A 111,567-nucleotide genomic window follows, 5' to 3' on the forward strand; every position below is an offset into this window, starting at 1 on the left:
GATCAATGCATTTGATAAGAACGCAGCATGGATCTCTACCATAGAAATACATGCTGCACGGCAACCAGGAAGTGGGAAGGCCATGAAGCATGCAGGACGTTACACAATGAAGGGAACTTTTAACGCAGGCAAAGGCGTGCACATACACAGTTGAGTTCCAAATATGAAAAATGTAAATAGTTCATAGTGTTATGTGCGTAAATAAATTGTTATATTCATGCAAAGCAACCATTTTAATGTGGTGGCATAGTTGTTTATATATGGCTAAATATACATGGCTAAATTTGTGTCAAAGTGAAAGTTATGCATGAAAAAGCCATTTATTGAGATTTTGTAATTTCCTGAAACCTACCTATGTTCTACTGCTAAAGAATGGAAAAAGGTAAAGGTTTTTCCTGATGAGAGATTGTTCTTTTGGTATATACCATGTCTATATAGCCAAGAACACAAAGACACACAGAATGTGTGTCTTCAAAAATCACTCAAAACCATAAAAATGTCCTGGACAGGGACAGGGACAGTTTTGAAAAGCGTCTAAATGTTTAGTTCGTAACTAAACAGTAAAAACACATAATCAGCAGTCTTATCACCAGTTATTTCACCTTTATTAAATAATAATAACATTAAAAAAAAGACATTTCTCTGTACAAATTCTACAAACAACAGTTTGCGTTATCTGGCCAGTGCCGTGTATGTGTGTGTGTGTGTGTGTGTGTGTGTGTATGCCCATTGGGACTGAGGAGGTATACTGAGGAATACTGACATCCCAGAAATGCAAATGTTATGGAGCAGGATGTCTCCAAATATACACCTTCAATCATTATTAGTGCTTGAACGTTTTGTAAATGCATTGTTGGATGTGTGTGTGTACACAGAGCGAGAAAGAGAGATAATGTAAGCTCCAAGGCACTTGGAAAACAGTCCAATAAACACAGTTGGATGGTTCATTTCTCTCTCCCTTGCCCATGTATGTTGTTGGTATTGTTGAACATGACACCAAAGACAGGAGAGACACTTTAGGTTCCTAATAAGTAATAACCTTCCCATAGGAACAATCCTGACTTCGTCCTCATTTTCTGTGGCGGAGCTGACATCCTCACCGTCGCTTTCATTTTTTCTAGCCTTCTGTGTGTGCGTGTCCTCGCCACCAGCATATTATTGGATATGTTAACATGCACAGAAACCCCGTTTGCCTTCGTCAAATTGCATGTTTAGCATTCAAGGTAAATGACTGACAAAATCCCTTCTTGCTGTTCTCATAAAGCAACATGATGATATTGTTTTTATTTTTAGCCACATTCAAATGAGAAACAGTATGCTCTGATAATATTTTGCGCATTGCTGTTTTCACATGCTAATGCATTATGAGAACAAATTTCACGATGAACAGCGACATCATTAAAAGATGGATACAACATCAGCATATACAGCAGAGCCCCGCTTGTTGTTGAGGTTACATTCCGAGCCTACCAGCAAACGGTCTTTTCTGCTAGTTCAACTTTGTCCTCCGAATTCAACATTTGCCCTAAATATGCCTCACACGTCATCAAATATATGAATGAATGTTAAAACAGATGAAGCCTGGTCATCAGGCTAGCGTGACAACTATGTTCTCCAAAGTAGTGACTCTCAAATTAGATTCAAATATGATACAATAATAAAATACAAGCAATGTTTGACTTTACAAAGTAAAATTAAGCAATATTTTAGGTGTCTTTTCCAATGGTATACCTTCATTGCACAGTTGTAAGTGAAATATCTGATGTTGTGGTCTTATTTAGTGCAATTTTGATCATTCATGATAATCTATGCATTATTTGTTCAATTTTTAATTATTCATTTTTGAATTGGATTCAATTCTTCTAAAAATGCACTATGCATATTGTTACGTGTATTTGACTTTAAAAAGACGACACAGGCAGATGTAGTTGCTTTGTTTGGCATAAATAGCAAAAAGGTTTTTGAGTCCCAGGGTGAGACCATTTAAAGCGCCACTTGAGGCGGTGCGGGGGTTTGATGCTCTGCAGGCCACTGAGTCATCCTAGCTATCGGACATAATCTATACTACCTGCATGATGCGATTCCTGTACGTGTATGCCATAGGCTTTTACATATATATGTACATTTGACCTTACTGTCTCATACGTATTTCTAATTGAATATGAATGTTTTACTATTGTGCGGGGATCCACTGTATAGGTATGATGTGCATATACGACCAGGTTTCTTCACGAGGCTCCTATGAAGTATGAAGTAAGCATGACATCTACTCTACGTCTGTCCGTCACGTTCATCTGGCACTGGCCCTCCTCAATGGCTGTCCTCCGATACAGCGTATTCTGTGGTTAGCTTAAGGCTCGATTGTGTGTCCGAGAGAGATTCCATTCTCCTCCGTTCCTTGACTGAGGGCGGCAGATGTCCCCTCGTGCACTGACACAGCTCTTTGGCAATCCATAGGTTGCAATAAAACCATCATCGACATTTAGTTCACACAGTGTCATCAGTTGGGCATCATACAGTCTAAAAACAAAATGATCCATATATATATTCATATATATATATATATCTATAGTGTATGGACAAACTATAGAATCTAAAGCACAACTCCATAACACCATGATTTAGATTTACCTCAGATTCTCTGATGTGCCAAAATCCCAACACAATGCTAAATAAAGTCTAAGAACGTTCTACAAACTGAAGCTGTCTCTTCCTAACCTTCTCAAACGTCTAAAAGAACTGAAGAAAAACAGCCACCGTTACTCTTCTATGCCACTGGTTTCATAACACGCACACGAGGGCCGGGAAAAAACACGCATGGCAAGCTAAGAACGCACAGAACTCATACTGAAAACTGAAAAGAAAGAAAGAAAATGTCCTTTTTCATCCTGCTTTCCATTTGGGAGTTGATCTTTAGGAGAAAGGCATTGGCTTGATATGTGGCAATTTCAGTACCCACAGCTTCCGTTTCAACATGCGCTCTCGTTTGTCCACTTTCAAACGTTTGTCTCCTCATTTGGTACCAAAATGTCCCGACGCAGAGTGATCATTCGCGGGATCACACCACCATTCCAGCTCTAAACGTTCAATGAAGCGCCTGTCAATCAATGTCAGGCGTTTAGAAGCAAGCAGGCGCTCTCCTACAGGCGGAGGAGATTTGGGAGTCAGAGTTCCTACTGGTACACAAAGAGCGCTCACAATTCCAAGCAAGGGTAAGCGCTGCTGGGCATTGAACAACAGATAGTGCTTCTTTGTCATGTTTCTCAGTCGGGGGGTGGTGGGGGGGAACATGGCATCAATTTTCCCCCGCCGTGTAGTCCTTCTCCTCAGGCCTCTGAGCAGCACTTCTGCTGGTTTATCTTCACTTTATGCTTGATGCCGTCATAGAGCTCGAAGTTGTAGTTCTCCAGCGTGGTGGAGGAGCGTGACGAGAGGCCGCTGTAGGAGCACGTGCAGTAGAGCAGCAGTCCGGCGCAAATGGCACCCAGCAGGACGCCCAGAGAGCTCATGACGATGATGGTGAGCAGGATGGGGTCCAGGGTGTACAGCCAGACACTGTCCTTGTCCTTCTCTGACACCAGGGTGACAGAGGGGGGGTCCACGTCTGCTGAGGCTGGGGTGGAGAAGGAGGAGGGCCACCCGGGAAATAAATACTCTGGAAGAAAATGAGGAAACTTCTGAAAACCATTGCGGACGTGGCACTTTATACACTCACTTGTGTCAAGTACAACAATCCAGTTTGAATTGACACTGTCATCAAATAAGTCATAGGCGAGGAATGGATTTATTATTGTGGTTGCAGGTTGTAGGGCGGTATTGCCCACACTCAGTTGGGGTTGGCGGATTGATCTAAATATCAGTAGCGCTGATACCAAGGGAAATGGTAATGGTTTTAATTTATTTTCATTTTATTTGACACATGCCTGAAAAGGAGTAGGAGGAAGCAAAGCTTAATAGTATCAGTATCCCATCGCCTCTACATTAGCAAATCTAAAGACAAAATCCCTTCATCCATTTTCTATACCGCTTATCCTCACAAAGGTCGCGTGCATGCTGGAGCCTATCCCAGCTGTCTGGTGGCCAGCCAACCCCAGGGCACATATAGACAAACAACCATTCACACTCACATTCATACCTATGGATAATTTGGAGTGGCTAATTAACCTAGCATGTTTTTGGAATGTGGGAGGAAACTGGAGTACCCGGAGAAAACCCACGCATGCACTGGGAAGAACATGCAAACTCCACTCAGAGATAGCCGAGGGTGGAATTGAACACGGGACTCCTCGCTGTGCGGCCTGCATGCTAACCACTCGTCCAGCGTGCTGCCTTGCATTGTGATTTTGTGTCAGGGAATTCCAAATTGGAGCACATATAAATAAGTTTGTAAAAGAAAACAGCTTTCAGGCTGCAAGCATGCAGGACAATATGATACCCACAGTGGATGTGAGTGGGTATTGGGCTAGAGAATGGAGCTGCCTGTCAGGAAACACACACTTGCTGTGCTCTGTCACACTCGCACATGGACTGTCAGTCACTGTCACACTGCCGTTTTTTTGTCTTCTTGAGGAGTCAAAGCAGAGCCGTAGGCAAGTGTCGGCGCGCTCCGCTCTCTGGGTTTGACTCAAAACATCTTGTATAGCCTCCAGTGGAGAGCAGCAGGGTTTAAAAGCTCACCTTCGTTCAGAGAGGGCTTGTTGAAGTCACGTTCTTTGCCGAAATCTACTGGCCTTGGATCTGCATAAACACGAGAGAAAGCCATCGTATGAATCTCACTCATCTAGCAATGATATACACTTATTAGATAAGCCATTTGTTATTTTTACCACAAATGAACACAGCCAGTCGTAGGAAAGAATGGAAAAACAACATTCATAGAAAAATAGGACTTTTATTGGCTTCACATAGACAATATGTTGTTCTTTTATTTCCAAGGGCATGAAACACAACAAGCATTTTGTGAGGCAGGCTGAGGTGCTTCTGCTTCAATTTCATTTTCTTTCAGCAAAATCATAGCACACCTCCAAGAACAAAAGAAATGACGTGTAATATATGTGCATCTGATAATCATTCACTGGCAAGTCATTCAAAAGATAACTACAGGTGAAAAAGCAATTCAGTAGTTATGAGAAATATACAATTAACATAAAATCAAGCAGAGCTTCATTTCCATCCTCCCATGCACAGTAAGATAAGGTCATATTATTTCTATAAGGCCATATTAAATGTGGTGAATCCATATTAAAGTTTCTATAAATAGTTACAGACGTCACGCAAGTGTGTGTCACGATCCAAATAAAAAGTCTGATTGACGCACCAAAAAGTACTTTTTCCTAGAGCTGACAGAAAAAGTTATCAGTTATCAGAAATCAGCTATCTTTATATAGTTTTAAATGTAAATTGGTAAATTAAGGAAGCAACTTACAGGCCATCTGCTGAATTTAGTGAGGTTTTTATTTGATTGTGTTTCAGTGCCTATGAGTGAAAATAAAAACAAAAGATGCTGAAGGGGCTCTAAGTCGCTGGCTTAAAGGAAAACTACACTTTTTTTTTGGAATTGTGTCCATCGTCCATCTTTATGTGAGACATGAACAGTTACTGATTGTAAAAGTACCAGATGGAGGGGTAGGATTTAATAAGCTTTGCTTCTTCCTACTCCTTTTGGACATGTGGAACTGTGAACTGATTATGTGATGCACTCAATTGTAATCTGATGCATGTTTAAATGAAATAAAACCATTAATGTCTACAAAAACGCCAACAACACATATAATATGATGTGCATAATGTGCTTGTTATTAACATTGAATACTGAAGAACTACTTCACTGACATATCGACACCTTGCCACATCACACCAGCTAGTTACTCGCTGGCTAGTGATCAGCTTCACCGCACACTCGCCCGTGCTTACGGGCTCACAGTGCCTAAAACTACTACATATTGGAGTGGCCTCCACTGCTGTGTGTGAAAAGCTATGTGAAATCAATGCACCCAGGCAGGAAGTGCCGGTAATGCTTAACATGCAAAATACTGTAAGTATTACCAAGTATTACATGTTGTCATGAATGTACCTGTTACTACATGGCACAGCATGTATATAAAACCATAAAACCTTGTTTAAGGTTTTAAGAGCCGTTTTAATAGCGAGCTTTGTAGGTGGTAATAGAGAAAGATGTGTGTGTTCTTGTCTTACATAAGGACTGCGGATGATGGGCAAACTTCCAAGGAAAGTGCAGTTTTCCTTGAAGAATATTATACGTATATAGGAGCACCACTGCCGGGTAGCATATGTTACCAATTGGACTAAAAGGTGTCCCAATTCTAAATACTCACTGAAATCCGTAGCCCACACAGACTCAGAGATGCGATGAACAAATTCCATTCAGGTTGTTGTTACAATAAGCTGTATATTCAATAATAGCTAACACTAGCAGCTAAATTTTGTCAAATTGCTATTGTTAGCTGACAACAAACAAACGTTTGTTGGACAGAGCTTACATTCTCAAAGCAGGAAGAGGAAATAATAGAATAATGTCCCTTTCTTTTGCATATAAAAATAAAAGCTATCAAGGCAAATATTGACATTACTTAAGAAACTGACTCCCGATGCTTAAAAAACAGAGGAGGTTGGCACATCACATTTTGTCTGCTTACAACAATGTCCTGATATCGCATTCCACAGGTAGAGTGGCCATGAAAGAGACAACAAAAACAACACCCCTATTGTGGCCGTCCCAACCAGAGACATACAAAGTGAGACGCCACACTTACCAATGCGGAACTGAAGAAGCCTTTTGGATTAAAGGTGAAACACCTTCAACAAGCAAGAAAAGATCAGTTGGCTCGATTCAAACAGAAGTACCTTGCTTTCCACATCTGACACCCCCACCCCCCAACAATTGTCTCATTCTACGGGAAGAGTGGTCGCCACACAGGGGAACAACAAGAAAACATCAACCCTGGTGTGGCCATCTCCACGGGACACACCCATCAGAGCCTTGTGGGTTAAAGTTTAAACCTCTTCAATAAACACTAATTCAGTTGTTTCCATTCACCTGCTTGCTCTCCCAAAGATTGTTTCATTCCACGGGAAGAGTGGCCACTAACAAGCTGTTTTGCCACCATAAAGGTTTAGGGAGCCATGCCAGTGAACAACAAAAAAACAACCGCCCCATTGTGAATGGCCCCAGGGGACACACCCAGCAGGGACAAATAGCAATACTCTACAATTAAAAATGTAGAAGTGAAGAAGCCTTTTGGATTAAAAGTGAAACCTCCTCAACAAACGGGAGTCCAATTGTGCAATTGCCTGGATTCAACCTTTGCAGATTTCGTCTTCTTTCAACAATGCCCAGTGAGAGTGGGCACTAACAAGCTGTTTTGCCACCAGCCAAAACAACAACCACCAAAACACCAACTCTAGTGTGGCCGGCCTCAGGGGACACACCCAGCAGGGACATATACAGGTAGAATCCACTCTTAAAAATGTAGAAGTAAAGAGGCCTTTCGGATTAAAGGTGAAACGTCTTCAGCCAACAAGAAGGGTCCAGTTGGCTCTTCAATCTTTGCAGGTTTTGCCTGCTTACAACTACGTCCTGACATCTCTCCCCCAAAGACTGTCCCATTCCACGGGAAGCGTAGCCACTAGGCTCAGGAACAACTAAAACGATCAACCCTATCGTGCCCACCCCCACCAGAGACATATATAGGCAGAGTCCACATTTAAAATCCTGAGCTGAAGGTGAACCATCCTTGGCAAATTGCTCATCCCAATGAAATGAAAGAGTGGCCACTGGGCACCTAAACAGTGGGACTCTATACCTAAAAAATGTGAACTGAAGAAGAGTCTTGATGCAACCTTTGCGGGTCTTCATGACCCGAAGGACTGAGACACCAATGCGGAACCTCCAATAAAAAAAGAAATATGGTACCAGCTATGGAATCTAATAATGTTCACATTCCAAAAGTCATGCATGGCGACACACTGCCAACATATCATATGGACAATCGGTTTTGGAGAGGATCGAGTGATGGACTCTATACAACCCGTATCAGACAATTAGAGCTCTGAATGTGCGATGGTACAGTATGCATAGTGCACAGTATGCATATAGCAAGTTTTACTGCATCTCATCATGGCTGAAGGCACGACAAAGCGTGAAAAGTCAAGGTGTTCTGTGGGCGATCTTGGATGCTCACTAATGATGGTGGTTCTAAGCCCTCAGGCTACCATCCTGAGTGCACTCAACACAGCGGTGCAAAAGGAGGTGAAAAGGCCCTGCAGCTCCAATTAGTAAAACAGAATAATAGAATAAGGAGAGAAGTTTTATTCGACTATAAATGGCCGTTTGGCATCATGCATTAAAGTGATAATATTAGAAGAGACAGAATTGCTTACTGCAGTTTTTTTTACATACAGTAAATGCAATCAGCTCCATTAACAAATTAGAAATATTAAAGGGCTCCGGAGTAGGCTGTGATTGGGGAAAGAGAAGATTGATTTAAACGCGTTGAAAAATGGCAGCACATTTGCTAAACGTTGCAAAAAAGTTGAGCCCAGGAAAGCAAAAGCTGCATAGCTAAGGCAACATAAATACACTCCATATATCATTCCTCTATTTGAATTTTAGACCTGCATTGATCGGGTTATGGCAGCGCAGTGCTAAAGGGCTGTATTATCTGTAAATCATCTACAGATCGATGGAGCAATTTGAACGGATGCAGGCTAACACGGCAGACATTCCAAGTAACTAAAATGCATGTTGGGCCAAGCACAAAGCAGCGTTTTTATAAGCTAAACCTGAAACCAAAACCTGAACCCACAGTATGCAACATTGTGTCAAGTAAAGATTTAATGCAAGACATTTCATTGAATTTCCATGCACACAAAGATCTGTTTGTGAGATGCTGCAGCTGAGATGTGTGCAGCCTGGCCAAAGTTTATTTTATTGTATCGGCCAATCTGGCCTCCTCTCTTCCCGTCCTTTAGTTAAACCCCCAAACTGCCTCCCAGTTTAGTTTTCTATCCAAGAAAAAGAGGGGGTGAAATCTAACTTTGGATTTCGTCTTTCATCTACCTCCATCTCTGGGTTCTTCGGCGGAAAATGTATCACTCTAAATGGGCCCTCTGCCGACAAGAGATTTTGTTTCTCATATTTTCTCCTGTGTTTTATACAGGAAGGATTTGCAGCAGAGGGGAATGAGTGGAATGAGAACAAGGAGGGTTTAATGAAAAGGCCAAGGGATTTGAGCATAAACATAACCATGTGTAAGAACACTCAGCACAAGGTGCTGAGCAGCTTTTGCTACAGAAAGAAAACAACGATTACAAGTTACATTCAATTTTGGTGTTCAAAAATAGATAAGTAAATGAACAACTTTTTACTTTTTACTTGTCACTCCCAGATTTAAAGGGGAACTGCACTTCTGCACTTCTGCACGTCATTCACAATCCTTATGTGAAACATGAACACCTTTATTTCCTTCACCTGTTCTGTGCCTTAAAAGACGAGAAAAGGAGTCAATATAGCGAGCTAACACTGCACGTCATTGGGATCACCTTTTGACTATGAAGACCTCTAACAATGTAGCATGGTTTGATATCCATGCTGTGATCATGCATTAACACGTACACTGATGTTAACATGTCATTGTTGCAGTATCTTGCCGTATTTTGAGGATTTAAACCACTACCCAAACTTATTTTCGAGGCGCATTGATACACATACTTATGCTAGTTTGGTCAACAACAGCAGCATAGACACAGCAACAACACTTACGATGTACACTCTCCTTAGGATGGCTGTGTCTTCCAGCACAAGGCGTGTGCTCTAGTCCTTGGGTAAAAAATGCTGACGGAAAACCAGCTTCTTATTGAGTGTTTGTAGTGAAATTGAGAGCTCGGTATCCACTCTTCCCGCTGAGACGACGCGTCGTGTTAGTTTGCCAGATAAAATAGTTTTTCATGTTAGCTGCAACAATAACAATATCGCTGTAGCTTGGTTAACAACCAAGTCATTCTTGTAAATGGAACACTTTTTTCGATACTCTGTGCATTTTTTTGTTTGTGAGAGCTTTATCGTCCAAGTAGATATAGCCCATGACGTCTGTTGTTAACTAACTCATATTAACTTGTTTTCTCACGCTAAAATGCACAGAAATGGGAAAAAAATATGTGTACATGAGGATTGTGAATATTGGGCAGAATTACAAAAAAAGTGCAGTTCCCCTTTAAAGTCAATAAAGGATAAACATCAGGAAAACTATTTAAGACTGTATAGATACAAAACATTGTAGCATTGCGCAACTTTAAAACAATTAAAATACTCACGGTTTTGAACAGTGTTTTTCACATCACAGACAATAAATTTAGTACAGTGGCACCTCGGTTTTTGTATTAATCTATTTCAATCTATTTCTAGTTCAACTAAATTACACTATATACAGTGAAGAAAATAAGTATTTGAACACCCTGCTATTTTGCTATTTCTCCCACTTAGAAATCATGGAGGGGTCTGAAATTTTCATCGTAGGTGCATGTCCACTGTGAGAGAGATAAACTAAAAAGAAAAATCCAGAAATCACAATGCATGATTTTTTAACAATTTATTTGTGTGATACAGCTGCAAATAAGTATTTGAACACCTGAGAAAATGAATGTTAATATTTGGTACAGTAGCCTTTGTTTGCTATTACAGAGGTCAAACGTTTCCTGTAGTTTTTCACCAGGTTTGCACACACTGCAGGAGGGATCTTGGCCCACTCCTCCACACAGATCTTCTCTAGATCAGTCAGGTTTCTGGGCTGTCGCTGAGAAACACGGAGTTTGAGCTCCCTCCAAAGACTTTCGATTGGGTTCAGGTCTGGAGACTGGCTGGGCCATGCTAGAACCTTGATATGCTTCTTACGGAGCCACTCCTTGGTTTTCCTGGCTGTGTGCTTCGGGTCGTTGTCGTGTTGGAAGACCCAGCCACGACCCATCTTCAATGCTCTGACAGAGGGAAGGAGGTTGTTCCCCAAAATCTCACAATACACGGCCCCAGTCATCCTCTCTTTAATGCAGTGCACTCGTCCTGTCCCATGTGCAGAAAAACACCCCCAAAGCATGATGCTACCACCCCCATGCTTCACAGTAGGGATGGTGTTCTTCGGATTGTACTCTTCATTCTTCTTCCTCCAAACACGCTTATTGGAATTATGACCAAAAAGTTCTATTTTGGTCTCATCTGACCATAAAACTTTCTCCCATGACTCCTCTGTATCATCCAAATGGTCATATGCAAACTTAAGACGGGCCTTGACATGTGCTGGTTTAAGCAGGGGAACCTTTCGTGCCATGCATGATTTCACATCATGACGTCTTAGTGTATTACCTACAGTAACCTTGGAAACGGTGGTCCCAGCTCTTTTCAGGTCATTGACCAAGTCCTGTCGTGTAGTTCTGGGCTGATTCCTCACCTTTCTTAGAATCATTGAGACCCCACGAGGTGATATCTTGCATGGGGCTCCACTCCGATTGAGATTGACCGTCATGTTTAGCTTCTTCCATTTTCTAATGATAGCTCCAACAGTGGACCTTTTTTCACCAAGCTGCTTGGTAATTGCTCCGTAGCCCTTTCCAGCCTTGTGGAGGTGTACAATTTTGTCTCTGGTGTCTTTGGACAGCTCTTTGGTCTTCGCCATGTTACAAGTTAAAGTCTTACTGATTGTATGGGGTGGACAGGTGTCTTTATGCAGCTAACGACCTCAAACAGGTGCATCTGATTCAGGATGATACATGGAGTGCAGGTGGACTTCTAATGGGCAGACTAACAGGTCTTTCAGGGTCAGAATTCTAGATGATACACAGGTGTTCAAATACTTATTTGCAGCTGTATCACACAAATAAATTGTTAAAAAATCATGCATTGTGATTTCTGGATTTTTCTTTTTAGTTTATCTCTCTCACAGTGGACATGCACCTACGATGAAAATTTCAGACCCCTCCATGATTTCTAAGTGGGAGAAATAGCAAAATAGCAGGGTGTTCAAATACTTATTTTCTTCACTGTATTATATATATATATATATATATATATATATATATATTAACACAAAAACACATTGTGCAGACAACATTATAGTTTTACATGTGGAAAATAATGCAAAATACATATCAATGACAAATGACGTAACTTTTACCAGTTTGACTGCAGCCATACTATACACACACACACACACACACACACACACATATATATATATATATATGTACTATCATATCATAGACAGGCAACAGAGCTGACTTGTGGTTCTGGTTTCCATTTCATTAGCTTGTCAATGGGCTGCTAACAAGGATGTTTTGTGATAACACGACATTAACAGCACACAGTGAACACACAGAATTCATGCAGTCGACAGGAAATGTGTGTTATTTTGCCATAAAACACACTAACCGAGGTTCCACTGGTAGTAGTCAAATGCAAAGTAGAAGTGTGACTATTCTTTCTTTGAGAGCGGCAATGGAGATGGAATGATTTCTGGGTAGAAGTTAAGAGCACGGTAACAGGGAACACAACCAATACATTTGGACTCACACATTGTGTTAATAACACAACAAGACTGAGTCAACTACATTTGGGATTCGTTGTGCATTCAATTCTGCAGAATGATGGGAAAAGGGACTAATAAAAACAACTAATACATTACAACGAATAATTTTCATCAAAAACCGAATCCTGCAAAAACTGGGATGTACAAAAACCGAGGTACCGGTGTATTATTAAAAAGCTGTGGTGACAGTATATATAGTATATGAACCAGAGCGACCCAAAATCAGTAGTATTCCGTCAAAGATTCCCAAATTATGAAGAACACCGGGACCAAATCCCCGCCTTAAGTAGGTATACAAAAATACCAATGAAGCAAAAGCCAAAAGTGCTGGAGAAAATCAGCAATAATTAATACCTACAAAGGCTTCAAATATGCATAAGATGTGAAACCCTTCAATTAAAGGCTTCATGAGTTCAGAGGTAACACAATGAATGCTTGGTCTCGTTTGATGAATGAAAGCTCAGTTGCACCATATTTTACAATCAGTCAATAAATCAACCAACCATACACCCACAGATATTAACAGCTGGATATTTCAGTCAAAATGTGTGAAGAACATACAAAGATGCAGACACAGGCTTCACGTATCCATAGGATTCAGGCAAACAACTTTTCAGTCATCAAGAGGTTGGACTTTGATCATCAAATGCATATCCTGTTTCTTCATGTGCTGTAATGTGTTCATGCATGCTTTGTCTGTTGTAGACTAAGTCCACATGTCCACTTTTGTTTAAAAAAATTCTAAAATAATTCTTAGACAGTAATCCCTCGTTTATTGCAGACCCGAATTTCTGCAAAGGAGTATTCCTTCCTTAAAAATTGAATCTTTTTGCAGTTATGAAATCCTGTTTATGGTGTTCTGAATAGAGTTTTTAACATCACGAGAGCCCTCTAGAGATTAAATGGAACCCACATAATAACCTTCACATCGACATTAAGCAGTATAGTACACATAATCAGAGAAAATGAGCCATTTGAGATGTAAATAAGACTTATGTGCTAATGCCTTGCAATAAATGTGTTCCGGAAGTGTGGATTTTAGCTGGATTATAGCCACAACTGTAGTCTGTGTTGTTATTATGATTTTTATTACTATGCCTATTGTGAGATAATTTAAACCTGCAGTAAACCTGTCCGTTCGTCCAGCAATCAAGTCTGGTGCTGGTCTCCCCAAACAATTACTGATACGAGTGACGAGTTAGAATAACATTTACAATTTGAATGCGGTGCATTTTCTTAATTCCTTGCACTTGTATTTTTGTACATTTAGACATTTTAAAACGTGACAATGCTTAATTTAGGCAAAAAATACAAAACATTTGCTTCAATATGAATATTTGTGGGCTAAGAATAGGCCGTATTCAAGTAGTAAACAGTGCCATTCATACAATTAATAGAGTGAAGTCGCAAAATTTGAACCGCAATGTGGCAAGGGATGACTGTACATCAAAAAGATATCAAAAAAATCGACACCAAACATATTTGGAGGCGTTCAAATGCATGCAACAGGTAGCGCCGTAAACCCTGATGACATGTTAGACATCAGAAAGCCAAAAGACACAAGAAGTTGAAAAAAAGGGAAACCTTCTACAGTATGATAGCTTGGATGAATAACCCACTTGAAAACAATGTAACAAACAAAAAATAAAAACGGGCAGTCCTCGCTTTATGATGTTTTCTTTGGTTACGGTGCACTCCTGTTAAATCCTTAATGCTGTACAAAAAGAAAATGAGAACCAGCTAGTGCACACAGCAGAATAATACGCAGGTGGAAAAATACATTGTGCCCACTGAGGGAAGACACAGTGCACATGTGTAAGGATCTGCATTTAAGAAATGGCCAGTGATAACTAGCAGTCTCATGACTGAGACTTTCTCCTGCCAAAAACCCTTTCTCTCGCCCCTTGGTAAAGCCCCTTGCAGTGCTAGTGCAAGTTTTATTGTTATTTGATTGTATTCAATCTTTTCATCAAGGTCGATTGTATGTCCTTCATGTATAATTCCAATTTAAGACAAAAACTCAACTTAAACTTTTAGGTGCCAGCATTGTTATCAGTTTTGATATTACTATTTCAAAAGGTTGTAGCTTGAAAATGGTTAGCGATAAAGGCATACTGCAAATGAGAAAAATTATCAGTATGACCCAAAGTTATTGATGGGAGTAAATATACTCATCTAATATAATAATGTCATCAGGCTCAGAATTGTTCAGATCCCTGTCTCCATGGTACCAAAATGTCTGATCGACTTGTGATCCTCTTCCTTATCTCTTAAGCAAACCCAGCCATCATCAACGCCATTTACAGTGGGATCTTGAACACCACTGCTGCCAGCACCGCCATCATTACTGCTATTATTATCAAGATAACTTATCTTATTGTCATCATATTCTCAGGTTATGTCTGTCTATTAGCAGTGCATTTGGGGCATCCCGCGGATGGTACGCTGTATGTCACTATTGCCGCATTTTATTTACATTCCCGCTAACCTTCTCACCATTAGCAACCCATCACATCCCCCCCAAATATCGTCAACCCCGAACATGGTCTAACAAAGCATCGGCTCAAGTATGTTGCATGTGGACTGTGAACGCACAAGGGGCTTCAAAGTCTATAAAGTTATCAACTTTACATAGAACACGCCCACACATGTTGCTCAGATTGAAATGACAGATGTCCGCCACCTCCTGGGGGTAAAGTATGAACTAGATGAGGCATCATATTTGCAGAAATGGCTTGTTAAATTCAGCAAAGTGGCTTGTTGCAATTTTGCAACTGTGGTGCTTAAAGAGTTAAAATTCCACAAAACCCATTCATAAATCGAGGACCTCCTGAAAAATGACAACATAGTCAGGTCTGACGCCGACACTGTCAAAATCAAAAATTTTGCACAAATGACTTTCAGTCAAATAAAATTCAGTTTGGAAAAGACCAAGAGAAAAGACTAAATCTAAGAAAAATAGTCGTGTTTGTGTGGACATAGCCCAAGTGCTCCGAGGTTTCACTGTGACCGATCAAAGGAACAACATACTTGACGTTGAAGGTGTACTTGTCAATCACTCCCTGCTGGAAAGTCCGCTCTAATTCTTTCTGTCTCTCAACCACTGGCTGACAAATAAACACCTGATTCTCCTCCTTGAAAAAAAAAACAGTCTGTTTTCATGTAGTGCATGAACCCAGGATAGGTTATTAAGTGTCAAGCTGGGTCCACACACTAGATCAGAGTGGACCACATAGACATATACTGTTCTAAATTCCACTGAAGAAAAAGAAGAAAACAAAACTGCTGTTGGAACAAAGGTGTTCCATTGGTTCCAGTGTGCTCCAGGGTCGTCAAATGGATGTTATCTGGTCTCACTGGATGACAGAATTGCTCATGGAAAGTCAACTCAGGAATTGTTCTTCTCTCATCAGTGCAACGTCTCCAGACAACCAGGAAGTGAAAGTGAAGGTGCATCCTGATCGGTCCGTTGCATCAATCATCGGGGATAGTTAGGTGACGACTCCACTGACTAGAGACTTTCAGGAAGTCCTGACGCCCTTTGATGCGTTGACATATTGTGTGATTCCCACGCAGTCCCCTTTTCAACAATGGGAATCACAGTAGTCACCTTCCTTATCCTGTCTGATGACCAACATGGGCTCAAGACCTGGCCCGCTATCAAGTTGAGGGATGTTTTGGTTGGGGTTGTGCATCAGATTACAGCTGGAGTTTTGGTTGTAGAAGCAGTTTGGATGATTTAGATGTTGGTTGTTATGGTACATCACTGAATGATGATGGCTAGTGCTGGTCTTCTTGGACCCCCAATGGTACAGAGAGCAGCACAATATCACCACCACAATTACAGTAACCAGAAGAAAGAGGGCGCCTCCTCCCGCTAACAAGTAGTACCAGTGGGCAGCAATGGTCTGCACTTCCACTGTGTCTACAGTAGGTTCCATCCCAGACATGGCACCCCCTGGGGGGCAGGAGGACACGTTACTAGTTGGTTGAGCAATGGTGGGAGGCAGACATGCAGACCACATAAAGGGTTAAAAGCTGGGATTGACCATTAGCAAAACCCGTCCATGTGTCGATACCAGAAGAACCAGAAGTAAACACATATGCAAGTTTGCCGCACCGGCTAGTCTTTCATACTGGAAATTAAATTTAACAATTTAATCACCCAATCTCATACATCTGTTGATGTATCAGTTTTGTATCCTCCAGATAAATATGATAAATATGTCTACTGCTATTAGTGGTACCTCTGTTTTCCAAAAAACCCAAACAAACACAGTTTTCATACGGTATGACCTGTCTAACTTCCTGTCTAACAAACTAGTCAGTTTGCTAGCATATCGTTCCGTGGAATCGAGTGCACAAACAAAGCATCCATGCATCGCTTCAGCTTCTTGAGTGCTTGGAGCTGTTGAACTCCAATTTTAAAAAAGCATCTCACGTCTCATCTGAGCTAACGAGTGACTCTGGGAACACCAAGTGTAGGTAGGACTGCAAGGTTTATAGTGTGTCATGGATTCACAATATTTATTGCTCAAAAGGATTTACATTAGGTGCAGCATGGCTCAGGTGGTAGAATGGTCTCCCAACCTGAAGGATGCTCTGTGATCCTCTCACAGTGTCCTTGGGAAAGATAGTGATACTGATGTTGCGTCATCAGTAGGTAAATGCACTAACAGAGCTTTAAGTGCCTTGGAGGTGGAAAAGTGCTATACCAGTAGAAAGAACATTTACTATTATTTCCTCTAGAAAGATTCCATTTTTGACAGACCCTTTGCAATGGATTAATTATGAAAACTGAGGTACCACTGCACTGTATGAGATTGTTCTAACATATTTTGTACTGTTGACAGTGTATGCTGAAAACCTGCATTTACCGAGCTTGCTAAATTATTTTACAATTGGTTTGGCGAATGGTCAGTAATTGCAGGTCTGAGCTGAAATATTTGCACCGGTCTGTGATAGCAAACATTCTACTATAGATGATGTTTGGTTGGTATTCACAGCGGCAACCTAATGCAAACAAATGCAGATGCAGTGTAAAATGACTCCAAATCTACATCCTATGCAAGGTGCTTGTAGGTGAATGATTTCCTTGGGCTTCTTTTCATCAAAGCGTTAAGGTGGATGCAAACAGCCAAACACGCAAATACACATGCCATGCATTTAGCTAGGTTCACAGAATGCAAATTATTGACTATGATTTGATGGTTTGGACAAATGAAGGTGAGAGTTATGTGGCAGGATGTTGAAAAATGCCTCATTTAGCAATCAGGATATATTGCTAAGTAAATGGGAAAGGTGAAGAAATTGCAGAGTAGCAGAGGATGAAACAGGAAGCCAACTTTAGAATTCAGGTTATCGGGATTTGATGAATATAGCATGTAAATGTCAGCTAACATTAGTATTTTTAATCATGTCCATTTTTGTATGCATATCTTTCCCCATCGGGCCATGGAAAATATAAGATGGTGGCCTAAAGCAGACTAGAACACACTATATAATCCGTGCTTTATGGACTTCTTTCTCAAAGTGAATAACAACTCCTTGTTTACCCTGACAGTAATCTGTAAACATTTAATGAGCTTGAGTAGGTCATCAGAGGGTCACTTAATAGTAGCTCTTCCTGTTTGTTTTGACTATTTTTAGGACTGGAACACAACTTTGAATGCTGACAGTATTCTGATCTTTTCTCATAAAAGCACACACACACACACACACACACACACACACACAAATACCCGCTTTAGTGGTGTTTCGTTTTTATGTTTTGTTTGCTCACGCCAAGTTTAGCGTTTGAATGCCTTAAAAAAGACCACATCTGAATCTTTTCTCAGTGATATCAGAGGCCAAAAGCTAGAAATCAGCTTTTTTTGTGGTGTCAAACTGAGTTTGTGTAGCAGTACGCAGTATTTCTTGGATAGGAATGATTAAATGCGGTTGTGGTTCAGCCTCCCATGATGAAGCATGTTTTCCAAACAGAAGCTGCATCAGTGATTCTAAACTGGTTGTGACCCGACGTCATCGCTTAATGACAAATGCTGGGTTTTCAACCCCCATACAGTATATGCGCTTGTGATTAGCATTAGAGATTTACATGGCCATTATGACAATTAAATCGATAACTAAGAGGCACATTTCACTTAAAACAACTGATTTATAGCAAGTTACAGGGATTTAGATTCTGTTCCACACTCCTGTTCAGAAGATGGCGGCAAAGCACACTGAAAGCTGCTTGCCAACCGCCAATAAACAACAGAAGAAGAAGAACGTACCCTGACAACTTTCCGTTTGAGCAGGTACAAGATACCTCAATCGGATTGGGGAAAGGAATATTTCACCCCTGGGAATCTGATTATATATTCATTCGGATTGGCACTTTTCTTTCAGAATGAGGTGTATACAAAGGTTACATTTCCGTTTCAGCAAATTAAGCCAATGCAAGCGGAATATTTGGGTCCATGTACATGTGGCTATTGATCTTCACGGATCTACACAACATCAGGTACCATGCCATTGCATGGACATAGATTATTGTGAATAACAGTGAACACAAACCGAGTTTGATCCTTGTGTTTACAGCAAGTGTAAGGATGCTATGTTGTTGCACCAAAGGTTATTTTGAAAGAAAAGCTGTCAACTCTTTTCAGGGGTCCAGCCACGTGGGCACTGTGGCAAATGATATTTCTGGTTAAAATTATCATGGAAGATCAGAGTTTTACTTATTTTATAATGCAAATGTTAACATTTCGGTCTATATTCCTTTCGCTCCCTATTAGAAAATGAACACCTCAACACGGGAAGTGAACACGTTTTCAATGACAAAGTGTAAAGTATATGAATAATGTGTTAACAATTATGTTTGGACATCATGGCTGGAATGAGTTATCAGCAGTAGACATGGAGAAGAGGGAGGATTAAACGCTCTCAACTTTGATTTTTCCAACTCCTTTTCAGACATGATGAATTGTGTGAACACATCATGTTTCTTAACGCTCATTTGCTTTCTTGTTAAGCATCCAACCAAGCTCATTGCTGTTGCTGTATCATATTCCGATATCTAATAGAAAAATACATCACTGATGGATTTGATACATCAGCAATACATTCATACAATCATTTTCTAAAGCTTGTCCTCACGAGCTGTCTTAGGCCGAGAGGCGGGGTACACCCTGGACTGGTGGCCAGCCAATCCCAGGGCACATATAGACAAACAACCATTCCCACCCACATTCATACCTATGGACAATTTGGAGGACAGCAAGACAGACTTATTGAATTTTCTTAGCCTATGTACTGTACCGTTTTTCATTTAAAAATGCCCTCTGATAACATTTTCTTTCACACTAAGTTTATACACCAAGAGATTAAAACCATTCATTTCAGACTAATGACTCAGCAATTTTGCAAAAGCTCTTGCAAATGTATTTGGGAAGTTTTCCACTGAGATTTACGGACGACCTGGCAGACAACCAATCATATCAGCCCAGCGTGCAGGGAGACATGCTTGAACAGTGCAGTGAACCTATTTTATACATTTATAAACGTACTTTTTTCTATACATTCAAGGTATGTTGTCATTCAGATCTCAATACTGGATGGAACGTCCACAAATAATGTTATTTAAGACCAAGGCAGGGCTTGAAGCTGAGCTTAGCAACAAGCAGGAAGCACAGACATTTTGCACAGGAAATGTAAAAGAAGCTTACTTGTTATGTCAGGAGTCAACGGAGGAAAAGACTCTGTAAAAAAGAAAGAGAATAAACAATGACTATTCAATTATTGGAATTCCAACAGGGGCTTTTCAAAGGTTCCAAAATGTTGCCTTTTTCTCTCCAGTCTGTTGTTCTCTGCTTTCAGGGTGACATGCATGGTTGAAATATTCAGCATTATTATGGGTATTATGGAACGTGAGGAGAACATCTCATTCCATAGTGATACTCAGTTTTTGCTGTTAATTCAGTCCAAAGAAAAAAACAAATGTACTGAAACCAAAGCAACTTTCCCCACTGGAAATAATGTAAATCCATTCAATCTGTTCCAGACATCCCTAAATATGAACCAAAAAAAATAGGGCTGTCACATGATTCAAACTATTTAATCACAGTTCTTAAATTAATCACAGTTAATCACCATTAGAATCTGAAATATGCCCTTTTAGTAGTAGTTAACGAACAAAAAGATACATAAATAGTACAGGATTATAGATACAGGATTATATATACAGTATTTAGTATAAAGACCATATCATCTATGATAACCCGCCTAGTCTGCTCCTAATGGGTCTGCAATAAATAAATATGATTTTTTTTCATTTGATTCATCATTCATAATTATCTTCAGTATATTTATTCCAGACTCCATTCACTGTCCAATATTTGATCATGTTCTAATTACAATATATTAAGTTCCATATTTCCATATTCATATTTCACATTTAATTTACTTGTATATAATCCTGGGTAAAATTTTCATTTGTTAATATTTTTATGTTGTTTATATTGTCTATTTTTAGATGGTTTATTATTATTTAACTGGTTCTGTCCTCTTTGCTGCTGTGGAATGTAAATCTCCCCACTGAGGGACGAATAAAGGTATATCTAATATAATCTATCTTTATTATTTATTGAATGTACATTATTGGAACAAATTGATCATGAAAATGACAGTATCACAGTACTTGCCAAGGCAGCGGTAAATGTTTGTCACGTTTCAAAATGGTAGTTTAACGCCAAATTGCATTTCCCAGTCAGACAGTTGTGGGGATATCTTTTTTTTCAATTTTTTTTTTTTTTACAGTAAATGATCTTTAGCTGAGACACAAGCTGGGAAAAGGGGAGGTGAAGGCAAAATTAGAGGCACTTTGAAAGTGAGTTAGAGTATCGTTTAAACGCCTGAGGACATCTGAGCTTGATAATGAGACATCAGTACATCAGCAGTGCAGGACAGGATTCACAAATGATAAGAGCAGGTAAAATAAGTCAACTTTAAGTAGAGTAGTTAGAACTGTTTGTTTGTGTCAGAGAGAGCGACACACACGGTCTGGCCCCCCAAATATAGCTCGGAGGCATGTTTCATTTACCGTTTGAGGCCTGCTGATGACCTAGACTGAGCGGAAAGATGAGACATGAGAGACCAAAAGAAGAAAGGACTGGCATCCAAAAATGACAGGGTGGGGTGATGTTGAAAACTAAAGGAAAAAGATATGTAATAAAAGATAAATGAAAACGCCCAACGGCAGTTTGTGGCCTAGTTTCATTTTTATTTTTCATTCTTAATGTCTGTAAATGCAAAATATAATAATGACTTCCCCTGCTCTCTTTTTGCAGTCCAATCTCTCGTGAGGACTACGGAAAGGATCGGAGTACGGAAAGTCAGACTTACGTGTGCACTGCTCCAGGCTGATGCTGTTACTCATGTGAATGTTGTCTATTCTGATGTGGCCTCTGGTTGGATGGTCAAAGAAGCCTTCAAACACCACCTGTACCCGAGAACAAACAATGACTTTAATACCATCTTCAGGTCAACAGTATGAATTCTGTATTGATTGGCTCAATTACAGTTAGGTACGCATGCACAGGTCCAGTCAAACGGCTGCATTTACAAAAATATCATTAATGTTTATTGTTAATTAGCTTTTTCTGTTTACGTTATGCCTTTAACTGAATTTATAAATTTTTTGCTGATTTCGTCTTATTCCTGTAATGTGCAACAGAGCAATAAAAAAAACAGGCCACAGACTGCAAATGGCCCCAAGGCCGCACTTTGTGACTCTGTGATCAATCGCAACTCTCGTTGACTATTTAGCTTGTTAGCTTCCGGTTGTGAAAGAATGATGGTAATTATAGAGGCAAAAGGAGAGTTATTGCAGCTGGAACTAATTGATGTCTGACAACAGTCACTCGGTCTGAAACCTGAGAAAAGGTGTTTAAAAAGTCATGAATGCCAGCCAGTGTGTCTGTGCAAGTGGACGTTCCGCCTCGGTCACAACCATGCATGTTTCCAACCATGCATGTTGTGTGCTCATTGGCAGCAGAGGGCATGCATGTCACATTTGTCTGTAGCCTCGACGCAGCCTGCCTGCAGCCAAAGTTCCTCCAACACAAAAAGTTCGACGTCATGCATGCTCACAAATCCACACCAGGATTTGGGACAGGAAGCACCACATACAGAATTTTGTCCACAGAAATTTAGTCCACATTTCACAAGTAGACAGCATGCACTTGTGAGTTGGGACCGTTGCTTAACCCTAACCCTAAACCTCACTCTCTCAGCTTTAAGAGCTGTGTTGAACGTCAGGCAGGATATACAAACACAGAAAACAATGTACTACTACTAAGTGTATGTACTACAAGCCCACCGATCACAGCGTTAAAGGATTCAAGGATTGTATTGCAGGTGCATGTCACGCGTACAATTTCAAGTGTTCAACCTACTTGATATTCCTTGGGACTTTGGGGCAGAATTGTGCGGCCCTCCCGCCAGTGGGGCCCCTGATCTCCTTTCAAGGTCCACAGCAAGGTTTCCTCCAGATCACTGTCCCTCAGCAGGACCCTCAGACTCCCCACTGCTTCTCCTAGAAGCTGGTAGTAGAAGACCAAGCAGAGTGGGCCTTGCTCTGGAGCCACTTCTGGACTAAGGAGCCTGGCACGCTTGCGTTGGGTGTGGGATCCCGCATCCAAATGGAGGTAGTTCCCTGAGAAATCTGCACAAAGGACATTTTTGTCATTGTTAAATACATGCAGGTCTTTTTATACTGAACTGTGATAAAGATCACTGAAAATCACCTGGCTTACTGAAATTCATTTTATATTTACAATACCCATAAAGAATACTGTGAATTTGTGGTTCTGTAGAGCATTACCACCATCGTTCTGTGGTAGGAAGTTAAGCCGCAAATGAAACCCCCATTTCATCTTGGCTGCCAATCATGGCGTACTTCACAGCCCTGATCATCATGAACGTAGACGTGCAAGTACCTGATGTAGCAACACATATATCCTTTTATCTATCCACAGTAGCAATCTGTCGATCTAAGGCCCAAAAAACATATCACAGCCAATGAATAATGTATTTGGCTGAGTTAACTCACTTTCTTGACTTGGAGGCATTAAAAAGGGACCTAAATTCTAGCTGCTCATTAAGTACATTTAGGGGAGGAAAAAAGTAGCATTGTTTTGTTTTTCCAGCTTTTGATCTTGGCCAGTGTACAAAGGAAGAGAATTAATTAGCAACTCTCCTTGGGCGAGCGAGGCGGAGATGCTCGGGGGGAGTGTCTTAGCGCTTATGTATGAGTGTGCATGTTCGCATCATTTGTAGTTGTGTAGCCTCATCTTCATATCTGTGTGTGTGTGTGTGTTCTGTCAGTCATTGTGCATGACTGAAATAATAAGCACCTTGTGTGTATTTGTGATTAGTGGACATGAAAAACCTTTCTGGAGTGGAGTGATGTTATGTGTAGGGGTGTCACAAGATTTCGCAAGATTAATACATGACAAGATTTCTCATGCATAAAAAAATGTTTTGTGGGCACGAGGCCTGGGATGATGATAAATTAATTAATTAATCACACAAAACATTAAAATGAACTCCAATAATTTTGCTGGCCCCCTTACGTGCGTATCTGTTTTCCTTGTCACTCGCCTTCAAACAGGCAGGAAGAGGTTTCACGTTTGTTCCATAGAACAACGGCATGAACGGAGTGAGTCATTTTGTTAGTCGTACAGTCTGTATTACTCTGGGTGGAGAGGAAGGGCTGGTGGCATACACACACAGTGCAGAAGAGTGTAATGTAGTACACATTATATTAGGAGATTGCAATATTCTGTCCGATCGTTTTATAAATATCTTTGTAGTATGTACTATCGATGTACTTTTCTTAAAATTGACGTTAATATCTTGTCTTGTTTCGTAGACCCAATCTGGTGTTTGGCCTCATCTCGCAAGCTCAGTGCCTTGTGACACCCCGAGTTAAGTGTATTGTATCCTACTGTATATTCTTACAGTAGGATCAGTTCTCTACTGATTTGCAACGATGAGTTTGGACAGTGTATTCCCACATCCGTGATTCAGCATTCACATCTGCACATTTCTGGTAAAAACAACACTTTTTTTTCGGCAGAAAACACATTTCATTCACCAAAATGACTAACATACATGTAGCACAATTTTTACATTTTTATGCCTTTATGCTTCACTTCTTGTGTTTTTTTTTGCATTAAGATTTCACACTTTATTCAATGGCCTTTGAAGACACCAGAGTTGCTGTGAGTGGAAAAAGTGAACTTATATCTACCTCTTACATACCAACAATATTACATTACATTACATATAACATTATCATTCATTAGTGGTGAGTACACTCGCCTCCAAAAGTTTGGGAACTTGTAACAAAAAAAGTCTGTTAAAAAAATAAATAAAAGGGTTGGCTCTGCAGAATTAGCTAGCGGATTATTTGATTAATAGACATTAAAAGTTTGCTTCTTGACCTCTCAGTGACCCGGGTGGGCTACTGCATTATCCTGTAATAATCAAGTTTTGGTTGACAGCTCTGGGTGGATGAATAAAATTGCAGTTTCATATTTTGAGTGATTTCTGTAGTGTAGTTGCTTTAAAATGGGCTGAGAGCCAAATCATCAAAAGAGCCACATCTGGCTCCCGAGCCATAGGTTAGCTCCGCCTGCGTTAAGCAGTCAGATTGCGACTATAATGTCAGAACATAAAAAAACATCAGGCACACCTAGGAGAAGCTATTAATGCTTCAAACATATCTCTGAAAGCGTCAGAAAACTCGCAATGGGAATGGCTTCATCAATAAATTATAGAAGGCAGCCGAGGGAATAGAAGAATTGGCAAAACTGGAAGCGGAAGTGACACTTTCAAAGTAAAAGGTTTCAAAATAAGGATCCGTGCCTAAATGTGCATAAAGTAAATGCTAAATTGATCTGTGGCGGTCCAAATGTATTAGTGGCAGGCACCACAAATACATGACTGGGAAACACTGTGTTTAGTTCCCACTGTGCATATTTCATACACAATTAATTTGGAACCAAATTTACAGTCATTTATCAGTAATTTAATTCATTCTTTTTTATTACATATAATTGCTATGAAATATGATTTGGGTCTGAACAAACAAAGTAAGACTAGCAGAGAGGGTGGACGTCGATTCTCCTCAAGCAATTGAAATGAAACGTATAATATGTATGATACTGTATTACAGTGGCAGTAAGTGGCTTTTTGGTGCTTTCAGAAACTCTTCTCCTTTGCTTTTCAATGAAAATCTTGACAGAGAAAAGAATTTCAGTTATGCTGATATCTGAGATCAAAAGGATCATGTTTGAGCTCTGTTCAGTTCCGATGGAGGTTTTCTCTTTTAAAACGTCCGTAAAGAGCTTTCAGTGACAAGTGCTAGGTTTTGATCTGCGTGGGGAGACAGCTTTCAGACAGGATGCCACGCTAATGTGACTGTAGAACAAGACTTGATGTCATGTTGCTGTCTAACGCACAAACTCACATAAGCAGGAAGGGAGCCCTGTCTAATCATGAAGCAACTGTGCAGCCAACCTTAAAGTGGTTGACATTAACACACGCACAGAGACACTTGGTATATGGCAAGGTCATATGTGGGTGGGAGGGGGCTTCTGACTGTTCAATATGTGGACGGACCACCTTGAGTGGTTAAATAGTATGTGTGTTTGTGTCTGCAAAAAGCCTCTGGGAGATGTGGAGAGCAAAGGCAGCACTTCTGTCAGAGCCATCAACTGATTTATCTAACTGCTGTGGGCTGTGTCTGTGTGTGTAAGTACAGTGGCTATTGTGCAAATGTCTGTGTGTGTGTGTGTGTGTGTGTCTTTGTGTGAGGACAGAGGGCAGGGTGATGCAGCAAGTGTGTGACTGACAGATGATGCGGTCCAGGTCTTCCTCAGAATGTCTTAATAAAGATGAACAGATGTGAAAAGTATGAGTGACATAAACAAGAACAGGAGTGGGAAGGTGTGACCATAGCGACGGACAGGAAGTGGAATATGACAATGAACAATGACAATGACAATGACTGCGTGTTCCACACTACAAATCACAGTCAGTTTTGCACTTAATAAACTAGTCAGTTTGCCCTGCCCTCCATCATTGTGGGAAATCAAGTGTGTCAGCAAAGCATTCTACACCATTCATTCATTTTCTACCGCTTATCCTCACGAGGGTCGCGGGGGTGCTGGAGCCTAGCTCAGCTGTCTTTGGGCAGGGTCCACCCTGGGCTGGTAACCAGCCAATGACAGGGCACATATAGACAAACAACCATTCCCACCCACATTCATACCTATGGACAATTTGGAGTGGCCAATTAACCTAGCATGTTTTTGGAATGTGGGAGGAAACCGGAGTACCCAGAGAAAACCCACGCATGCACGGGGAGAACTCCATGCAAACTCCACAGATGGCCGAGGGTGGAACTGAACTCCGGTCTCCTCCTTCTACACCAGTGGTTCTCAATTATTGCCCCACCTCGGGGAAAGACATTTTTTCACGCCGCCACTGAATTGAAATACTATTGAGAACCTGATACAGTAATGCCTCATTTATCGTTGTTAATTGGTTCCAAACCTGACCGTGATAAGTGAATTTCCGCAAAGTAGGCTAAATTGAACATTTTCATAGAGCATAGGAAACAACTTATATAACTTTGAAAATATTTTTTTAAACAATATTAGAGCCCTCTAGACATGAGATAACACTGCTATAGTCACCTTTACACTCATATTACCCAATATAGTAGACATAATAGGAGAAAATAAGCCATTTAAGACCTATGCTTGTGTTTGTTGCTATAAATGTGTTGTAGGATGTTAAGGGAGCTGAGTGAGGAGCAAACAGCAATTGGTGTCGGTAGCTCGAGTTACCGACACCAATTGTGTACTGTACTCGAGTACAGTAGCTCGAGTTAGGGATTATTGTGCCTGCTGTGCAATAAAAAGCTGTTGTTCCAGCGATCAAGTCAGGTGTTTCTGTGTCTCACCCAACATTACAGTGACGTTACTGACACTTAGTGACCAGTGTAGAATACTACATATTGTCACAGCATGTCTTTCAATGAGTCCTCTTTATGTCTTACATTTGAACTTCTCATGCTTGAGAATGGTTAAGTCACACAAAAAATATGTAAAATGAGCTTATGTGGTCTTTACAAATAATAAAGAATGTGAGTGTGGTGGGAATGGTTGTTTGTCTATATGTGCCCTGTGATTGGCTGGCCACCAGTCCAGGGTGTACCCCGCCTCTCGCCCAAAGACAGCTGGGATAGGCTCCAGCATGCCCGCGACCGTTGTGAGGATAAGCGGTAGAAAATGGATGGATGGAAGCCACGTTCAACCAGGAAACAGCAGAATTTACATCATTTATTAATATGTATTTTTTTTTAACGTGACAGAGTGAAACTTCCAAATTTGAAGCGTGAAGTGGCAAGGGGCTACTCTAATATTGTATTATGTGTACAAACCACTGTATGCGTTGCCAATCATGTAATGACCTGTAACATCTGTAACAAACTCCCCCTACCCCCACTATTTGAGAAGCACTGCCATCTGTGTTGCTGACTCACTGTTTGTGCATTTTTTCTATTGAGTGCAACTCCGAAATAATCCGCCACAGGCCCAAAAAAAAGTTGTGAGTACCAATGCTCAGATGGTGAATGTCAGAAACATTATTGAATTCCATCTCGCCAGGATGTATGGTAAGTCTGCACCAACGATAAGCTAGTCTGCATGTAAAACTATCACGAGGAAAGGATTCATTTGATTTACATTATTTCCTACTGGATAAATTGCCTCGGTTTTTATCGTTTATTTCAAATTCTTGATGAAAATTACTGATAACACTGTGTTATTATGATTATTATTTGGAAATATCCTTGCACACAGTTTCCCTGGGAAATGAGTTGAAAAAAATGCATGTATTTGATATCTTACAGGCAAAGACAGCTCTCTGGGGAAAAATTACATTTCTAATAATTGTTCCCTTTTTCCTTCTTCCTCTCTAAATCTGCCATGATGTCAGAGGGGGCTGACCTGTCGACTCAATCATGTTTTTATGACACCACAAGGCTTAGAGGCAGAGAGTATAAATATAAATGTCCATTACTCAGCCATGTTCCTGGGGTCAACCCTTCAAGACATGTACAGTGCATAATACTCTTCGTGAACTCAGCATATAAGCACATATGTAAGTACTCACTATCTGATCCCAGTGTCAGGTCCAGCCTGGTTTCATGTGGGCCATGACCAGCAGAACTGCTCCCAGCGGTGTGCAGGGACCAGCTGACACCTGACTGGGGATCAGCAGACCAGCCGCACAAGCTCTGTTCAAAGTCACATACGGCCCACAGCGACGGCGTGGTGGCTACAACACAGACAGAAACATATGCCAACATATGTGAATAATGTGCATAAACATGGACTTTTACAACTGAATCTGCTTTTATATCATGCAGTGCCAATTTCACCAAATGACTGATTTGAACAGATCTGCCTCTATTGTATCTCCAGATGTCTGGTGTATATAAATTGTATAAATTATAAATTGGAAGTCCTTGGCCAGACAGGGAACCATGTGTCAAAGCTGGAATTCCTCAAAATATTGAAACTTTTTCATAAAACAGAATGATTTCTATGTAAATACTATAAGGATATTAAAATGATATATCAATGTAATAAAACACTCTTCACATAAAAGTTGTAATGTGGCCCAATCATAGTTTTTATGAAGGGTTAATAAAACTCCTGCTGTTTTATACACATTTAGTGCTCACAGAGAATCTTACAACTTTTTAATCAATTCATAATTCATAATATGACTATTTCACTAAAATGAGGAGTGAGAAAGAGGACAATGAAAAGAATATGAAGGAAAGTTACATGATATTAAATGTTATTAAACGACCGTTTCCAGCATGGCCACATGTGTGTGTATCATATCATATTCATAACGTGTGTGTGTGTGTGTGTGTGTGAGAGAGAGCAGATTGTGGGACACACAGAGCTTCATCTGGGACTTTTTGATTCCAACAGAGTTCAAAGCCCACAGACCCAGTGGTGCACAATGACATCATCAGCTTGACCTTAAGACTTAAAAGTGTATGTGTGTGAATGTAGAGAGGTGTGTGTGTGTGTGTGTGTGTGTGTAGGTGGATGTGTTTTTTTACCAGGTCTCATTACTGCGGTAGATTGCTCCACCCTTGGCAGAGTCGGGGTCGCTGTGTCAGGTACAGTGGTCATTTCTATAGGAAAGAAAAGAAAATACACTTAAATAAAACAGTAACAGCACAATATTCTTTATTCTTATTGACCACGGCTGCAAAACCCACAAGAATGAGAAAGAATGTGACGAAATAAAACCCCTCAAACCGCAAAGGTGGTGTCCGTGTCCATCTTTTACAGTCATCATTAATATGCATTTTACATTGTTTTCTGCATGTAAAACTATGTAAACTTTGCAAACAAACATGTTTTGTGTTAACATTTTTGAGACTTGTGGGGTGACTTTGTTAGCAAATAACTACAGCGTCCATCCATCGATCCATCCATGAGGGTTGCGGGCATGCTGGAGCCTATCCCAGCTGTCTTTGGGCGAGAGACGGGGTACACCCTGGACTGGTGGCCAGCCAATCACAGGGCACATATAGACAAACAACCATTCACACCCACATTCATACATATGGACAATTTGGAGTGGCCAGTTAACCTAGCATGTTTTTGGAAATGGGGAGGAAATCGGAGTACCCGGAGAAAACCCACGCATGCACGGGGAGAACATGCAAACTCCACACAGAGATGGCCGAGTGGGGAGAACTACAGAGTCGATATTTGATAAAAATACATTAAGAACACAGTTGGTCTCATGCAGTGTATTAATAACACGGTCCCATATTGTATGTATGACACAAAACTTTGGTGTAAAATTTTGATGTTTACTGAAAAACACACTAACTGGGGCATTTGCTAAACAAGGTTAGAGTACGTTTCAGTTTGAGTCCGGCCTTCGTGAACGGATTAATTCTGCTAACCAAGGTTCCACCGTACTGCGCCAGTATTCTGTACTTTGTAAAGAAATACAACACAACTATCTGACAAAGACTGAGTGTTTTTTGCTGCACTAGTCACTGCTGTCTGTTACTGTAGGGCTGCGGTTCGGACTAACCACGCACACACACAGTGATAGATGCTGCACTCCCAGCGACCTTGGTGTCAGCCTGTGTATGATAAATCAAAGAGTGGTGCAAACACAAACACATCAGCTGTGTGGTTTGTCATTAAAAGACCTTCTGGCTGTGATAATCAGTTTTCCATTGTTTCTTCTTTAAACACCACTGAAGGTATAACCAGCTCCCTCTTTCACAGTCCTGTAAGTGTTGACATGTGTTTATCTGGTTCCTTTCACCAAGTCTCTTCGGTCTTTCACTCAAGAGCTCTTTTTGTGTGCAAAACTCCTATCTCCATCTGAAAAAACCTTTCGACGAACACTCAACCATACACACAGACACGTCTCCCCCTTTCACTGCGCGTAAACCACTTCTTTGTGCTCTCTAAGGAATTATCGGTTGTTTATAAGCATCATTCGTATGCTCTTTTAGTGTCTATCTTACTGTCTCCCGTGGTCCCACATAAGCTGGACACATCAGCTCGAAAAGTCAGAGCGGACTGTGGATTTAGTCTTTGTTTGCATTGCAAGTCTAAACCACTCGCATGAGGATTTGTTTGTGTATCCTTCGTGTGAATGTTCAACCTCTGCTTACATTTGCTAATAGCCTTCAGGTCACCAGCGCTTTTGCAAAAAACATTCTTCTTGTGTGTGTGTGTGTGTGTGTACATAGTTACACTGTTGTTTACAAAATGGAAGCATTCAAGATTGTTATGTAAAAGCAGGCACTTAGTATTGGGTCTTGTTAGAACCATGCAGCGCAGTTTGAGTTCTTGCAAAGTTAGCCTTGTTTCAACCAAGATCCCTGCCTAGTCGTGGTTCCGCATTCACTACCTACCATGTTCACTCATTTATATTCTTTAAACTGTAAATGATTATTATTTTCAATATGAACAAGTCAGATACAGCAAAGACGAGATATATAATCGGACTGACACATACAGTAAACCCCCTTCCAGAACATTGACGGGAGCGGAGGCAAGAGGGGAACCATGCTGAAACCAGTACATACATACACAGTACACAATACACAGTATTGTACACAGTACAATATAATATATGCTTAGCTATTTCAACAACACATTGACATCTTAGCTTTATAGGTGACAAAGCAAAATAGTGTAATAGCTAAGAATAATGCATCACATCCTTGATTAGGGTACGCCCTGGTTAGCATGTTTTTTGGTTAACGACAAAAGTCACAGCAAAATTTGGCGGTTCTTTCCTGATTAGCCTACAGTTTGCACCTGTTTTGTTTGTGGTTATTAATACAATGTGTTAGTCCAACTGTGTCTGCAATGCATTTTTATTGTTTTATTCCTTTAGTAAAGGCCATTCTGATTGTTAGCAGCCTATTAGCTTGCTAACAAAAGGGAAACCAGAACCGGAAGTCAGCTCTGTTGCCAGTCAATGATGTCATCAGCCATTGACGCTATGCTAACTAACGTCACACATTCCTGCTTTTCTTCTGATCATGGCTGCTAAATAATCCACAATGGAGCCAAAGAAAGTTGCAAGTTCCAACACTTTAGATAAGGAAGGTGAGAAACACGTTTGAATTCAAGAAATAACTCAAAAAACACAAAGGTTGTGTTTGAGTGGACCTTTGTATTCAGTGAAGGTAAAAGCTAAGTGAGGCTAAAAATTAATTTGCCCCCTTTATTCATAGTTTTTATGTAGAAAGTGCGCCAGAGTTGGGACACCAGTGCAGTACCCGTACTAACTGACTTACACACGCAGGATCAGATATTAACACAGGATAAGTAGCTCCCAGCAGCTGACATTAAGCGCTTTTAATTTGGTGCCCTTTACCTCTGTAATTAGCCCCCCGTGTGGAGGGGAAAGAAAGAGGAAGTGAGCAGAGAGAAGGGCAGACAGATATGAAGACAGAACCATTCATGTTGCTCAGCGCTACTTTCCAAATTAATGACCACACACAGCGTTTGGCAACTCTCTTTTCTTTGGTCGGGCCTCCTACCTGCCAATCTATGTTTGTCAATGCTTTCCTTGTCCTCCTTACCCTACCCTGCTGTCTGGTTGCACATTATCTAACGTCAATTACTGTGAATATTGTCTTTATTTTAACACAATTATCCTAGAAGGGGATCCTTTTGGACGATAATAAGGCACAGTCTTCTTAAAAGCACTTAAAGAAACAGAAGGTGTTGGTTCTCACAACCACACACACACAGCTCAAGGCTCATTGTAAAGCTGCTGACTAAGCAGAAACAGAGACGAAAACTGTTCAATTATGGAAAGAGCTCTGGGTATAAATCCACTTCTGTCTGCCTAAATAATGACTACCCATTCTATATATGTGTATATACTGTATATGTGTGTGTGTATGTGACAAAAGCAAGAAAACTGTGAATACTTTCTTAGTGACATGGTTCCTGTCATGGGGATTTCCTCAATTTAAAGATTCACTAGCAGTCTAAACCTTTTGTTTACATGCTTACAGGCTTGTGACTTGGTATGCACCAAATATAATGTAGCTTAAAGTTTTAGACGAATAATGACTCATCAGGAGGCAAGAAGATGAGATAAAACTGTGGGAAACTGGCTCGGCACGTTTAATGTCTAGTAAAAAGTATGACGTTTTGTGCTAACCATTATTAAGTGTTACGAAAATTGAGATGATGCAAAAAATCAGGGGAACTACTGATGCTAAATTGCTCTTCAACCCATTGTGCATGAATAGTAATTGTTGCCAAAAGTGTGTGGCTCATAATGAAGATAAAAAAAGATGCTTCTGGCAGTGAATGGTGAACAACCACAGTGATCCATAGTCAAATGCAGAGGAAATGAGTCTAAGTGTTGCAAAAACCATTACGCTAAATATGCCACTGACAAAGAGGCTTTTATAGCCGCATTGAGGACATGGCTTCAATTATACAACTTTCAAGGCAGAGACACTACTTTCTAAGATATATTAGTTTGTCATTAGTCATTTGCATGGCAAGACGCATCTATTATCTATTTCATAAGACATATTCTCCTCACACTATTCTAAGTATATTTTGAAATTGTTAGTCATAGGTGATTGGAAACTAAAAAAAAAACCAAAAAAAAAAACCCAAATGACTCAAAACCGTGACATAAATAGCACAGTTTTATTGAGTGACTTTGATATCAACTGGAATTGCATCTTGCAAAATGTTTTGTAATGAAAGTCATAATTGATGTGCTGTTTGGAAAATACACACACAACCTCTGCTGCACAGACCAAATACAGGAGCAATAACAAACGTTACTGTCTGTGTCCACCAGCATCACGGGAAGCGCCTCGAACGCCGTCTGTTTTGCTTCTAATAAACACCATATGCAAAGCAAGAAACTGCTGTATGTTATAGTTATCGGGCCAAATTACTCCACGTGAATAAAACATCTGATATTAATTATTCTAAAAGTCATGTGGTGTCCAATCATCACAATATCACACGATTGACACAAATAAAGCAGATCTGTTTTATAACATTATGTCTTGAAATAAACCGTTGCCTGTTCATTTTAAATAGTGTTCAAATAAAAAAAAATGTTTGCATTTGTACAAGTATTGTAAGTCTGAACAAATATTAGTTGGGATATGAGTGTCACCAGAGTCCCCTGATACTAAGATCAGTAGCAATGAAAAAGAGGCCAATGTCTGCAATGTCTCAGAATGACTATTGAACTGTTTTTTACATTTGAACTACTCGATTTTGTTTGTGGAGGGAAAAGTTTAAAGGACAAGGTTTCCACATTCAAGAGACAGATGGCTCTGTACAGTAGCGTGAAGAAGAGAGGGCAAGGAGTACGCACGAGTAATGAGGTCAGGAGTGAAGGGAAGGTGTGAGTGAGTGTGAGTCTGTGTGTGGTGGGGTGTTACAGGAGCCTTGGCAGAGAAGGGAGTGATTACAGCCTTGTGATGGAGAGGGAAGGTAGGAAAGGACTGTGAGATGGAGCGGGTGAAGCCACACACATTTCCAGACTCCACGTCCTACACGGACATTAGTTTCCATTCCTTCCCGTGTGTTTATACCTGTTGGTATACAGCGCTCTTATCTTTAACTTAGGAATGAATGGAATCTGCAGTCTATATGCAGCACTTGGCAGTTTATTTACATTTTTGATAATGCTGCCCTGTTATATCTTTACCATCATCCATTAGAGTTCTAGTTTTCAAAATCTCTTTAAGTGATGTAGTAAGGAACAGGAGAGAGATTTAGTGTGGGTGTTCCGGACACATTTTACCAATCAAATGAACAAATCTGGGATGGAGCCATGCCTCACATGTGAAAGCAATCTGCTATTGTGAACACACACCCACCCACCCACACACACACACACACACACACACACACACACACACATAGCTATTTTTCAATTTTGACCAGAACACCAATGAAATGATAAAGGTATCTACTACACAGTGTAAATCTCAGAGTGCAGACGACTGTAACATAGCAGAAATTAAATTAGCAGATTGCAATATATTTTTATATTCTTAAAAGCAATGTTTTGTTCTAGTAGACCCAATCTCATGTATCTCATGAACTGAGTATGTCCTGATAATCCAAATAGTTGCAGAAAAATAGAAAAATTATTGTAAAAATGGACAGAATTTATTGTTGATGCGGTTGTCCCGTACAGTCCATCCTGGCAAACTGGATTTCTCACCTTCTTTCTCACCTTGTTAATCAAACTGCTGGCACTTGAAACTTTCTTTGGTCCTGTGACAGGTTATTAAGCAGTCAAACTCAAGAAGCGTGCACGGACAGGCTGACAGCACCATGTCGCGTGCTTTATAAGATAGAGCAAACAAACTACTTGGATTCATTCAATTTTGTATGAAAACTAAGGCAATGTATGAAAACCGAGGCAGAAAATGTGAGATGAAAACTAAGTCATACAAAAACTGCATACAAAAAAACCCTCCACAACCAAACCAAAAACAATCTGTCAGTTCTAGTTTGGTTGGATCTGACCCATCTGACCTCTGACCTAAACCAGGTCCTCCCACATGACAGGGTGAGCTTTAATACGTTGTAAGTTGTACTTCTTCCCACTCTATTTCGAGCTTTAAATATGTTATATATTATTTCTTTCTTGCTTAGAGACTATCATGGACTTGATTGCGCTATTTTTGGATATATTCTGCAGTATGTTTTGCTTGAAATAAATTACAAACAACAACAGTATTTGACTTCACAAACATTCCGAAATTTTCTCTCAACTTTTCAAAGTGAAAGTTGTTTTAATTGCAAAGTGGGGAACCAAGATGCAGATTTTCTTCTGTTGTCACTTCCTGTAAATATAATGACCAAGTGGCTTTTGTATATTGTGTATCATTCTGTGTTCCAAATAGAGTCAGTAGTCAATTTGTTGTAACTTATTAACATGTAGCTTATTAACATACTGCTTGCAGCAGTTATTGTGTGCTAAGTGAGGATCAGCAATAGAAAGAGCTGGAATGGCTGACTAACACAAAGCTGTGCGAAGCCTTTTGTCTCACGTTACGTATATCCCTGAAGAGCCCTCCCCATCACACTGCAGCTTTCAGTCCAAAACAATAGCATAAGCATGAACAAGAACAAAAACAGGTAGCATCCATATACAGTATCCATATACTGTTTAGCTAGCAGACTGTCAACAAGGCACAGACGGAAAGCCACGCAGATATTAACTAGCTAGTATTTAGCTAGTGAGAACATTTAAATCATTAACAAATCTGTCAACTTCCTATAGTCCTATTCCTATACATTACACGCTCCCTGAAAAGCTAGCGTGAATGAGCATAATGATTCCTGCAAAAGTAACATTCTACAGTGAGTTTTGGTAAAACAACAACTCCATTTTCCAGCTTCACTAAGAATCCAGGTTGGCATAACCCCGTATTCCTTGATTGTGGTTGGCTGCTGAGAATGTTTCAGAGGCGGAAATTGTCTTGCCCTGAGGCCAAGTCAGGGCGCTTCATTGAAAAATACAACACAGTGGGGAAAAAAGATGTAAAATATGTATTGTTCTTCTGTAGATGCAAAAGGGGGGCTAGGTCTATCTGTTATTTATATCAACAGGAAAGAAGTACACAGTAAATAAACTACTTCCAGTCTGTCCACGGTTCTTCAAACGACTGCATACGCCCGTGGGTGCAACGGGCTTGAGTTCAAGAAGTAATAAGCAACAATTATGTTTGCTCCGGGACTCTCCCTGGAGTTTTGACATGTAATTAACTTCCACATACGTGTGCAGACAAAGAAGCCAAGACAATAAATGAATGTGAAACATGGTGTGTGGCAAACTTTGTAGCAGCTCTGAACTGAAGATAATTCAGCATCATGACGTTGGCGCTGATTCTTATGGTGCCAGCAGCTGGATGTGGCAACCATACAGTTTAGATCTTCAGTTTTACAAGCTCAGGCATGCACCGCAAACATAGCAACAACAAGGACTGTGGTTTGAGCATCCCGTAATAAGTATTGTTTGACAGCATATCCTTTTTCTAATTTCTAGACTTGACTTGAATATGTGTTTTTATTTGCTGGTGGCAGCTCTGTGTGGAATCAGCTGTGCTCAGCGGACTGAAGTTGATGCACTCTGCTGAATATTTCATCCGCTGTTGCAAAGACATACACAAATGAGCACAAAAACAGGAAAAAAAGCATTATCTTCTGAGATTTGTACTTGTAAAGTTTACTGGTATGATTACAGTACTAGTCGTACCTTGCCACATAGTCAAACATCACTCCTTCACACTATAGCGGTTAAAAAAATGAATTAACTAATAAATTATCGCAGAGTTGGGGTTGGTTATGGCCTATTATTACCAAACAATCTTGAAAAACTAGTTATATGTACTGTAGTATTTTGGTCGTTAGGCGTCAGTATACTGATGGGACATTACCTGACATTACATTACCTTAACTTGCACTGCATGGACAGTTTGGCATGTGGAAGCCACATTTTTGGCTTCTTATTTTGTCCTTCTTCCCCACTCAATTTCAAACCCTCCTTAAGTTTAGAAGTAATTGAAGGCACACAAGTTAGCTTGGTAGCTTGCTGTGCTTAAAGCGCAATGAAGTGCAAACAAAGATTTTATTTTACAGATGTACGTGTACGTACTACGTGTACTACATGTACTGTATATGCTGTATGCCAGATGCATACAGACTGGCTGCCCTGTAAATCAATCAAGTGACAAAAATCATAGTGAGGATGTGATGTCTGTTTTTGTACAAATTACTTTTGAGATACTATGGTAACTTTCCCAATGCTAACGTGTGAGTTGGTATGTCCCACTATCGCTTATCATGGCTACTATATTTGGTAATATGAATATAAATGTAACTACAAGGGTGTTATTTCATGACTATAAGGCTCTAATAATGGTAAAAACATTATTTACTATTCTCTACCTACAAAAATATTCCATTTACTAATATTGAATCCTGCTTTGCACAAATTCACTTATTATGATTGGGTCTGGAACCGTGATAAAGAAGGGACAAATATATAGTGGAAACCACACTAGTCAAACAAGTGGGCTGTTATTACAGTGGATCATCACACAGTCACAGATTTCAGTCAAAAACATTTGTATTTTTTTCCGAGTAAATAGTTTATAAATACGCTATGTTAAAGGTAATCCTTGGTGATCCTTGAAGGCACCAATGTCGCAAAAACAGGCATTTTTATGGGAGTATCAATTATCCATCCATTTTCTGTACCACTTATCCTCACGAGGGTCGTGGGCATGCTGGAGCCTATCCCAGCTGTCTTCACCCTGGACTGGTAGCTAGCCAATCACAGTCTCTGAAACTACTGTAGCTTTAAGACAAGTAGAGTAAAACTGGAAAAGTCAAACCACAAGTTGCTGCGTGAAAGGGTTGAATGATGTCAGCGTATGGTTGTTTTGTTGTATTTAGGATTGGAACAGAAGCCGTTTCTGTGACGTCAATGTGAAAATGAATTGTCCAACACAGTGATCAAAACCAGAAGGCAAACATCTGGCAAGCAGACTCTGAAACTCAGAAAACCAACTGCAATAGTCAAGAGGTCGATCTATGCAGTGGTCGTAATGTCAGCAGAGAACATGTCACGGTATAAATCTATACTAGTCCTACAGGAAGTGAAACTGGGAGAAAATATGAAGTTACTTTGCTTCCACTCATCTGGAAGGATTTTGTGCAATATTTAAGTCGGTGGGAATTTGTGGCGATTCCACACCTCGCCTTTGTGGGCCTTGTTTCATGGACTGGGACACAGTCATGCTGAAACAGAGGCGTCCTTCTCCAGTTTATTGCTACCATCTTATGATTGATTGATTCATTAACAGCGTGTTTGTCCATGTAGCGTACAAGTCGCAAGGCTATGCCGGAAAAACATTGGTTTTATTAATTATTCAGCAGTTTTAGACCGCATGGTTGTTTCAATTACATGTTGGATATATTGGAATACATAATGGCCATTACACACACATTTTGTTGAAGTCATATTCATTTAAGGTCATAAGCTGATGTTTTGTCAGCATAAATTATTTATACTCCATTTTCAGCATGCCACACGACAGAAAGATGAAGTCTACAACTTCAATATGCAGATTTGTCTTCCTAAATAACTACGGTAATGTTTTGTAGCAATGCATTGTAGATTTTCAAGTACAAAACTTAAATGAAGTGTTAAAAGCAGATGGATGTCCCTTCTCTTTCCATCACAAGCAGGCTGCTGGCTAGTCCTGACACATTTAGGATATATGGCTCCCTTCAGGTCGCCCCCCGTGCCATCCGTTAAAGCCAACAGTCTACTTCACGTCCACTGGTTTCCTTCACCTGTCACATGTCACAATATGACTGCAGCCGTAACATGCAGTGGGCCATGAAAGGGGGGCAAGCCCCACAGTTGCATTTTTAATGTGCCCTTTGCAACATACAGCACAATATTGCTTTTATCAATATGCTTGTCTGTGGAAGCAGAGATGACTACACACACCATATATCTGCATACTCTGGATTTGTAGTACAGCTTGTAGTAAAAGTGACAGACATTGACTCCTTGTAAATACTGTATAGTGTGAGCGAATGTGTTGTCTTGGTATTGGCTCAGTGGCTCCAATATTGCACACACATACTGTAGATACAAAGCGACACAGACTCAATTTATTGATGTGTTACAGGCGGTCTTCTCAAGTGAAATTAAAACATATTTGTTATTCTAACTGCCGACTGTAAAAGTGACCAATTATTAGTACAGACAGTAAAAGTCCAATTTCCAATTTCATTCATCAGCAGTGCATAGCATTAATGAAAATGGTGTCCCCAAATCTCCCTGACAAAACTGAACTGAAGTGAACTGAACTACATACTGCCAAAATATTTGCAGTCAATAGCCCACAGAAAAAACGACAAAAGCAACACTGCAAATTCCGCAAAGTAACATTGTTTATTTATAAAAGGAACAGCCATCCATCCATTGTCTATGCCGTTTATCGTCACTAAGGTGAGACCCGGGACTGATCGTGAATGGGATATTTTCATTGAAAGTATATAGGTAGAAAATATAGATAGCATAGAAAATAGCAAGATATCAAGATCTTTTAATATTATTAGAGCCCTATACATATATTACACTGGTATTATCCAATATAGTAGACGTAATAAAAGAAAAATAAGCCATTTAAGTGACGCTGGGGGTTCAGAGTTGAGTTTTACTTTGGCATGGGTTAACCCGTGTTAGGGATTATTTTCAAATCTGCAATAAAAGCCTGTTGTTTTGGCAACTACACTTGATTGCCACTTGGGTGTCTCGCCGAACATTACAGTAACATTACTGACACTGAGCAACCAGTGTAGAATACTACACATCAACACAACTTTTTTTAATGCGTCTTCTGAATGCCTCATATTTGCATTTCTATCCATGTGGCCTGAAAATGCTTATTTAGAAATATCCCTAAAATTTGCTTAAATATTACCAATACTAAGCCGCATTCAACCACAAAATAGCTAAAGTCTATTGAGTGAAGTTGCGAAATTGGAAGTATGGAGGGGCGAGCGATGACTGTACTAAACAAAAGATCAGGATAGTACAGTAGACCTACACAGATGGCCACTACTGGTAGAAGCACCATGACCTAGACATGTTAATCCCTGTCCAGACATGTTGCAAATGCCTATAGAGAAGGAGGATCAACCTCACCCGTGATCTCATGTGCAGAAAGTAAAAGCAAAGATAATCACATACCCATAGACATGCTTAATATGGCAAGATGGCACACCATTCAAAGCAAATACACACATTAGAAAATAAACAATAACACACAAACAGCCATCGCAATTGCTCACCAACATACAGCAGAGATATAAAGAAGATTAAGGAAACTTTGGTAGCAATTACAAGCGGACATGATATGCCCGTTGATCGTTGGCAATGACATGACAAGATGTCCATCGATGCCCAAGGTTAAGCAAAGCTCGTATGGCATGAGGGTGTGTCTGACAAAGTGTGGGTTCATACCTGGCAGGTCGCAACCGAGAACCTCCATCCTCATGCCAATCCCAGCAGGAGACCACCTCTCTGGAAAAACTCGGATGTACTGAGTGATTAACTCATCAAACCGTCGTACCTCCGGCATATCATAGTGGCTGTTGCCCTCCAAAATCTGACAAAAAGAAGGAATGACAGAACTTTGTTTAATAAAGGTGTCTGTGTGCGTCTGTAGGGAATCTAATCATAATGATGAGTTACGATATTATTTGAGTTTTATTTTTTTCTTTCATTTGCATTTGTGGAAAGGAAATGTGGATAAACACGTCTGCTGCTATGTGGCAAAGAGTCAAGAAGAAAATCTGCCTTCGTTGAAGACAGCTGCTTGTTTGACTGTCAGCTGTTACATTAAGATCCTTCTGTTATTTGCCATCAAAGAGCTCATCTTTAGATTCGCAGCTATTTTGGCCTTTACAGGTAAAGCTGTCAAATAAAACAAATAACAAAGCATAGCAGCTGTAGTCCAACAGTCATGTGAGTCTGAAGGACATTATTGATTCCCAGAACAGTGCGACATGTGCCGTCAAAATAACAATAACAATCAGTCCAACAGTCCAACACTACACAAAATGTAAGGTTTGGAAACTGTAATACAAACTTCATGCATTAAACTCCAAGAATTCAAATAAAAATATAAAAAAAAAACATACAAAGGATTCCCAGGTTGCCCATTTCCAAAGAAAGGCAGATGAGAAAAAACAGCAGACACTCAGTTGTACTATTACAGCTCTTAAAGACATTCTCATTGAGGAGAGGGGAGTTTAAAGACCCCGTCTCCCAGCGCCTTCAGCTGCCAGCAGTGTTGAGTGGTGATGCAGGAAAGACAATTTTTAATTACACCCCTGAGAGAGAAATCGGGGATGAGTGAACGGGAGGATGAAAGACAGACAAAAGCAGGGAGACGAAGAGTACAGAAGACTCACAGAGGACCAGACAGAATGTGGAGCATGGTGATTAAATTGAATAATTATCAGAATTAATGCTGTAATATATATATTTTTCCAAGAATGACATGGCTGGAGGAAAGACGGACTTATTAATGAAAGGAAAGCAGAGGGGTTTGATAGAAAGTTGTCTAGGAGAGAAATGGCCAGACGGCAGTTTGCAGCTTCCTTGAATCACAGGTTAATGTGGTTGAATATTTTCTAACAGCATGAAGTCACGTCACCTTAGCCTTAGCTATATTGTTATGAAGACCAAAAACATTTTTCCAACCTGTGTCTAGGTCATTTTTCATAGTACAGGTGGTCCTCTGGTTAGGAATATGTTCGATTCCAAGAAAGTGATATAAGTTGAGTTTTGGTGCAAGTTGGATTTCCACCTAAATTATACCTAATGACCTTAATTTCCAGTGTATAAATTGGTCAACCGAAGACCAACTTCGTATGGATGTACATTGTGTTCTGCGTCTTTGTGGTGTATTAGGGCAACCTGTCGGTGCTCCGTTCTATGTGTCTTGTTATTGTATTTACTACTGCTACCTGTAGAGGTTGTTGTATACTCATGTTAAAGGCAGGTGCAACTCCACTTCACCTCTTTGTCACTTTTGAGTGCTTAAATAAGAGAGAAATGTGAGAAAATGTTAATGCCTGTCTGAGAAAAGTGTATAAAGTGTATTGTGAGAGGTTTTTTAGCGTTAAAACATGTAATTTATTGTAAAGAAATTAAGTTGGCTACTTTGCGGATTTCACCTATTGCGGCATATTTTGGGAACCAATCCCCCACGATAAACAATGGAACACTGTAGTAAAAAAAAGAATTAGTACAATCAAATCCAATGTAGTTGTGTTCCTTTATGACAAAGAAATGACGGGACATTTACCTTTGCAAACCCTGTCTTACTGTCCGTGATGAATGTCCAGTCCTTTCCAGTCAAACTGTAAGCCAGTTTGTACTTCCTGACAAATGCTCTGTTCTCAGCACTGGTGCTGCCCTCCAGCCCTCTTGCACCCTGGGTGATGATTCCACGCACCATTTTGGGCACACCAAGGTCCACCTGCAACGTATACACACAACTATAACCATTTGCTCGGTTTCTGTTCTACAAAAAACAGGCTCTTCATGGCAACGGTCTGTTGGCTGTTGTATGGTCCCTCATATGTGGAGTCACAATCCATTTATCCTCTTTCATTTAGTCAGGATTAAATCGTTTCAATGATATTAACAGCTTGCATTGACAGTGTATTAACTGGTCATGTCAGCATTTGGAGAATAGAAGCCATATGGATACAATAAAGTACCTGCAGCCATTCCTCTCCAGCTACGGGCTGTGTTGGGTTAGGAAACCAGCCTGACCGACTGGCAACCAGCCTTGCTGCGCCCATGGAGCCGTGGATATCCCTCATGGAGGATGCTGAGATCTGCGAGTCAGGCAAAAGTCCAGACAGCATGCCTTGCAACTCTGAGCAGGGAGCATCTGAATAGAAAAAAGATTCACAGACAAATAAATCACGTATTTGCTTTGGTACACTGAAAGCACAACGTAACAAACACGTGGACCGTTTAAAAGAGAAAGGCCATGGACTATCCCGAGACAAGGGTGGAAGACCTCTGAATTTTAAGTCTTAAAGAGAAGACCATTGTCATTTCAGAGGTAAGTAAACAAAACACGGCCGTGCTGTGTCCCTCCTGTGTGTTGAACAAATTGTTGCATCGGGCTGTTGACCTTTTTTGGTCCAAAGGTGTCCACTACAGGTCAAATGATGTTAAATGTTCATTTCTGTCATGTGATAACATTGTGCAAGTGAAAAAGCCTTTAGCAGACCTTTCTATATAGATTTTCATTCTTGTGGCACGAGTGGAGGGATTCAAATCTCGTCTCCTCCCGTTCCCTCTTTGCAAAGCTAGGTGAAAGCGATGTTAAATGTTCAGTTGTCAGTTTGTCATTTGCACCTATTTTTGCATTATTTTCTGCATGTAAAACTATAATTATTGTCAATAGAATGTGTTTCGTGTTCAAATGTTTGTGTGTCTATAACAGATTCATTGGATTAGAGTCCGGTTTGAGTTAGACCTTCTTAATGACGTTAACCAAACACTGTAGTTAAAAAGGTCAAAGCCAAGTTTCATATTAACAACTGCCATCATCGAATATGTTGTGCAAACAAATAATATAGATACAGGATCATTTATATAAAGTCAACAAAAATTCTAATGCAAAAATTTTGTTTTTTCTCCCATCTCTGACAAGCCGAACGCAAACATGTAAAGTGTCGAAAAGGCCTATTTCTAACGACTAAGGGCTTCTTTGGTGTGTGAGGTAGTGTGACTGTTTTGATCGTTATTGGTTTTGTTCTCCAATCACTACTGACTACATGATCCTGATGCGGCCTGCATCATGTCCAATGTCAGCTTGGATTGGATCCAACACCGCCCACACTTTTAAACGCTCAGAGGCATTGATAGAGCTGAAAGATGGGTGGATGTGATCTTGGAGGAAAAAATTATTGTGTGATTTTTCCACTTTGCAACGCCTCTGAACTGCTTCTCATCAAACCATCTGAGCATTTTGCCTTCATGCTACTTCGAAGTTGTTGCAAGACTTCAGCTATGCTCTGGGATTTGGGATAGGGAATTGAGCCCAGAAAGTCCCAAATGGAAGAACAAAATGAAAGCACGGTTCGGATCAAAGCGATACGCTTTATTAGCCTGACAAATGTGTTTTAGCATAACAAGATTCAGAACCTTACATTTATGAATAATAATGGAAACAAAAAGGAGGAGTGCCAAAAGAATTGCCTTATCATTTTCAATGAAAGCAGCGATAAAATGACAGGAGATGTGAAGCGTGAAAGGAAGAATGAGAAGGAAGAGTGAAGACCAAATAAAAAGGAGGCGATAAAGGACGAGGACGCTAAAAAGCCAGAAAGGTCAAACGAAATTTCAAGGGAGGGAAATGGGAAATCAGAAAATGATTAGCATAAAATAAGGAAGAAAGCAAAGGAATGAGTAGATTTAAAGAAAGAGGGAGGATATTGACAGTGTAGGGTGACGATGATTGATGGTGACATTCTCCAGGTCTTGGTGGAGATGAATGTTTAATGATGTGATGTTTGCAACTGCACCTCATGGCAGTAAATAATGAATCAACAATAAACAACAACAGCTCCTGACACGGAGGAAAAGCTCCCTCTATAGCGCAATAAAAACTGATTAGGCAGGAGAAAATTCCATTACCATATTGTTTATTTTGAAGTTGTTTTTACTTTTGTATTCTTTCGAGCAGATGCGGCTCACAAGCAGACCTAATGAGGATGCGATCTCTGGAGATGACAGAAATAGTGAGAGGGCGTAATAACACAAGGCCAATTGTACTGTACTGGATTCGGAGTGAGTCCCTGGCCCTCTCCTGGTCCAAACTTGCATTTTTGTCACAGTCTTTCCTTTAAATTATTTTACAGGATTTTCCCCTGATATGTTCAGCCATGACCGAGACAAGTTATAAATACTAGCAAGTTATGAATACTACACTTTTTAACTTAGAGTTAAGTTTTGTCTCTAGGCAGTAAAGGGTCTGAAAAGTCACTAAATCGAGCAACACAGACTGTTGGAAGCAAGAGGTTGCAGAACTGCTTGAAGCGGAAATGCAAATTTGATTGGCTGGTAGCGTTACGTGGGGTGCGGTACTGGCTGGAAGCCGAGAAGTGCTGTGCCCAAAAGATGTTGCCCAGAAGACAAGGTGACAAAAACATGCATGTGCTTAACTTTTAACCCATTTTCTTTCACAAGGCAGGGAGAGGAAAAAGAATAACTTCACTGTTTCTAAGACATTTGAACTTTTTTTCCATTTTCCAAATTTTCCAGGACGTGTCGGAAAACTTGGCTTGCAGTAGGAGTGGTCACGTTAATTAACCGGCACACCGTTATTATGCATATCATGGGTGAGTGCCCTGAGCGCTCTGATATGTGCTCAAATTCGGCACACTTCCTTTTGGCACAGAGTCCAACTGTGTTTATCATAGGATTGTCACAAAACCAGAATTTCAGTAGTTTGTACCAATACCGTCTGGTTGCTGTGTGTGCCGCAAATGGTCCACGGGCCAAGCGTTTGAGACCCTCTCTTTACAATGTTGAGGCATTTATTTAAAGACAGCAGGCATTCTTCTTTAGCACTGCCCGACGAGAGAAACAAGTGCTCTAAAAACAAGTCCAAAACAACTGGGAATTTGCATGGTAGACTTACTGTCTTATGATCAGACTTAGCAACACTGTTACTCAGTTGTCTCAAGGTTCATAAGCAGAACTACCTAGGTCAGAGTCAATACGGCTCACCAAAGGAGATTGTAAATACTGAAGATGATTACAATTGCCTAAAAAAGCAGGTATCAATGTACATTTTCCATGACTATCGACTTGGGTACCCTGCTACTGGCTGGCGACCAGTCCAGGGTGTACCCGCCTCACGGCCGAAGCCAGCTGGGATAGGCTCCCAGCATTTTGACAAAGAAAATGAGAAACACTAATGAATTCAAGAAATAACGCAAATGTTCTTGATTTTGTTGCCTTGTAGCCATCTTTGTCGACAATCGAGTCTTCATTATTGACTTAAATGTTCATTGAGCCCTTTCATTTGTCATTTATATGCATTTTGAATTGTTTTCTGCGTGTAAAACTATAACTGTAAAACTATTTTTAAAAGGTTTTGACTGTGAATTTGCATTATTTGTCATAGGACAACTTGATTCGGTTAGAGTACGTTTCAGTTTGAGTTGGACATTCTGGAATGGATTAATGACGCTAACTGAGGTTCCACTCCATACAAGCACATGGTGTCATGTCTTCCGTCAGACGGTGGACTCTTCAATCAAACTTTGGGCTATTGCAGTTGTAGATACACACATGCACAACTACACAATTGCTTTTTGGTTCAAACATACACCCCCCAAAAAATCCCAAGCTCGAGAAGAGAATGATAAGGCTGCTATAAACAAATGATTGATAGATGCTGCAGGGCTGAAATAAAATGAGATTAAAGACAGAGTGAAGGAGGGGTCGGGGGAATGAACACTTGGATGATGCTGTAACGGGGGAAGATTTAAGAGTCGAGATGTGGAGAGAAAATGAGAGAGGGCAAAAGAAAAATATGAGCGCAGGAGTGGTGGCAAATAGATGGGACCGAGCTAAACGTATGAGCAGGAAGAAGTCAGCGGTGCCATGGAGACGGTATGGATAGAAAGTGAGAAAAAGGAGAGCAAGAGACATAAAAACTTGATTTAAGTTAATGGCATGTCACTGTCTGACTACTTTATGGGCACCTTTATAGGCCTGCATAGAGCATTACGCATCCCCGAGGGCAGTGTGATAGGCTGTGTGCCTGTTTGTCAATATGTCTACATCTGAGAGAAGAAACAAAAAGATACTGTGGGGCTGCATTGTGACTTTGGTAAGAGTGAGTAGAGTGTCTTCACCAGATACTTGACGACTTAAAGCCATTCCGCAGCAGCGATTTTAAATGCAGGGAAACAGAATGGTTGCAGCAACGAGGGTGTGTGTATGCTGTCCCCAATGTCCTGACTCCCCTTCGCTCCTCAACGACATGTTACTGACATGTTACTGTTACTAATACTGAAGAAATTCCCATTCATTGTATCTGAAGTTAGCCTTCACAAAACATACACCATCGAACAATACCAAAATGTTCAGTTTAGTTATTAATACTTCAAAGAGAAACCTGCTGCACCACCCAACCCACATCCCGGGAGAAGATGAGAACATCTCCAGACATCGGCCATCAAAGCCATCCCGAGACCACAGTTGCATCCACAGACACCATAGACCTCATAGCACTAAGGTACACCACCAAATGCCTGATACGCTACCCAGCCACAGTCATGCAGAGGCAATTGTGGCTCTGTTAGTCATTCATCGGATGAAGTGGTTATTTGGGTAAAGTTGGGAATAACATGAAATATGAACGTCTTCCAGGTTTCATTGAATGCTGATTTTATGTTTCTCTTAATGCCCGATACTGACTTTCTTACCAACATCCAACATACCAATTGTCCAGCACTTCATTACCGATACCAACCAAACAGGGATACCGGCAGCAGCTCTTCACTCAAACTAATATCGTGTAATTAACACATTATGTCCTTTATTTTTTATTCTCCTATTGTTAATAAGGAACTGTTACATCTCGTCCTCCTATCTTGTATCAACAGCAATTATACAATTTGAAAAATTGCATATTTACATGTGGCACAAACATCAAAGTAAAGTGCAAAATATGAAACGCTGGACCAATACAATTAGTGAAATAATAAACTAGACTAATAAGAGGCCGTATTCAGCCATAAACAAGATTTATTGTTTATGTGTGTGAGGTTTCCCCTGTTTTTTTTTTTATTTTGTTGTTATTATTGTTGTTATTATTGTTTTTTATTTTTCATAAATTTGGGAAACTGGAGTAGAATGAAGCCTTAAAAATTCAAATCGCAAAGTGGTGAGGGATTACTGTAATTCTAGATTTTATTGTTTATTATTATTTTATATTTATCTAATGAACTGGTCTCCTCCAATTAACATATTCATTCTTAAAATAAACAAATGGAGCTTGCAGATATTAATATATATATATATATATATATATAAATATAATATATATAAAATATATAAATATATATTCATTCATTCATCAATTTTCTACCGCTTATCCTAACAAGGGATACTGTCTTGGGGCGACATGCGGGGTACACCCTGGACTGGTGGCCAGCCAATCACAGGGCACATACAGTGAAGAAAATAAGTATTTGAACACCCTGCTATTTTGCTATTTCTCCCACTTAGAAATCATGGAGGGGTCTGAAATTTTCATCGTAGGTGCATGTCCACTGTGAGAGAGATAAACTAAAAAGAAAAATCCAGAAATCACAATGCATGATTTTTTAACAATTTATTTGTGTGATACAGCTGCAAATAAGTATTTGAACACCTGAGAAAATGAATGTTAATATTTGGTACAGTAGCCTTTGTTTGCTATTACAGAGGTCAAACGTTTCCTGTAGTTTTTCACCAGGTTTGCACACACTGCAGGAGGGATCTTGGCCCACTCCTCCACACAGATCTTCTCTAGATCAGTCAGGTTTCTGGGCTGTCGCTGAGAAACACGGAGTTTGAGCTCCCTCCAAAGATTTTCGATTGGGTTCAGGTCTGGAGACTGGCTGGGCCATGCTAGAACCTTGATATGCTTCTTACGGAGCCACTCCTTGGTTTTCCTGGCTGTGTGCTTCGGGTCGTTGTCGTGTTGGAAGACCCAGCCACGACCCATCTTCAATGCTCTGACAGAGGGAAGGAGGTTGTTCCCCAAAATCTCACAATACACGGCCCCAGTCATCCTCTCTTTAATGCAGTGCACTCGTCCTGTCCCATGTGCAGAAAAACACCCCCAAAGCATGATGCTACCACCCCCATGCTTCACAGTAGGGATGGTGTTCTTCGGATTGTACTCTTCATTCTTCTTCCTCCAAACACGCTTATTGGAATTATGACCAAAAAGTTCTATTTTGGTCTCATCTGACCATAAAACTTTCTCCCATGACTCCTCTGTATCATCCAAATGGTCATATGCAAACTTAAGACGGGCCTTGACATGTGCTGGTTTAAGCAGGGGAACCTTTCGTGCCATGCATGATTTCACATCATGACGTCTTAGTGTATTACCTACAGTAACCTTGGAAACGGTGGTCCCAGCTCTTTTCAGGTCATTGACCAAGTCCTGTCGTGTAGTTCTGGGCTGATTCCTCACCTTTCTTAGAATCATTGAGACCCCACGAGGTGATATCTTGCATGGGGCTCCACTCCGATTGAGATTGACCGTCATGTTTAGCTTCTTCCATTTTCTAATGATAGCTCCAACAGTGGACCTTTTTTCACCAAGCTGCTTGGTAATTGCTCCGTAGCCCTTTCCAGCCTTGTGGAGGTGTACAATTTTGTCTCTGGTGTCTTTGGACAGCTCTTTGGTCTTCGCCATGTTACAAGTTAAAGTCTTACTGATTGTATGGGGTGGACAGGTGTCTTTATGCAGCTAACGACCTCAAACAGGTGCATCTGATTCAGGATGATACATGGAGTGCAGGTGGACTTCTAATGGGCAGACTAACAGGTCTTTCAGGGTCAGAATTCTAGATGATACACAGGTGTTCAAATACTTATTTGCAGCTGTATCACACAAATAAATTGTTAAAAAATCATGCATTGTGATTTCTGGATTTTTCTTTTTAGTTTATCTCTCTCACAGTGGACATGCACCTACGATGAAAATTTCAGACCCCTCCATGATTTCTAAGTGGGAGAAATAGCAAAATAGCAGGGTGTTCAAATACTTATTTTCTTCACTGTATAGACAAACAACCATTCCCACCCACATTCATACCTATGGACAATTAGGAGTGGCCAATTAACCTTGCAAGTTTTTGGAATGGGGGAGAAAACCGGAATACCCGGAGAAAACTCCTTGTAAGGTGATGACACAAGCTGTTAGTAAATATGAAATGTGATTGTTATTATTACTCCTTTCTATCTTTGGACATTTTTAGTTTGATCCTTGTGAACCCCATCCCAAAACTTCAAGACTACGCCGCTGGAAATGACCAAAAGATGTGCTAACCACTAAGAGTAATGACAAATGTAGGGTGATTAATGCAACTTCAAATATTCGAGGCAAAAATGGGTGATTAGTGCACTGATAGCTGACATTACCCACTCTCCTTTTCTGATTTCACGCAGAAACACACACACACACAAGCAGTTTCATATGGTGAGGGTGTGATTGTGACTTGTATGGGTGTTGAAATAGCCCCCCCAGATAAGAGCATATCTGTTGCCCTCAATGGCCACTACAATGGCAGCAGTGAGCGGCTCTAACCTAATAATGATACAGTGAAACACAAACACACACCTGTACACTCATACACACATTGATTGAAACCTGTGCTTTTGCCATCCCCAGAACACACAAACATGGACTCTCTAATTAAGTTTTATCTATTTATAGTATTGAGCTGATTACGCCGGTTGAAATCCTGTTTGTTTGCCAGGGCTTCAGATGAAAGCCGAGAGTCGGTTACTCTCTGATGTAATCACCCACACATCACACTCTCGTATTATTCTATTAGGACCAACCGTGTTTCTTTTGTGTACGTGTCCGTGTGTGAGTGAGAGACGGAGTACATGGACATGAATGAGGGAACGTGCATGCAAGCGTGTGTGTTGCATGTGAAAAGGAAAGAAATAAATGATGGAAAGCAAGAAAGTATTAATTGATTCATTAATGCATCGCAAATGATAAAAAAGAAAAAAAAATCATGCATCTTTCTTTTACAGGAAATGTTTTCTGAAGGACTTATTCTTGCTCCGACCTGCCTTGTGCCAATGTTAAAGCCAGTATATCACCCCCATAGACGAAGACCATGTTTTTACAGAAGCCCCTCGAGGAGATTGGCTGGAAAACCTCTTTAACACTCACCAGAAAAAAGATACTTCATCTTTCTTACCAGTAATCTGACAGCCGTAAAGCTCAAACCGCAGTGCGATGCCATTCTTCCATGACTGAGGTCTGATTCGCACAAAGCGGGCCAGAACGGGCTGAGGGATCCGATTGAGAACCACCTCGGTGGCATCGGTATTTGCATGGAAGACCTACGAAGACAAAGACACAAAGGAATTAGAATAACAATACATCTTGACTATCTTTAACAAGAATGTTTAGCAATATCTTTATCGATATTAGAGGGGTGTCACAAGCTCTTGTGACACATCAAATTCTTGTTCCAAAGAGAAAAAAAAATGTCTTGTGGGCACTTGTACTGGTGATAAATGATTACACATAATAAATGAAAATGAACTTCCATATACTGCCATGTGCATGCATGCCTGTTTTCTTTGTCTACCCCCTCCAAACAAGCACGAAGAGGTTCACTGGTTCACTCTGGGCATTGTTTTCAGCACCTTGACACATTTTTTTCCATAGAATAATGGCATGAACAGAGTGAGCCCTTCCATCAGTCATAAAGTCTCTATGTCTTGGTGGGTGGAGGCAGGGCCGCTAGCATACACACAGAATGGAGGAGAGTGTCATGTAGTACAACTTGTGTTCTGTGAGACCATGAATGCATCCGGCTGAGTTCTGACTGGTGATTGGATGAGCGCAAGGAATGGAGGGGAAGCCGGTGTTTGGCTCCTTGCTTTGGTTGAGACCTGATAGACACGTCTTCTCCCCCAACACAGTAAACTAACCATCGATGTATCATAAATCATATATCGATATATCATCATCAAAGACAACAGAAACATGCAACACGTTTTGACAGGTTGTCAAGTAGATGTACAAATGTGACAGTGTCTTAGCTGCAGTCCACTGCACATGAGGGGCTTGAACAAGCTACCACATCTGACTGATGGGCACCACACACAAGAGGTGACATTGCCTCTAGTCCATTAATTTTCAATGAAACCTGCTCGACGGGGTGATTATTGCAACCACACATGTTGCTGGCTTGCGAATCGTGAAGTTATCATTACTGTCGCCAGACAAGGACCAATCAGCCAGAGGGCCCCGCTTTGGCTTATGATCAAGACCCATGGCTGACCAACTCTCCTGATGGTACTACATCTAGGAACTGGACTATTATGCTATTTGAATTTTCTTTGTACATATGTATATACTCAATTGTGTCATATGTTGCCCACTCGACATCCATTGCAGTCTGGTCATCCTGGAAGGGAGATTCTCCCCTTCTCCAGTCCCTTCTCAAGGTTTCTTTTTTCCCCAAATGGGTTTTGAATTTTTCCTTGCCTGAATGGGGGTTCAGATCAGGGGACGTCGTTTATCGTCTATTGTTGTCTATTTTTGCCTGCTTGTTTAGCCCTTGGAGGCTCTTTTGTAATTAAGGGCTGTATGAATAAACCTGACTTGTGATGAAGGATTCTTTTGCTAAGTTCCATGTTTATATAGCCATGGAACACAATATTCTGTGTGCCTTGAAAAATCAATCAAAAACAGTCAGTACTGAAGGGGTTGAATTTCAAAAAATGAATTGAATACGTAAAGAATCTGCCATTACTTCAGCTTAACTTAAGACACCACATGATATGAATACCAAATTTACCACACTAAATCGAACTAACAATGTTTATTTCATAAAATTTACGACGGAAAACTGTGAAACAAAAGCTCATGAATCATCTGATTCTTGAGCAAATACATGTCCAATGTTGTTTCTTTAACTTAAGTCAATATGCAAACTACAGGCAATCATTTCTGGTTGTAGTGAACATGCATGCAGTTGAACAATAAGCACTTGTTTATTAAACCCTTGCATATACAAAGGCATTGCACTGGAGAATGTTTTAATAGCGGGAGTAAAAATAAAGGCTTGTTAATCATTGCAGCACATATTTATGGTTCGCGGTGGTCTGTTCACCATGACAAGATTTATAAATAAATCCTCTCGTCAGTGCACACACAAAGACGGGGCAAAAAGAAAAGTACTGTACATAATGTTCCTTTTCACAAAGAGCAAAAGGAGTGTAAAGGTTAGCTAAAAAACATACACTCAGACGCACAAGTCTGAGGCCAAGGTGTGTGTCATAAATCAAGAGTGTAAATATGCGGGAAAGCTTCCTCTTCTCACGTCCTCTTGAGTTAAACACACACAGACAGACGCACACACGCAAGAGCAAACACAATCTTTACTCCTTCACACAAAGTGAGCAAAGAAAAAACACACACAGTCTTCCAACTTCAACAATCTGATAAACACACTCCAGAGAACACACACTGTCTTTTTCCACTGCTGGTGCCCTCTGAGCCGAACTGCCCCCCCCCCCGAAAAAAAAAAACAAAAACACAAATTCATTCAGTTAAAAGATGCATGCTGAGATTGCCAGAAGTGTTCTTTTTATCAAACACTATGACTTCATATTTCTGTCTCAATCTGACCGTGTCATGTGTGTGTCATGTAAATTTATGGCTGTCATGTGTGCTGGCCTTAGCTCAAGTCAACACAGCTGGGCTTCTCATTTTCTATTCCCTGCCTATATCTGCCTTTGATTTGGACATCTTCTTCACTCTGTCTCCCTGTCACAATAACTTGTTCATGTCTACATAACAATGATACAGTAATCCTTCATTTATTCCAGTTAATTGGTTCCAGAACTGACCGTGATAAATGATTTTCCACAATGTAGAATTCCATATTTACTGTTTAAATTGAATATTTTCATAGTTAGAGAATACCTGTTGGCAACATTCTAAATGGAGTGTTTAATATTATTAGACTGTGATTGGCTGGCGACCAGTCCAGGGTGTACACCGCCTCTTGCCCGAAGACAGCTGGGATAGGTTCCAGCATGCCCATGACCCGAGTGAGGATAAGCGGTACAGAAAATGGATGGATGGATGACATTATTAGAGCTTTCAAGAAATTAAATAACAGTTGTCCCTTGCAGTTTGAACATCGCTCCCCCACAGTTCTAAGTGTTAGGTTTAGAGTAAAGAAATGGGAGGCTTAGCTCGGTATATACTATGTAGCTATTGTTAAAGCAGTGGCCATCTCCTGTGCCACTTCAGAGATCCCATACACATAAGCGGTGCATAATGTGTTGTAAACAAAGGTAGTGTATGTCTATGTGTGGAAGAGTCATGTTAGATTGCCTGTCCTGTATCAAGTGACAGTAGCCACGTTTACATGGACCCGAATATTCCAATTCCATTACGGTTATTTGCTCAAACGGAAAGAATCTAACCTTTGTATACACCTCATTTCGAAAGAAAAGTGCCAATCTGAATGGATATATAATCGGATTCACAGGGATGGAATATTCCTTTCCCCAATCCGATTGAGGTATCTTGTACCCGCTCATCGGAAAGTTGTCAGGGTGTTTTCTTCTTTGTGGTGTTTTTCTTCTTCTGTTGTTTATTGGCGGTAGGCAAGCAGTTTTCATGTGCATTGCCGCCATCTGTGGAACAGAATCTAAAGCCTTCTACACGCCATTCACAAGTCCAGTTTTATTAAAAAAGAAAATACATATCTGTATAAAACATGTGCCAAGCTTAATTATAAAATATTAGCAAGACTGAACTTTATCTTTTCCTGTTCCCGGGTGCGTTCTTTCAGTGAATGCTGAGATATGATGTAACATGCAGCTTGAGACGTTCTTCGATTTTACAAAACGAGCAATCGGCACTGGACTGCTGCGGAAAGTTTGTTTTTGATTCAAACTCAATTTCAAGACTGGACAAACGAAAAACTGGCAATACGGAGTTATTCCATCAAGTGAAAGAAAAACTCGAGGAAGCCGGTATCACGTGATGTTGGTGTTTACGGTTTACTGCGCATGCCCCATTCACTATTCTGGTTGATTATAGCGCCGCATGTAGACACAGGATTGGAATATTCCTTTCCATGTATACCATTGCTTTCGGAAAGGTCATTCGGAAAGAGAAAAACTCTGACTGATGTCAATCTGTTTTTTCTTAATGCCATGCGATCGACCCACATTACATTACTACAACTTTCCCAGTGCTAACAGTGAGTCGTCATGTCAACTATATTAGGCAATCTGAGTTTAAAGGTAACATTAGGGGTGTTATTTAATGTCTATAGTAATAATCTAATAATCGTTTTTAGAAGGTCATAAACAGGTTTGATATGTGCTAATTGATTAATATTGCAATCTACTTTGTGGAAATTTAGTATGGTCAGTGAATATATTCAGAGTTCATATATTTTTGACAGACTGAATTCAAAACACGAAATGGCTTGTGTGAGTGCAGTAAACCTCATTCAAGAGAGCCAAAGGCCTTGCAATTACTTGCTTGGGTACTCATTTATAGACATTTGCCTTGTTTTGCTGTGTATTGATTCATCGTTTCTTCCTTGTCTCAAACTATTAAACAACAGAACCCTTCAGGGGTAACAGTGTGAATAAAGGTGCTCTCTGAATTACAGGAGAAGGATCAAGGCCCTGGGCCAATCGGGGATTGAACCCACGACCCAATGTGGGTACCATATGAAGGCATACTCAGTGAACTGGTGCCCTTTTAATAGCCTCAAAACTAATTTAATGATGGAAAAATGCCAAGAGGCCCCGAAAGTCGTAATGGGATTGTAATGGCAAGCGTGTGTGTGTGTGTGTCACTGTGTAAAAGTATAATTATAAAGTCTCACTCTAAGGATTTGGGGCTGGTGGTGGCTTTCTGATTTCCCCCGGTGACCAATGACACATTTCCTCAGCATACACAAATACACACAGCGCTTTGTTCGGGGTCACCAAACGGAGCTGCAACTGTAGAGGCGCTTTGACTGTGACAAATGTTGTTTTACAACCGCTAAGCAGACGCAAATCCCTTTAGTGGAAGGCTACTGTGCATATTTAAGACTCCTGGTTGGCTTTAAGTTGAGCTGTTAATGCTTTTTTTTGCTTTATAAATAGGTAATAAACATTTTCAGCCTTCATTACTGCGACCTCTGTCCAAGCCAAACACAGTCGAACACCTTCAAAGCCGCCTGAGCTTAAGCAAGAAATGGTCAAAAAATCCCCATCTGGTAATATTCTGTAGAGATGAAGATGGTAATTGGTTTCTGACAAACTACTATTTTGCTTTTATTACAATGTAGTTTATCGTATTGAACAATTTCAAAGACGACTTTAGATTTTGGTTGTGAAGGCTAAACCGATGCAACTGGATATCTGCTTTGACAAGCAAACGATTCGGCTGTGCTGGTAGCAACTTCCTGTATCGATAAGAATCAGCCATGAATCTTTAAGTTCATCGATTGTGGAGAAATGCACCAGGTATGGACAGAGAAACCACGCCATTGACGTACATTCTCCATAACTTGCTATGACTGAAGATGAGAATGGATGTTACGTATTATTGTTATGACATTTTGAGTATGGGATTGTTTACTTTTCCAAGCATTTCTTTTATTGTAACCATGTGACAAATACTTCTATTTACTTATACTTTACTTCTATTTACTTATCCATTCTTGGGCACTGCCACTTTTGAAGCAATGTGTCATTATTTGAGGGGCTTTCTTATTGGTTGGACTGAATAGGCGAAGCTGTGAGATCCCGTCCTTGGACCAAAAATTACCCCCACGCAATCCCACCGGGTTGTCGGTCATCCCATCCCCACCCCTTTTTTCCCACACCCCACCCTTGGGTAAGGGCAGGAATGAAGGGCTTGGGTTTTAAACTTTATTAGGGTCGTCAGGTGGGCACCCTACTTTATTGGTGTTTTGATGATAGACCCACTGATGAGGCTGTGACATTTCCAGAGAGCTCATTGGCAATCCCTGGTGTCCCCACTGGTGTGCCCCCACTGCTTTGAGCCCAGAAAGAATCCTGTGCTTGACCCATAGCCATTGGCAGCTTCTTTCGGCTGCTTCAGAGACTGATCTTATTGTCCGTTGCAGATCCTGTCCATGAATCTACCAATCTAAAATATATCGTACTTGAATCGCATTGTAACCTGAGTACCTACATTCAAATTGAATGGTCTATGATTTACATCCCAATTCTAAATCACTATGATTATTCATCTATTACATTGGATCTGCATAGATGCATTAGCACATTTCTTATATGTGTTTTTCTACAATGTCATTGTGTTTTTGGTTCTGCAAGTGAGAATTTAATGTGGGGAGTTGTCATGTAGTACCTCCTGAGGTCTTAAACCTCTGAATTTACTGTTAACAATGTTGAAAAGGCTTGTACAGCAATCAGCTAATGGACTGTGTGTGTTTGGTGCACGTTTGTTAAGGGTCTGGTGTTAAAAGACACAGCCGGCTGACACCAAGATCACACATACACACACATAAGCACATAAGCACACATAATATGCTCACACATACTGTGTACACCAGGGATGTGCCATTAGGCCCAGAAAAACACTATTAGAAGCACTGACCTACATTTACAACCTAAATTGTATTTGTTCCATGAAATTGTATTAATTTATTTCCAGGAGTTTATTACCTTTGATGCATGGCATGCCTCATGGTTGCATTGCTCCCACTATGTCTTTGTGTATTTTTTTTGTCCAATCAAATTTCGATTTCTCTGTGTTGCTGTCAATGTAATCTGACCAGGGTCTTCAGAATCAGGAGTGCTGGCCCCTGTCATTTAAACACCATTAGCAATGGGGTTGTTTCTTTAACCAATCTGATTTCAAGGCCAGCTAGCAGGCACACAGTAATGTCAGCATTTTTCCATCCTCTGACATCCACTCAAAGTTACCAGTGTGCTTCTGTGCCTTAAACCCCATTCAGAATCATCCATCACTTCCACTGGAAGCATTCAAAACCAGTGACTGAGGTGGTGAGAGTGGTGTATTTTATTATATTTTATGTTTTTGTCATGATTAAGAAAATATTGCTTCAAATATGATGTAGTGTAGCGGTTTAGAGTTGTTTAGAGACAATGTATTAGAAGATAAAGGGTTAGCTTGGTTTCTTGCTTTAGTAATAACGGTATTTATCCCCAATTCTGTTATGCCCCTCATTGTATATTATTCATGGTTTGTATAATAGTGGCCAGCAGTGAAGGTCCAGCTACGAAATGCACTGCCCACCACTGACATACGTACATATACTACAGTATATGACATGCATCTCTTAGGAAGTGTGTAAATGATTGAAGATGAGAGATATGTAGTGCACATGGTTCACAACAGTGCATTGTGCATCAACTAACCTGGGCTGCTAGATCGTTGAGATGGATGCACCGCATGACAGGGATTACAGCATGCTCACCTAACTAAAGAACAGGGGTGTGTGTCCATATTGGTCGTGTCGTGAGCCCTCGGGTGCTCTGTCAGTCAGCTTGCGAGGACCAGTGCAGACATGCTAAATTATTCAAATGTCTGTGATGTGCGTCTTTTGTGAGTATGTGTGCGGATGGACTTATGAAATAGTAAAACATCCTCCATCTCCTCTCATCTCATCACATCACACACACACAAACACACACACACTCTTTGGGACAGTTAATTTCTACTAAACTGTGTGTGTGTTTGTGTTCAGTCCAAATGTTTTATAAAGGAAATGATACATGACTCGCTGAGAATTTCCCCATTTGTCCTTTTTTCCTCTCCATTTCCCCGTGCTGCTTCTACATTTATCACATCTCTTCTGACCTCAGCCTCCTCTTACTCTCACTCATTCTTTTATTTTCTTTCACGTCCTTGCAGGCTGCGTAGCAGAGGCCAGCGGATCTATCTGGAGACATCTGTGCTGGCAACACCCTCGTCTGCTTTTCTCATTATTCCTCCGGTGCTCCATGGCGCCATTCATCCTTGCATACATCCTCATTTTGCTCCAGAATCCCCCCCTTATGTCCACTTCTTTCCAACTCACTCACTTGTTCCCAGGAAACGTTTATCCTCCAGTTACCGACTTACTCCACAGGTTCTGTCCACTGCTTGATACTTTGCTTGTGTCACTCCTAATTTCCAAAAGTTCTTGCAAGTCATACTGTTTGCCATATGTCCCATCTGGCTCGTATTAGGCCATGAATGACATTATCAAATACATTACCCATCATACAAATCATTATTGCGTGTGACAGTTGCACCCCCTCCATTTGGGCTCACTCCCAGATGTTAAAAAAATGAAAATCTTCCTTTGTTTTCCGTCTTTCAATACACAATATGCAATTGGGGTAAGTGCTTCTCGGCAAGAGCAGAAACAGCTAACGGTCAGTGCATGTTGACCTTCTTTAATGATGCTCATAAAAAAATATTTTTTATAACAATTCTGTTGGATTAATGTGCAGTCGTTCATTCGAGCAGTATAAACTTTCCTATTGTCTATTAGCAGAGTGAAGGTAATGGAAAAGCTAAGAGGTGGGATGGATAGCGTGCATGTAGATGTGAGGAGTGTGCATGACTGAACAAGGACGGAGGGCCTGATGGATGAAGAGATTTAGAGAGAACTCCAGAAGGGGTGAGTGAATGAAAATGTCAGGTGAAAAGACCGATACTGCATGTGGCAATTTCATTAGGAAGTTACATTTTCTGCAACATTATAGCACTAGGAGGAGCATAGATGATTTTTAAATGCTACGTGTCACTGACTGTTCAACAATCCAGTCTGGACTTCATCATTTTTCAGCTGGTTCTTCCGATGCACAGCGGCTGATTCGACATATCCGACATTAATGCACCTTGCACGACCATGCTGGTTCTCCCCGTTGTGATAGTCATGTGCGCCGACGCCCATCTTGCAATCCAAGTGAGTGGGCTGCATGAGCCTGGAACAAAGCCCACACTTGAACGTCCTCGGTGGGTGAAACGTACGACAGCCTTACATGAAGCGCACCTGCATGCACAAGTCGCAAATCTAAAAGCTACCAATTTTCTTACGGGGGGGGGGGGGGGGGGTGGGGGGTCAGCGGCAAGCACATAGGTGCCACAAATCACTTGCGCCATAAGTATGACACACTTGCAACCCCTCCCACGACTCTACTTCCTCCACATGGCTGTGGTAACACATACAAGTCCCACTATTTTTGGACTAATAATAGACCATAGTCCAGTGATTTTCAACCACTGTGCTGCGGCACACTAGTTGTCAGATGTGCCGTGAGGAATTATCCAATATCACTTATCATATCTATCTATCTATCTATCTATCTATCTATCTATCTATCTATCTATCTATCTATCTATCTATATATATATATATATATATATATATATATATATATACAATATCATAAAATCTTTCTTCTATTCCTGCCAGGATATCAGCTTTGTGTTCATCTAAACAGGCCCAGATTTCAGTCTAAATAAATTGAGAAATGATATTGTAATGAAATATACTGTACAGAGTGTCATTTTGTCAAATTTTTGGCGGGGTCAAAAATGATTGAAAAACACTGCCATAGTCAACCACAAAACAGCAACCCTTTATTAATTCATTAACTTTTGAAGAAACGCAATGGTGAGGCCAACTGTAACTGCAAAACTATAAAATTGTGTTTTGGGTTGACATTTGTGGATGTTGCAACAGATGAATAATATTAATAGTAATAATAATAATAAAATAGATAGGGTTAGAGTACGTTTCGGTTTAAGTCTGACATTAACAACGCTAATTGAGGTTCCACTGTATTTCAAGGTAAGAGAGATCCACATCTACTTTCAAAAGAAAGCAGAGGTTTCTCAGGTGTTTCTGAGATGTGTCTGGACATTACTCATGATGTCCATGGCTAAAAAAATGAGACTTGTGTATGACACCTGATGTAAATATTTAGGTGGAGGCAGATGGAATTCTGAAATTCCAGTGTGGGACAGAGCCTTCAAGCATGCAGTCAAAAACACCTATTTTCTCATCTGTCATTCATATAAAGGTATGTTCTTTTACTAAATGCTTCCACCTGAGCCTTCCATAATGGGATCCAGACACTGTGTTTTATGCGCCGAACCAAGCCAGAAAATTGTCTTGACCTGCTGTTTAGTGATTTATACATTGTCGCAGCATGCGGCATTCAGGCTGCTGCTGACTTGCCATGCGAGCTCCGTCAGCTGAGATGAGACATTGGCTGCCAGATGCTGACACCGTCGTTTCATCAATAGATGAATTGCCAACTAGGTTCTCTGTCTCTTTCTATCAGAAGCTTTGTCCTAAATTATTGCTTTACATTTTATGACTTCATCGATAGTACCGGAGCATTAAAACCACCGGGAACAGTATAATATAACACAAATGCTTGCCGTCATGTAAGCCCCTCCCTTCAAAAGACTTAACACAGGAAAAACATGTGCACATGCATGCACGGCCCATCTGCGTCTCTGTCAGCCTTCAGCTGTGAAACAGCTCTCTGGGGTTAGAGTGGAATCAAGCAGGATTACGGGTGCTGGTACCAACCTCTAAACATCATCATTTACATTCTTTCCATTTACGTCGACGAAGATGTTGAGTCACTCATCTGTACTTCATCGATAAAAAATTCCATCTATGTAGACATTTTCCCCCATTTCCTTCCCCTTTTCAGTTTGTTCTATCTATTAATCAGTTCTCTGGCATCTACAAACCACAAAAGAAGTCTTCTTGGTTTCACTGCTTTGCTTTGTTTGGAGACATTTTTCCCAAAATGATTCCATGATCGAGTGGCCTTGGTCCTGAAGGCTTTTTGGCATGAAGCTAGACATGGTGTGAGACCGCAGGACAAAATGTGTTGACCACTAGCAGGGGAGGAACGTCAGTGATGGTTAAAACAGCCACAACCACCGGACCACTCCAGGATTGTTTTCCTATTTAACTGCGACGGCCGTGTTTTAAGACCGCTGGTACCATCTGCTTGGGTTCTACACAGCATCCCTCGACTCTAGTGTTCTTCTGATGCTTTAACACCTTGAAGAGAAGCAGCTCAGGAGAGTGTTCGCATAGGCTGACAATAATCAGAACTTTAACAACTGAGTAACAGCAAGCAGATGTGATGGGAAAAGCAGATGGCGCTGTGTGGTTACATGGAATGATGTAAGGTATCATTATGAGTTTGGGACGCATGTGAGATCGTAAAACCCCTGAATTAAACCAAATGACTGATGCTGGCTGTAATTGCAGACACAGGTTGGACTTTTTGGATTGTGGTCAAGTTGTTACTGAATATTCCATCTCATATTTCAGTCAGCCATTAGCGTGCACACCATGCCTTCGCGTCACCAAAGAGCATACATACTATTTCAAGTTGACTTTTTTTCCGGACCCTCCAGTTGAGGGATTATGTGAGTGTGGGTGGTCTCTGACCCTACCTTATGATTCTTGCCATGTCTGTAGACCATCCAGTCCTCTCCATTTGTGCTGACCTCCAGCTTGAAAGTGGTCACATAGTATGACTTTTGTGTCTCCTTGGAAATGGCACCCTGCATGGCGATGCCTGTAATCACCTTCAGCGTGTACAGATCCACCTGTTGGCAGGAACAGGACATGTGCTATTTTAATAAAAAATAAAAACATGCAAAACATAACAGCTGTTTCCTCTCATACTTCATAATATTTTTTTTTTACTGAGATCCAAAATCACTTTTACCTCAACCTGAAGTTAATGGAGATTCTTAAAATGTTTAATGTCTGGGATGTGAAATCCAAAGAGAGAATGAGAAACTCGTCAAACACCCGTGCGTGATTGAAACTCAAGTCCCTGTCAAGCACCCGTGATCAGTGAATCTCGAGACTCTGTCACATCCTGGAGTCAGTGAAACCTGGGTCTCCGTCGAGCAGTAGTGTTACACAATTAGTAACATGTCACCCGGTTTCCTTTTTTAATTTTGCTAGAGGTGGCAAATACCAGTATATATGAGTCTTGATTTAGCAAAAAACCTTTGGAAAAGTTTTGGAGAACTCGTTCATGACTAGCACGTCACTCGTGTGTATCAGATCCAAGGGAAACTTAGTTTGACATTAGAGTTTATGAGCTTGTGCACTTCTTCTTTCTCTTCTTCTCCCTTCAGGGGTCCCCACAGCAAACCATCCTCCATCCAATCGTCTTCCACATTTGTCTCCCTCACACTACTCACAACTCACAACCACCCTCATGTCCTCCTTCACTACATCCATAAACCTTCTCTTTAGTCTTCCTCTACGCCTCCTACATCTCAGTCTGGTCTCTCTGACTTTATCTCCAAGGCCTCTAACATGTAATGTCCCTCTGATGTATGTACTCCTTCCTGATCCTATCCATCCTGGTCACTCCCAATGAGAACCTCAGCATCTTCATCTCTGCTACCTCCAGTTCTGCTTCCTGCCTTACCTCAGTGGCACTGTCTCTAGACCAAACAACATGGCTGGTCTCACCACAGTTTTGTATACCTTTCCTTTCATTTTAGCTGAAACTCTTCTATCACACATCACGCTTGACACTTTTCTCCACTTGCTCCATCCTGCTTGCACACACTTCTTCATCTCCTTTTCACAATCTCCATTGTTCTGAACTGTTGATTTCAGTTACTTCAAATTCTCCACCTATTGTATCTCTTCTCCCTGTAACCTCACTCTTCCAATTGGGTCCCTCTCATTCACACACATATACTCCGTCTTGCTGCGGCTAATCTTCATTCCTCTCCTTTCCAGGGCAAACCTCTAATCTTCTAGCATCTCTGCCACCCGTCCCCTACTCTACTACAAATCACAATGTCATCTGCAAACAAGAAAAAAGTTTATGATCTTGTGTACACATAAAACAAAAAAATAGTGAAGATAAACCACTCATTACAAACCAGCATACATAACAGAATCTGACATGAAGTTACAAGCAGACAAACAAACCAAAGTTGGTCTTGTGAAAAGTGGTGAGATATCGTCAACATAAAAAAGTCATTCTTCTTAATTTGTGCTAATCCATATTTAATCTAATTGAAATTCAGGTCCTCGAGTCTGAATCCTTAATCTGCCAAACTGTCCTCACAATTAATGTCTTCAAGTGTTGGACTGCCTAAAGACAGACATAAACATGCAAATCTGGACATCAACTAATCAGCATCCATCGCTCACCTTCACCACCTCATCTCCCTGTCGCCCTTTCTCCCTCATCCACATCCCCCATCTCTCCTTTGGCAGATCAATAGTGATGACCAAGGGCTCATTTTAATTTCCTGCCATACAATAGCTATAATCACCTCTCCTGCGTGATTGTGCATGCGGTGCTGCATGTCGGTATTTTTACGTTAACTGCAAATTCAACACTTTTTGTGTCTGAACCTTTTAAATATGAGGAACCTCATAGGTTGGTCCAGTTACAGGACTAAGGGTACAACAAGGGTACAACAACACATACAGATATTTTGACATTTCCCCCGCTTCAGTTTGAAAAAAAAAATCTCCACCCGCTAGTGGAGTTTTAAAATATGTCTGTACACACAATAACACAATTACCACCTGTAATGCACATTTTGACCAATCAGGAGCCTGAAAAGGCAGCTACCACTGACTTGGTTATGTGTTATAACTAGGGCTGTCAATCGCTTAACATATTTGATCATGATTAATCTCATTTTGTCCATAGTTCACTCACAATTAATCAAATTAATTAATCAATTAATCAATAGAAATACGTTTTTATCTATATTAAATAGTGGAAATCTCTTTGTGGTAAACGATTAAATGTGCAACTACAATGATAATTGCATAACTTTTTATGTAAAATGATATAAATTTCAGAACTATGGGCCATTATTTAAAACAATATAGCATATTTTTGGATTACTATTTTTCTTTATTATTAGATAAGTTTCATACAATTTTACATCCAGGAGTATTTTCCCTTGTCTTGTATTTTCCTCAATGGGCCCTTCAAACTGCTCATACGCACACAATCCAGTATTTCAAAGACTGATTGTCACCTTGACCGCGGTCGGTGTCATTCTAGTTATCTTTATAAAGGCAGGATACAACTGTTGCCCTGGATCTCCTTTTCATTTCCATGTTTCTATAAATGGAATACAAATATTTCTTGATTTGTTTCTTTGGAAGAAAACACAAGCCTAGTCTTGCAGTCAGGAATGAGGATGAATACGAGACTTGAGAACTCAATCAGAATGTGTGATGTCTATATTATGTATGAGCAGCTGAGCAGCCCACCGGGGTACAATACCCTGCACTAGGGAAGGTAAAATGCTGCGTTTGTTACCTGTCAGGAAGACAGGTGTTTTAGACTACTTCCAGCACACAAACACACACACACACACTTGCTCACTTAGGGCCAGACAGAGATCCACCTCGACACCTAATCGATAGTCCTGAGCTGAGGAGAGGAACACATAAGAGGGGGTGAGAGGAGGTGAGACATGGAAATAGAAGAGAAAAAGGTAAAGACCAAATAGGAGCTAGAGTAGAGAGATAGAGAGGGATGCTAAGTGAAGCTTCCTTGGAAATACTCCTCATCAATCACACAACTGTTGGAATAACGCAGCCACCAGCACTCACATCATCAATCTGCACCCAGCCTCATTGGACCACACTGGAATAGCAATAAACAGCAGGAGAACACAACAGAATGGAATACAATATACAGACTTAAAGGTCAGACTAAAAAAACTGAAAAACTGAAGCAATTTTCCGGGGGGGGAATAATGTCAATGAATCTGTATGGTCTCGTATTGTGAGAAATGCTAACGTCGTTTGTTGAATTCAAAATTGTTTCTTACCTTTTTTGTAAAAATTCGGGCACTTGCAATTTTTCTGGCCTTTGTGTTGGCTTATTTTGCAAAAATATAAAAATAATTGAAAATAATTGATTAAAAAAATAGAAAAGCAAAATGTGCTTGAACACCTGATCAGCCCAAGTTGTACAACGCTTAAAGGAAAAATGAACTTTTTCGGAATTTGGTCCATCATCTACCATGCTTCAGTGAGACATGAACACGTCTATCTCTTTTCTGTGTATTCTAACGATATAAAAACAGCTAAAATGAGGCAGCTAATTAAGGCATGTAATGGGACACACGCTATTCCACCTATAAAGAACCCTATTAGAAAAAAAGTTTCATCATTTTAAATCTATGCTGTATGGTAATGGTAGTGATAATGATAATGTAATGATAAAAATGAGAAATGAGTATATGAGTATTTTGCCGTAATTTGGTCATTTTAAGCCAGTGTTGCATGGTGAGGTGTCACTACACCAGTAAAGTACTTATTTAGTGTAACAATGTTAATAACAACAACAATAACAATGTTGCTGTAGCTTGGTCAATATGCATGTCACATTATGTAAACGGTGTGGGTTGTTATTGTTTTTTTCCAGAAGGATTTAAAGGCGGAATAGATACATCCCATTACTTGTTTTTAGCTTTTGACATCTCTAGAATGCGCAGCAAAGAGAAAGACGTGTCATATCTCACATAAGGATTGTGGATGACGAGACATTTTTAAAAGTGAAGTTTTCATTGCTCTGTGTGCGCTTCATCAACACATAAACCAGGATTCCCTGGCCGGAATCTGCCCATAATATTTCCGAGACCTACTAAGACATACAAGAACCAAGGTTCCACTGCAGTAGAATAGATCGTGATGCAGAAACTCTGTGTGAGAGGGCTTGAGCGGCATGCACAAGCACACTCACACATGCACACACTTTCCGAGACACCACACAAGGTGCAAGATTCAAGAATTGGAGAGGCATGATGGCATTTATGACAGCTGCTTGTCAAGACAGGAGCTGGTTTTCACTGCCACACACACAACATACACAACAACACACACCGACACACACAGCGAGGTGTTAACACAAGAAAACAGCTGAGGGTCTCAGTGGAACGCAGCACCCGCGCCACAACACCAGAGGTGAGCAGCGGAGACAGAAAGACAACACGAGAGAGGCCGCCGACAGGAACAGTTGACTCGCACCATTACAGTCCATGAAACAGTCTAAATTGAACATTTTACATTTTGGATGGTAAAACTGTCAAAGTCTCTAAAACGTGCAAGTTTATGTCTTTATTCAAACAAATACATGAGCATTGGGAGCAGGATATATCTATCTGCTCCTTGGATAGTAAGACAGGAAGGAAGTCCAAGACTGATGGGACCTTGACCTCATGCTACTTTTTGGCTACAGTCCCTTCCTGTGTTTCACGTCCAAGACTTTGGCCACAGTGGAATCCTGACAATATGAAATAGCATTTCTTCTGGTTCACATCTATCATTGCTGCCGTGCAACGTGTGGGTGCTATCCATTTAAAAAGACTGACAGTGTAAAGACATAAGAAACTGTTTCTGGTGTCTTTGGCTCCCCCCATGAAGTAGAAATAAATGGTTGTAGATGGACAGGCAGGGCAGGGCATCTTCATGCATTCTAAAATGTCCTTACTCTACCAAGTGTAGAATATGCTAAACTATAGTTTCATCTTTCAAGACATGCTTTTTGATTCAAATTGATTTCAATATTGAGACTGAAGTAACTACTACACAAAATACAGAAACTAATACAGTCTGGCTAATACAGTGTGAGTCCAACTATTTTCTTATCTATTTTTTACCAAAAAAGGTCTGTATGGAAACCAGAAGTGGGCGCCACAAGTCTCTGCATTTCTTATTGATCACAGCTGCCAAATAACCCAAAATGGAGGCAAAGAAAGTTGGAAATGCATACCTACAGCATACCTCAGTTTTGCATGTGCTGCTTTTTCTTTGGCTTTTTGTGGCTTTTGAAACACCGAGGGTGTAGTCAGCCCCACTGGCTTGTACTCGCGCTGATCCACAAGCATATGTGATTAGATTCATTCAGTTATCATTAATAACAACCGTTAGAGTGACTGCATTAATAATAAAAGTAAAAGGTAACTCAAGTAATTCAACATGAGTTAATGTACTGTGGGTTTTGACTTTGAGAATTCATGTATGACAGATGGCGGTTATCATTAACTACTGGCAAGAGTGCTCACACGAGCCAAAGAATCCGGACCTTAGATGTGGTCCCAAATGTGAGGAGTAAGAAAAGAAAAGAAACAAAGCACGACAGAAGCAGAATACACATCATAAATGTGTAAAACTGTAACTCTACAGTATTTAACATCTAAGTATCAAACTTCTGGAACTTGAAACATGTTTTACCCCAAGATGGGATATTTTGCAGCCATACTCAACTAAAAAAACAGCCCAGTGCGCTTCAACGCCTCATCTGCGCAAGGAGTAAAGGAGTACAATGTTTTAGAAGAGGCAGAAAGGAGACAAAAACAGCTTGTCATTCTGCGTGTCTGCTATGAACAAATAAACCACAATCCCCCCACAATTCCCTGACCGGTATCTGTCCCAAGTGTCCCAAATCTAAATGAACCACTATCTATTCTTAGGAGGGACAGAATCACCAATGTGTGTATGCTTTGTTTGGGCACTTGTTTCCCTGGAACGACATGGGGGCAAACAGAGTAGACTTTTCGGCCTTACAAAAACTGAGAAATATTTTTGGCAATCATTGTTTTCGTCATATAAAAATGGAGTTTCCACTGTATACGGTTAGGATGAACTCGCAATCTAAACAACTAGAGAGACTGTGTTACGTTGTATAACATTGATGCTTATTCATGAGATTTTATGCAAATGAATAACATTTGTTAAGACTGGAGTTTTAAGGACGAATAACACCCTTGTGTTTGTTTACTTTGCCATCAGAGGGGATAAACTTCATTATGCATTATAAATTAAGGACACAACTTGTAAATAATGTAGACTAGAACACTGGAGCTGCCTGTGGGAGGCAAAAGGAAGGTGACATCCAACAAGATAATCTATTGTTTACAGAAGGAGTGATAGCAAGGAGGGCCTTGTTGGCTGCTTCAAATCCATTTGTGTCTGTGCGGTGCATGAACCTCACACTCCCTTTCCCCCTCGTGAACCAGACGAGCTCATAACTCAGGCTTGGCAAGTGGCTGGCACAAAGTTGGCACTGTGATGGAACACAGTAAACAATGCCTTACCGAGGCATCGAGCTGCTAAACCTTGATAACACCACACCACTCTCGCACAAATATAGCAATGCGAGTGTTAATATGTGTGACTTATCAGCACAAGAACAAATATGCTGCTAAAATAACAATCCTGTCTCCGCTTTTTATTTTGATATGAATACTATTCTACCTTTCAGGAATACTGGGCGGCTGCTATTTTCACAAGGTGTTAAAACAAACACTACACTCGGGCTTGTAGGTCACATGATGAGAGACATACGTACCTGTATGTATTCTCTGTTGCTGTCCTCATTGGGTGTCCATCCGTTGTTGTTGTAGTTGAGTCGGGCCTGATGTGGCAGCCAGTTTTCATCATAAAAACTGGATGAAGCTGTGATCTGTTCATCAGTAACCTTTCCAGATTCCATACCAAAAGCATTACTGCAATGGAACGCTACAAGAAAAAAGCAGCCATTTAGTAATGAATGAAAAAAAGGACAAAATATAAAATTTTAGACTTACTCTCGCTGACTTCTTTGTGCGTCATGTTATAACGAGCTGAGAAGCCGTCTTTTGCCACAGCCATGTCCGTGTGGAAGGACAGAGAGAGAATGCCAGTGGATGACTGAATCTCTGGAGGGACCATGGTCCCGCAGTAGCGACCAATCAGGGGGCCCACTGGGAATCACAAAAAATTAACAGTTTTTACCAAGAACAAATATATTTGAGTTCATCAGAATGACAATTCAAGAAAATTAATACTATTCATAATAAAGTATTAATACTATGAATAATAATGTATTCTATTGGGTTTTCTCGCACCCTGTTTTTGTATGATTGCTTTTTCGACTAAAATTATTGCTAAAAATACGTCTTGGTTTTCGAACACTGTTTCGGTTATCGTGTGGCCAAACTATACCTTTAACAAACTAGGACACGGAATTGAGTGCCCAAATCCACACGTTGGTGATTTTGTCTCTGTGAAAAATGGATAGTGGGTCATTTAGAGTTAGGACACTATAGACAGATTCCGACTAGGAAGTCCATTGATCATCCTTATTATCTGTGTGTGTGGTTTACTTGTACATAGAACGCACAAAAACAACTAACAACTCATATCTGGCTCCTTTCTTCCTTGAATAAGCACAGTGTAACGTAAAAAAGTATAACACAGCTCTCCTGTTTCCTCCCTTTCTCCCTCCACTCATGACCGTGTTCACCAACAAGTCTTCATTACAAGAAAAACTCATATTAAATGTTAATTTATATATTTCATTTCTCATTTATCGTTAATCATCTTTGGGACAGGTTAATTGGATTGACATTATATTTTATTTTCATTATATTTTCATTTCAAAAACCCAAGTTCCACTGTATTCATAAATGTTTAATCTCTCAGCAGGATATTTTTCTTGTAACTTGACATTTTTGTCTAAACTATACAAGTTGTACCATCCCAACCATTCTTTGATGACCCCATGTCGCTAATATCCTTGCCCCCAAATGCTCTAATTCCAATCAGGATGACCACACCTCATCATGATGCCACTCCCCTTCCTGTCATTTATTGCTTTCTGTGTGAGCTGCACACAATTTGACACTGTACACTTGTGTAAGTGTGTGTGTGTGTGTGTGTGTGTGTGTAAATCCAAAGACCTGAGTGATGCATCCTTCGTTGTCTTCTCTGAAACAGCAACTTGTATATGTCATCACAAACAGATGAGCATGATATCGGGCCGCAGGGTGTGTGTGTGTGTGTGTGTGTGTGTGTGTGTGTTTGAAGGCTTCAGAGCCCAGATATCACATTCATAAGAACACTCCCTCACATACAGACACACACATGTTGAACTTTGTGGAGGAGGCAGAAGATGAGAAAACAGCGAGCAATCGATCAGTGCTATTGATTTTTTTTTCCTTTTGGAATGGGTGGATATTTGAAATAGGCCTCTTGAGCAAACAATAGTAATAACTCTTCTCCTGATCGTGGTGAGGAGAAGAGAAGAGAGGGAAGGAGTGAAATTGAATGAAATGAAACTGAAAGGATACTAAGAACTGTGAAGTTACAATTTTCAGTTGTATATTTTTGAATTTAGCTTGTGAATTCATAATGGGACACCATTTGAGCGAACATGCAAGAGCACAAAACATTAAGGTTATGTAACTCTGGTATCATTACTTCATCAACTTGTCGTTATCTTTTCCTGCTTCTCTTGCCCTCTCCAAGAAGTCACACTGAAAGTCCTTCACCTTTTTCTCATCCTGTGGATTTCCTTCCTTTCAAACATCCTCAAAATTTCCTTCCTTCCTCAGTATTACTGTTACCTCACTGGATTTTCCCACACGTTTTCAACTCAAACCTCTTGAATAGAAACAAGAAAGATATTTTTTACCTGCCCTGTTTTATTGGTGCCATCCCGCGGACTGGTCTTTGCCTCTGCCAATATATTCATGTTTAGAGATATTCACACAGATAAATGGATTGCTGTTTCACTTGTTTATAAATTACAAGCAATTTTATGAGTAGCATGATGTGCAATTAAAATGTTCCTATAGTACAGCAGTTTAAATGTGATAAAACTAAATGGACTACATTCAGTATAATTAAATATTACATATTTATTTTGGCAGAGCCAACTGGCCTGTTAGGAAATACAGTCAGCCCTGGCCACATCACGCTTCAAATTTCACAGCTTCAGTCTATCACGGTTTTCCAAAAATATATTAATTAATAAATCATGCCATTTCGTAGTTGAATATGACCTATTATTGATTAAAAAAGGATATTGTTAGATATTTCTGCTTCTGCTTAATAGGGGACATTTTATGCTAATTTTTCGGCCCTTTGTATTGAGTTGTGGACTTCTATAGAGCAGCTACACATGATAGCCCGCACAAAGAGCTTTCTAGATTTTCCTGAATCTGCACCTCTTCCAGATGTATTTCCTTGGATTTCCAAAACGATCTGTTTTAAATGAAATTTTCACTGCAGCAGAGCGGGGACGGGGCAAGTCTCCAGCTTGTACTCAGACACGCTCATATGAGGAAGTGGTAGATAAAACTCTCTGAAAAGGTGTGTTCAGAGCCCTCCCAAATTTCTGTCAGGGCTCACTTCCAAATGTGCAAACCTCATTATGTGATTCACTACATTGCTGATGGGGATGTCATACCACTTCATATTTGGGATAATGAACGCAAATGATGTGAAAAAACCCCAAAACAAAACATATTTAGAAGGCCGTGAACAGGTTTTCTATGTTCGAACTACAAAAATATATTATTTATAAATAAGGAATCCAAATTCACTTTATGTTATCTTCCAAATTAAAGACAATGGTTAAAAACGATGAAATTCAACTTATTTTGCGTATGTAAATCACAGACGGGGTGGGGTGACATACAAAATCTGGCCAAGGGTGCCACATTATGTAGGGTCGGCTGCATTTATCCATATCCCAGTGGAATGTTTCTTCTTCTAATCTGACTATCTGGCCTTCTTCTAAATCCTTCTATTTCATTCTACTCCATCCTTTTCCTGGAGGCAAACCAGAGGTCTCCAGGCCTCCACTTATTCATCTTAACATTTCTGTCCTTTGGTTCCTCTGCTAATGCATTCCACAGCACCCCCCTTCCATCTCATCTGTATCCAGACTTTATGTGCTGTGGATTTGTCCCTCTCAACTCTCTCCAGTAGTTACAGCAGCAAGAACAGAAATATCCTAACCCCCTCACCTCCCATTTTTTTTCCTTCGCTCCACTCAGCAACTCCTATTTTATTTTCCCCATGAAAATATATGTGCTTTCTACTAGGTAGGTGCCAACATTTTGCCTGGAAGCTTGGCGTTTTATCTACCAACGCATAGCTACTAAAATAGTTGCTATTCTACCTAAATCAATACAGATGTAGGCAGGGAGAAGCACTCTTCATTTCACTTCACTAAGTGTAGTCCACCGTGAAATCAGTGTAGTAGCTACTGTGGGACAGTCTTTCTGAGAGTACTAGGACATGTATAATTTGTAGGGGGGAAAAATACTCCATATAGGAGTGGTATGTAGGATGAGGAAGACCCTATTTTGGTGAGAATGACTAAATGATCAATTACCACTGTGTCACTGAGCGATTCTGTCTGAGAAACGAAGTTGTAGGTTTTCTAGACGTTGGCAAACGGCAGGAGCTGTTAGTGATGTGTTGATAGTGAACAAAGTGGCTCTTAGAGACGGTTCTTTGAAGTGAACAAGAGGAGGTGAACAAGCCGGCGCTTTTTCTCGTCTTTTTTCTGGGGGCAGGTACACACAAGCCAGCTGGTAAAGTGAGGAAAATGAGCAGCAGGAAAGAAAAGCCGAGGCCCTTTGAGTTTGACAATGCCAGTCTTCGCTACAGACTTGCACGTTCAATCAGTCACTGTATAAATAATAAACATTTCATATACTAGAATTACCATTTTGGTAAGAAATCAATTTCATCAACAACAAAAATAATCTGAGGAGCAATATTGACAAAAAAAAGCCATCTACTTTTAGGCAGCACAGCCAAAAATCAAGCTCCCTCAAAAGAGGTAAAATGTTCAATACCATTATTTGGCCGTAGTGCTGTCCACAACAGTAACACAACACTCCCTCATCATCCACCCATTAAGGTCACGGAGACACGAGGCGTATTCACAAACAGTGGAATCCTTAACTTGAATATTACAACAAGAGCATGAAGTTTTTTTTGCAGATTATCCGGGTTCTGTTTTGCTGCTGCTTTAAATTGTCATTATGATCACATTGTGGCAGTTTATTGTGGATTACGTTTCACATTTGGTTCTGATTTTATTTAGATTATTAAAACATCCATCCATCCTTTTTCTATGCCGCTTATCTTCACTAGGGTTGCGGCGTATGCTGGAGTCTATGTCAGGGCATTATTCAAATTATTCCCTTCACCATGCATGTCATAAAACCCATTGTTTTTGGTCAAAATGTATGTCTTCCATTTCAAAAGTACCGATTTGGCTCCAATATTGAATAATATGTAAACAATACCTACGACAACAGTGTCAACATTGTAGTTAAACATTTAGCATGTAGCAGTGCTGAAACAACAATGGTGGCTAAGACCAGTGCCTCACCTCCAGGAAGTCCATCCCAAACTTCCAGCCAGTCGTACTTGCAGTCCCCCTCGGCTCCAGGCAAAGGGTCGTTCTCCAGGTCAAAGGTGAGAAAAGTGAGGGTCACATCCATGCTGGGTGGCACAATGATGATGAAGGAGCACTCCAGGTTATGGGGGTATTTGTCCGGGAATCCTGGCGACTCAATGAGACCTGAGGGACTGGTGAAGTTTCTAGAACAGTCTGAACCTAGAATGACAGAAAGACATAACTTCAAACTGCTGATAATAATCTAGTAGCACATGAAGAAGTCCATCCTGAAAATGTTTTTTTCAAACAGAAATATAACTGCTGGTTTATCTTTCTAGACCCTGTGTACATCAAGATCCCGCTTCTTTTTTCCAAATACCGTATGTTGACACGTTATGGTTGGGGGGTCACCCAGTTAATAGCGTTGACTAAACACACACATGCACACTCATGTATTAAACTCACACACGTTCAGAAGGGAGCAGTGTAATCTGAGCCTTAAAACTTCCTTCACTCAGTACTCTCTCACACACAATTGATATAGTGGCATCTAGCACCATTATTCTAGTTTACTCGACCGTGTATGGTCTAACACCCAGACATAGTACATACGCACACACACACGTCTGTCTAAGCCTCTTATAGTAACCCATTTCCCTCCAGTCTGTTTGGGTGTCTACCCTTGTGCATGCATGTTTACACAAGTAAATGAAGAGAAAGTCACTAACACTAGAACAGTGTGGAGTCTTGCATGTGGTACTTAAAGGAATTAGTTAGTTCAACATTAATAAAATAATTTGAATAATTTAATTATTTAATACCCATTAAGTAAACCTTTATATATTAATAAATTTGCTACAATGCTCATTAAACATAAAAATAAATGCAACCCCACAAATGAGTTAATATGGTATGCAATGCAATCCTATTTATTTACAAATAAAAAAGCTGAATAAATGATCAGTGAACATTAAAAGTCTTCCTAACATTGGTGTAGGTTGAGTTTGGGCGCAGTAGTAGTTTGTTTACAAAGTACACAACAAAGATGCAGACAATCACGCTCGATGTCTGCTCAGTCTGTTTTGCTTAATACCATGAGCTTCTCACGCGTGCAATGACATCACACGCACACATACCTACTCTTATGGGGTGTCCCTCCCACTACCACCCTACCCCCTCAATAATGTGGGTCTGCGTGACTCTAAGCATTTGTGTGTGTGTGTGTGTGTGTGTGTCTACAGTGGTCGCCTGACCAGTTTGGTTGCCAGCAGCAATTTTATTCCCTTCTCATTACTTCAAGTTCATGCACATCGCATAAACACTTCCGCCCTCCTTTCCCATGTGATATGTTCCATACTTTCATGCCCCTTTTAACGCCTCTTTCCAACTTGATGCTTTTAAAATTTTTAATATTATTAAATACTTATTGTTAGACAGTGTTTTTTTCGTCTTTTTTTTTTGCTTTTCCTTTGACATGTTCATTCCGTATGCTGTTGTTGGACTGTGTGACTTGTGATTTGTGTTGCTGGGTAGATTGTGGAGGGGGGCAATGGAAAGTGTCCCACCCTGTGTTTGGACAGTGAGATGTGATGAGAAGAGATGTGTATATAACTGCATTGTAAGTCAGTAAAAATTATTTGTCAAATGTAAAGTCTGAGTAATTCTCACAGTTCACAGTACAAAACAGTAATTAAGTGTTGCCACAAGGCATCACAATATATGAAGGTGACTGTGATATGATGGAATACATTTGAGTAGTTTTTCATCATTAAAATATTATTAGCAACTGAAACTCTAAATAGGATTAGATTAATTAGGCAATTTGTTGAGTGTGTGAGTGTGTTTATCTATTCCACTGTAAAGTCACAGTACTTCATTATTGGTGGTTACACATATAATATTAGTAACTTTAGACTGGGACATGACACATAGTGATACTCTTAGGTTACATCGATATAACATCCTTTGTTCTTTGTACTGCAGTGTGTTAGTGAATATGTCGTGCAGACATATACTGTATTTGTGTACAGCCGTCCAGCCTATATCTGTGTATACATACTGTATGTGTATGTGTGGGTGTGTGTCTGGTGAATTCTGGGTCACAATAACAGCTGGGGGCGTGCTGCCTAGACAGGAGCATTTGATTGGATGCCCTGTCTGAGCGACGTTTGCATTGGTTGTAATTTTACGACAGCAACCATAGTAACAGATGTGTGTTGTTCAATTCATGCACTTTTGTGTTTTTCAATCCCTTTCCAACAATCACACACCTTTCTCTGAGAAAGGTGGTAATGCATTTTATGTAAATATATGTCCGTATTTCAGAGACATACTGCATGCTGTAAGACAAAGTAATTCCTTTCCAGACAGACTAGACTGCTACTCAGAGGGTGAAGGTCTGGCTGGTCAGCAGAACAAAAAAAAAAAGAGTCAGACAATCTCCTCCAACACAGACAAGGATTAAAACAGAGACCCCCACTAAAATCATCCTCTCTAAGGGATGAAGGACTCCAAGCAGGGGAGCAAGTCATAAATATACATAACAAAATAGGTGCAGTTAAACAGTTAAGCATATGTTTTGTATCGGCCTTTTATTGTGGCCACCAGATAAACAGTACACCTGTACTAGAACAAGTTTTAGTCGGCAGAGAAAATAACAGCCAGTCCCCAGCAACTAGCTGGAACTACTTTCTTCAGCACCCAAATCCCATCATTCAACTTCATGTCAACAAATGCGAACTATTCCATTAACTTTCTATGTAGTAGTGAACATCAGCAACAGAAGCCACATCCAGATCGATGATACAGATATCAGTGCTTAGTAATGTGACACATTCCACTGTCGGTAATGGTAAGAGCGTAACGTTGGAAAGAGGCATCCATTAGACAACCGGTTGCTAGAATACAATAACGGCACAATAACACTAGTTACCAAACACCACATAACCACTCCACTGTCTTCTGCTTCTGCTCAGTAGGGAAGTCCAGACGTATACGGTCCACCGGTAGGACAACAAGGTGTTCCCAGTCCAGCTGTGATACATCTCTACTGTGTGTCCGAGGTCCGCCAAGGGGCCCCCTCCAGGCTGGGCATGCCCGGAACACCACAACAGGGAGGCATTCTCAAGCCATCCTGACCATGCCTGAGCAACCTCAATTGATGTGAAGGGGCAACAGCTCTACTCCTAGCTCCTCCAAGGATGATTGAGCTCCTCAGCCTTTCGGCAGCTTGTATCCACGATGTCGCTCTTTCAGTCAAGACACAATAGGTGACCATAGGTGAGGATGGGAACATAGATGGTCCATTAAACTTTGCCTTCAGACTCAGATCTCTCTTTGGTCCGATACAGCAGCCACTACTGCAGACTCAAACAATGTCATCCACCGTTTTCCGACTGAAAACCACAGCCTCAGATTTGGAGGGGCTGAGGCTCCTCCCAGAAACCTCACAATGACCTTCACACCTGAAGGCCATCAGGACCACATCATCTGGAATAGCAGAGATGAGATCCTAAGGTCCCCAAACTGGATCCCCTCTACTCATTTGGCTGCACATAAAAATCTGATCATAAAATGCATGAACAGAATCTGGGACAAAGGGCAGCCTTGGCACAGACCAACGTTCACCAGGAACAGGCAATAAAAACCAGGCTCCTGCTCCGCTTGTACAGGGAACAAATGGCAAGGAGTAAGCAATCTTGTACTCTCAGAATGCCCCCACAGGACAAGGAAATGGACACGGTCGAAGGCTTTGTCCAAGTCCAAAAAACATATGTAGAGTCAGACACATAGATTAACATACATAAACACTACTTAATGGGACAGAGGATGGTAAATACAACATGTGCAATGGGAGCCAATGAACAGATGCATATTGAGACATTTGATCATGTGACTATAAGGTGTGTATAAGACACACACACATGAAATCCGGTCACCCACACAAACAGACGTTCAGTTGAACCTTCTTGGATAACAAGATCTTGTTAAACATGTTCCAGCATCTTAACTGTTGTGGCAAATGGCACTACGCTTGCCAGGGAAGACTTCACAAAGACATACATGCAAGATCGTGGTGTGTGGAAGACTTCTTTTTTATGTTGCATTTTTAGGTTTTCTTGTTCTCATTTAAATGGCTAAATATTACACCTTTTGATTCAGTCAGTGACTCAATTAGCTCAGTGCATTTTCAGTCTAATAGATTCTCATAGGAAGCCGTGTTGACACATATAACACACTCACATAGCACTATCAGAGTCGCACAAGTCGTCCATATGGCTGATGGAAAAATACATTGCATTGTTCTCTTAACTCTCACGTCCACACAAACGTAACTTTGACTTTCTAGAGGGGTGTGGCAACTGCTGGACTGTGTGGACGGTCATTCTGGGCTCTTCATCAATCTTTCTTGTTGAGAACTTCTCCAAAGAAGTTGTCAACTGGTCCAAAGAACCAGGTAGAGAAGCTAAGGTGAAAAAACAGCCTTTGGTAATGGTAATGGTAATGGTTTTATTTGAATGAATTATCCTTACTGACCTTTTTTGCAGTACATTTAGCGAGTGAAGATTGCTTTTATAGTTATTACCCCATATTTCCACACAATAAGTAAGATATGGTAGAACCAGAGAGCAATAAAGAGTGTGGAGTGATTTCTGATTGAGAACAAATTTTGCTTTATTCAATACTGAAATATTTCGGGCCACCTTATGTTTTATATTTGTAATATGAGGTTTCCAGCTCATATTTTCATCTATTGTGATTCCCAGAAATGTATTTTCCTTCACCCTTTCAATGTCCACACCGTCTATTTGTATTTGCTGGTGCGTGTCCTTTCTGCTGTTACCAAACAGCATGATTTTAGTTTTACTTAGGTTCAAGGACAATCTATTATCATCAAACCATCTTTTTAGTGTGACCATTTCTTCTCTGACCTTTCTAATGATTTTGTCTGTACTCCCTCCAGAACAAAAAGCAGTGGTATCATCCGCAAATAATACCAGCTTTAAGTCTTTCATAACTTTGGACATATCATTGATGTACAAGTTGAACAGTTTTGGCTCCAGTATTGACCCCTGGGGAACTCCGCATGTAATATATGAACTTGCAGATGTGTATTCTCCTAGCTGTACGTATTGCTTCCTGTCAGCTAAGTAGCTTTTGGCCCAGTTCAGAACTAAACCTCTTAATCCGTACTTTTCTAATTTAGTTATTAGGATGTCATGATTGATTGTATCAAAGGCTTTTGTTCGAACCATGAATACTGCGGCTGCACACTTCCTATGATCTATAGCGTTGGTGATTTCCTCCGTAATTTTAATCAGTGGCATGGAGGTAGAAATGTTAGCTCTGTATCCATACAAAACTTTACAAAACTAACGTGATAAAACTAACAACCCTTAGGTTTTCAGTTATAAAAGTCATATGTAACATCAGTGCCAGCAAAATGCAAACTCAGCACTCAGTGTCATCATAGACCAATCAGTTGTTCACCTTGACGTTTCACAACAGCCAAAAGCAGCTTTTCTCTTAGTGGCTTAATGCTCCATGTGTGATCTCTGACACTCGATGTGAAGTCAATTGAGGGGCATTGAGTTCCAAAGAATCACACAGTAGAAACCCTGACAGGCTGGTGGCAGGAAGTGGGAAACACGGACAGTGCACGTGTTGTGTTAGTAACCCCAGCTCGCCTTGTGTGTGACAGTGTGTTGCAGGACTCAGGACTCAATTAAGCAGGCATGTGAGGAATGCTTTCGGGGGAAGGAACCAAGATGGCTGAGGGGCCAACACTATGTGCCCCCACGTGTGTCTGTGGTCTCTGTTAGAGTTGATTTGGCTGACCCACGACAGCGTGAAGGAGAGCTGTATCACACACACAGAGATGTACGTAACTCTAAGAGACGGGGCCATGAAGGGCATGGATGTCTCGCATGGACTGTCTAAAGGGGTCTCAGGGGTCCTGTGCTGAGTCGGTCCTTAGCCGCTAGCTGTCTCCCATGACATCTGGGAGACAAATGAGGTCTGGTCACCTAATGAAGCATGTTGGGTCTCCTATTAGTTGCTAACTCGTGATATGGTCTCTATCAGCCTGCTTGCAAAGGTGTACTTCTACTTATTTGGAGGTCACAAGTTCAAATGCCGTCTTTAAAGAGATAAATGCTCCAAATAGAAGTCTCTTTCACACTGTGATCCTGCAAAATTGGCACATCAGAGCCGTAACGGTAGATCCGCCATGTATTTCACAGAACATTGCGGAGCTTTCACATAGCAAGAGCGCAAGAGCGGTTGTCACGCTAAGATAATTAGCAACTGGTGTGACGTATACAATACTTGTAGGATAGCAGCAATTGCTTTTAACAAAACAGGGTGGGAAAGATAACACTGTTGAGATATCATGACTCTGGTTCTTCCTCAGAAGCTACAACATAGTTTCGACTTTAGTTTCCACAAAAAATGGCTTTGTGACAGGAGCAAAATGTGAGAACTTTATCAGAATGTTCACATCTAGCCACTGAGATTTGACTCTGATTTAAGTATGTACAGATCTATATCCTTGACTCATTTATTCATTCATTCATTTTCTGCCGCTTTTTCCTCACAAGGGTCGCGGGGGGTGCTGGAGCCTATCCCAGCTGTCTTTGGGCGAGAGGCGGGGTACACCCTGGACTGGTCGCCAGCCAATCACAGGGCACATATAGACAAACAACCATTCACACTCACATTCATACCTATGGACAATTTGGAGTTGCCAATTAACCTAGCATGTTTTTGGAATGTGGGAGAAATCCGGAGTACCTGGAGAAAACCCACGCATGCACGGGGAGAACATGCAAACTCCACACAGAGATGGCCGAGGGTGGAATCAAACCCTGGTCCTCCTAGCTGTGAGGTCTGCGCGCTAACCACTCGTCCGCCGTGCCGCCTGATTCATTTATATCATAAGTAAATTGTGTCAAGTTGTCCAAAACAAATATTATTCACAGGACAATTTGTTTATACCATAGATTCAGCCATTTGCGAGTAACTGAGACGCCCACAACATGGTATATTTTTTACCCATGGCTCACACCTCCACCTCCAAATGCTCATGCTAGCTTGATATTGACATTATCCTCCAATATGGAATGTTTGCAACATTTACAAGGAAAGTGATTGTTGTCATTATTACATTAGATTCCAATTTTCAGGCCAGACCAGGTTTAGGCCCTAAATATTTCTAAATGTTGTATTTGCTGCAAAAAAAAGTGCCTATTTTCACATTGCACCCTGAAAGATAAAAAATGATGGCTGTTTGGTGGTTGCATACAACCTCTTATTAGTAAAAACATAAATTAAGCTGAACAAAAATGAACAAAATTACAAAAATAAAGAAGACAAGATATGAAGACTGATATGAAGCATAATTCAGTATCTGTGACTTGTGTGCAGCTATAAGAAGCGGGGCCTAGGACATGATGTGTGATGTGTCAGCTCCCTGGAGTTGACTGCAGCCGAATGCTAGCAGAAGGTTAGCATGGTAGAGAATGGCTGTGTGAATGTTCACTGGGTGGGGTCTTTGCTTGTTAGTCGAGTAATCAAAGTGCATCGTGGCAGTAGAGTAGTATTCAACACCGGTCTCTATGTGTCAGTAACGCTACACTGATGAGGCAGACAATAGCCACCGCAGGAGCTATCCATGCTAACGCATGAAGCTATCTTATCTTATTATTAATGTCTAAAATGGCTTATTTTGTATTATTTTGTCTATTATATTGGATCATACAAGTGTAAAGGTGACTCTCAGGGTGTGATTTCATGCCTTCAGGGCTGTAACAATGGTACAAAAAAACATATTTAGAAGGTCTCAAAAAGGTTTTATACCCTGTAACTACTAAAATAGTCCATTTATTAAATTGCCGCATATTTTGATGGTCTCATGATCCAACAACTGACGTTCAACCTAGATAAGACATCTTCTTACCAGTTTTGAAGATTTCGTAGCGCAGCGAGAAACCCGCCCCTTGGTGGGCGTAGTCCGACACAAACTTGATGTGCAGGGAGGGGCCAGATGATATGATTGGTGCCGGGGCGATGTTACTGCAGTGCTTTCCCAACAAGTCGGCAGATTCTGAGTTCCCATCGTGGATCTCTACATAGTCATACCTGCAAAGTACAACCGCATACAGTATATAAACGATATCAGACATATAACGTTATCAGATATCAGACATATCTGATAACAACATCAGCTGGTGCAATATAATATTTGATGAATGATTAAGATTTCCAATAGCAGAAATGTATTTGAATGTCAGATCTGCTTCAGCAACGCTGTGGGTGTTATTACAGCTGCAGGAGGAGATACATCATTTAAACATTGCATAACAAACACCCACTTACAATATATAACTGTAGTGCAATACAAATTGATGGAGTTTTACAGCAGGACCTCACAAAATACAAAAATTTTGCACGTGTACGTTTTATGTATTTATTTAATACTACTAATAATAATGATATATGAGAATAATTACATTATCACACATATACACAAGCCATTCACTGCAAAACAGTATGAAAAATATTCCAATATATAAACCTATGAATAAATTTTCTTAATCATTAATATTATCATATTATCAAATACACTGCTTTGCGTATTTCATATACTTTTCGATGGAAGAAAATGTATTGATTTCTAAAATGATTGTGCCATAAGTGCATACAAAATGGGTGGATGGTTGGATTTCGGGTATGGCATTTTCTGTGTTCCACTTTTGTCAGGGAAATCTCTCAATTAAATTCAAATCTCAGTTTTCGTACGCCCCAATTTTCATCAAAAATGTCATAGTGTAAATTGTACTGCAGTATTCATTCATTCATTTTCTACCACTTTTCCTCATGAGGGTCGAGGTGGGTGCTGGAGCTTATTCCAGCTGTCTTCGGATGAGAGGCGGGGTACAAACTGGACTGGTGGCCAGCCAATCACAGGGCACATATAGACAAACAACCATTCCCACCCACATTCATACCTATGGACAATTTGGAGTGGCCAATTAACCTAGCATGTTTTTGGAATGTGGGAGGAAACCGGAGTACCCGGAGAAAACCCACGCATGCATGGGGAGAACGTGCAAACTCCACACAGAGATGGCCGAGGGTGAAATTGAACTAAGGTCATTGCAGTATTGCATGTAAAAAAAAATAACTAATCCATTCTCCTGGTAACCATGTTCCATGAACCATGTTCTAAAATTGAGAACCCAAACAATGCCTTGCTCTCCAGGCATTTCTAATTGATAACTCGCCATGGGGCTAAAGAGAGTTGCAAGCGCCAGCACTGAGAAAGAAAGTGAGAAACATTTCAATCACAGGAGTATGTCCAGGAAAATGCTTCAACAATAAATTGCATCCACTTTTTTTTATTATTACGTCCAGTTCTCACAAAAAAGTAGCGCTTTATGTGAAAAAATACTGTTCTGTTTGGAACTAAAATAGTTGTTAGTGAATTTATAGTGAATGTATTATCATATCAGTGCTTACAAGTTATATGTAAAAAAAAAAATCCCTGCATGCAATTCATTCATTCAAACATCAGCAGGATGTCTGGCTGTCACCATTCACACACAAAAAAAATCTATTTTCATTCTCTTTCTCTCTTTGATATCCCCTGACCACAAATGTTTGGCTCCATGTCCAGACGCACAGCAGGAGTGTTGCCACAGTGTCTGGACAAAAACCAACTGGCCATCCCTTTACCCCCAAAGTAGCATTCTGGTTGAAATGAAAGAAAAAAAACTAATAATAACATTCTAAAAAGTAATTTTAATACATTTTTGAGTGGGAGACTTAAAGGCTGAATAAGTGCACTTGGAGTCTATTTGCACGCCTTTATCCACTTTATCGATCAGCTCTGACCAGAGTCATGTTAATTGCTCTTCTACGGAGCTTTTTAGTGCGATTCAGTGAACACTTAACAATTAATCAGAAAAGGAACACTACAAGAATATCTACTTTTATGCCATTTTAGTAAATGAATCAATGGAAAATGTGAAGAATATCTGGTGTTTGAGTAACTGATTTGCTTTACATACAGTAGAAACTGGGATATTCTAAAGTCAGATTTTCATAAGCACACATGGGCATTCTCACCCCACCACAAATGTGATGAGCTCGGCAGAAACACACGAGAGGTTCTTTATTGGAACGTATTACGGATCAAACAGGTGATGCATTCTCACCAAATATGCCTTTGAAGAACACACATTTTCCAGAGTTTGTTCTCCCACAACATATGTGCCTACTTGTTTGTGTAGCCCTCGACAGGTGAGTAACCTCCCAAAGGTCACCTGACTCCCACACTCCCATCGTGTAATGTGTTGACTTGGCACAGAACAGCGGTGATGCAAGTGCTATATAGTCTTTCCATCATGACCGTCTTTCTTTCTTTTATTTTTGGTTTGTTTTGATGTGTCACATTTCATACTGTCTTGTTAGGGTGTGTTCCTCTGAGTGTGTCTGTGCCAGAGAAGAACGCTGGCCTCGCCAAGAAACCATGTGACTTAAGGAAGCAGGGGTTGGAGCGCCAAGGAGTTAAAGGGAGGACTGGAGGAAGGTATCACACTTGCTGTCAAAGACATCAAGAAAGTGGGCAAGTATTGAAGATGACATCACCTCGACTACAACGACTTATCTCACCAAGACTTGATGTCACCAAGACCCGAGTCCCCAGACGAGACCAAGATTGAGTCCACGAGAACAAGACGAGATGGTATTTTAACATTAATAGAAATAAAGTACAATGAAAAAATATTACTGGGCATAAAAACGTTTCTATTTAACCAAGTTACAAAACAATGCAGGTGCATTCATTGTCTCACAAATTGACCGTAAACGATATTATTGTCAACATTTCTTGAAACCAAATTAAGCACTAATGCTATGGTAATATATGAAAACAATAGTGCATCATAATAATACAACATTTCCCTTAATATGTCATCTTTGACAATTTCTGTGGTTTTATGTCTTTTCTTATAAGCGATTCGTACTGTCTGTCAAACATTTGCAGCATTCTGGCTTTAGATCACCTTGCCCATTGTTAATATTTCCATACGAAAGCTGTAGTTTTTGCTCCATTACTACATTACCTTGGCACTGCTCCTCACGAGGCTCCCTTGCTACACTGTGTGTGTATGCTTGCACTGCCTCCCCCCACACAGACAAAGCAAATGTATGAGAGACATGAGGTCTCACTCTGTTGTTCTATGGAACACCGTTGTTCTATTATGTGCCGAGGAGTGAACGCTCTTCCTGCCTCTTCTGAGGCAAAATGTGTAATCTGGCATTCACATATTTATCCTCAGTGTTTCAGTAATGTACATGGAGAAGGGGGGTAGGATTCAATAAACTCTTCCTACTCTTTTTCAGACATGTCGAATTGTGCAAATTTAACCATGAGATGTTCTTTAATATAACTTATTACGCATGTCTGAAACAAATAAACATACCAAATAAACATATCATACTACAGGTGCCGTAAGTGTAAGTCCAATTGGGTCAAGAGAATTAAAATGTAAAAGAAAGGAGCATGCTTGAGTGTTTTTCAAAAAGATTTGAAAATGGCGTGAAATGGCATGAAAATGGCAAAACTACACAGTAGGAAAAAAAAAGGACAGCCAAACAAAATGACGGCAAGAGTGCAACGATGCCTCATGCAAGAGGTCACAAAAGACCCCACACCGACATCCAAAGAACTGCAGGCCCAACTTGCCTCAGTTTATGTCAGTCAGTGTTCATGACTCCACCATAAGAAATACACTTTAAAATTAAGAAATCAGGATGGGGGCAAACACTTTTTCACACCACTCACACTGTGTATTAATAACACGGCAAGAGGCACGCAATATTTTACACTAACTTGAAAATGAACCCAAACCAAGGCACAATTTTAACCATAGAGTTATCCAAAGAAAACACACTAACTGTACGCTAACTGAGGTTGTACTGTAACACAAAGCCGGCTACATTAAATCATGACGCAATGCCCGGATTCAGTGAAACAGAGTGGAAGTGGACAGAGAGAGAACCTGACACTACATTCACTCTTGTTGGACTGACAGCCACAGGTGCCCCCCTCCCCTCCCAATCCTGTCCTTCCTCTCCCAGTTTGGCTCCGAGCCGTCAGTAGGGAGCAGACATCCACGTTTAAGTGAGCACACGCACTAACACACACACACTGCTACATACGTACAAGGGCCGCGTGGCTGCGTGCATCCGTGGATGAGCTTGAGGTTTCCTATGATGTGTTTTTGTGTGGGAAGAGCACAGCTTCTAATACGCTGTTAAAATCCTATCATCTCTCTCTCCTTGCCCCCATCCGCCAAAAAAAAAATAAAAATAAAAAAGCCAGTGGGTTTGTTGCACAGACTTGCCCAAGGGAACGACAAGGATTTGTTTCCCACATTTCCCTTGAAATCCATCGGCTTTCAAGTGTGTAAAAATGATTTGTCTTGCTTGAAAGGAAAGAATGACGAAAAACACAAATTTGTTGCCAATGCATTTAAATTGTGAGGGCACAATGATGAAGGTCACCGTTGATACTGCAGATTAAGATGGAGACTGAAGATTAACGGAAGTAGCTGTGGTGGGGAGAACTCTTCTTTGAAATGTGAAATGTGTGCTCTCACAGCCCTTTTGCTTCCTCGCCACATTTTCTTGTAGGTGTCCCTGTTTTTACCAGTCGACTGAACGTCTGCACACAAACCTCACCCTCTGAAGGCTTCATCAGGCCACAGCAAGGGTGTCCAAAGGGTCGCCCGGGGCCCTTTTTATTATTGGCCTGAGGCACTTTCCAAAAATATGATGTAAGAGGATAGTTAAAATATTAAGAGAAAAAAGTTGGAATCGAATGAAATCACAAATTTTAAAGTGTTTTTATAGTGTTTTCCTGAGAAGACCCAACCACAACTCTCCGGGTGTAGGAGCAGTAAACAAAGCTGGAACGAATTATTTACAACATTTACTACTTAAATTCAAGTATTTGTTCCATGAAATTGTACCAAAATGTACTGCCCACCACGAATATTCATATGACTGCTCATATTTGTGTATTCTCATTTTGTCACTGAGACGTTCCTCAATTTGCACCATTGTTTCCATTTGGCAGATATGTTAAAATGGTTTAGAATGGTGTGAGTTGTTTTTTTCCCCCAGTGGACTTACAAAGCCTGCTCTTGGATTGCCTTCGGTGAGCCATTTGTTATAATTAATAATAATCTGACCTGAAGTTCAGCCACTTAGCGGAACAAAGAGAGGAACATCTCAGTGTTTTCTAATAGAGTTGGACGATCCACCATTAGTGTACTGTATGTTAAAAATCCAATTATTAATTATGCACTTATTACCATGTGGAATTTCCAAGAGTCGGTCACCAAAGTATCAAAAATGTGTCAATTACTATCAAGAAGTATCAATACCAATACTAATTAATAAATGAAAAAATAACTTCCACACATTTAAGGGTAATTTACTACAACACCTACTGGTGGTGTCAAATTGAACTGATCCATTCACGTCACGTCACGCCATTGACAAAAGTCGACTTGTACAACAGCAACAACACACTTGTAAGCATGTTTTTATGCAATATAATCATTAAAAAAATCCTCAAACATTACACAGACGTACATGATTATAGAATTGTACGTCCCTGTGTGGGAATGAGACCGTGTACTGTAATCTCCAGGACAATTAATCAATTCCTCATTATGGCTTTAACATATATTGATCCAGATCGTTCCATCAAAGTTACACTCAACACTTACACGCACACAATCATTAGCGTTACATCATCGATCAGACAAACTCGGACCCAAGGGAGTGTCTGAGTATTTGAGCTCCGCATTTCCGTGCATGTGTGGCCGTCTCAGATCAGCATTATAGATAGTGGAGGTCAAGGGACTTGGAAAAGGGCACTCAATAGTTGGCACGTGTGTGAACGCCATCCACACAGGAGGGAGTGGAGGAGTGCGGTGACAAATGGAAGACATTGAAACAGAGGAAAAAGTCTAAATATGTTGCATTTGTCATGCTTCCTGTTTTTTCACTGGAGAAAAGGAAGGGAAGGCTAGGGGTGATTCATTTGGGAGCAATGAGGACAAGGAGGTGATGAAATGAAAGATGTGTAGGCCATGATCAGACGGAAGATGATAGATGGGCCGGGTTGGATGGTGGTGATGATGCTGGAGGGTGGGAGGAAGGGTCAAATGAATCGAGGGAGGAAAAGGAGCGAGCAAGGAGGGCTGAGGAAAGGCGAAGCTGTCAGAAAGATTTGCGCCTGCCCTCAACAGACCCTGACGCTGCAGTTTTCCCTAAGCAGCTGTGTGTGTGTGTGTGTACCTGCTCACACACACATACACACACATATTCTTTCCAAAGACTCCAAATAGAGATCCAGTTTTCCCAGACGGAGCCGTGCAGCGTGCCAAGAGGAAAATGTGAAGTAGACAACCGGCTGCTGTGTTGAAAGGCACCATCGCTGCTGAAAATATGATGCTGGAGCAGCTCTTTAACCTCAACTGTCTGAGGGGTCACCTCGTGAAGAATTTAACATCCCCTTTTTGGCAGGAGAAATCTTATTTATACACACGCTTGTACAGACACACAAGTACAACCTTTTCATCTGTTGTTTTGCAGGGCGAGTTTCATGACGCTTTTTGTCGGAAAAAGCTGATGGTAGAACACAAATACAGACCTGCCAATCTTGAATACATTTATATATGTTCATTTATATACATATTTTTTACATTTAAAAAAATGGCTGAAATAACATGAAGCATTTTTACAAAATATTTACTGAACGTTATTATTATTTGTTATTTAGATTTCATTTTTTTCTCATTATATTATGCCATTTTCTCTATTTTCACGATTTTATTTCTCCAATGTACCTCAGGCCAATAAAAAAATGAGCCACGGACCACAATCGGACCCTTGAGCCAGATGTTTTTTCTAATCAAAATTTTAAAAATGCATACCCGGAGAGCAGCGAAGAAGGTATTCAAGGGTCAAAATGCGTGTACGAAAAATGTCCTGCAAACATCTACCTTGAATTGAGTACTTAATAGTATGTTCTAGAGTGTAAATGTTGGATAACAATGAATGGAAAGTTTTTCACTAGTTTCCTTGCATTGTAATGGTGAACTAGAGTGGTACTCCAACAACTGGACCAGTACCAAATGGTAAACCTCCAAAAACAATATCTCCCTTCATATACTGTATGTGAATCATGCCTTTTGACTGTGTGTTTCCTGTGCACCAAATACAGTGGAATCTGCAATCCAACCATCGTGAATAAAAACATTGCCTTAAAGCCAATTCAGAGTTCCCCTGTATGTTGGATGTCACGGAGACTTCAGCTCACCTAGCATTGAACGATTCACGGTGTATGAATCGTTTGGGTCAGTGTTCTTGCAACAGAACAGGAAGAAGGAGCAGATTGAAATAAAATTGTCATTACAGTGATCCGTCGCCACTTCACACTCTAATTTTGTGCCTTCACTCTATGGCGTTTTTCAAAAATGTATTGATGAAAAAAATCATCTACGTTTTGTGATTGAATACAGAATATTATTAGTCAAAAATATGCATATTTAAGAAAGTTGTATAGACTTTTGTTTGTCTAAATGAAATATTTTCAAGCAAAAAAGGCTAAATTAAGTAAAATTGTACAAAAGACTCCTTGTTATACCCGGTTCTGTTCTGGTTTATTTAGGCTGACATGTGTGCGGGTGTGGTTCGGAAGTACTACGCTGGTCGGGTACCTGAACGCGCCACGGTAGCTGCTAGCTTCGGGAGTTGATGTCACCGTAACTGTTTAGGGTTAGGGTTGTTGATGTGTCCACACGGATTTCGTGGTGGATGATATGTATAGCTGTGTGTGTCTATAAACGTGAGTAACGTTTATTATCACTTATTTCATGTTAGACGCCGCCGTTCTATATCCCTATTGTATAGTGTTTTGTGCCGTTTTGTCCAGCCACCTGGCTGGTTGCTAACTGCCTGTCAGTTAGCCTCGTTAGCATCACTACTGTGTTGCGCTTCTGTTGTGAACACATTGCTAACTAATATTGTTTTGTGTGCTTGTTCCCACACAGAAACCACACACACACTACACTCACATGCCCCCATGCGCACCCACCTACCTGAGATGTGACGTGATCCAAATAAATAAAGCAGCCATCAATCAGGATGTGGACGTCCCTCATTGCTACTGTACTCATCTGAACAGAATTGCTGTCCTGACCCGACGCCCTGGAGTGATTGCTGACCATTGCTGCACCCAATTAAACCCCCCTTACTACAAAAATACACATACAAGGCATTCAGAAAATGCAGTCAAAGACATGTCGTGATAAGTAGTATTTTATACTGGTCTCTAGGTGTCACTAATATTGCATTGATGAGATAATAGCCATCGCAGCAAATACTGAAAAGTACAGAAGTAAAAAAGGAACTCTCCCAATGCTAACATGTATGTAAGTTCATATTATGTCTCTAATTATGTCTTATATACCTTATGTTCCTTTATTGTGTCTACTACACTCAAACATATACACGCCAGACTTTTGTTCTTAGTCACATTTTCCTCACGCTGAAATCAAAGATTTAAAACTTTTCCATTTACACAAAAGGCCCATCCCTCTCACATATTGTACAAGGGGGTCTGACAACCAGTCCGTTTGTTGGTTCCGTGTGGACACAAAATCTGGAAGCTGTAAACATCCCATTTCTTGCACGGCCAGCATACTCACCAAGCAGGTCACCAATTCAGCATGTTTGGGATGGATGCCGTTCAGGCCAGATACTGACTGATTTTCCAACACATTCACAGACACACACACACACACGCACACACACAACAATGATAAGGCACTGTGGTACATGTCATGAGACTGAAAAGGGGAAGTTACCCTTCGTCATGACTGGCTGCTCTAATCTTGGCATGGACACAGTCTTTTTTAAACACCAGGGTTTATGTCCGTGTCTCTCGCTTCCTCCTTAAATGAAATTACTGCTGTGTCTGAATCTTAATGAAAACATTGTTTTCGCTCACTGACCAGCCCTTCATCGATTTCACCAACCTAGCCACTGAGTGCTCTGCAAAATGTAATGCATTATAGATTAGAGATTAGTATTTTAAATTGCAATCAGGACTGTAATAAATCTGATTACTTCAGCAGAGTTATATAATGAAACAACCCTTGACTGTCTCAGACATGATGCATAACATTGCTGTCCCGGTGTGTGCGTGAAAGAGAGCAATGATAGATGTGTCTTCTCTCTGTTCTTGGCATCTTTACCCTCTGGACTTAACGGATCAATTTCAGCCTCCCTCTGCACATACATAACCTGGCGTTGGGTGCCGGTAGACCTAAATAGCACCACCCCATCGAACCTATTAGGTTTGAGATGTTGCCATCATCATTTTACATCCTGATATGGATTCATTGTGTCTTATTAAAAGCAACTTCACTCTGAGTGTGGATGGTTGTCTGTCTCTATGTGTGCTTTGTGACTGCCCAGGGTGTTTTGCCCAAAGGCAGCTTGGGTAGGCTCCACCTCTCCATGACCCTGAACAAGATGAGTGATAGAGAAAATGGATAGCAAAGCAACTTATTGATGTTATTGATGAGGAATGTAAACCAACTGAGATGTTGGCTTGCAGAAATATAGTTGTTTCTTTGAAAACAAAACACAGTGGTACATCGGTTTTTGTTTTTAATGTGTTTAACTTACAGTTGATGTGGACGTCCCATCCATGCTGGCAAGCTCCATCTTTAGAAAATTGCTGGCACTTGCAGCTTTCTTTGCCCCCATTGTAGGTTATTTTGTAGTCGCACTCAATAAAGAATGCATGCACAGTGAGCCAGCAATGCATAGGGTGCTTTCTCTGGGTCCTTCAATTTGCCAGGATGATATAGTAAAGGACAACTGGACTACTTTGTTATGTGCAATACAGTGTGAAAATCAAGACAGTGTACCAAAACCGAGACAAAATTTTAGAAAAACTCAATCAGGTGAAAACGACAACACCAACATAATCACAGCAAATTACTACAAACAGATTTTAAGATGTTGTCCTTTTCAGCGCAAAGTAAGCGTCAAACTACACCCGTTTATTTATATATTTTTAAAAGGGGTCCTGTTGTGCTTTTTCCACTTTTCTGACCTGTAAATGTCATTAGAATGTTGTGTTAAATGACGCCAAAGCACATTTGGAAGTGAGCCCTAAAATGCATTTAGGATGTCTCTGAACGTGAGTTTACGCGAGAGTTTTTTTCCGACCATGACTTTCTTATATGGGCGTTCCCGGTTACAAGCCCTCCCCCCGCTCTGCTGCACTGTTTCAAGAAACTGATTTCACCGTGTTAGCATGGAGCAATGGCTTCCAGGAAATATTTGTTCAGGTTTGAAGGACACTTGATTTCACCGTGTTTGCAAAAAGCAATGGTTTCCAGGAAATATTTGTTCATGTTTGAAGGACACTTAACTTCCCTAAAGAGGCGAGTAGAAATGGTTGCAATTGCAGATTCCAGGTGAAGAGAAAAATATGGGACTGTTTTGTGAAAATGGGCACAGCTGTACTGTTTGCCAAACTGTTGCTGAAGCCAATGCCTTTCCAAAGTTACTTGGATTCAGAAGCGCAAGCTGTAAGCAACCATTCATTAGTGTCCTAACTGTTTATTTTGTGTAAGTAAGCGGTTGTCTGTGTAGCATTATAGAGTGTACATAGAGAGAGAATCTTACCTGCATGCATGCAAATTACAAGTTGCTAATAGCCTTTTTCACCACCGCAATAGGTGTGTCTACCAAGTTTTTTTAAACACGGGTAGTCCCACAAAATGTGTATTGACCATATTTCGACAACCGATGTCTGCACACAGTAAACGTGGACCTATGAAACCACTCTTGGAGTTCATACATGGCAAGTCAGGGGTCTCTAACCAGTAGCTCATGAGCTACCAGTAGCTTCTTCCCACTGTTCAAGTGGATCTCCAAAGGCTTTATTCATTTATTATCAACTCCTATACCTCCTATACCGATAAAATTAGAAAGTGGGGTTCGGCAGTAGCCCAGAAGTCCTCTGGAGTGCTTGGGATTGGGACCAATCACAGTAGAATGGGCGTGCCCTGGAAGCGGGCTGTGGAATTAATTAAAATTTTGGAAAATCCCCCAAAATACAGCTGGAATAGGTGCAGATTCCGGAAGATTGAAAAAGTTTTCTATGCGGGTTATTGTGTGTAGCTGCTCTATAGGAATGCATAACTCAATACAAAGGTGGAAAAATGAGCATAATAGGTCCCCTTTAAGATCGTCAACCACTGGAAGAAAGATTTGCACGAAAAGATTTATTGTCATTGTCGTCAAGACATACAAAAAAAATAACTGCAGCACCTCTGTTAGATAAGATTATAAATGATATATAAACAAAAAATACAATGAAAAAGTATGCGCAAATGGAGGAAAAGGAGTCGCTTCAAAAGGCTGCGGTCCCTTTTTCATTGTCTTTCCATGCTCAAAGTCACAATTAATTATGCAAGCAATGGCTAATGTTGGTTATGTCAACAACCACTTCAAACAACGGTGTCCAAAGTGTAGCATGGACATAAACAGGTTCCACTATTAGGAAGTCTGACATGACTAGACAAACACAACATGCTTCATCAAAAAGTCAAATCCCCTTATTTTTACATGTGAATGAGATCTCCCTGCTGGGAGAATGACAGCATAAAATGTTCACAAGGAGGAGCAACTGGCAGGAGGTGAAAAGGAGGGGAAGTAGAAGGATATTTTTCTTTTTTCAATTCCAGTGTGAAAGTAGACCACAGCCACAACAACACAGGGCTTTTCAACCCTTTTTATGCTTTCAACAAACAGCCAGGTGAAATATTGATGCCTCAATTCCGCCAAGGAAATGTCCAGATGATTTTAGCTAATCTTAGTGGGGGTAGTCACCCAATCAATTATTGATGAGAACAGGGCCACTATGTGTGTGTGTGGGGGGGGCAACTGTGTATTACTGAGGTTGTAACCTGCACATATACAGCACTGCTGCATTCAAGTACATCGGTTTCACAGGACATAGCAATGCCAAACTTCCTCTTGCACTCAAAGCTCACTGATTTTGGAGAGGGGAATTTAATTACGTCATTTTATGAAGTCTACATGCAGAAATGAATAAGATCCAATCCAACATTGATCAATTTTGGTGCATTGACAGATAAGCATCAATTCAACAATAGCATCATATTGAGAGATGTTTCGGTGACCTTATTCAGCTTACAAGAGAGGGTTAAAAAACATATTATGCATATTATGCATAATGAGTGCACAAAAATGCATATTATGCTGGTTTTGACCTGTCAGTGTATGCCTTTAAGTAATTAGTTTTGAAAGGTGCCAGATAAACATATGTATTATTGTATAAAACAATGTTCTCACAGCATTACTTTGTAATCATTTCTCCCATTACAGCAGGTACGGCTGCTGGCTGCTTAATCAGTGTCATACTTGTGTACCAGCATGAGTTGATTATTTCGCAGCATGCCTGTTTGCCCTCATGTTTGTCTTGTAGCTGCAACCTGTAGAGTAGCTCCCCCCTTTCGTGGGGTATGCGTACGGGATCACCAGCGAGTGGCAAAAGCACATGAGTAATGAATACAGCCACAAACATTGTGGCAACCTCTCCACCTTGCCTCCAAACCCTTTTTGATAGGTTGACCTTGATTTCTCCTCCCGTTTCCAATCAACATTCTTTCTTTAGTATGTCATTATTCACTCGCAAAACAATCCGGATTTAAGCCCTCAATGCCTCACACACTTATTAAACACACAAAGTACAAAATGTTTAGGTTCTCACCACCAATGGACGACAAATCATGTAAGGTGATTGATGATGATTGATGTTATTGTGGGCAATGATGGATTGGGTTAAAAGACATCACATAATTTAAGATAAATGTAGTTGTTTTCAGGTTATTTTCCAGCATACTTCAATGATATAATAATAAATACTACAACCAAATTGAGAGTGAGTGATAAAAATATCCACTTCATGTTTTTCTTTATCTTTTATTCATTTATTCAGAGACACACGCATAATAAAGCAATTTGTGTGATGTCCGTGGTGACCCTGAGTGCATCTCATGTACTTGAAAATGAGGATGAACGGACTACAGACATGTTTCAGTTGAAGACGCATGCAGTGTATGCTGTTGGAATTGTACTTTAGCAGCATGTCAAGCGAATTATATTGTGCTTTTAATGTGTTCAGGTCAGAATGACGTTAGAAAAGAGCGTCAGCATCTGTGTGACTACACAGGGAAGCTTCACTGTGCTTCCATCTGCTGCCATAACAGAGAGGCTCGCTTGCATGCCAAAATAATTAATGAAATGAATTAGTTACCACCGTTAATGCGTTATTTTTGACAACCCTAGATAACATATTAACTTTTGTTCACTTTACTACACGTTTTGAGGCCAGATTGACTGTCAAACTCGTGCTTTCATAGCCAAACAGCACACAACTACATGGGTCCCAAAACCACGAAAAGTGGAAGGACCGCTGAACAAAGTGCAAAATGTGTGACTTAAAATGGTGAGGTACGTATAGATGGATAGAAAAGTAACCTGCCATTGACGAAAGTAAACCAACTCAGACATTTGCCTGTAGTAAACGAAACAGAATATAGTAAAACTTGCTTAATGTCGCTAACCCGTCTATGTTGACCAACTCATGGTGCCCTTGTCCACTGTGTTCTTCTTATTACTAAAAGTGCCTGCTCAAGTCAATGTCGACATACTTGGTTGGCTGCTTTTGTTGACAAAAAACGTGAAATTCAACGGGATAATTTTATGATAGGTTTGTTTATGTGCATATACGTATGTTGTAGTGCAGTGGTACCTGGTAACATCCAGGCACCCACAAATATTAACTCAAATTTGTTAATGGTTTATTTAAAAAAAAAAAAAAAACATTGCACATACAAACATGCAAATTTGGGTTACCTGGAATGCTGTGATTTGTCAATGTACAGAGATCCAGTGTCTTTGCATTTGTATTTTTGTGCTGAAATACTAATGGTTTTCTCTCAGTTCCACTCTATGACAAAACTATGTTAGAACAGCCAAAACTGACGAAAGACAGCAAATCCTCTCCTGACTGGATTAATTTGTTCAAAGTGTGAAAAGCATCCTGGCACTGTAAATGCGTGCTAATTAAGCTTTGATATTTAGAGATGAGGGACTCCGGGAGGTCCCAAAGTGATTATTATAGGGTAGCTGAAGCCAGAGAAACTGGAGGAGAGTGGGCTGACCAGATAGTTTTTTTTTTGCATAATAACGTGGCTGGACCTTGTATGCAGAAAGAAACAAAATATACTCCAAACTATCTTGTGTTTTGATTAATACTTCTCATTTTCAATGTGTCAACCTTCCTCATGACTTCCCAGCAGTAACCAGAACAGAAAGAATGACTTCTCACTGTTAACACGCTGTGAGAAAATATGGAAACTCAGTTTCGTCATCCTTACCTGCAGTCGAGTTTCTCAATCTCAAAGTGTGGGTTGAAGTTGAGTACAATGCGTTGAGAAGGTTCTGGCGCTGTGATGATCCAACGGCAATTCTGATGGGGTGGATACTCCAGTGGGTATCCAGGAGTGGTGATGTAGCCTGCATCGCTGGCATCGAGATAGCCCCCACACGGCTCGGACCCTGTGTAAGGAAAGATGGGTTAAGGGATTACTACATGACATGACCATGTTAAGAAAAGTCCGATTTCCACATGTCATTGTATGTTTGCTGATCAACAGCAGCACAATCACATTGTAACACTTAATGTGGATGTATGATTTCCTGCTCAACGTTGCTTGAATATGCTTCAAATACATTAAATACATTGTTCAGTTTTTTTTTACATTTATAGGGACCATGAACTAGCTCTGGGTTTCATTCCACGCTCGGGCATCTCTGTGTGGAGTTTGCATGTTTTTTTTTTTTTTTTTCTGGGTACATCGGTTTCCTCCCCCATTCCAAAAACATGCTAGGTTAATTGGCCACTCCAAATTGCCCATAGGTATGAATGTGGGTGGGAATGGTTGTTTGTCTATATGTGCCCTGGGATTGGCTGGCCAATCCTTATAGCAAAGATTTGAGTGATGTGTCAATAGAAGAACCATTTGGAGATGAAATAGAGAACATGGACTTGAGCCTTTAGACATGGAGACGAACAGTAGCCACCTTCTAAACACAGAATGGTTAAGTGTAAATTACTCTGGAGTTGCTAAAACTTTCAATTATTGTTTTAAATTGGCTTTTTAATGAGCGTAAAAGTGGGTTTTACAGCTTCCTTATTGCATATGTGTTTGTGTATATTTAAAAAATGTATAAGTATAGTATTAGTATCTTGTAGCAGTACAACTACCATAAAGGCTGGTATTTGTGGTATGGGTGCACATCCGATGCAAGGGAGATAAGGGTCGTGTTTGCAGAGACAGGATGGATTACAAAGAAATGAGTGTATACGTAGATGTGGTGTCAAAGGTCGACGCAACATCATGATGTACAAAGACCCCATTCACCTCCTCTTCTGCTCGTACACACACTCCACGCACACACACACAGTGAATGGAGCATCCAGATGCCACAATTACTATCACAGAGCAGATTCACTTGTCAGCAGTCATACGTGTGTGTGTCATCTCATGCTGAATAGCGCTCATTCAGAAGACGGACAACTCAAATCATAACTCACATTTACGGGTGACAGCCAATGGCATAACACGCCTGTTATACACAACTCCACTGTGTTACATCTGTGCTGTCTATTGTGTAGCATCATCACTGACTGTTTGATGCATTTGCAGACTGTATTCATTGACTAACAAGATGGATGTGACTCACTATTTTAGAACGATTTTTCGTCAAGACATGCACATTTACATTATTATCAGACTCTTTGTCTTGTTTTCTGCTTTAAAGAAATTTCCAGTGGTCTTGTCGCTATTCTTCATGGGAGAACCCGGGAAGGTCAGATGACAGTTTAGTCAAGTATCTCGGGTTCTTGTCCTACCCATATACTGTATGGTCAAAAGCTATGGGTTAGGACAAAAAGAGCTAAATCACGGATACAAGCAGCCAAAATCAGTTTCCCTTGAAGGGGGTCTGGTCTTCCCCTAAGCGAGAAGATGAAGAGCTTGGTAATTCGGGAGGAACTCAAAGTAGAACCACTTGTCCTTCATATCGAGGTGAGCCTGTGAATCTACTCACTGAGGTGGTTTTCCAGGCATGCCTCTAGGAGGTCCAGGCGTAAACCTAGGACATGCAGGGGGGGCTTATGTACCCTGGGAACTGGAAGAGGTAGGTAGAGAAGTCTGGACTTTGCTACTGAAACTGCTGCCCCCATGGCTCAGACTCGGCAAAGCGGAACAAAATGGATGGCTGGATGGGTTGTCGTGTAGAAATGTGATTGATGTTTTTGTTTTTTTGCATGTGTGAGCAACTATATCTTGTTTTGCTGCCACCTCGTTTAAACCATCACACCCAGCGATAAAAAATTTTAACATTTGCAATAATAGTTGCAATAATATTCAACAATATGAGTTTGTGTTTAAAACTCCGGTGAAGGAGAAGAAATGTTGTGGATTTAGTAAATATTTATTGAGCAGAGTCCTTGGAGTTGTGGTATTTATTTTTTACCACCGTGCTGAGTGCGATGACTCAAACTACTCAGCAGAATACATCATGTTTCGTAACTATTAATAGATGGGCAAACGTGAGCATATGCACGCTTGACATTACCCGTTGAAGTCAGACACGTGTTCTGACTGTAAATAGAAGGTAAATCATCATCGCCGTCTAATTCTGGCTACAGTACACAAATGTAGTAAAAAGAGTGAAAAGGGTGTCACATCTCAGCAAGCAGCCAAGTGATGGATAAGTTGGCGTAGAGATCTGCTGCCTACTCCAGCTGTCTGTAAACAATCAGTGATCACCTCAGTGTGCCCCCCCCCTTACCCATTTCTATCTTTCATGCCCCCCTCGCTTTTTGAGAGCCAAGTCGTGCCTGCCATCATCCTATCTGTTTCTAATCTTCCTGGTGACATACAGCAACACAGGAGTAGAATTACAAGGCCGGTGCAACCCTGCCGGGCTTATCTCATCTCAACACCACTTGGATTTGTGTTAAAGCACAGAGAAACCTCACAGGAAGCAGCAGCCAATCACCTCTTCACAGACAGCACTCATTGTCCAGAAGTAATAACCAGATAATAACCATATGATTATCTCAATTACGCTTTGAGAGTTTCAATGGAAGGGAGCATTATTATCTATGTACATGTAGAATATTTGATATACGTACATAGCACTTGTATTGGATTACAAATGTGGTTTAATTAGGTCCAATCTCATGAGTCAACAACTACAATTTTTTACTAAATACACAAGAGGGTCCTCGTCTTACTGAGACACAAGCAGTCCAGCCACCCCTGCATCCTGCCTGAGCCCAGGCTCAAACTCGTGTCCACAGAACCCCGTTAGATGAGACTCAACTCGTCCAGTGCAGCTGAGAGTGAGGTTTACCAATGTCATTTCACACACACACACACATAATGAATTACTGTACAAATGAGAACAAGCTACATACGCAGTGCAAATACATAGTCACGTGTTGTTGCACTGAGGAAGGATAACGTCACTTTTATTCTTCTTAGTTAAATGTTTGCCCTTCAGTGTGTCTCCCAAGCCTGAGGCAGAACAAAAAGGAAAGTGAAAGTGAAGAATTAAGTGACATTAGACATGTAAAAGTGCAGAAATGTCCACCAATGTTCGACTGTGGCGACCAGCCATCCATACCATTTATCCTCACGAGGGTCACAAGGATCTCATCTGTCCCCTGTACTGGGAGGCGGGGTACACCCTGGACTGGTGGCCAGCCAATCATAGGGCACATATAGACAAGCAACCATTCTCACCACACTCACATGTGACGACTATCATCAAGGATAACGATGATACCTTTCAACAGGTCAAAGCATCTTCTCCGATGAAAGTGAAAGTGATGCAGTACCTAAGCAGTATAGTTGTCTCATTATTGGAACTTCCTCCTCCCAATAAGCCTGCCACCCCTTCCCTTGCAACGTCCCCCGAGAAAAGAGTTGTTTTCTCTTGCATGTAATAATAATAATAATAATAATAATAATAATACCTTTCTCCTGTATTTCATGTATGCTTCAAGTGTTCTGTGTATAATGTGATTGCCTTAGGTGTTAATGTAGGTGTAAATTAGGTATACATAATTACTGGCCACTCCATGCTTTGAATCTTGCTGTTTAGATTTTTCAAAAAATACCTGAATGAATCATGCTGTTTTGTGGTTGAATATGGCCTATTATTAGTATAAACAATAGTTGTTTTGCCTAAATGAATCATTTCGCGCATAAAAATGATTAAATGAACCAAGCTACAATAAAAGGCCTTCAGAAGACACATTCAAGGATGCTGCAATATGCGATATGTAATATTGCACACTGGGTCACCCAGGGTCAGTAATGTTACTGTAATGTTCCGTGAGGCAAACAAGCACCAGACTGTGACAGTGCTCACCTACAGCCACACTAAATGAATACAGTGTCAATCAATTCCAAGCATCGCTGTCAAACGTTTTGATACAGGTAGTGCACACCAACTAACAGTGTGTGTACAGTGCTTCAAAGAAGCCGTCAGCATGCAGTTTCCACAAGTAGACACAATGCAATGTTGATTTGCATTCCATACTAGAGCACGGTGACCTGTGTCTGTGTGCGAGAACGCAGAAGATGCTGACTTGGGAAAAAAAGCTTGACTTCATGTCAAGAATCATAAAACAGGTAAAAGTGTCAGAATTGGAGAGAGCGTGGAGAGACTGTCAGAGAACAAGACAGTACAAAGAGCAGAGAAAAAAGATCAAAAGCAAAATGAACATGATTGAATCTGAGTCATTATGAACCTTAAGATGATCATCAGACAATTCCCACTGTCTCCTTGTATTTGTACCCCACACAAGACATAAACATTTGCTTCTATTTCTTCTCACACATCACATCATTTCATCACATCACATTTTATTTGAAAACCACAGCAGCGTGTCCGATCCTCTGGGAGTAGTTGCATCCAGACCACAGAGTCACAATAAATGCACAAACACAACCGCTGAGCATTGCCCATCCCATTCCGGTTTAGACATTACAGTACTCACACACACGCACACACACACACACACAGCATAAGTAGCGGTAAATGGTGCTAAGCAGTCTAGCAGGGATATAAGACAGGTCACTGCATTATTTATGTCTTTCTGACACATTTTGCATTGCTGCCTGATAGCACCTCTTCAGCATCTTTTGCCGTCCTCATGTCCTCACAGGTACACACACTTTTATATAGACAAGCGTGCATACCAGAGCCGCACAAAAACACACAACAGTCCGCACTAACCCTTATTTTGCTGCTAAATGCTAATTTTCTAATGCTCATTATAAGCTCTCCAGTGGATTAATTTTTCCTTTTAGTGATCATTTTTCGCTCTGTTCTCGTCATTTTGTTCTTATGCAAATGTTGCACGGTGGTTCGACTTTAATGAAAACATTAGCGTGTGTGGGTGAGTGTGTGCTTATTAAGGGACTGTGCTGTATTTTCAGTGTCACCATCACGATTGCCATGCACTCATGTATAGTTGTACAGCTTTGACATGTATGTAACCTCGTTGGAAGACATTTGAGTAAAGCCTCGGTTTTCGTATGCCCCAGTTTTCATATGATTCGGACTTCGCCAAAACATTGCCAGTTTTTTCGTTCATTTCTGTACAGTATTGCACGTAACAAACTAAACAAAAATGGAGTGCCAACGCACACTATGCGCCACGCCAGATTTCGTGAGCAGCGCAGTCTTGCGCAGCACGGCACACCCACTTCTCCATCCCTCCCACCAGGACAAGTGTCAAAGAGGGAGGAGAGGAAGCGTGAGAGGGTTTAACACAGCCGAGTGTAATCTTAACCAATCAAATGATGGCACACCACAATGCGCATCATGCCACCTTATTAAAGACATTAAACACAGCAACAGGCTAATCCAGGCATCGTGCTTGTTTTCCACCAGCATTCCTGCTCTACATGGCCAAATGGGAGAACCTTGGCTGGTATATTTGCAGTATCTCCTCCTCCTCATCCTCCTTGAAAAAATATATCCAGCCATATTTTAACAACCAACTTGACATTGTTATTTATAACTTTATATTTTGGTTGTCATTAGTCTTAGTTGTCTTGTGGGTCACTTTCTCTGTTTCCACAAAGTCTGTGCTGCGTGTTGGCTCATTTGGTTACTAAGGGGAGGTGAGGGAGGGTGATCTGGTGTGTGAAGTAGCAGAACCACGGAGATGAGCTATGAGTGGAGGTCTTGTGCTTTTTTCACTTCTACAATAATGATTTTGGGGGAGAAACCACCAGGTTGAGTTCCCATTATGCGTGCCGTCTTTGATCTGACATCAGATGTGAGGAGACAATTAATATTAAAATGTACATGCTGGTTCAGACGAATACATAAAATAGTGGTTGTTGTCATTGTTTTTTCCACTGAAATGTGCGCGACACTCTGCTTGTGAGGGTTTGATGACGTGTCTGCACCGTGCGACTGTCAGCCGACATTGTGCATACTGCGCTTCGCCTGCGCCAAGAATAGACCAGGTCGGAGCTGGTGAGCTTTCAGTGCTCCTTTGAAAATTATCACTGCTGAAATTATCACACCAAGCTGAAAATATGGACACCTCCATTGGTGCCCCACCACGCCCATCATCTTTTTTCATTTGGTGTAGGTTTTTATTCTAAAAATGGAATTTAAAAAAAAGACAAAAGTAGAAATAAGTGGAAAAAAGTGGAAATAAAGTAAAACATAAAATAAGTATTGATATAATATTATGAGGAAAAAATACTAGCATAGCATCAAAATATATTATGAGAATAAAATCATAAAGTCACAGGAGGAAGAAAATGTATGAAGATTATTTTAAAAACAAGTTCAACAAGTCCATACTAATAATATGATAGTCACCGATATTGCAAAGCTGAGATGTTTTTATTTATTTATTTATTTACATATATAACAAAATATCAAAGTCCTTTTGTTTGTTATTTAGAATTATTTTTGCATTGTTCTCTGAAGAAAGCATTTTTGCTAATACTTTTGTGTGTTTAATTTCATATTGGAGAATGTGCAAGTTTTGGCTTTCGTCTAACCTTTTGGAATGACTTAATAACAAAAACCTTGTTACCATGTGTCTGTGGTGGGAACCCCAGATTATATCACCATGTTTGTTTCAGGCCCAGAACACACTACATTTACTTGTTGGCATTGTGACCTACAGTAACTGTAGCATGCAGGCGGATTAGTTGGAAAAATCAGACGATGGGAATATATAAGTAGAGAAAATAACAGGCTGGGGTGTCTTCTTTGGATGCAACCCAGCGGGACTTTAGTCATCCAAACCTGAGACACCTCAGGAATGAGGAGAGAAGAAAAGAAAAAAGAAAAGCGAAACATTGAGAAAGCAAAAATGAGTAATGCCAGAACATCTGTCTCTCATCATGTGAAAGGAGAAAGTCAGCAGACAAGTGGAACATCAACACGTCACCAGGTGGCGTGTAAACAATATCGTACACAGCTCGTTTACTGCTGCAGTCGTTGCTGGTACTTTAGCTGATATAGTGGATCCCAGGATATTCTCAATTCAGCATTCATAGCTCCGCAAATGTGTTTTTTTTTTTTTTAGCATAAAACACATCAGATTTTCCCAAAGTTGGTCATAATTTATGAATCCATGATAACACTGGTAAAACGTAGCGCATACATGCACCACTGTTAAAAAAGACAAACCTGACCTCAACGTTTGGATCAACAGCAGAAATAGTTGATGTTGCTATCCCACAAGAATGGAAGCCAAAACCACATCTTCCTCCATTTCCAATCCAACCAACCCTTGTCATTTAGTTCTGTACCAGTCACATGCAAATCGCAAAAAGAATAGCCTCTCCTGGCATGAAGTATTAGTACACAGTAAGTGGTATCCCGCTGACATCCTATACAAATGGATTGCAACTGTTTTGTTGCTTTTCCAGGCAGGGGATGAAGTGGCAAAAAGAAACAAAGATTACAAAGCAAGGGAGTAAAACACAGAAGGAGTAGTTGGAACACTAAAGAGATTTCCCACCGTAGCGGAGCGGGCCAAAAAGAAGGTTAGTGAGGTTTACTAATCGGAGCAAGGGAAAGTGTTGACACACCGAGGTGTGGAGAAAGAGACACAAAGTGCTATTAAAGGAGAGGTGGAGGGCCGTGAAAAGAGGAAAACAACAAGATGATTCAGCATGAAGGGGACTGGGGAGTGGGGGGGGATAGAAAACAACCTGTGGCCTTGCACGGCACGATCTGGCGGAACTGCAGAGGACACACACACCAACACTTGCGTTTGTGTGTGCAAAGTTTGACAGAAAAAAGAGAGGCAACTACATTTGTTTACATATACACAAATACACACACGCACACACTGAGCTCCTCATCCAGTCTAATTACTCCAGTCATTACCAACGGCCGACGAAGACACTAGAATACCAACAGTTTGCTAATGACATGATAACCATAATTAGAACATCCTAGTGGACACACTAATTGTCTTCTCTGTCGAACAAATGAAAGCGAGGGCGGGATGCAAGGAGAAAGAATGCACTGAAGGTTAAATGGTTAAATGCTTGTTTGCTCACAGAAACAACAGGACATGTCTTCCGCACGTAAAAAGTAATTATGTTAATATTTTTGGGCTGGAACGGATAAATTGAATTTAAATCACGTCCTATAGGAAAAATTGCCTCGGTTTTCATACATTTCAGTTTTGTAATTACAGTAATTATGAAAATCGAGGTGCCACCATAATGATGGTTAGTGCTTCACATGTAACCAATTCAAAATAAATGTTATTTTTTAAGAGTAATATTTATGCCCATATGTGTTGATTGGTACAATCCCAGCTCTTGTGCTAAAAGTGAGTTGTTTACTTCTCACTTGCCTCCACTCAGCTATCACTTCACTCTCTGCTCCGTCTCTCTTATTTCACAGATGCCCTCTCCTGCTCTCCCCACTGCTGCTCTCTCGCTTGTCTTTCAGAAGTGGAGCGATTGCTTGCTCTCTCCATTACTTTCTCTTGCTTTCTGTCGCTGCTTATTTTCCCTGACTTGCCCTCTTTTCACTTCTTCACAGATGCAGCATGTCTGACAGGCCTGGCAGACTTGAAAAGTGCCACTCTTTGCTGTACTTGCTTGCCCTCGGAATTATTAAATCATTCATCGCGTCTGACAGTGTATAATTAATAAATAACATTGTAAAAAAAAACAACATGAATAGGAGGAAATTGATGTAATTTGCCCACTTTTGCTAATACTGAGCATCATTGACTTTTTTCCCCCAATCTTTGCCAATTAGGGGGCACCATATGCATCCAGCCATTTTCTATGGGTATGCTGGAGCCTATCCCAGCTGACTTGGGGCAAATGGCAGGGTACACCCTGGACTGGTGGCCAGCCAATCACAGGGCACGTATAGACAAACAACCATTCACACTCACAGTCAGTCGCCAACATGCATGTTTTTGGAGGAAACCGTAGTACCCGGAGAAAACCCACGCATGCACGGGGAGAACATGCTAACATGAATGTGTACATACTCACATATATATATATATATATATATATGTATATATGTACGTATGTATGTATACTATATGGGGAGGGGGGCTTTTCAAAGAGTCAGTATCTGTACATTTTACTTTTGACTTGGTATTGGATCGATACCGTAAGTGGAGATTTGGCCTTTCCAAACAATGACGCTCTCCCGACAGATAATGAAGTAATTAACAAATCCAGTGTAATTCTATTTGGAGGATTTGAATTCCAAATGCAAAGATTGACCATGTCAGTAATCAATGCATTATAGTGAGCTCAAAGAGCATGTAACCCCCATTGTGAGAAATAATGACATGGATGGTTTGTGTTATTGATGGTTGGCCATAGCGCACAAAGCATTTGACCCAGACCAGTGTAACATTTAATTAATACAAGCAGGCCCCATGGGGCAACACAGTGGCCGGATATGTGAGGCATGGGCTGAAGCACAAGGGGGGAACACATTCTGAAGCCAACGACATATTATATACGAGAACAGTGAAGCAAACAAGTGTATTCAAAAGTGAAAATGTGTGTCGATTACGTCAAATTCATACATTTTGGCACGTGTGCACAAATACTGAAAGTCGTCCCCTGACAGTTCACCACGTCACCCTATTTGAGAATGACTCCAATAGACCAATCGTACTGTACACCTAAAACATGATTTGCAACTGGTGCGAAAGATGGCCAAAAGATGGCTTTAACAGAGTCATGGGTCAAAAAGTCACATCCCAATGTCTGCAAATGCACCCCTTTCTTTTATCTGCTGTTTGCTGGCTAGGCTGAAAGAAGGTGCTTGCCTAGGCAGCCACGCACCACTGCAAATAGTTCCTTTAAATGTAAGATATTTGCGTATATTTCACATACTCAGAGTGCGCTCTTTGTTCTACCTAACTACAGACAAGTTTGCTGCTCCTCCAGATCCAACCATGCACAACTTGACAATTGGCCTGATTCCTGACTCATGTATAGAAAGACTTGGAATATTTTGCTTTTCTTGCAACCATACCAGACTAGATGATGCGGGCAGGAGACACAGTTGTTACAGCAGCGTACCTGTAGGCAACGTCACCCCTGAGAGCTCCCAACCTTCACTCTGCATCACCTCCAGCGTGTTTCATCATCAAGCATATTTCAGCAGAAAGACTATAGAGGCAGACAGAGAGTCTTGAGTGGCCAATTACGGCCGTTTATCTGGCTTCCAGGCACAGCTGTGATCAAACAGACTGAGGAATCAAACAGCACAGCTAAAAATTGTTCTTCCGTTTGCTTCACTTCTGTTTGGCAGCTCGCGTCGGCCTCTTTCTGTCTCCGCTACCTCCTCACACGGCACTTCCATCCCTACATCTCTCTCTCGATATACACGTACACACATCTTGATCTCAACAAGCCCTCCTTGCTCATCTCATCTCGGGAGACAGGAGAGCTGAGACATCTGTAAAAGTTTACTGCTGAGGAGGCTCCAACCTGCATGTGGGTGAGCGTGTCCCGCTAGATCTCCACTGGAGGCTGAGGGAGATTCTGGAAAACAAGCTCAGGATCTTACAATGGGATAGAAGCACAGGGCTGTACTGAGGCCCGAAGCAGTATTCATGGTCGAGATCAGAATTTGGGATCCAACCCAGTGTGTACCTGACAGGACACGGACAGGAGAGTAGATGGAATAGGTGAAAGGGCAGGAAACGGCAGGGAATTAACTGCTGTCATATTTCATATGAAGCTCCAAACAATTTTTTCCGATTTCCTTTATGATAAACTGCATTTTGTTTTAGTCAGAGTCAATATTCTGGTGCTACAAAATACCGTTGGCAACGGGGAATGCACCCCGGCAGGACCAAACCATTTCATGCTAATAGAATTATGGTCAATTTGGGAGTTACATTTTTGGCAATTTTTCAGTATGGACAGTGAATTTTAACTGCCAAAAACAAGTCAAACAAAGCAATTGTTGTTATTGTTGATCCTTTTCAGACTATATTTGGGAAAAATGCTATTTTTGGGGCCCATCTGTCAGGGGCCTTTGGAATCAAACTAACTTTTTCACTTATACGACGCCCGAGATTATTTGTCACTTTCTTTCCCCTCTTGCCTAAAGATGACTTGCGTATCCTTTATACGACTTTCATGAGAATGTACTCCTTTGCACAAAATGAGACCTCTCATGAATCATGCAGTTGCTTGCACAACGCGTGTTCTACGAGAGGGAGGGGCAATGCACATTGTCATGGGATTGACTATTTCCATCAAGACATTCCACTTCTGTCCGGAAGTTACAAATTAATTTTCAAGGGAGTGAAATAAAATAAACTACTTGTTGGTAGGAAATGGGTGACACATTTTACAGCACAAGAAGCTAAGTCTGACACTTTGTGCACACAAGACACCATTTTGGCTCCCAAATCATGTGAATTGGTTTTACCAATTGTCTCACTTCGTCACATTACCTAAACTTAGTAAGCACTAATTTCATTTAACACGGACAGCTCCACTTGCCACACTCAGAACTCCTAAAATCCTCCAAAGTTCACAACCAAATCCGGGGTGTCTTTTTTTTCCCACCAGGGGTTACATTTGACTCATCTTCTACATCAGAGATGCTAAAATTAGTCTAATGTAAGTCAATAAGTTATCAGAAAAAACATCCACATCTTAGCAAATAGCTAATGTATGTTTTATTTGTTTTAACAAACTTTAACATTAACAAAAAAAACTAGCAATTTTAAAATAAAGCAACAGGGCCACAGTTTGGACACCCCTGGCCAGAATGAGAGGACCTAAAGGCTCTAAAATTAGACCTCAATACTGCATACAGTATTATATTTTGACAAATTATGGACAACCAATACCACCAATTACAAACAAAGACATCATTCCCAGTGCTTCAAACAAGCCCTCTGACTCACTGGACTAAACGAAAGGAAATGAAGCAACAGATGATTAAAAAAAAGAAGAAAAAAACATTCAACTCATGCACTTCCTTACTTGAGTCCGTATCACTTCCATCGCCAGTCCTTTTATTTGTGTATAATTTATATTAATAAAACCTTTGATATTATACTAATGGAAAAGTACATTTCAATTCAATTCAATTTCAATTTGGAAAACTGCGCACTATTTGCCATGTTTTCTCCATAATGACGCTGTTTCGGTGTCTGTCCGTCTAAACGAGCAAGCTGGCCGCGGAGGAAAAAGGTCCGGTGAGGTTAAGGGGGTCGGTGGGGAGCTTCACGACACAACTCCCCTCGGTACAGTACTTCATATATCGTCCACATAAAAGTGGTACAGTACTTCAAGCATCCCGCATCGGTCATTCTTTAAAAGACAGGATATATATAACTGATACATATCAAAGTGACATGTATCAGTTATATGCGAACGGAGTGGAGATAATATTTTTTATTGAACAAATACAAGCTAAGAATGAGGTCTAAATCATCGGTCTAAATCGGAAAACACGGTCCTTAATCAACCCACGACAAACTCTATTATCCGAGTGATTAAATCAATTTAGGTCCCCCAGCACACAGTCAACTTTTGTCCCGAGTGACAGGAACCACACGACCGAAGGCAAATATGTCAAATTTGGTGAGCAGGATGAAGCAAACAAAAGCATTAGAATTTGCGATGACACCTGAATGTGACATTACCTCCTTCCTCTGCTGTGACTTTCACGCTTGCGAGAAGTGACAGTAAACACACGCAAAGCCATGTTATAAATGTTGATAAATCCATCTTTTCCAGGCGGGACAAATCACCCTTCCTTCCTCAATCTTCAAAAAGTCTAAAAGTCCTCCTTTGCCCCACAGATTGGGTTGACAATCAAACAGGGGTTGGTAATGTCCGCTAGGTCCGCACGCAAGTGCCAGTTTGCGCTTGAAGTTGTTTAGTCTTCTTTTCAAACTGTGCATTCGGACTTACTAAAAATTGTTTTTGAATGTTCCAAAATCCATCCATGTGAATGAACGCATTGAGTTATTCAATAACTACAAGAAAAATCAGTCGTGGCAATTATCCGTGTTCCGATAAAAGTTTTGATCAAATAATAAAAGTCGAAGGTCCGTTCCCTGGATGCATGTATGTTTAAAAAAATAAACACACACACGTGCTTACAACATGTATGCTTATGTGCGTTTATATTCCGGAATTAAATGTTCCTGATAAAGGCACAGTCCGAGTCTAAATCCGTTATTAGACAAATAAAGAAGGCAAAGCGTGTCTCTCCAGTCCAGAGAAAACAACGTGGAGCTTCTCCTACGTCCTCCTTCTAACTGAGAGCTTCTCCACTTCCACGCTCTTCTTGTATGCCTCTCTCTCCCTCGCTCCCCCCCCAGTATGTCCTGCAGCAGCGGTCCCTTCCTTCCCGTCTGAGCTCCGCCGGCTCAATGACAGCCAGCAGCAGCAGCTCTCACTCACCCCGCGTCTCGGGGTGCGTGCATGCCGTGTGCGCACGCGTGTATCGGATTACAGTGGGCACCTCGGCCAGCCTCCACGGAGCCCCTCGCCAACCCCTCCCTGATTAAAGAGCAGTTTAATCCCCCCACCCCGCTTCCCACGTTTAAACCACATTACTTCATGCCTCCTTTGCTTTTATTTCAGGTACCCCCCATCCCCTCTATTATTCATTCCACATCTTTCTTCTCTCTTTCTCCATCCTTCCTTCTCTGCTGTTTATTCCAGAGAAGGTGGGATGCCACAAGATTAAAAAGGGCAAACAGCTTTATGAGCTCGGCTGCTGCTGCTGCGCTCACAATGGAAACACATCTGTTGAGGAATATCACAACAGGAAACTGGAACACAGCACATGTTCAGCAATGTTGCTTGTTCACACAATCAGCAATGTTGCTTTTCCATCATTCTCCCAATCCACCAAGTACACATCTTCAGGTGTACTTTTGTACATGAACTTCAAGTATCAAGTTGGAATAAGTCCCTTTGGGAAAAACACACAGGCGCAGCCAAGAAGGTGA

The 111,567-nt window shown here is 40.6% G+C and overlaps 1 protein-coding gene across 1 annotated transcript; it reads right to left on the reverse strand.

The window, feature by feature from the left end:
• Positions 1-593: 593 nt before the first annotated feature.
• On the reverse strand, positions 594-110,968 carry LOC131135492 (neuropilin-2-like). Its single transcript, XM_058081458.2, has 18 exons — positions 110,248-110,968; positions 97,391-97,571; positions 82,777-82,958; positions 74,811-75,038; positions 70,222-70,377; positions 69,984-70,153; positions 63,070-63,225; positions 51,797-51,941; positions 43,547-43,722; positions 43,129-43,302; positions 41,277-41,421; positions 29,791-29,865; positions 28,824-28,988; positions 23,030-23,298; positions 21,978-22,074; positions 20,303-20,335; positions 4,678-4,737; positions 594-3,655 (listed from the first exon to the last, which is right to left on the reverse strand). The coding sequence occupies exons 1-18, from the start codon at positions 110,330-110,332 to the stop codon at positions 3,327-3,329; spliced, it is 2,826 nt and encodes a 941-aa protein (XP_057937441.2). The 5' UTR covers positions 110,333-110,968; the 3' UTR covers positions 594-3,326.
• Positions 110,969-111,567: the final 599 nt, after the last annotated feature.

This window comes from Doryrhamphus excisus, linkage group LG12 (assembly GCF_037039965.1).
Source record: "Doryrhamphus excisus strain RoL-2023G ecotype Guam linkage group LG12, RoL_Dexc_Guam_v1.1, whole genome shotgun sequence".
Lineage (NCBI taxonomy): Eukaryota > Metazoa > Chordata > Actinopteri > Syngnathiformes > Syngnathidae > Doryrhamphus > Doryrhamphus excisus.

Excerpts from the sequence above, each read along its gene's own strand:
- LOC131135492 (XM_058081458.2), bottom strand. The coding sequence starts at position 110,332 with ATGGATTTATCAACATTTATAACATGGCTTTGCGTGTGTTTACTGTCA. Across the intron at positions 29,866-41,276 it reads TCTCGGTTGCGACCTGCCAG|AAATGACCACTGTACCTGAC; the intron begins GTATGAACCCAC and ends TCTTTCCTATAG. Across the intron at positions 3,656-4,677 it reads CAAGCCCTCTCTGAACGAAG|AGTATTTATTTCCCGGGTGG; the intron begins GTGAGCTTTTAA and ends ATTTTCTTCCAG.